The 144179-nt window shown below is 42.2% G+C and overlaps 3 protein-coding genes across 7 annotated transcripts in view; 1 reads left to right on the forward strand and 2 right to left on the reverse strand.

Moving 5' to 3' along the window:
• Positions 1-2751, forward strand: part of LOC306939591 (G-protein coupled receptor 182-like) — a 5319-nt gene extending 2568 nt beyond the window's left edge. For all 5 annotated transcript variants that reach the window (XM_079524201.1, XM_079524202.1, XM_079524200.1 and 2 more), the window contains exon 3: positions 42-2751. In XM_079524201.1, coding sequence (XP_079380327.1) covers positions 45-1157 — 1113 coding nt within the window. In that variant the 5' untranslated portion in view covers positions 42-44 and the 3' untranslated portion in view covers positions 1158-2751. The remainder of the gene's footprint in view (positions 1-41) is intronic.
• Positions 2752-6085: 3334 nt separating this feature from the next.
• Positions 6086-21639, reverse strand: rad23b (RAD23 homolog B, nucleotide excision repair protein). Its single transcript, XM_079523585.1, has 10 exons — positions 21420-21639; positions 17673-17754; positions 16978-17057; positions 13954-14120; positions 13171-13226; positions 12013-12140; positions 10179-10323; positions 9822-9949; positions 7980-8156; positions 6086-7357 (listed from the first exon to the last, which is right to left on the reverse strand). Exons 1-10 carry the CDS (start codon positions 21483-21485, stop codon positions 7244-7246), a joined length of 1143 nt encoding a protein of 380 aa, XP_079379711.1. The 5' UTR covers positions 21486-21639; the 3' UTR covers positions 6086-7243.
• Positions 21640-27496: 5857 nt separating this feature from the next.
• Positions 27497-105296, reverse strand: znf462 (zinc finger protein 462). The gene is made up of 13 exons (XM_079523596.1): positions 104079-105296; positions 67396-67673; positions 59780-65052; positions 58527-58667; positions 56463-56842; positions 53674-53792; positions 50662-50868; positions 44148-44430; positions 43474-43613; positions 43070-43296; positions 35811-36162; positions 32587-32716; positions 27497-31219 (listed from the first exon to the last, which is right to left on the reverse strand). Exons 2-13 carry the CDS (start codon positions 67628-67630, stop codon positions 31045-31047), a joined length of 7662 nt encoding a protein of 2553 aa, XP_079379722.1. The 5' UTR covers positions 67631-67673; positions 104079-105296; the 3' UTR covers positions 27497-31044.
• Positions 105297-144179: the final 38883 nt, after the last annotated feature.

A 144179-nucleotide genomic window follows, 5' to 3' on the forward strand; every position in this document is an offset into this window, starting at 1 on the left:
TGAGCCAGAATCTGAAATGTCCTCTCTGCTTTTAACCCCAGACCATGTCGCTTGAAGACAACAACAGCAACCACTCCTTCCACAACGACTCATCGTGGTGGTTCCACGAGTGCACCCTCGACCTTGACACGGACGGCCGGCGCATTGCACTCTTCATCCTCTACCTGTTCTTCTTCACCGTGGGCCTGTTGGAGAACGTTGTGGTCGTCTGGGTCAACTGGCGCCGGCGCCACTCGGCCAACGGGGTCCTTTTCTGCATTATCAACATGAGCCTGTCGGACCTCATGGTGATCATGATCTTGCCCTTCTCCATGATGGAGGTGACCATGGACCGTGTGTGGCTGTGGGGCCGCTTCCTCTGCAAGGCCACCAACCTCATCTACGGGGTCAACTTCTACAGCAGCACCTTCTTCCTGGCCTTCATGACCTTGGAGCGTTACTTATCCCTGACCAGGCCTTCATCTGCCACCTGCTTCCCTGTGGTGGGCCGGCGCCGCTGGTTGCTCTGCGGAGGCCTGTGGCTGCTATCCTTAGTCCTGGCATTGTTGTACAACGTTCATGTGGACCTCGTGGAATGGGATGAACCGGGCTGCTACGTGGTGCCTGAGCACAGTTTTGTGGTGTGGTACATCGTGAATGATTTAATAGCTGTGGTATTCCAGTTCCTGGGCCCTGCGGCCATCATCATCACCTTCAACATCCTCATAGCTCGCGCGGTTCGCACGGCTCCGGATGTGCAGGGCCGGCGAGATGTGTGGCTGGTGCACGTTTACTCACTGGTGTTCATGGTGTGCTGGTTGCCATATCACCTGGTGAAGACACTAATACTCATAGACTTCGCACATCCCGACTCATTCGAAGACCCCTGGGTTGTGTTTAGCTGTAATACGTTTGAGGTGATCTACTTCTCATACACCGTGTTGCATTGCCTGACGCTCTTCCACTGCATCGCCAACCCCATTCTCTACAACTTCCTCAGCAAGAGCTTCCGCAACAACCTGATCAATACCGTGGTGAACTACCTACCCAGAGAGGCGGCAGAGGTTCAGATGGGACCAGGGTCCCAGCCTAACACGGCTGACACAGGGGTAAAAGATGCTGGGAAGCAGCAGAGGATAAGCGACATGAGTACCAGTCACTCGGATGTTCAGTCATAAGAAAGCTGGTGATTTATTGGTAGAATGGACTTTGTTATTTATGCAAAAATACTCTTCCAAGACTTTCTGTAAATGATACAAACCAGTGGAAATGAATGATAATGTCACACTGTCTTTGATGTGTTGGAAATGCACTTTGCAGAGGCACAGATTGTGCTGTCATTGGTATTAACATCTTTCTTTCTTTTACCTCACCGGCTCACTGTGCTCACTCCTTTTTTTATTGTTAGAATGATGAGCTCATCAACACCTTTCATGATTTGTTTTAATTTAAACACAGAAGAGGAAAGAATGTTTTCACTCCCACACAAACTCATAGCAACATCCAGGATCTTACAGTATAGTGTAAATGAATTGTAATAACAAAGAATTTATGTAAACAGATCTGTTGTTGGGCCAGTACAAGATAAGACTACTATTCATTTTACTATAAAGCCACTTGAAAACATTGGAATGTAATGACATTTTTCTTTTTTACTATAATCACGAAGCAGATAAAACGTACCTTACATTTTCTGGTTCTGAATGCTGCTGTAAACACAAAATAATAAGATAACCCCAATGTTATCCATTTTAACTAGGAAATGCAAGTGACATATAGACTACTGTAATTTGCTGTAGTTGCAGTACAGTACACTATCTCGCTTTGTGAGGAAGTCCAAGCTGATCCTGTGACTTCCATTTCAGCCTGCCAGGGTGAGTTTCTTTCCACCTCTAACAATGTGGACTTGGTGATAAGAAGAGGGGGGAAGAGGAGTACAGGGTTTCTGTCTATAGTACCTGGGTTTAGAGGGGCCAAAGGTCACAAACCTGGAATTCAAACCTCCCGTGGATTTCCCTGATGTGGACACGGCGCGCCTCCGTCAGGACATCAGTGATAATGACAATGCTACAATCGCTGATAATGACATACTGAACAGTGAGGATGCCAGTATGGACATTTTGGCCCCATTCAAACGGGCTGATAACAGATGATTTCGCCGATTATATGGGGTGATACCAGTCGAATGGGGTGGGATTTGTACCTGATGTGGGTTTAACCTGTGGACCACTGTCTTTACTGTATGTGGCTTTATTTACCTTTCCTTGTTGCATGAAGACTCATGTCCCTATGAATATTACAACCCCTATAATCACACAGGAAAGTGGTGAAGTATGCATTTATACAAAATAATAATACAAAACAGCTTAAATACTAAAATATACATGCATGTATTATTGATCAACAATAAATTATTATTATATAGGCCAAGCAGAGATGGACATGAAAACATGTAGTCCTACATAAAAGCCTAGTTATACCGAAAATATGCATATCATGGGTGTATGTATGATTGCATATTTCTGTATTCTTGGTTTGTCTCATGCTAAAATCTGCTGATGTATTGATTTTATTTTTGTCGAATTAAGCTCTATGTGGTATTGTTTTGTAACTAAGAAAGTTACTCTTCAATTTCGTATAGGCTACACTGCTACAGCCTAGGCAAAATAAAGGCCTATACCTTTTCGGTGTTGTTGCCTCTGTATGTTTAAAGCACTTACTGTAAATAAGCACAATTAAAAGTGATGCAAAGTGTCATGAATCTCATGATCATTCCTTTCACTACAATTAGTGGGGTTCCGTCTCCATGTTAAATTTAGCTTTAATTTAAAACTCATGTAAAAGTTTCACTTTCACTACTAATTTGAAGGTGAGGGTCTATAGAACCATTTTGGTTCGAGTGGCAAGCACCCAGATAAAAAAAAATCACACCCGTGTGAAGGGAGGGGCGCTAATATATTAAAGTCTAACTCATGTTGATTAGGTGATGTAATGGTGATATAAAACAAATGGTGCAAACACAAACATTAAACGCCATTAACAATAAAGAGACAATATGACGTAAATGGCACATTATGACATACATTTTCCCTTCATTGTCAATGGCGTTTACAAAACAAACATTAAACCTGTGTATAGGAGGGGCAAATATTGGCCTCTAGGGGGCATAGGCAGTTGCCAAATGCCAACCCCATGGTAACCATGGTGACCACCTGCTGTTATTTGACCAATTCAGGTTCTAGATCACCTATAGGATCTTGATTCTGGTAACTTATCCTACATTGTCAAGGATGAGGAATACAGTGGTACTATTCAGATTTGTCCTGTGAACATGGTAGACATTTTTCATAATGGCCGCCACCTGCTGTTATTTTACCAATAACTCATAGACCACATATGGATCTTGATTCTGGTAACTAATCCTACATTTTCAAGGATGAGCTCTCAAGGATGAGGTGGGGTGAGGGTCTATTTCAGGTGCAGGTTGAGTTGCTATACTGACAAGGACATTACAGGAGGTGGGCTTTTGACTCGTCCCTTTCAGGCAGTGTTTTTGGTGGAGACCTGCCTCTCATGATATCGTTGCTGCGGCAGTGGCACACTCTGGGTCTTTGGGGCATTGCATCTTGGCGGCCTCCTCCCAGTGTTACTCCACACTTCTCATGAGCCCTGTGTTCTGGGACTCTGTTATAGAGCGTCGCAGTGCCGCCCCCTTTCATGAAGACGCCAGGACCAGGAAATAATTCCCAATGCATTTTTCCCATAGACATTTCAAAAAGTATTTATTTAAAGACCTTTTAAGCGTCGTGCAAAGCCAACTCGAGTTGTGACAAATCATGACAATAAACACAATATTTTGGACCAAACAAATAATTACAAAGAAGAAAAACAAGAAAAAAAGTGTTGTAACCTGCCGTTTTCTTCTTCTTTCTAATTATTTGTTCGGCCCGAAAAATTGTGTTTGTTGTCATGATTTCTCACAACTCGAGTTGGCTTTGTACGAGGCTTAAAAGGTCTTTAAATAAATACTTTTTTAAATGTCTATGAGGAAAATGAACGGGGAATCATTTCCAGGGCCATGGTAGGGGGCTATTGTCAACATACATTGTCTTGGCTGGAGTTTGCCAGGGCTCTGGCTGGGCCCTGCAGGGTCCAAACCAGTCTTGTGCAGATTGCTGCTGGCCTACCTGGAGGCCCCAACTTCACTTGCTCGGTTGCTTCCGGGTGCTTCAAGTGTTGAACGGTGAGAGGCCGTTTGTCTGTGGGATGCATGCCTTTCAACCGCAGTGTGACTACCTGGTGAGTGGCGTCTCCCATACGGTGTTGGCAGATTTTGCGAAAGAAACGGAAAATAAGACCAAAAGAAGTGAGCTTCTTTAAGCCCAAAAGAACACACGCACAACGCACACACATGTTTATTTTTATAATTATGTTTTGTTTTTATCATGATAGATGTACAGTAGGTTGATAGAGAGGGGTGGGGAAGACATGCAGCAAAGGTTGTCGGGATCGGGACTCGAAACCGACCAGCCTAGGTGCCCGAACCGCTAGGCCGCGAACCCTCTTATTGGCTAGCTATGCTGCTGCTGTCAGAAGTAGTAGTATTAGACCGAATACGGCCACACGCTAATCAACACAAACACTGTATTTATTAGAACAGGGGTTCTCAACCCGTGGGTCGCGACCCCTCGGGGGGTCGCCAAATTATTTTAGGGGGTCCCCAAATTATTTAAAAAAATATATATATATATATATATATATATTTTTTTTTTTTAAATTTCACGGTTTTTCAAAAATAGCAGACCTACAAGCTCATAGCGCGCCACTCGGTGGCGCGCTATGAGCTTGTAGATCTGCTATTTTTCAATAGCTAAATTATAACAATGCTTAAAACACCAAAAGGGGTTCCCGCCCAAAATGGTTTAAGGTTATTGTAGCAGTCAATTTATATTGGGGGTCGGGAGGGGGCGGGGCGGGGGTCCCGAGACATTGCCAAAGCATTTCCGGGGGTCCCCGGCCAAAAACGTTGAGAACCCCTGGTCTAGTCTATACCACCAAGATGGCCACCAGGGGAAAGCGGGTGGCCTTTCTGATAGTAATTTCTCCCCATTATGTTCCATTGTGTTTCAAGATGTTATTAAACATTTTAAATTCAAAAGTTAATATATCCTGCATTTTTTTGGTGAGCGGGGAAAATAGAACCTTTTTTTTTTTTAGGTAAACAGGGAACAGAACCATTTTTAGTTGAGTGGGAACATAGAACCCTGGGAACATAGAACCCAAACCTTTTTTGGGTACGCGGGGAACATGGGTACCACCCATTTAAGGTCTGTAACAAAAAACAAAATCGACTGCAATAGCATATATTCAGTCATTTTGATTTAGCTGTTAATCTTATCTACAGTGTGAATAAATTAAAAAAGCATCTAAGGCCTCATTCATTATAACCTCACCACTTTGTGCCAGTTAGTTACTCATTTGATTTGTCATCTATGCTGCCCTCTTGTGGTCTACAATGTATACAGCACATAAGGTTCTGCTCCCCATCTTGATACACATCATTCTAGGAACACAATTATTACTTAGAGCACGAAAGTACTGCGATCGGCCGGGTATGTATGCCGGTGTCCTTCAACAGCCAATAAGGGACCACCATTCTTGGTGACGTTACTAAGGTACGTTTCAAGGATGACCAATATCAGAGCAGCAGTCGTACCAGCAGTGGTGAGCACACCTCATGGGGAGCTCTGCTTGGCCTACTTGTGTGCAAGGCACAAGTTGGCTTTTCTAGTTGCATTCTGGTACGAGTATGAATTCACATTATCATGAGTCTCCTCCCCAGGGACGGATTAACCCCCGCCTGGGCCCCTGGGCCGATCATCTTTTGTTTTGGCTTGTACGATTTCCCCATTTTTTATTCTAATTCAGTTGATGTAACTTAAGTTTGATATTGGTAATAAAGTGTACACTTTGTGATACTTTAGATGTTAGTTTGTTACTCCTTTCTAGTGTCTTTAGACTACATCATGACAATGTTTTAAATGAATGCAAGTTAACTCAATTCTCATGACATACTTCAAACTCCTTCAAATAAGAGTCAAGAAAGTCATGGCATAGATTAGAACTTTATGTACAGCATATCGCATAGAAGCAAACAAGTTTTTGTATATTTTAATTCTGTAAAAATGACAGGAGGGATGGTATGTCACAGGGCCTACATGTATATAGATGTTTCAGGATTATAGACTTTATTACATAAGCCACAATGATGCCCGTCTTCTTACAAAGCTGTTGTCCACAAGACACACTTTGATTATTTGCATGCAGTCAGATATTGTAATTTTACTAGAAAATATATAAAACAAAACATTTACCATAACATGTTCATCATCATTTAGAAATCTTTAGTAATCAAAAACTGCTGCTATAACATCTAGGAATCGCAGTAACTGCAAAGTGAAAATAGAAAATAAACGAGAACATAACAGGTGTAGGAAAATGTCACCTTCCTACAATAATGGTCCAAGTCATTTTTTCCCCCCCAAGTTTTTCAGAATACACGGCTGTCTGTTAACTACACGTAACATAAGAGAATTAAAAGGTTTAAGCCAATTTGCATTGCATTTGTGACTTTGGCCTGACTACGGCCACATTTTAAAGATTAAGCGATTTCTTGTTCCACCTTGAAAAGATGTAAAGGTCACATTGCCTTGTGTGACTTAACAAAATAGGTCACTCTTGGCATAGGCCATTATACTACTGGGGTTCAGCATGATCCTTTCAATAAGGATATATAGTCAATTTTATTAGAGGTGGCCAGCATCATGAAGAGATGATTTAGGCATGAGAAATATATAAATTTCATTTAAAAAAAAGAAAAAGACTGAGGCCATTGATTTAGGAAGGTGACGAAAACCTCCCTAATCCTGGAGTCAACTACCTTTCATCATCCTATTTGGTAGATGCTGTTTTGTTTATCTTTTCCTAGGATCATTTTGGTTTCATAGTAGCCATCAATACAGATACATTGTGAGATTTACTTAAATGTTTTCAATTTTTAACTGATCAGAACCAACAGTTCCTGTACTGTACATGTACATTTTAACCACTGTAACCATAAAACATGGTTAAGTTCTTGTAAATATGTCTCTACATAAAAGAAATTAACAAAAATGTAGAAGGCCTGTAATTGTTTGTGCATCCAATGTGATCAATCCAAAAGCAGAGGTTGGAAATAAAAACAGTCTAAATAACTACGGCTGTATTAATCATCGTCAAAGTTCTGTTGTAAGAGGAAGTTTGCTGCCAAGTTCTCGTTCTTCTCACAGGCAAAGTAGGCTTGTATAACAAGTCCCTCTGGAAATCCTAGAGCTTTTAGCTGGAATGACAAAGACAGAGGTTAGAAGTAAGATAGTAACCAAGAAGAAGCAGATTGACTGTACATTTGGGCCTTCTCTTAATCAACTGACAGTAGAGCACACTCAGTCATTTTATTGGGTGAACTACTTATTTAAATATATCATGTCTGTGTATTTAGTCATATCTGCCCCATGGAATGTTTGATCACAAAGCCTAAAAGGCAAAAAGAAATGTAATTTTGATATACATAGTTTATTAAATGTTTAAAAACAATTAAATTGCTAATCGCAATTATTTGTATGATAATTCATCCTAAATGTATACTGTACCAAAATACAGAAATCACTGTAATTACACTAAAACAGTGTGGTACATTTTAAGTGTTCTAGCAAGCGCATTCTTTTCTGTGTGTGTACCGTCTTGTGTATTACTAAATAAATGTTTAAGTACAATGTTAACTTTGTGTTTAGCTCCCACTCTGCGCTGTCGTGCGCGGAATCTACAAACCGATCTACAAACTCACAATGTATCGCATCAGGTCGCATTGTGAGCTTGTATATCGGGCCATTTCCGGTGTGCAAGAAACATTGTGCGACGGAGTAGAACTAAAACAATGTCAAAGCAGGTGGTATGGTCCTCACCCTTTCAATGGCCTCTTTCTCCTGGGGAGTTACTTGGATGTAGTTCATAGGGTTTCCACTGGCGGCATCACCTGTTCCACCTGCACCAACCCTGCTGCTGCTGCTGCTGTCCTGTACCCCCTCTGGGTTGGGCTCATTCAGCATCTGGATGAATTGTTCCTGATGGTTGCTGATCTCCTACAGGAGGAGACGTCACCAGTGTTGCCATTTTGCCTATTACAAGCGACTTTCGGCATGTTTTTCTGTAAAGCTGCTCCTAATGTTGTTTAAACCAGTTTGTTTTCTCAAACATTTTCATGTCAAGGACATGGAATCCCAAATTAATATACATTTGTTGACAGCTGGTGGTTGAAATGTAAATTTCACTTTGTAGATTTAGTCAAATAAAATATCCCTTTGAAGAGCTGTAAGTGGAAGAGGTATCCACATCTGGCACCAAGCCAACCAAGTCAATTCAAAATGAGCTCTTGCCTCAACCAATTCAAAGTAATCTTCCTCTGTGTACAACACATCATCGTTTTGTTTTTTGAGATTGTTTTCCCACAGAAAACAGAATGTTCTACGTAAAAAACGTAAGATACTACGGAACCCATAAAAATGTACTAAGCACATAGTTTGGCATCTCAGCAGACAGCAAAGCCCAAGTAATGATCACAAACTGCTGCTGCAGAAAGAGAGATGGCACTGCAAGACCTTGCTTTTCGTGATCAGCTAAAAGGTTAACAAACGTTAGCGTTCAAGAACCTATATGCACTGAGCCATAGGAAAGAAACATCGTGTGCTGCTAAATGTCATCTACATTCCTGCTGCAGTAACACAATTTGTAATTTAAGACAGACAGACTTGTCATGATGCTTTCGCCGGGTTGACATTACCGGTAACTCCCACTACTTCATTGTGACTGTGTGAGACGAATGCTACTCTAAAACAGGGGTTCTCAACGTTTTTGGCCGGGGACCCCCGGAAATGCTTTGGCAATGTCTCGGGACCCCCGCCCCGCCCCCTCCCGACCCCCAATATCAATTGACTGCTACAATAACCTTAAACCATTTTGGGCGGGAACCCCTTTTGGTGTTTTAAGTTATAATTTAGCTATTTAAAAATAGCAGATCTACAAGCTCATAGCGCGCCACCGAGTGGCGCGCTACGAGCTTGTAGGTCTGCTATTTTTGAAAAATCGTGAAAAAAATAAAAAAACAAATCTTTTTTTTTTTGAAAATAATTTGGGGACCCCCTAAAATAATTTGGCGACCCCCCGAGGGGTCGCGACCCACGGGTTGAGAACCCCTGCTCTAAAATAATCCACTGTAACATCTAAAAGCGTATTATGATAAGATTACAAGTGTAGTTTACTTAAGAATGTTTCCACAAACAGTCGCATTCATCTTTTATTTTCTCATCAGAAGGTATTCTTTAGTATGACGTGCCGTGGTCATCCTCATCTACACAGGCAAGGAGTGAGCTTTCTGACGGCGATAACACGTGGAAAACTGTCCTGATGTGGAGTGTCGGTCATTGCGATGCGACATAGCCTGAACCAATCAAATAACCAATAAATAGTAGTAGTAATAGTAATCACTTGTGACGCAATGACATGCACCGAGTGTGCGCCGATGTGCAACGGGACATATCAGACCGCTGCTAGTTTTATCTAAAATGATAACCGTAAATAGCCCATCTACAAGCTACCCAACACGTTGCGCTGCGACGTGTTGTGAGCTTGTAGATAGGCTGTTTTCGGTGGGCAACATGCTTTATAGAAGACATGCATGGGCTTCCATGGAATGCGAATGACTGAAATCAGCCGTGGCGACTGAGAACTTGAATCCATGGTGTTGGTACCTGCAAGAGCTCTGGGTTCTCTCGGCCTATCTCCTGCAGCAGGGCTGGAAGCAGGCTGGCGTTCTGTTGGATGAGCTGCCTCATGGTGTGGAACTGGGGCTGGCTGGCCAGGTAGCTCAGGGGGTTGCCTGGAGAACAGCAGGGTCATCATCAATCAATGAGCCTGTACATTATATTTATATATATATATGCATCGATTAACCACTTATGCCCCATTTTATACTTCATAACACGTCGTGTTAAGTGTAACATTGCATGAATTGAGAGTATCAGAGTTCTCAAATTCTGCACAAACCCAGGCCAAACCTGGAAACTACATTTCTATTAAATTGATTATTTTTAATGTGTTGCAATCACCTCCACTGTCACCCTGTGAGGAGCCGGTTGTGGAGGGAAGACTCAGACCAGCTGTGGAAATGGCTGCCGTTCCTCCTACTGGAGGAGGGGCCACTGTGTCGGCCCCTCCCCCTCCTGTGCTGCGTTCCTCCCTGGCTGGGATGCCCTGGACAACAATTAACAGGTTGAATGCCTGCAGTGTACGGTGGTCTAATAGCCTAGACTGCTAAAGGGGCATTCCACTCATTTTCAACATTTTACTATGTCATTAATATACCTTAGAGCCGTTGTGTGGAAATAATAAAAAGGTACCCCCATTCTGTGTTTCCTAGAACTAGAGGTCTGAAAAAAATCATTAACATGGTGAAACGCATCTTGATGATGTCATCAAGATGTGTTTCACCATGTTAATGATTTTTTTCATAATTACAGTTCTAGGAAACACAGAATGGGGGGACTTTTTATTATTTCCACACAACAGCTCTAAGGTATATTAATGACATAGTAAAATGTTGAAAATGGGTGGTTTTCCCCTTTAAGCATAACTTTACCTTTGAACAGCCAGACTGTTGAGTTGCTCGTCATGAAAATCCACGTTAAAACGGTGTAATCGCTTGTTGTAGTGTTGGAAAATATTCCAAGGTGCCGATCACAACAACAGCCCGGACGGGCACTGCTATGCAACTTTCCCCATTGTAAACAGGGACTCAATTTCCCCATGACCGTTGGCCGGCGCGACCAACCTTTTTGCGATGACGTTATCAAAACATGTCTCATATCCCTTTCTGTCCGGTGGTATGACTTAGCACCGATTAAAAACGTGGATTAAACAATGAAAACATAACCCGGGCAACTCTCGAATCGCAGCGAAGTGTTCTACAATGAATTCACTCGGGCAAATCGTGAATAGTACGGTAGTCAAAAATATATTGTTCGTAATAGATTTATAAGGCCAATAACCCACTTTCTCAGGTAGGTTTTTTTCTTTCATATATTGACAAACCAATAAGATTTCCCCCCCCCTTTGACTAAATTGATTAGTCTCATTAACCACTTAACCCCGTGTTATCTTTCATTGTACAATGGTGGAGTACAACAAAAGTGAAAATAGCCAATCTGAATCAGCAAGCTCACGTGTCGCAGATAGGTAGTGATTGGTATAAATAATCATTGGGACAGTCATTCATCGTCTCACAGAGGGTTAAAGCACCACCTTTGCCACTTGAACACAACACACATTGAGGTGTAGAGCAGTATGTGTCGCACATGGGCTTTATTTCACGCACGTTTGCGTGCGACTGTTCTCGGCAGACCAGGCCACACAGCCGGACATCTGGTCATCCTATATATATATATATATATACACAAATACACATGCATGCACTTCAATGCGCTTATGCTTGTGTGTTTGTTACACATTAGCTGTAGTGTAAGTAGCCTTGCCGAGCCATGAGGCCCATAGGGCAGGAGCCTATCTCCTGTTTCTGTAGTGTGAGGCAGCTTGATGTACAAGTACACCCCCTGGACATGACGCTAGTATGTCGCAGGGACTTACCCCCAATCCAACCCTTGATGCTGAGTGTCAAGCAGGGAGGCACTGGGTCCCATTTTTAGAGTCTTTGGTATGACCCGGCCAGGGATTGAACCCCGACCTTCCAGTCTCAGGGCGGACACTCTAACCACAAGGCCACTGAGCTGGTGCAGCTGTAGTGTAGCATGGGTATACAGGTGTAGTGCAGTATGACGACGAGTTCACGTCAGATGGAGTGCAGTACGAGTACACAGCAGCCACTTGATGTAGTGTAGTGCAGCATGTCGAGTACACGTCTCTATACGTTGGTGTGGTCGTTCTTACCGAGAGCAGATACTCCACAGCTCTGTCTGGGTTGTTGTAGCTGGCTCTGAGAGCCGCCACCACCTGCTCCCTCTCGTAACCCATCAGCATCATCTCCACCACCATGGATTCATATGACTGGCCCGTCACTGAGAAGTGAACACACACACGTTTGTATTAAAGGGGAAAACCACCCATTTTAAACATTTTACTATGTCATTAATGTACCTTAGAGCTGTTGTGTGGAAATAATAAAAAAGTCCCCCCATTTTGTGTTTCCTAGAAATGTAATTATGAAAAAAATCATTAACATGGTGAAACACATCTTGATGACATCATCAAGATGTGTTTCACCATGTTAATGATTCTTTTCAGACCTCTAGTTCTAGGAAACACAGAATGGGGGAACTTTTTTATTATTTCCACACAACAGCTCTAAGGTACATTAATGACATAGTAAAATGTTGAAAAAGAGTGGAATGCCCCTTTAATATAATTAGGCTTGTGAGGACATAAATATTTTGGCATGACTGTCGGTTTTATGAATGCTTTCCTTTTCATTCTTGTGCCCTCTTTAAGCCTAACCATAAAGCCGAAAATGGCCATTCTACAAGCTCACAACAGCACAACTAATTATAAATCAGGTATATTACTCATTTCTGTGCAAAGCATATGGTTGATTTAATGTTTTACCTGCAATGTTTTATATTGTAAACTGTTCTTGGACTGCAGAGAAAACAAAGTGTCGGTAAAGTAAGTTTCCCCACATTTGACCATAGAGGGGCCTCGAACACCGTTAAAAGTGTCGCTGACAGCAACTTGATTTATCTTTTTGTTCCCCCCCGTTTTGTTTTGCTGCTGCAAACAACACCAGTGCCCTTGGAGAACAATAAAGTTTGTATTCATTACGGTCACACAAACAATGTCAAATGCTCAAATTTCACAGGCAGACAAGAGGAGGAGATGGTGGCCGCACTGGCCGGCGGGTAGAGAAGAATGACGTGACATGACTACTACTCAATTTCAGCCTCATTAAAACCCTCTGTTCGATATAAACAATACAGACACAGTTCAAACAAGAAAGCTTTGCACTCGGTAGAGTGCGTGTCTCTGCCAACAATGTAACCGAATTATAATCTATATGACATTTTCTTGTTGGGACAGTTAGTAAGGTCTTACCAAGAGCTGAAAGTGCTTCATCGATTAAATCAGGATTAGTCCCCTCTTCAGTGGTGCTGCAGGAGAGCAATGAACATGTAATAATGAATACAAATAATGATTTGCATGTACAAATGATATAACCGAGACAACGGATTTAACCACGTTATGTTTTCAATTCATTTTATCCGGCTATAGCGTTAGTACACAACATTAAGCATCATAATATAGTGGGTGTCCTGACAGACCTGATCTTAGAATGAAAGTGCCAGGATGACAGAAGGAGAATGAAAATAGTGCTTAACCCATTTTGGGCGGGAACCCCTTTTGGTGTTTTAAACATTATGTTATAATTTAGCTATTGAAAAATAGCAGATCTACAAGCTCATAGCGCGCCACCGAGTGGCGCGCTATGAACTTGTAGGTCTGCTATTTTTGAAAAATCGTTAAAATGTGCCTTTTTCTTTCCGAAAATTGTCATGATTTAGAAAACTTTTTTTTTTTAATTTCGACGTCAGGCCTGAATGGGTTAAACAATTGAAGTGATAATGGTTTCATTTAGTGTTTGTGATAACGCGTCGTGTGTTATACCTTCCACGCCCATATATAGACAAGTTACCAAACCTCTTGTATATTTCATTAACTCAACAGGGCGTCTTTGTTTTGTGAACGTCATCGTTAGAACATTTTCAAAACCTTTCACATTTTAAAAAAAATCCAAAGACTTGAAAATGCTCAAAAGATATTTTCGCTCTTTGTTATATGACCAAGTGTCTAGGGCCTAAGTAGCCAAGAGAGATATACCCTGTAGCTGTACACGGTGCAGCAGTTGTGGGAGGACTGTCCTCCGTCTTGTCGTCTTTAGGTGCATCTTCTGGTGGGGTGTCATTGCCCGACGCCGACACACCTGGAGCTGCTGGGGATGATGTAGTGACAGAGCCTGAGTGTGCAGCTGATGGGGCTGGTTTAGGCTGCAAAGAAGAAAAAGAGTGCCTTTAGGACTGTGCGAAAAAAATACTAACTCAAATGTCATTACATTGCATAGTGATACCATCATTGTTTTAGCATCATGTTAACACGTTCCCTCCCATTACCCTAGGCGGGATCATGAGGCGCGAAAAAACAAAAAAAAGAGGAGCCCCCTGGCCAACCAGGAATCGCCCAGAGGGGATTATTTTTTTATCAGTGCAAGCTTGGATTAATGTTTTAAACACCCAAACATTGTACTATTTTGAAAAAAAAAAAAATTGTACAGAAAGTGTTAAAATTATGTTTTTATGTGGCCACCCCAACCAGTTCATTAAGTATACCTGGTTTACACCTTAGCACCAAAGGCTTTCAGCCTTCAGGAAGAAACCAAAAATACACAGGAATACATATTTGAATAATTCTAATCTATAGTCTATTAGAGTAATGTTAACTCCATAGACACATACAAAACAGAAAGAGTACAAAAAGCACGGCACTCCATCTTTAAAAAAAGAATGTATGCATTAATCATTAAACAATGAATGTAATCCACATTATACTGAACAGAGGCGGATCATTACCTGTCCTGGTTGTAATCTAGATGAGTTTAAGTGCAAACACTTGACCCTGGGGTTAAAGTCCCACGTGTTGGCAGAGTATAAAATGATCTTACACAATACCACACTCCTGATGAATTCAGTAAAAAGCATAAAATTACACCCTGACCTGGAGTTCATGCCTTCATAAGTTTTCCATTACGTTACTTCTATTAAGTCTTTAACCCATTAAGACCTGAGGCCGAACAGTTTTCAGAAAAATGACAAACCTTTTCAAGTCAAGGACCCCCAAAAACTATATGCATTTGGCCACGGACCCTCATCTTAAAATGTTTGTTTCAGGGACCCCCAGAAGCAAATATTTGAGTTAAAAAAATAAAAATAAATTGCTTTAAAAAAATACATAGATTCAAAAGATCTGCATACATTTTCATGATTTTTCTATTTCATATTGTGGCATTTAGTGATGCGCTATGAGCTTGTATATCCGTTATTGAATAGCCAATATAAAATAATGGTTAAAGTGGTTAAAATCTAAAGTGACAAAGATACTTTCCCGGTCTTAATGGGTTAAATGGCTTTAAGGTCAAAGCGGTCAGCTTTTTGAGGCAGTCACAGACTTGTCTTTCCACAGACACAATTACATTTGTCCTTTATTGTAAAATGACATGATATTGTCCTGGTGTTCATCCTCTTTTTTTTCTCTCCCCATCACTAGTGCCAACCCCTTATTTCTGGTGTGGTGGGGGTGTAGACAACCACGTTTCTCCTCCTATAGTGTACAAATCGACGTCATGGCGCCCGGGCCAAACCAAAGGCACCGTGGAGGAATAAAACCCCATTGTCCATGGTTGTGGGCAGTAACCAATATTTAAAGTTCCATTTCATTTTAGAACAACCCAATGTGCTACACAGCTACAGCAATCAAGAAAACCTTTTCACAATGTATGCTGACTGCCCACCCAGGCTAAACAACTATTTCCCTACTGGCATTTGGCACAGCAAGAGAGACTAATAATTGTGTTTAAATATCTCAATATCTGGCTAAATAACTTTACCCAAAAACATAATTCCGCACCCTTCACATACAGTATCACTCAAATGTGTCACAAACTGTGACCCATCCTGCATACAGGCTAGAGGCTAGGGGGTGCATACTTAGTTTAGACTAGTCATTGGTTAGACATGGGTTAAGGTTAGGTTTAGGTCAGAGTAGTATAAAAGAGAGTAATGACACTCCCGTTGACTCTCATTGTAACAATGGAATGCGGAAGTGCTCCTTCTATCTCAATGGAATAGTTCCAGCCATAGGAGCAATGTTTGGAACTATCGCCCATAGGCACCCGCTTTGCGGCGAGATCAAAGCGTGTCACCACTCTCTTACTACATTACTCTGGTTTAGGTGTGCTGCCCCGTGGGAGGTTAGGTTTAGGGTGAGGGTTTGAGATAGGTTACATGAAAATATGCACAAAACTATTCTTCTGCTTGTCAGAGTTATGACCACGGTCATAGCTGTGACATGTACAGGAGGAGCACAAACAGCTAAGACATTTAAGTGAGAGGCAGGGAGGTTTCTAAAGCGAAATTACATTTGCCATATTTATTTTCAAACGCTGCAATAGACTCACAAAAGCCAAATAGACAACCTGTATTCTCCGTCTCTCTCCGTTATACACACGACGCACCTTCCTCCAATGACATGGAAAGTTAATTAACCATCTGCCATCGTCGGCGGTGGTCACAGTTTGAGCTGAACAAGGCCTCTTAAAATCAGACACACATGCATGGTTGAACATACAAGGCCATGGTTTAAATGTCGCTTCATGGCCAATCGTGGCGTTTTTACCGTCCGCTTCCACCGAGGGCCTTCCAGGACAAATGATCTAGGCGAGGTTTTATAAACCAGTGGTTCTCGACCTTTTCTGGATCAGGGCCTACTCGAAAATCTCAAACTCGTTGAGTGTTTAATAAGTGAACATCGGATCACTTTAAAGTCACTTAATCAGATGGTTATTGGGCAGCGTGCATTTCCACAACGTTTATATTAATGATCAATCAATCGTGTTTTGGCTTGAATCAGTGGAACTATGATTAACTGTATACTACTGTATAATAAAAAGGTTTTAAAGAAAACAAAAAATACAGAAGATGTTTGTTTTTAAGGTTATATTATCATCATAATCTTAACTGTTTTGCCAATTATTTGGGACTTGCTATATCCTCACAGCCCGGAGAAAGAGGCTATCTAATGTTCAGAAGAAGAGAGAATGAATATAAATTGATTTCTCAGACACACTCCTACCTTTGCAACCATGACAACCACAAAGTTCTTCTCATCTATTTTGTACTCTTTGAGCGCCGTGTCATCACTCAGAATTTTACCTAGGAGGAGAAAACATGAATGAGTGTTCATTAACAACCATGGACATGTTTTTACCATTTTGGACATTCAAGGTTTCTTACTGACAACAATGATACTCACAATTCTGTCATCATGTGACAGCACAATACTGGTGTCCTTAAACAAGGGCCCCCTATGCGAGTGAGTGGGAGACTCTGGCATGACCCTGTATACATTCGTTTTTTAGCATTGCTGTCGGGAGGAAACCTCAAAAACTCAATTTCTTTCTCTCCCATAAATCAATGCTATTGAACACTCTTTATGAAAAGCATTAAAAAGTGCTTCGGACAAAACCAGTCCATTGGACCCTCAAACTCTCTGCTACAGCAGCCAACTCCACCACCTACCCCCCTCTCAAGTAATTGACAATGTATAAAGTCACAATACCAACTTCGATGAGGCAGTATTTCATCGTTTTAAAAATATAAGGTTTTCTTGATTTCCTGAGAAATATATATTTTTCATTTCCTGAAAAATTAACATTTTGGAGTTGAAGGTAATGAAGGTATGTTCAAAATAAAATGGAGTGTTCAGCTGATATGTGACTAAAGCAAGTACTGCACTGATATGAGCAGGAATTCATCGTTATAACATACCTGCATATATCAATTTCTGTCCATCGACTGGAAAACCGTCCTTCCCCTTCTCATGTTCAATCCTTTCTTTCAATGTCTTGACCTGTGGAAACATATAAATACATGTTAAGTACCCTAAATGTTACCGTACAGAAAGTGCAGATCCCAATATCATTGGACAGAACATCTGGAGAGAGAACTACACAGAGACCATTATCATTATCACGGTTCATCGTGGTTCTCAAACATTTTCATGTCAAGGACCCTCAATATTTTAAAGCAACTATACAGAGAAAAACAAGCCCAAAGTAGAGTATAATGAGCAGACTTGGCCCAATGGACCCTACGCCAGTGGATGAAACAACCGCTTCCAAAGCTTGGGCAGATCTACAAGCTCACAATAATAAGGAATTTAAAAAGTAAAATCTGACTTGCCTAAACCAGTTTCATTCAGAATCGAGTTTTTTCTTTTGGTTGTCGGCCAAAATGTCCCATCAGTACATTCCTAAAAAAAAATCTATCACTACCAATTTCACCGAGATGAGCTCGTTCATTTATCACTTCATGTATCTGGGGTGAACAGGCTGGTTTGAATTGACTACAAAATGGGGGTGAGATTCTGTAGTTACTGGCAGTGTGTTTCCAGATTTTGAGAGAGAAATAAGCCACCATGATATCAGGTCTATGAAAACAAGTCTATAGGGCAAATGATCATTGGCTATTTACAGTTGTACAGTTACAGTTGTATATCACTCACCATATGCATCAACCATTTAAAAATTGGCGATCTACAAGCTTGCTATTTTCAAAGAAATCTTGATGTACAAATTGTGGAATGTATTTTGTAACATGTATTTGAATGGGGGTCCCTCCCTGGTACTCCTTGGCATGAAAATGTTTGAGCATCACGACCAAATAAACTACTACACTTTGGAAACAAGCCCAAAAAACATCAACCGGCAACTACCAATATTTACAAGCGACTTCACTTTACAGTCGATTATAATAAGCAGACATGGCTGGCTTCCTGAGACCCGAGGAAGAGTAGCTGCTGTCATGTACAGCAAGCTAATGGGGATCTAATAAATAAATCAAATCAAACCACTGGTCATTGGTGACCCCAAGTCTTCACAATCTGGCTTCCTAACGTCATCCTCAAAGATGACAATGCTGGCCCCTGCAGAGCCAGCATTGTCAAGATTACCTGAAGGATGTAGAGTAGAAAGGATGGAATGAACTGCCAACAGCCCAGACCGGTCCAATTCAACACTTTTGGAATCAGCTCAAGACACGCTGCACTGTACCACCTGGAGTTAAGTAACAAACTGTTGGCTGACCTGCGATGAATCCTGCTCAACCAATATATCTGCCCTGATCCGACTTCCTTTATTATTGACAAGATCAGTATCTGCAAACATGTAGCCGATGTGTCATTTTCCAAAATGTTCTTACGTTTTCAAAACCAGACGATCTACAAGCTCACAACACGTAGCAGATATGACAAATACCTTATGCACAGAGATGCAATAAATAAGACAACTACAAGACAAAATGTATGTTCAGTAAAATAAAATAAGCAGATCTACAAATTCCCATTGCAATTATCTAAAATTCCTTCAGATGAGGCGATTATGTAAGAATTGAGACATGCCTCCTGCTGTTTTGTTCAAAGAACACAGCATAAAAATGGCCAATTATTTCCTGTCTGAGTTGGCTGTTCTGTTGTGCACAGATAACGGCAATGTGGGCGCAGTTCACTGGAGACCCACCCACATAATCAGCATGTGTTGCTCATCCCACAAATGCATGAACAGTACATTACAAAGGGCACATCAATTTAAAAGGGGAATTCAATGGACAGAAAATACATTACAATGCTATAAGTAGTAAGTACAGTGAATAACAGAGCAAGGTTAGCCCCGTTTGGAACCTCACAATCCGCTGTACCTAGGAGAAAAGGTTCTGTGGCAAGGTATCCCTGCATAGGGTGAAACGGGTCGAGACCTCCAAAAACAGTGGTGAAAACCCTTTTTGCAGTATCGTATCCAAAATCACACCCGTGTGAAGTGAGGGGCTATCTTATCATTATACAGCATCATACATCATCTCATGAACAACTGAATTTATGTGATTGGTTTAAATTTACATCATATTTGGCAGACATTTGACCTAATTTCTCCTTTCATTTGTCAATGGCAAATATGAGACGTGTGCGGACAAGATTGATGTCATATTTGGCAGACATTTGACCTTATTTCTCCTTTCATTTGTCAATGGCAAATATTGAGACGTGTGAGGACAAAAGCTGTATATAGGAGGGGCTAGTGCCCCTAAAAAAGTAAAGGTATTTCTGCAGAGCTACGGATGATAAACTTAGTTGTGGATAGTAAAACTTTTAGAGCGGGGTGAAACCAGGCGCGTAGCGTGGATCAAATGATTGACTGGGCAAATTAGCACCGCGGGGATAGGTGTGAACGGTTACGCCAGTGGATGAAACAACCGCTTCCAAAGCTTATGAAGTCAGCCAGTGCCATGTTTTCCCAATGCAATCTTACGGAAGCAGTACGGTTGTGGATGGGGTTGACTGGCCACAGGCTGACTAAATAAAGCAATTTAAGCCTGGTTTAAGGTTCCAAACAGGACTAGAGCAAGGTCATGATCAAACACATATTTCCACAAACTTTCTGAGGGGTTTGCATGCAACCAGAAAGACTTACCAGTACACATTCACTGCCATTGACGGATAATTCTGTCAATTCGAATCTAAATCTAAAACCTAACCCTTTTGTTAGATTTTTTTTTTTTAGATATGTCCAGTCAAGTTCATTCTCTATAAAGTACATCTGCATATTACAGGAAGAGTGGACACCAAGAATGAGTGGGCAGGCAGTGGGCACCAAAGATGAGTGGGCAGGCAGTGGGCACCAAGGATGAGTGGGCAGGCAGTGGGCACCTAGGATGAGTGGGCAGGCAGTGGGCACCAAGGATGAGTGGGCAGGCAGTGGGCACCAAGGAAGAGAGGGCACCTCGATTTTAAATTGGCTATTTCTTTTTATAATTCTTTCCCAGAATGTTAAAAAATAAACTATTTTGGAATATACAATATTCAGAAAATGGTCTCAAATAATGAAAAGTATAAATGATAATTATGATAAATAGAACATAGCTACAAAACCTGTATAATATCCAGCCATTTTGGGCATAAAACTTGAAGGGTACATAAATTAAAGTCGTGCATGTTCAAATCTGTATACTAATAGTTTACATTACATACCAAATATCTTATTTTTGTAACTATTTTGAGAAAGAAATGTCAATGTGCATGTTCAAATCTGTAGTTTACAATTATTACCATTTTCCAAATATCTTATTTTTGTTACTATTGAGACTGTAACACCGAGCGAGGTGCCCACTCTTCCTTGGTGCCCACTTTTCCTGGCTGTTACCATTTTCAACTTGGTTTCCATCTTCTATGGGATACGTCTATGTGCTGGACCCGACTAATTAATTTACCTGAGTAGTCAACACAAGCGATTAATTAATCCGTCTCTAAATGACCCACCTGGCAACGTCACGTAACACTTTCGCCACGCAGGAAAGACTAGACGGAAAACTCGACTTAAATAAATAAATATCACGTCACAGTCTATTAACAAACTAGACTTGCCTTGGGAACTTGCAATAAGTTAATATTCCGTTCCAGGACATAGTCGACTCCCTGTGTCCAACCCCCAACGGTACATGACAAGCATTAATTCAAACACTCACCGTCTCCTCTCCGTCTATGTCTATTTTGAACGTCTGCTGCTGCAGTGTTTTCAGCGTGATCTGCATCTTGTTCGACGTTTAGTTGGACTTTCTCGGCCTCCCTGGTCCCTTTGAAACACAACTTGAAGTCTTGTTGTCTTCTCACTGCTTCATCATGAGCTGCTGACAACCGCCATTGCGCTTGTTTTGATTTCTTCTTCTCTTCTCTTCTCTCTCTCTCTCTCTCTCGCTCGCATTTTCTATCTACACAGACGGGAAAGGTTGGGCAGCAATAGCGCCCTCTACTGGTTGTTGTCAACACTCGAGAATCAAGAAGGTTACAATAATCTAACATGATAATATTGAAGCAAAAAATAAATACTACTTACTACTACTAATAATAATAATAATAATAAGAAGAAGAAGAAGAAGAAGAAGAAGACGACGAAAAGTGTAGGCTACAATGTTAATGTTATTGAAAAGATGATAGGTTTTAATTTAGGTTTTAATATGAATTGAAACAGCTGGTACAAGAAAGGATACATCTTTAGTAATGTCATTGATTTTGATCAACCCTTTTAACCAAAACAAGGATCAAGGTTTGTTTTTATATCACATCATTCACATGCATTTACAATTCCAGCTGTGGCAGCATTGCAGGAAGTGATATTGTTCTTTGAGCCTCTTCAAACAGTGTGACAACACAATAAAAACACAATAAGCATATCAAAACATCATGATAAAAATCAGACCCGTCTTAACTGAGTGGTGCTGTTGGGGTGTCAAAATATTGGTTGTCGAACTATTGGAGTAGTGGGACTGTTGGTTGTCGGACTATTGGAGTAGTGGGACTGTTGGTTGTCTGACTTTTGGAGTAGTGGGACTGTTGGTTGTCAGACTATTGGCTGTCGGACTATTGGTTGTCGGACTATTGGCTGTCAGAATGTAGTCTGTACTGTACTGTACTGTACTGTACTGTACTACTGTACTGTACTGTACTGTACTGTACTGTACTGTACTGTACTGTACTGTACTGTACTGTACTGTACTGTACTGTACTGTACTGTACTGGTTTATTGGTTGACATTTAGGCTACACTTCACACAGATGAAGATAATTGTATTATGGTTCCAAATTAATAATTCTGAAGAAAATATGGAAGTGCCACCAAAACATGGTAAATGGTGCATTTATATAGTGCTTTTATCCAAAGCGCTTTACATAGATTCATAGATTAATTTACCCATTCACACACCGATGGCGGAGGAAACCATGCAAGGTACCAATGAACTTGCACATCAGGAGCAATTGGGGTTTCAGAGTCTTGCTCAAAGACACTTCGACACCAACTCTGGGGGAGCACAGGATCGCACTAGGAACCTCATCTGGTCATTCTACCGGCCACACTATTCCTGACCCACTGCCGCTTCTACGATTTTACAAAACTAATGTTTGATGTTCTCATTATTGAGACCTCTTTTTACAACTGCAGTATTTATTTCTGAAGAAAGAACTGCAGCAGTATTGCTGCAGTAGAAGGCATGACTAAACACCTGTACTGCAAATCATCATAATATCACATTAAGTGAGTCAGTGCAGTGAGAAAAATGCTGCTATTTGTCCCAAAGTGACTGCAAAAGATGTTTCAAAAAGCTTGTATAACACCACAATGTGCCATAGCTCTGTTTACACACTGCTGTACCCCCTCCAACAGTATATACTTGTAATGTAATCAGATTTTTTTTCTCATGCCAATAAAGCTCCTTTGAATTGAATTGAGTCAAGAAGAAATGCCAACGAAAACAAACCAAAACAAAGGCTCAATCATGTTCTCATATAGAAACTGCTCTAATCAAACTAAGCTAACCTTTTAAACCAGGGGTGCCCACACTTTTTTGACTCGAGAACCACTTTCAAAATTACCAGTTCAATAATATCTACCCACCCAAAAAACGATGATCCCATTGCTGAAATGTGTTTAAAAATGTACCCGAGGGGGCTTTGGAATAGTGGTGCTAGCATTACATTTATAGTAATCAAACACACCTGGAATGGGAAATGGAGGGAAAATGGAATTGGTTTTAATATAATAAGTTGCTACTGATGTTTGTGCACAATAATCTTGAAAACAAAGTATTTCATTATGGGTGAGTTGACAGGCCCTTCTAGATGTCAATCAATCAAGACACCTTAATTCAAGTTGCTGATGCGAAAAATGATTTTTTTATATATTTAAATTATTTCAGGACCATGTCATCATGTGGTCTACCTGAACAGCCTTTGTGATCTACTGGTAGATCACCATCTACCTTTTGGGCACCCCTGTTTTAAACCATTGGTTCTCAACCTTTTCCGGATCAGAGGCCCACTTGAAAATCTCTAAAGCTTTCGCGGCCCACCCATCTGACCACCTACATGTATCAGCTGCCATGTTAAGTAAGTGGTCAGATGTATGCTGGGCCACGTGCATTTTCAGAACATGTTTATTTCAATGATCAATCTGTAGGCCTACGTTCCAGTTTGGATCATGGGAACACTATTAAGTTCCTTTTAGCGATATCTAGGCCTGTATCTTTTAGCTCACTTTTCCAAGGTTTTAAAGAAAAAAGTACACAGCTGTGGTTTGTTTTTTACATAATGTATTTTTTTGAATGTTATGTTATCATTAACATCTAGTGTTTTGGCAATTATTTGGGGTCCCACTTGTAAATATCCTCACGGCACACCACTGTGCCCCCGGCCGGCCCACGGGTTTAGAACTACTGTGATTTATATTGGGTTGGTCTGTCCTGCAGCCTGGCTCCCTCCTGCGTTTCAGTGTGACTCACGTCATCTATAGCCGTGTATTCAGAGCCTTCAGTGATTTGTGTCTGACAGGCTGACGGACCCAGCAGCTCTGACTCTGTCAAGTGTAAGAGATAATGCGCTTGGAGCTCAATAAGGTGACACTTCGTCCTTACTTGCTGTCTCTGTGGTTGTCTTCTATCTCTCTCTTGCTCTCTTTCTCTCTCTCTCTCTCTCTCTCTCTCTCTACACAAACTACACTTTCTCTCTTCCTCTACCACCCCTTCTTTCATATCTCTTCAGCATCCATCCCCCTCTCTCTTGCTGGGTCATTAAAGAGGGGGCAGCAGTGTCTTCACTTGCCTTGGCTTGCACGCTCACTCATCAGGCATTCAGCATGTTTCTCCTCCACTCATGTGTCCTCCTATCCCCTCTTCCCACTGTGGCTACTCCTCCTCCTGTGTCTGTCTCCAGGGGTCGGCGGGCTGCCGTCTGCCCTTCTGAAGTGTTGAGCCATGGAGATTATACCGGCTGATCCCGGGAGACATGGAGATATTTTTAAAAGATGATGTTAGACCTGTGAAATAAGTAGTTGTGCCCTCAGTCCCCCATATAGGCAGCAAAGGAAATAGTATGTAAAAAAAAAAGAAAAGAAAAGAGAGAGAGCGAGATAGATAGAAAGAGAGACTTTGAATATGAAGTGTTCATATTGATAAAAGACAGAAGTGTGGGCCCCACAGTCTCTAATGTTTGTCCTGTTATCTGAATCTGTTTCCTCTGTTCTTTTTCTTTTCTATTTTCTATTCTTATAATTATATTTGATTTGGCGATGCAAAACATTGGGATCTTGTACTAAACAATTTCACCCTGATACCCTAGCCCGTCCCGAAATCTGATAAACTTGAAGTTGGAGCAGCAGCATATGAACACAATTTGTACAAATATTGTTTGGGGTGTCAAATTTGCATGTGCACATGCCGCACACACGCACGCACGCATGCACACACGCACGCATGCACGGCACGCAACCATCCCCCCCCCCCCACGCACACACACACACACAATGTTATCATTTAATGTTTTATGATCATACATTTGGATAGCTAGGTTGTAATGAAGCGGTTATGATCGTACTACCGACATATTTATTTTCTCTGGGTTATAAGATTTTAAATACAGGCTACCACATGGAAGTTTTCTATGACACTCAGTATCACCACAAAATAATATACTACAGCTGTGTTAAGAAAGAAAAAAGAAAAGAAAAAGTTCTACAGTACAGTAAATACCTCACATCACATGGCCAGATTTCTTAAGATATGTGTTAGTTAGATGATATATATATTTCTCCTATAACACAGTGAGAAAAATAAGTGAATTGAAATTGAACATGCTTTGAACTGGTTCCAAGGGTGAATGTCAAACCTTTGATTGTCTCCTAACCTGGTCATCTCCAAGGCCTGTGGATAGAATGGACGTCTCTGATGCAAACATCGCAGAGCTTTGTCACTGTTCCTTTTGAAGTGACTGCTTGTCACATCTTTTTATCCGTGCCCAAGGTGAAGTGACTACTCAATGGCCTCTAATGTCACACCTCTTTTGTCCCAGTCCGCCCGGAGGGTCGCTTTGGCACAATGGAAGCTATGTGTATATGAAGACATCTGATTAAATTCCAGATACTGTATGCCGGAAGTCACTTGGAGGAAGGTCATGTTGAACTACTTTCAACCTTGAGCATGTATTATGCATAATAGGTAAAAAATTTCCTCAAATTTCCCCTTGAAAACAGAAAAATTGTTAACACTGCTAGGTTATCACTGTTTGTCTGTTTCCCTTCAACATACTGTAATTATACCACTCTGTCAAGTTAAGTTATACTGTATTGATCCGCATGGGTAGGCAACATTTGTCATCTGCAATGACCCCACAGTGTTGGAAAGTAACTAAGTACATTTACTCAAGTACTGTACTCACGTACAATTTCGAGGTATTATTTTTTATATTATTTTATATTTGATATGGTATTGTATTGTTTGTATTTTATATTGTATTGTTTTTATTATTTGAAAACTTTAGTTACTAATTACTTTGTAGATTTAGATTCAGCCTGTACATTTCGGCCATTTGAAAATAGCCCATCTACAAGCTCACAATGCATTGCATAGATCACGATTATGAAATTATGACTGATATCCGATTTCTGATTATTTGCAGGGTCATATCTGCCGATACCGATTCTGACCGATTCCGATATTATTCAGAGGACCACAATGGAAACAAGCCTAGGCCCTATAGGGGCTTGGCCAATTATACGATTGTACTTTTACTCAAGTACATTTTTAATTCCGGACATTTACTGGTAACAAAGTATTTCTATATTGCAGTATTGATACTTTTACTTAAGTAAAACAATACTTTGTCCACAATGATAAGGAGCAGTGCAGAACCAGAGGCCAGCTCCAACTGAAGACCACTGCCTTGCTCAAAGGCACTGGCAGGAGGATGTCGCAAACATGTATGTGTTCTGGTACGACAGGAAACCGGAGCACCTAGCCACGTTTAGGTCAAAACAATGTATAAATAAATTCACTGTGGCTTTTCTCATGTAGCTGTTATTCTTTATCCTGACAACTGTTTTTCAGACGTGCGTGCGTTCCTACGGAGAATGCAAACTCCACACAGAAATAAAAGGCTCCAGACTGGTTTGAAGCTGGAGATCCACCCGAAATACTAGCCTCTCAAAATGACACTTACTTTACCATTGATCTCGCTTGAGTTATGAGTTGACACATGGCTGTCTTGATATGCATCCAATGTCATTTGTTCAAGAAATGAAAGAGTATAAGTGATGTATTTAGCATACTGTAGGCATAGTGTGCTCTTTGAGTTGAGTGGTGCATTATTCCTTCATGTGATTGTGTATGCTTTTTTGTGTGATACTTTTAATATTTGTAACATTCTATGAGCAATATGTTATTACAAAGAGTAACTAACAAAAAAATCTCTTCTTTGCAATGTGGGGTAACTGAAAAGGTAAATAAATATAATTGATTTTGAAACAGTCCCAATGTTATTTATTTTGCCATATAGGTACATATTTTGAGTATTTTAAGCAATGGGATAATTATTTTTTGGTTGGTAGATCACCTTGAGCTGGCAATTTTAAAAGTAGACCTCAAGTCAAAAAAGTGTGGGCACCCCTGCTGTAGGGTGTAGGCTACCATGTGATACTGTATGGGAAACGTCAGCTTGAATCCCTCATACAACTGCATTATATCAAAGTGTACACTGTCATGAACAGAGGAAGCCCACAGTTGAACTGTTATCTGATAACTTTATTATCAAGTTAAAAAAGACAATGAATTACAATATTTACATAATATCCAGAGATAAATGGAATAAAATTGTAAACAATCATTCTAGGCAACATCACAACCCATCATCAGGTAATCTGATTTATATTGGAAGAAAGGCAAGATGGAGAAAATCTAGGACTCAAACTATGGAGAGAACAGTCTGAAAAAACAAACAAACTAAACATATATACAAGTATCCAGTGTGTTGTCAGCAGGGGCTAAATTGGGGGAAAATTGCATTTCAAGAATAATCTAGTTTATCTCCCGTATGGAAATATGAGACTGTACACAGTGAGTTGTTTAGAGTGATCTTCTGTTAACCAGCTTTACTACCGGCAATGTCCCAATTTATCCCCTGGTTTTGAGTGGGCTTGCGAGCCTAGTCTGAACAAGCTCCCACTGCAAAGCTTATTTCCATAACATTTTTTTAGAACGGTTATAACTTTCAAAAAGCTACATGGTAGACATGTAAATAGAGAGAAAAAAACAAAATAAAAAAGGGTTTTGAGTTTCAGCACAAACTCAGCCTGTGTTTCTGAGGTACTAAGGCTGAGGAGGGACGTTGTTGGGAGAGGGCAGCTACATTCCCACCTGTTAGTGTCTCATCTATGACACACAGGGATCAATGTGAGGCTTAACACCCCGGGGCAACTTTAGCTTGTTAGCCGGGTTGACCACAGATGAATGGACTGCTTTCTTCTCTGTTACCCGGGGTGCAGGGGACCTTATGGGTATTAGATACTGGAGTTTCTGGCTTTTGGATTGACCTGGCCTCTCCTTAACTGTGAGTTTGTTGGTTTACTGGTAAACCAGATAGCGAGTAACCAAACAGGTAAAAACTCAGACGCTCCTGAAGGCGCAAGTTTTCAAAGTGGGCTGAAAGGGGAGGGTGAATTGAAAGGAAGACGGAAATGGAAAATAAATAAAATAAGAAATAAAATAAAAGCATACATAAATATTGTGCCAGTCATTTTGCAAAGTGGGGGCCACAGTTAGGCTATTTGGGGGTCCTTGACATGGGAGAACCGCTGCCCAAGGGAACCGGACGTTTTCACTTTCTTTCTTGCTGTTTTTCCCTGCCCACAATAAAATCCCCATGTCATTGATCAGTAACTATGTGTTAATATAGAGAACAACCTGCCCAGTCCCAATACAGTACAACAAAGAGGAGATAGGAGATAATTTCATTGCAACCAGACATTGTACAACAGCATAATAACATTGGATGGGGGGCTAAAAAGCCCCCAAGGGTTATCTATTATCTTTTGATTTATTTACTTTTTTGTTTATCATGAGAACAACACCTAAAGGAAAAAGGGTTAAAGTATTCTTTCTGAAACACCACAGTTCAAACACTTGACAAGTAGTTTTGTTTTCTATACATGGCTGCAAACATGCAGATGATCCGAGTTCGTACCCACATAATTAAAAAACCTGCTTCTAAAATTCCATGGTTCCCATTTCCATCAATGGTTCATTGCTCAGGAAAGACAATCACAGCAAACATCGCCAGCTTGCTAGACATTTTGGTAACAAGAACACAACTCCATTCCCATGTGTTCTCTGCCTACACACCTCACTCCCAGGTCATAACAAACATAACAAGTTGGGAAAAGATTGACCATCGGGTCAGAAGACGTGTCGGGGGCTCCCCTGTCACGTCGCTTTTCGACGTTCAGGGTAGTCCCGTGTCACGTGACTGTGGACGTGTGCAGTAAAAAACATTTAAAACAAGACGGCAGAAGCAGAATTGAGCCCCGCGACGCACGCACAAGCGAGGCGACAGCCGAGTGGTGTGATGGCTGCTTCTGCCGACATCGTGCCGTTCGAGTTGCATACCGATTGGCTTTGAATCGAAATTTATGCCTGACACCTGGTCAGGAGGTGTTGTCCAACGTGTCACCGTTGTACGACCCGGCTGTGAGGATGTGTCGTCTCTGCAACTTTGACTGCTCAAAGGAGTTACAAGTAACCATTAATTATTTCAGACTGTTAAAATGTTGCTTACTGATCTCATCAGAATTTGAAATTAAAAGCTGAATTAATTGCTATTCATTTCTAATAAGGCTTTGGGGTATTAAAGCAGCAACTTCCAACAAAATACAATCTCTGCCTTATTCGTCAATAACATTAAAAAAAAACAACAACACAGCTTTGTTTAAAAAGAAGAAGCACACAAATGCAGGCTCTGACGGTTGTCTCAACACAGAGCAATATAATATTATAGCCTCGCATTTGAGGTCCGGGGAACAACAATGTATACAGCTTAAAATAATTATTCAATCTTCACATTACGGCCCTCCACTAAACACACTCCCATTAGCATACATCAGCATACATGTATGTGCAAACAAATGCTGTTCCGAAATGTCTTTTAGCCACTTTCCCCCTGGTGACCCTGTGTGGGGAATTTTCCAAAATGTCCCTAACAATTCCAAAACATTTCAAAAATAGATATAGTTGTTATATCTGTTATTTTTGTGTTTTGAATAGGGCTTAAGTAGTTAATGAGGAAAGAAAAGACATACCACAAGTATATTACTACTAGACGAGTTGTGTTCCAGGGTATGACTCAGTTCAACGTTATACTTATGACACGTTAGCATACTTGCTGAGCTGGTATCCTGGAATACAATCACAATATACAGATTTATAGGGCAGAGAATTCAACGCAACATAGTCCCTTCATTATGTTATTATCAAAGAAATTATTAGCCAACAACAACTAACAAACAAACAAACAAACAAATAAACAAACAAACAAATACATGTTGGAGTGGAAATACTAGGGGGAGACAAAGGCTGAAGACTTTTGTGAAGTACATCAAGGGAATTATGATGTAGCATGATGCAAAGGAGGGGGTAGGGGGTGTCCTACAAATCAATGAAAAAATTATAATATGTATAACTAGGATAAATAAGGTGCAACTATTCCTCAAGGAATACCTCTACTCAATTACTGTAATACTAGGCTAAGATGCAAAAAACAAAAACAAGAAAGAAATCAACTTTGATTTTAAATAAACAACAAACGGTAGCACAGCGGGGATGCTTATATTTTTAATACCAAATTAGTTCCTTTTAGGTAAAAGGTGAAAGGTAAAAGGTGCTTAAAACAGTGAATTCTTAAAATTTGGATTCGGAAACATGTTTTTACTAAACATATCAGTAGATTTATATAGGAGGGAGGACTCCCTGTAGTTTATGACCAAAATGTCAGCACTAAGAGATCTGTCTACTATTGGTTACCAATATATTAAGATCTGTTCTAGGGGACTGCCCGTTTTAAAATGAGTACTGTAGGATGCAGTACAACTTAATACTTCTAATGTGTAACTCGAGTAATCTAATAATATGTACACACAAGAGAATTCACTTCAGTTTTCCTTTTGTTTTTTTGCATCATCATTTCCTTTAGCATCCTACTTTGATACCCAACTCAGCATTGTTCCTATCAAATATTTAGGATTTTCTAGCTCAATATCATGTTAGGCAACGATTCTTCTTCAACCAAACTGTTGATTGTTTTTGGTCTCAAGCAATTCTTTGTCTTCCACAAACAGATTTTGACTTCCCTCGGTAGGACTGTCGGTAGGACTGGTGCTGGATAGATCCATGACAGCCGGTCCTCCTAGGGGTGTCTCTGGGGTCTCTGGGGTCTCTGGGGTGTCCATAATGGTCCTACGAGAGGAAACAGTTCAAAAAGTAAACGTCTACTCTACATCGTGGGTCGCGACCCCTCGGGGGGTCGCCAAATTATTTTAGGGGGTCCCCAAATTATTTTATTATTTTTCCCACGATTTTTCAAAAATAGCAGACCTACAAGCTCGTAGCGCGCCACTCGGTGGCGCGCTATGAGCTTGTAGATCTGCTATTTTTAAATAGCTAAATTATAACAATGCTTAAAACACCAAAAGGGGTTCCCGCCCAAAATGGTTTAAGGTTATTGTAGCAGTCAATTTATATTGGGGGTCGGGAGGGGGCGGGGCGGGGGTCCCGAGACATTGCCAAAGCATTTCCGGGGGTCCCCGGCCAAAAACGTTGAGAACCCCTGGTCTACTCTACATCCCGGTAACAACAAGAAATGGACACAAAAAAGATTGTGGTTGTGTGTAGATAGTCAAAGGGTAGGGCATTGATGCCTAGTGCTTACATACAGTAATTAGACCATTTAGCATCCTTAAATTACATTTGTCATATTACAGTGCCATGCAAAAGTAGTGAACATCATTAAACTCAACATATTTTTGAGCTTGTAAATTAATCAATAAATAAAAACAATCTCTGCCTATTATGATATACCCCAAATCAGGAAACCATGTTGAAAGTGGTTAAGTCAGTCTGGTTCTTAGATTTTAACCATAGGAAGGAAAAGGAAAAAGGAACAAGACCATGTACCATTGGAACACATGATCACAGGAACACAGTTTTTCTTTCTACCCAAGATCAACAATACACTATAAAACCCTTGACATAAAACACAAATTAATCAACATTTGAGTGTGAATGACAGAACCCTCATTGAGATACATGTTGTAATCTTTCCCCAGACACATGGAATGGCGTCAGATGGGTAGTGATTGGTATAATCATTGGGATAGTCATTCATCTACTCACAAAGAAAGAGAAAATGTTTCTGCCCCACAGTTACCACTAGGTCAGGGGTTCTCAACGTTTTTGGCCGGAAATGCTTTGGCAATGTCTCGGGACCCCCGCCCCGCCCCCTCCCGACCCCCAATATAAATTGACTGCTACAATAACCTTAAACCATTTTGGGCGGGAACCCCTTATGGTGTTTTAAGCATTGTTATAATTTAGCTATTTAAAAATAGCAGATCTACAAGCTCATAGCGCGCCACCGAGTGGCGCGCTACGAGCTTGTAGGTCTGCTATTTTTGAAAAATCGTGATTTAAAAAAAAATAATAATAATCTTTTTTCTTTTTTTTTAAATAATTTGGGGACCCCCTAAAATAATTTGGCGACCCCCCGAGGGGTCGCGACCCACGGGTTGAGAACCCCTGCACTAGGTAATGAAAGCAATACTTACATGCCATGTCGCAGGACATGTCGCTCCCACTCGGTGCTGTTGGTGAAGCAGCGACCACAGAACTCACAGGGTAGCTTCTCCACGCCGCTCAGCCCATTGGGAGTGCTACTGGTAGGAGCTGCAAAGGCTTCTGGGAAAGAAATGTAAAAGTCGATATGAGGATTACAATCGAACTATAAATGCACCAAGTCTCTGTGTGTGTATGTCTGTAATGCACGTAACTCGAGAACCGTTTGCCCCACCGACTTAAAATTCGACACACGCGTACCACCCACCCACCCACCGGGAGTGCAGTGCCCGTTTTCGAGTCGGTCAGACCCACAGTTGTCTCTGGACCTGATCTCCATATGGAGCTGTCCTGTTCTGACATCATTCTGACATCTGCATAGACTCCATATTTGGGCATGCCTGACAAAGAACTCCATATATGGGCATAAAAGGGGCACAGACATAATAACTGGGTGGGGCATGTATTTCCAACTTGCATCGTTCCAAGTAGGTCAGATCCCAATGGGCACCACTCTAGAGGCTCTGGACAGGGCCCCTGCCCAGGCTCTGGACAGGGCCCAAATTAGTCAATTGACCACACCTGATCACTTCTAGATCTCCATGTGGAGCTGGCCTGTTCTGACATCTGCATAGACTCCATATTTGGACATGCCTGATAAAGAACTCCATATCTGGGCATAAAAGGGACACCGACATAACTGTGGTGTGGCATGCGTTTCCAAGTAGGCCAGTGCACAACTTGCACCGCTCTAGTAATATTAATAATAATAATAATAATAATGATAATAATGATGACCGATTATCTGTCTAATTTTTTTCCTCTCACCAGATTCTGTGAGAAGCATGACCAGTAAATTGTGCCAATTGGGATAGGGGGGTGATTAAATAGACAAACGTGCAATTGTATCTTGAATCAATATATTTCTAAATCAGTAGCCTGAGCTAACGCTAGACCTTTCTGGCCTAAATGGGATTTGCGCACACCCTGATTGGTTCACCGATCTGTCCGTCAGCCCCGGTCTCTCCTCCCCCCCAGTGCAGCACTGTTATTGTGTCGACCAGAAGCAGAAACCACTGGTTGCTGGAGTATACCATTCTAACGGACTGCCCATGCGTAAATCCAGGCTTTCATTTTTCGCGCAGACCATCTTAAGGAGTAACTATCAATTCGGAGCACTTCGAATTAATTCATCGAGTCACTTACTTTATATGACAAATAATATAGGGCTTAACTGCTTAATCAGACTAACTGCATTAGTCGCTTATGAAATGGAGCTGGTTTCTGCTCGACAGCAAAGATGTATAAAAATCGAACACATTATATAAAAAGTGTGCTTATTCAATTCATCGGAAAAGGAATCGATAGAATAATCGCTAAGAAGATCACGGATAGCTGCAGCCCTATAGTATTCAACAAGAGGAAACGGTGGATCATAGACCTCATGCAGATCGTGTCCATTTTGCCATTAAGTTAATGGCAGATTATTGGCAATGGAAACATTTTCTAAGGTGGCTTTTAGACGAGGATGGTGTTCATAAGAAACGGCAAAATAAAGTATCGTTTGCTGGGGTCCTTTTAGACGAGAAGGGTGTTCTCAGGAGGTGAAAACGCATCAAAGTGAAACCACCTCCCAGAGTGGAAATCTTTGAGAACGCCGTTTTATCCCTTCTCCATGTAAACAGGCAAAACGGTGAATCCGCAAAACTTATGACATCATGGCTCACGTTGGCTCGCAGCGCATATATTATTACATTGATGCATAATTATGATATAATGGAGTTCCTGAACAAGCCTCCCTCCTCGCCTACAAAGCGCTGCTCATCAGCATGGTGAATGTAAAACCATGATGTAAATAAAATGCCTTAATTGTGATAGGTGGCAGCCGCGGCAGCAGCGTTTATGCAGCCTAATGTATTATAAAATATATAACCATCCCGTGGCGCGCTCTGCCTGCATGCTCTGGGCTGTCTGTCACCACCATCACCCTCCCTGTGAATGAAAATAAAAATCCAGTCCCCTCCCCAGGTGATTAAACAAAAAGGAATCACCCGCCCCTATTAACCTATAATTAACATTTACCTCAGTATTATTTATTCCTAACTTTAATCTGGTAGCGTTTTTAATATGTGAGAAAATAAAGTGACCGAAAAAAATCGCGAAAAATATTCCGCTGTGAGGCTTGAACTCACGGCCAATGCAGACAATGGTCTCGTAGTCTAACACCTAACACAGCAAGCTATGTAAGTCATTGAAAAGTGGGGGTTGAAGTGTGTACTTGTAGTGTGTGTTGTAGTGTGATTGACACGGGGAACTGAAACTGTTCTTCTTGTACATAACGTGGGTGACTGGTCTATTTGGCAACCCGTTACCGCCACCTAGCGATATTATAGCGTTTTCATAAAGTGTGCGTTCTCGTGTAAAGGGTCAATAAAAACTGAGAACGCAACGGGACTTTGCCGTTTTATCTGGAGATGGTCGCCGTCTAAAAGAGGCCTAAGTGTCAGAGTTTGGAAGCGCTCACTTTCAGCAAAGCAACGTCCTGCTGCCTCCTGCAGTGGCGTGCACAGATAGACACTAGGGGGTGCTAGAGCACCCCCTGCCCTTTTGGCAATGTGCCCTTTTGAAAAAAAAATAAAAAATAACTTTTTTTTTTCTTCTTTTTTTTTGATTTTTCAAAAATAGCAGACCTACAAGTTCATAGCGCGCCACTCGGTGGCGCGCTATGAGCTTGTAGATCTGCTATTTTTCAATAGCTAAAGCATAACATAATGCTAACACCAAAAGGGGTTCCCGCCCAAAATGGATTAAGGCAACCGGCCGGTTCCACGCGCTGCACAAGGTGCCCTTTTTTAACTTGAGCACCTGCCCCTCTAAATGTCTGTGCACGCCACTGGCCTCCTGCATTATGTGCAAATTCAAAACAGGTGTTACACACGGGCCGTTGACTGATATCCAACGAGTACTTTCAAACTCCCAACACTTAGAAAAATAATCACCTGCAAAGAAGTTCTTGACAGAAAGTAGCTCATAACATGTCTACGGTGGATTGTTATGAAACAAATACTTGCTGCAATGTTGGTGAGTTTGACGTTGTTTAATACAATCACATACTGTAGGACTTGTCAATGGCAAATTGCGGCTAGTTGCCACCCTGCCATTAACTCAATGGCAAGATGGTCGTGGTCTGCATAAGGTCTACGGGTGATCATGTTACCTTGTGGGGCCGGTGTCTCTGCCTCCATCTCCTCCGCTCGGTCCTCCTCCTCCAGCTCTTCCTCCTCCTGCTCCTCCTCCTCCTCCTCTTTAATGGCTCCCTCCGGGACACGGAGGTCCACGTCTCTCCGTTCCTCCACCTCACTGTCCATCGTGTCCATCCCATCGTCGTCCTCCTCCTCTGCAGCTGCTGCTCCAGCATCTATCCTTAACTCTGCCTTGTCCTCATCTTCCTCCTCCTCCTCCTGCTCCACCTCCTGCTCCTCCTCCTCCTCCTCACTGCTCCCTCGTCCCTTCATCATCTCCAGCTGGTCCAGGTGGACGCGGCCCATCAGCTCAAAGTTTCGGATAACCTTGAGAAATTACAGCAAGTAGATTGATCAATCGATTGATCGATCAATCAATCAATAAGCCTATCTCACAGAATTTCCCCGCCCCCTTAATAATTCGGGGTTAGTGGTGATAGCGTGACGTCACTCCATAGACGCTACATGTTAACAGAGGTAATTTAAGAAGTCTACAACTTTTGTTTTCTCAAGGTAAGGTTTGTTCTATCTGTTCGAGCTGATTTACCATCTTGTTTGCTTCATAATAATATTGGTCTGTCACATTTTTACATTAGAAAATGTACTTAGATTCTCCAGAGAAAAAAACGTGTAAATGCTAATGTTAAATGACACCACTATTTACCGGAAGTGGGCGTGGAAAGCGGGCTGTGAGATAGGCCTATTGTGGGATATCTGTTTTAGAAACTAAGCGGGGGCTCGCAACGTCGATCCAACATGCGATAGATGCCACCAGGCTCCAGCTAATCTTCTTCATACGTTTTGGACTTGTCCTGCCGGCTGCCGTACAGCCTTATTGGTCAGTTATATTTGATACTATTTCAGATGTGTTACAGTTGCCCATAGATCCATCCCCTATTATTTCCCTATTTGGTGTCCTTCCTGAAACCATCCCCCTGCCTAAATATCAATCTGACCTTGTCGCTTTTGTGACTCTTCTGGCAAGACGTCTTATTTTCATCCACTGAAAAAAAACATACCCTCCCTCACATTCCCGTTGGATATCTTATACTATACTTTTTAAAATTGGAAAAAATGAAATATACATTGCGTGGCTCAATCTCCAAATTCGGTTTTACTGGGTTAACAGTTAAAATAAGGACAATATAGAAATGTCTATTTCTCTGAAACAGCAAACAAGAGGTTTATCAGTAAAGGAGTTTAAATGGCATGAATGGCAAACTAACAATCATTCTTTTTAACAGAGGTGTATTTCCACAAAATATGACGGAAGCAAAGAAGAATATGGCGACAGAACTTCTGAGCGATAGCCTGACACACAGTCTGAATTTTCATTTCGTTTCACTTTTTTTTTAAATGGTAGTGATTCAGGGCTGGAGCCAGGCTATCAGAGCGATGGAACCAGCAGCACTTTCAAAGAGCACAAACACTTCTCACTTCTTCAGAGCTTCTGCTTCTTTCCTCATACATGGTCGAGTTAGAGCTCCATGTCTGCAATCTTCTTGTACTTTATCCACTCCTCTTCCTACAATCAATGGACCCTGTCCATCAACTCATCTTCTGTTGTTTGATGAGCACCAGTTACTCGCTCTCATTAAAACAGCAGCTCTTGCGAAACCCATATGAACTGGCAAGAACATTTGTGCTGCTACTGAAGCATATTTCAATAGCGACGTAAAAGTAAGCTAATGACTTGAAAATTATGTCATGACAAAACGCGGAATTGTACCGACTGGGGGAAAAAAACACACACAATACTGTGTGTGTGTGTGTGTGTGTGTGTATGTGTGTGTGCGCGCGCACACACACATTTTTCATGAATTGGTTGTTCCTTTGCAAAAAAAATGTAAATGTATACTATTCAAGCAAAAGATATTCACTTATCACCATTTCTGTCCCTCTCCTCCACAACGATAGTTTTGCAACAAGGTATAACTAACACCACAGTAAGTGGTTAAAACACTAAGAGATCACAAACACAATTTGCGGTAGTCAGATAAAGATCCAACATCGTCATCAATCCTCTCATTGGTACCAGAGAGAGCTTCTCCATATATGCTGCGTTCACATGGGCAGACGCCATTGCCGTTCAAAGTTAAAATATTTGATCTATTTTTACCGTGATACCGGATGGAATCTAACTGGATGTTACGTAGCTCCATATCGCATTCGCAGGACAAATCTCAGCATATTTTTGTATTTGTTTTACCGTGCCGTGCTGTCCAGCAGTTGCTGCCGTGAGTGCAGCATTATTTCTTGAGGTCAGCAGTGGTTTTCAAACGTTTTCATGTCAAGGACACAGACATTGATATGAATTTGGCCGTGAATCCGCAATCTTAAAAGAGTTTGTGCCAGGGACGGGGACCCCATAACATGTGTTCTTTAAAATATTTGATTTTTGGATAGCCAATATATAAATAGGGTTATATATTGTTACCCTTTAGCTTATAAAAATGGCATATCCCAACTACAATTTCCAATTTTGGCATTTTAGCAGACGCTTACAATAAGCAAAGTAAACAGTAAACACATCAAATGCAGAGAGACAGTGTAGTGCCCCAATAAACTAGGATCACAGGTAAACCAAGAACCTAGTATCAGTCTAAACTAAATACAGTAATATCAAAAGCCTTATCTGTACAATGAAACGATAGGAGGATATTAGGTAAACAATGAACCTAGCATCTGTCTAAACAACTTACAACTTATCCAAATTACATTTGAACCTTTGAATATAATTCTGCATGGTCGTCAAGACTAGTACTGTAGGACAAGTGTTACGGGTAAGGTGGAGTCTGAAGAGACTTCATTCAATTAGTTTATTTTTCCAGAGATGTCGAGTCCCTCTTCCACACTATTTCCAGACATTCCAGGTCCCGCCCCTGAACTATATCCAAACGAGTCCGTTAACGCAACATTTCCAGACATTTGACCCCTCCCCCCATGACTTACAGAAGGACCAGTTTCCACGTTCCTCCATCCCAGATCTGCAGTTTGTCAGCTCTCTCTAGCTAACTTCACTAAATAACCAGGACTCTCATTACCTTCCCGGTATGATGATTCTATAATTGCCAGATTCACTGTATTAGTCCCACCCTAAGTCAGCCAGTAGACCCACCCTACTGGGAAAAACTGAATCCATTCTCTTTGGCTCTAATAGTAATCTCAGCAAGGCAAATGGCTTCTTGGTTAGAGTGGGTGACAATGTTATCACACGTAAAGATGAAATTACCTACCTAGGTTCCATCCTGGAGGCTAATCTTTCCGGTGATAAAATGGCCACCAACGTAATCAAAAAGGTCAACCATAGAACAAGATTCCTTTACAGGATCTCCTCACTGGTCAACAAAAACACCTTGAAGACCTTAACAGGAGCCCTTGTACAGGGTTTCTTTGACTATGCATGCACCTCCTGGTACCACAGCACCTCAAAGGCCCTTAAAACCAGGCTCCAGACTTCCCAAAACAAACTGGTCAGGCTCCTACTTGACCTAGCCCCCCGAACCCACCTCACCCCTGCCCACTTCGACAGGCTGGAATGGCTTAGGGTCGACGACAGAGTACAGCATCTTGCAATGGGTCTGGTCCACAAGATTCGATACACCACCAAGATACCCATGTACCTGTCTAGATACTTCCTTAATGTTAACGAAGTCCACACCCACAACACCAGAGGGAGTGCAACGAACCATGTACAACCCAGATTCGGCACAAAGGGACTAAATTATTTTCGCTCCTATGCCACCAAAATGTGAAACGCCCTACCAACTGTCATTAAGACATGCGAATCCCTTGACTCCTTCAAAACCGCTCTCAAAGGGCACCTACGGACGGCTGCAATTCGAAACTGGCCCCTGTAAAATCGGAATCCCTCAAACACGAACGCAAGGATAACACAAGAGACGGTCGCGGCCACACAGCCAACTCAAGGTATGGCCACTGAGCCGACTTGGGGACCCAACGCAAGGACAACACAAGAGACGGTCACGGCCACACAGCCAACTCAAGGTACGGCCACGGAGCCGACTTGGGGACCCAACGCAGCTCCTCCAAGGAAAACAAACAAATGAACGGAGCTGAACGTGAATCCCCCCCACCGCCCACCCCTTTTTTCCCTCACTGTATATGTTTCTTTTCCCTTTTTCCCTCCTTTATGATGAATTCCTGTTCTGTCTATAGAAGTGTCTATTTGTACGTCTCTAAATGTTTTGATGATTTGAACATGGTGGACCCTATTGGAAACAAGTGTAATGCTTAATTGGGTCGTCCACTCACAGTTAACAGCCTTTGTATTGAGTTTGTGCTTGAAATGTACTGTAATTCTGCAAACTGTTAATACATTCTTCAATCAATCAATCAATCAATATTCAGAAAGGTCTCACTGGGTATCTGACCCAAATCCATTTAATTGGCCAACCATAACTGATTTCACTGTATCTTTTGGTGCTTTTCCAACACATAGTCCTGTCACGGCTCTACCCTTCTAGTTTTTCAAGGTAGTAACGCGTACGTATTTCTTTTTTGCATCCATCGTGTCCAACTATCTACAAACATCCGTACGTACGACGTACGTACACCTTTTCCAATACGTATGATGAAATGCTTTCTATAGTGTGACCCATAGTCGAATATGCATAATAACAACTGCACTCTGTAAAAGTGGTTATGCCAATTATTTCTCTGTTTTTACTGACTATATTGCCGTCCTTCTGTTGAGCTTCAAATGTGCATCTGTGCGTCTCTCCATAAAAAAAATTCTGTCTGAAAGATGTAGGAATCTGTTGTCACACGAGTCACATGAGCAGGGACGCATGGAATTACATAAGATAAGAACTGTAAGTAGTTGTTTATTGCCTTGTCATTCTCTAAAGCCTCATCTATATCACCCAGCTAAAGCACTTATTTAACCACTCAAGTCGCTCTGGACTCTATACTAGTAGCCTGGAATGGCCTAGAAACCCACCACATCTGCATACTGGGCCCTGTTTTTTTTTCTCGCACTGGCTGATTCGTCTGGTTTCCAGTCTACTATACTAGTATATTACTATTTTTGCCCTACATTTGCTGAAAACAGCCGATCTACGACCTTACAACGCGCAACGGATCGGCTATTTTCTGCAAACGTTTTCCCCCCAAAATAGGCATGCTGTTCAAGCGGTTAATGAGATACATACTGTACATATAGTTGATTTCAAAATATAATGTCTTTATGCCACTTATTATACACAACACAAATTATTATTTGTATGCAACGTATGAATTTCAAACCAAACCCCTCAGGACAAGCATGACAATGACAAACTCACAATTTCACCGGTAATTCTCTGCATAAAATAAAGTATACAGACAGAAAACTGTAGCTTTTCCCCCCCATTTCATTAAAAACAGCAGGCGCAACCGTTTTAAGTATAATGTATACTTCAACCTTCCGAAAATGTCGGATGCCCTCTCCTGGCGTCTCCTGCATTATCTCCATTAAGGGATTGTGGGAGATGAAACGCATTCTCTTTCTGGCTGCGTTCGGAATTGATGAGCTTTAAGCAGTGTGATCTGTATGCACCCGGTGTACCGCCCGCTGCACTCTTTTTCCTTTTCTTTTCATCATCATCATGGCGCTACAAGAAGTATGATTTGGGTTTATAATAACTCTAACGGCATGTTATCTTGTCATTCGGAGCCAAATCTGTGACGTGAAATGCAACTGATTGTTTCTTTTTTCTTTTTACACATTTTCGGGTTCTACTCCCCAACGGTTAGGCCTAAGTGAACGTCTCTAGAATGCATTTACTAAAAGGAGAAATCCATGCCAAAACACATGAATACCCTGAATCAGTTTATAATCCAGTCCCAACATACATGTTGGCCTTGAATTGTTTTATAGATGCCCTCTGTCCATTTTCCCCACCCATCCCACAGTAAAATGCAGTTCCAATGGAGCTAGTTGTTTTCATGCTAATGTGGGTATTTTAGTAGCTCCAAACATTTTTCTTTCTTTCTTTTTTTTAAAATCACGATTCGTCTATTAAAACACTTAGGCCGCTATCATTTATTGAAAAATTAGGATCTAATTCACGCCAGCATTTTTTTAATTTTAGCTCTTATTTTGAAAAGCCGCCATTTCCGGTCCATGAGCCAGGGCCGGTCCTGAGCAATCTGGCGCCCCAAGCAGGATTTTTTGCGGCGCCCCCCTCTGTCCCAAAAATTGAGGAGACACTGTGGAGGCACTGGGGGGACAGTGGGGACACTGTGGAGGCACTGGGGGTCCATTGGGGAGGCACTGTGGGGACACTGGGGAGGCTCTGTGGAGGCACTGGCGGGACACTGGCACTGGGGAGACACTGGGGAGGTACTGGGGAGGCACTGGGGAGGCACTGGGGGGGCACTGGGGGGACACTGGGCAGACAGAGTTGGGACAGAGTAAAAAAATAATAATAATAAAAAAATTGGCGCCCCTCCCCCATGGCGCTCGAAGCCGCTGCTTCGTCGGCCTGTAGGAAGAACCGGGCCTGCCATGAGCAGTATGTCTTAACCTAGGAAACTACATGGAGCGGACAGGCCTTGTTTACCATCTGAAGGCAGACCGGAGCTCTGCAGAGCTCCAGATCATCATATCTGTGCCGTCAAAGAAACGCTGTTTTGACCAAAATGCCATCTGGGACAAGGAATAGGAGATACAGGCGATTGAAAGAAATGGATAGAATGGATTATTATGACGACGACGATTTAAGATGGGCGATCCAGTGCTGTGCTAACAACACAGCTAGCTAACCGGCTAACGTGAGTAGCATTATGGCTCGAGCAATCGAACGCGCCATAAAAGCGCAATTGCCGTAGGCCGTCGCCAATGGCGTTAAGCGTCAGTATCAAAATTAGGCTTCAATTGACTTTAATCGTCGGCAATGGCGCGGAAACGGTTAATAGAGTCACTGTTTGTCACACCCAGCAGTAGAGTTTTAACTAAGACAACACGCTCCATTCTAACTTCATTTTGGGAGGGAGGGGTGGGGAAAATGGAGAACAGGGGCATCTATGAAACAATTCAAGGTCAACGTGTATGTTGGGACAGGATTATAGGCGGATTCAGGGAGTACATGTGTTTTGATCTGGATTTCTCCATAAAAAAAAAAAAACATTTACTAGAGTTTGTGACAAAATAATAACTACATTGTATCCACCAGTGAAAAAGCAACGCTTTAGGACATGGTCGCCGTCGAGGGCCAGTGAGCGCACTGACCTTGTGCTCCAGGCGGAGGTGCTCCTCCAGCTGTGCGTTGTGGCTGCTGTCGTAGTAGCACAGCTGGCACTGGTAGGGCCTGAGCTGGGCGTGCTTGTTCTGGACGTGCTGCTGCAGCGCCTGGTCGCTGGAGCACGTGAACGTGCACGTGTGACAGCGGAACACCAGGCCCTGGAGGTGGCGCGACAGCTTGGAGCGGCAAACCTCCAGCGGCGCGACTCGCTCCTCTGAGGGGAAGAGAGGGGGGGGGGGGGGGGGGGTATGAGACACAGACCGAGTAGGAAAAAAAATTAACATTAGGGAGGACCAATTATATGAAGGTAGGTTGCAAAGTGGTCCTAACGTGATCATGCTACATAACATTTGCGGCGGTCAGGTAAAGATCTGAAGATGTGCGGTGTTACCTCTGTGCAGGACGATGTGGTCGATCATGTTGCTCTTGTGCTGGGTGTGGTAGAGGCAGAGGGGACAGCGCAGGTCTTTAGGACCCTCCTCTGGGGCGATGACGTTGTGACCCGCCTCCACGTGCATGCTGAACGTATTCCTGACGCACGCACAGTCACACAAACACACACGTCATTTCCTTCACTACGTGTGGTCAATCACTTCATTGAGCACGTGCATATACTCTTTTGATAATGTCCAGTACATTTCTTGATGCAAATTTAATGAAAGATTATATCAAAAAAAACTTTTATTTAGTTGAAAAAGTTACACCGTGACCCCTTGATATTATAATGGAAACCAATGGCCCAATATGGAGTCATATGTCATAGACATGAAGTTCAAAATCCACATGGGAGCCGAACATTGAACATCCATTCTTACTTAGCAGGTGAAGAAGGGGCAGTCTTTACACTTGAACATTCATTCTTACTTGTAGCAGGTGAAGAAGGAGCAGTCTTTACACTTGAACATTCATTCTTACTTGTAGCAGGTGAAGAAGGGGCAGTCTTTACACTTAAACATTCATTCTTACTTGTAGCAGGTGAAGAGGCAGTCTTTACACTTAAACATTCATTCTTACTTGTAGCAGGTGAAGAAGGAGCAGTCTTTACACTTGAACATTCATTCTTACTTGTAGCAGGTGAAGAAGGAGCAATCTTTACACTTGAACAGCTTCTTGCCACCGTGGCGGTCGCGGTAGTGCCGCCGGAGGCTCTGCATGTAACCGGAGCTGAACTCGCAGAACTCGCAGGTCAGGATGCCGTCCGGACGTCCGTCCGCGCCTGTCGAACCGCCGCCGCTTGGTGGCATCGGACCAGCGTTACCGCGGGAGGAGTTCATGTGACTGCTGCGGGAGGCCAGCTGGTAGTGGTTGAGCTGCTGGCGAACGTCGGCCGGCTCCAGGTATGATGGGTCTGTGATGACACAAAATGTTGATCAGACCAGTGGTGGAAAAAGTACTACATTTTTTTACTTAAAGGGGAAAACCACCCATTTTCAACATTTTACTATGTCATTAATGTACCTTAGAGCTGTTGTGTGCAAATAATAAAAAAGTTCCCCCATTCTGTGTTTCCTAGAACTGTAATTATGAAAAAAATCATTAACATGGTGAAACACATCTTGATGACATCATCAAGATGTGTTTCACCATGTTAATGATTTTTTTCAGACCTAGTTCTAGGAAACACAGAATGGGGGAACTTTTTTATTATTTCCACACAACAGCTCTAAGGTACATTAATGACATAGTAAAATGTTGAAAACGAGTGGAATGCCCCTTTAAGTGAAAGTACCAATACTGCAATATAGAAGTACTCCGTTACAAGTAAAAGTCCGGAATTCAAAAATAAATGATCAAAAGTATTGACATCAAAATGTACTTAAAGTACGAAAACACACAACGTTTGAAAAAAAGTTCCTCAACACCTTAGTGCATTGCGAGTAAATAAATGGGGGTCCGTACACTTTTCCGACCAGTCATTGGTCTGACATGCAGAAAACGACCGGATTAAGGTTGGCGACCGGATTAAGGTTGGCGAACATGCATTAAGGTTGAAGACCGGATTAAGGTTGGCGAACATGCATTAAGGTTGGCGACCGGATTAAGGTTGGCGAACATGCATTAAGGTTGAAGACCGGATTAAGGTTGGCGAACATGCATTAAGGTTGAAGACCGGATTAAGGTTGGCGAACATGCATTAAGGTTGAAGACCGGATTAAGGTTGGCGAACATGCATTAAGGTTGGCGACCGGATTAAGGTTGGCGAACATGCATTAAGGTTGAAGACCGGATTAAGGTTGGCGAACATGCATTAAGGTTGGCGAACATGCGCTGCTCCGTGCTTGCAGTTATGTTAGGGTTTGAGGTAGGTTGTATTTGTCGGACCAATGACTGGTTACTGCACCCAATAAATGTGTGTTTGGTGGTTTTGTCGCAGGATTTTGTAAAATACATTAAAATCAACAGGAGCTGCTCAAACAGGAATGTCCTGTTTTTTTTATTGATTGAAGAGTTTATTACTAGACAGAATGTAAAAACAGTACAGTCAAACACAGAGTCCAAAAGGGATAACACCAAAAAAGGTCCTTGCAGTCTTGTTTCCATTTAGGCCCTATGCAATCAATTCATAGATACTGTATGACAAGAATAATAACAAAATTCAATATCATCACAGGGAAAATAACACACTCTATGTACAGGGAGGTGAAAAAGGAAGGGGGTGGTCATTTCCTCGCCCTTGGGCCGGCTGAAAGGTGGATTTTCAGGCCTGTTTTAAAATATTTTTTAACTTTTTTTATAGTACAGTGGTCCGGCTGATGACAATTAATAAGATAGAGATGTCTCCTATTCTTACACACAATATGTCATGTCATGTTCACAAAAACATGAACGTCACCAACAAAGGTAATCTGTTTTAATTGATCCATTTGTAACTACAAATTATAACGTACACACAGAGGGATTAAGTATAATAGAGTACCAGACACAAGGATATTTACTAGGTGGACATGCAGAAGGGGGTTTCAAATTTGGGGTTCTGGGGACGCCTGGGGACACCCAGGGGTCCTTGAGGGGCTTCCGGGGGTTCCCAGCTAAATTAGTTTAACCATTTTAACCCCATATACATCTGCGATTTGAAAACATGTGATCTACAAGATCACAGAGTGTCACATCTTGAAATAAAATTGAAACATTTTGAATATTTCTTGATTGGGTGTCCTTGACATGAAAACGACTACACTACAGAACTCTTGCTTGACGCTATGTCACTGGATTATTGGGAGCTCTGTCTGCCCCTCGCCCCCCCCCCCCCCCCCCCACCCCTCAGTCTATAATATCAGTGAACAAGCTCCTCTTCTTGTCCCAGTTTGAGCCTCCACCACATCAATAAATAAAGCCCGGTGATGCTAATAGAAAGTTTATCCATGTGAAAAAATGCCTCATTCAGCACCGGGAGAGAGCGTGAGGTGGCCAAGAGAGAGAAAATCCCCACACTTTCTCTTTTGACTCTTATTTTAAATGCTTGTGATCCAGTTTTCTCAATATTTTTTGCATAAGGGGCAGATTTCACATGAATCAAACAATGCCACAGTTGATTCATGCTGGCAATAAATTCTCCATTTTCCAAGGGGTTTTGTGGTGATAAGTCTTCCTGGAGCGACTGAGGCCGGTCGATGCTGTCGAGAGATATAATATTAACATCAGTGTGCAAAAACGAATAGAGGAAACCTCTGTTAGAAAGTGGACGAGACGGGGCACGATGGCACAGTCAGTAGTGCTGTCGCCTCACAGCTAGAAGGTCCTGGGTTTGATTCCCGCTGGGGACGCTGTGTGACGGCGTGTTCCCTCCTCCGCGTCATACGTGCCCATACCCTAGGTGGGGTTGGCAAAAGGGCCGTGGAGTTTGCATGTTCTCCCCGTGTCCGCTAGGGTAGGCTCACAAAAAAACATGCAGTAATCCTGGTCTCTAAACTACCTCCCCCTGGCCAGCCGGAGCGCCTGATGGAGGGGAAAGGAACTGGTCGGAATAATGTGTTCCTTCCACGCGCGACGTCCAGCTGGGGAAACTCTCCCCTGTCAGGTGAAAAGAAGCAGCTTGGACTACTGCGTAGAAGGAAGCATGAGGTCAGTCCGCTGCACCCCCAGGTTGGCAGAGGAAGTGTAGCGCCCAGGATTACATTAGATAATTGACACTGGGTGAAAAAAATGGGTTGCAAAAAAGAAAGAAAGTGGACGAGACAAAAGGACAAAAGCTAAAAGTCTTAAAGGACCACTTCACCACTTTTCAACATCTCTTCATATAATTGGTCCTCACTAATGTTCATGATAAAACACCACCATTTTTTTCCTACTCAGTCTGTGTCTCATAGGAGGGCTTTGGGAAGTTCGGACACCCGTCCACCAGTGACATCATCATTAGGCAGATTTTTTTTTAAACAAGATTTGTTTTAAAATATATTTAGATTTGTATTATCGTGAGAACGATGGCTTCAACTTTTGCATTGCAACTTTTCAGGAAAAGAAAGCCTGCCGTTTCTATTAGCTTGGATTCACCATCGATGATGTCACTGGTGGACGGGTTTCTGAACTGCCCAAAGCCTTCCTATGAGACACAGACTGAGTAGGAAAAAATGGTGGTATTTTATCATGAACATTAGTTAGGACCAATTATAGGAAGAGAAGTTGAAAAGTGGTGAAGTGGTCCTTTAAAGCTGCAGTCCAAATAGGATGCCCCAAGTCCTTTCCGGGATTCGAGCGCAGGTCTCCCGAGCAGGTCAAAGAATTTCTAACACTTGTGCTAAGATAGACAGAACTGTCTTAGCACAAAACATCATCATTGATGTTCATTGTTTAGTCTTACAATGCCATTGGTCATGATATTTGCATATAAATACCTCCCCACAGAGGCAGAAATTCACACAACTTCGAAATCTCTGGAATTTTTAATTTATTATTATTATAAATGTGCATACTAATAATATATATTTCTTAACATACCGTAATTTCCTCTGCAAAGTCCTAGTAGTACAACGTAGTAGTAAGGTTGCAATCTCTTTTTTTTTAAAGTAGAAATATATTCAGGTCTTATTGTGATTTATTATGATTCTTGAGGACTATGTATTTTATTACTGCCTAAATTGTAAATTGTATTGAGACACTCTCGTAGAGTACAGATAAGTTCAAATTGAATTCATTAAAATAAGTCCTGGATTGCAGATTCAATAATTAGTAAGTAATTTCCCTAAGCACTCGATTATCAGCAAAGGGTTGTTTGAAAAAGTCAAGGTTGTCAGGCAAACATTATCATATTTTAATGAATAAAGATAATTCTGAAGAAGGCCAGCAAGCCAAGGTCAATAAAAAATAAAACTTCACATGCAGCCAGAGCATGCCTCACCCTTTTCCTCAATTTAATGAATGAAGATAAACACAGTAAAATAAATCAAATCAAGTGATCCTTCATAGTGCAATTTCTAGAAATCCATTGGTATACCTAACTTAAACTTAGTCTGAATAGAATACTTGCAACCCTGCAGCTTCTGTGACACCAAACTATAATGCTTTAAAGTTGCCATAGCTAACTTTGCAAAAATAGATATTTGATATTCTCTGGCCTATCTCAATGCTTCGTTTGTCTCCGTAGGACCTGACCGACATCGGTTGTTTGGTGCACCGAGGAATGCTGCTCTGTGTGCTTCTCCTCCTCCTGGGAAGATTCCACAGCTCCAGCAGAGCTAGGTCAGGGGTTCTCAACCCGTGGGTCGCGACCCCTCGGGGCGTCGCCAAATTATTTTAGGGGGTCCCCAAATTATTTAAAAAAAAAAAAAAAAAAGATAAAAAAAAAAAAAAAAAAAGAAGGTTTTTCAAAAATAGCAGACCTACAAGCTCGTAGCATGCCACTCGGTGGCGCGCTATGAGCTTGTAGATCTGCTATTTTTAAATAGCTAAATTATAACAATGCTTAAAACACCAAAAGGGGTTCCCGCCCAAAATGGTTTAAGGTTATTGTAGCAGTCAATTTATATTGGGGGTCGGGAGGGGGCGGGGCGGGGGTCCCGAGACATTGCCAAAGCATTGATCTACAACAGCAGCTTAGCTGCTGTAGCACCAAAGAACCAGTGGGGTAGAGTAACTAAGTATATCAAGTACTTAAGTAACACTTTGAGGAATTTACTGTGTTTCCAATTTTCTCTTCAGAAGCAAATATTGTACTTTTAGTCCATTGCAATTTAGTTACAAGACTTACCCGTTATGACAGCAAAGACTGTTATAATCTGTTTGTCCACAATTACCAAAAACTATGACTTCATGAAAATGTAAATTTGTGTCACTATGCTGTACTCTTGAGACTGTGGCTCAAGAGGTAGAGCAGGTCGTCCAATGATCCATGGGTCGGCGGTTCGAATCCCGGCTCCTCCTGTCTACATGTCGAAGTGTCCTTGGGCAAGACACTGAACCCCAGATTGCTCCTGATGTGCTGGTTGGTATCATATCGGTGTATGAATGTGTGTGTGAATGGGTGAATGTAATGCACAATCTATGTAAAGCACCTTGGATAAAGGCGCTATATAAATGCACCATTTAGGCGTGAAACCTATTATAAACAGGATAACTGGGAGCGCTCGCAGAAGTGTGAAATTAACAGATACTAATACTTGAGGTTACACTGTCTGTCGTGTTATGCATGCATGCATGTTTCATCCATAATTGAAACAGAATTGGCTTCTGTTATATACCTACCTTGAATATTCTAAATGGTAAATGGTGCATTTATATAGCGCCTTTATCCAAGGCGCTTTACATAGATTGTGCATTACATTCACCCATTCACACACACATTCATACACCGATTGCGGCGGAAGCCATGCAAGGTACCAACCAGCACATCGGGAGCAATTTGGGGTTCAGTGTCTTGCCCAAGGACACTTCGACATGTAGACAGGAGGAGCCGGGAATCGAACCGCCGACCCATGGATCATTGGACGACCTGCTCTACCTCCTGAGCCACAGCCGCCCATATTCTAGTCAAATACACCGATAAGTATACATGAGCACTATATAGTTCCAGAAAGAAAATAGGCTAATCAGAATAAACACAAAATTGCTACTTAAAGGGATAGTTCAGATGTTTTTAACTTAAGCTGTATGAAATACTTGCCATTAATATAGTGGTTGCAACTGTATTAATTGATTGCCCGAGTCCCGTGGTGGGAGTTCTGCTCTGGTTTTGGTGAATATTAAGTAGTTCGGGTAATCTTTTGGGGGGCACTGGGGCCACGCAGTAAAAGTAAATTAATTCGTATTTTGTAGTGATATGGACACAAAAAGCATAGTTCCGTGTGATAGAGGGGTAAAAAATGAACGCAAGTTGGCCTGAGCCGTGGCTCAGCGGTCCAGGCACCTTGGCCGGTAGCCCGAGTCTGGCAGTGTGCCGCGTGTTCGACTCCCGATCCCGACGGCCTTTACTGCATGTCACTCCCCCATTTCCTGTCAGCCTACTGTCTGGTAGGTTGAGAACCACTGCAGTGTACTGTACATAACATCATACTGTTGTACGTCCCCTGGGATGTGCAGTGAGACAGCACTGCTTTAGAGATGTGTCGTTACAGAGTGACATCATTATAGGGTATATCTATCTTACCATCTGGGGCCAAGGCGGGAGCCTGCTCTGTGTCACTGGCGGGTCTGGAGGGCCGGAGGAGGCTGCCGTGTGCCGCCGCAGACTGACTGGCAGCCCTCAGCTTGGGGAGGGTCAGGGTCTCGCCGTGGTCCCTGAGGGAGTGCTCCTTCAGCTGGCTGATGGTCATGGACGAGAACGGACAGGACAGGCACTTGTACGTGTGCTCTCCTGAAAGGAAGAAGAAGAATATAGAATTAGAAAAGAATACTTACTATTTTTTACTTTAATTTTTATCCCATGATTTAGCAACCCAGTTTTTTCATCCAGTGCCAATTATCTAATGTAATCCTGGGCGCTTCACTTCCTCTGCCAACCTGGGGGGGCAGCGGACTGACCTCATGCCTCCTTCTATGCATGAGGAGTCCAAGCTGCTTCTTTTCACCTGACAGGGGGGAATTTCCCTGGCCGGACGTAGCTCGTGGAAGGAAGACGTTATTCCGACCAGTTCCTTTACCCTCCATCAGGCGCCTCGGCTGGCCAGGGGAGGTAGTTTTAGAGACCAGGATTACTGCATGTTTTTGTGAGTGTACCTACCCTAGACTCTAGGGTAGGTACACTCACAAAAACACTCACAAAGGCCCTTTCGCCAACCCTGCCTCGGGTATGGGGACTGACGACGCGGAGGAGGGAACACGCCCCCAGCGGGAATCAAACCCAGGGCCTTCTAGCTGTGAGGCGACAGCACTACCGACTGTGCCACCGTGCCCCTCTTTATTGGCAGTTTAACCCATTCATTAAGACCTGAGACTAGATCCTGCAAATGTCTTTGTAAATCCTGACGGTTTTCTGAAATGTTTCCATATCGGCGGTGCTCAAACTCTTTCATGTGAAAGACCCCCGCCGGCCGACCCCCACCTGAAAATGTTTTGTACCAGGGACCCCCAGAAGTAAAGATTTGAGATTTGAAAAACATTTGTTGTGAAAGAATATATATTCAAAATTTCAAATATTTGCGCCACATTTTCACGATTTAAAAACAATAGCAGATCTACAGGCTCGTAGCGCGGCTATGAGCCTGTAGATCTGCAATTGTTCAACAGTTAAAGTTGGTTAAAGTGGTTAAAAGCTAAGGCGACACAGATGTATTCCAGTCTTCCAGGTCTTAAAAAAAATCACAACAGTGTCAACGTTTAGCCCAGGCGGTGGCGTAACCGTCTGGGCACCCGACTGGTAATCCAGTCGCAGTGTGCCGCGGGTTCGACTCCCGAGCCCGACACGGCCTTTACTGCATGTCTTCCCCATCTCTCTCCCGTTTCCTGTCAGCCTACTGTCTGTCCCTTCAAAAGACCAATAAAAGGCGTAAGCCGCAAAAAAATATCTTAAAAAAAAACAAAAAAAAAACAGTGTTAACGTTTAGAAAATGGATTATAGACAAAACAAAGTCGAAGCTTGTGGTTCACTTTTAGACATGGAACACACGACAAACTGCAAAAACAAGAAGCTAGCACACCAAATGAGTTTAGAAGAAACCTATAAATGATGCTAACAAAATGGTGCATTGTGTTTTAGGTAGGGTTGCATCAATTATCTTCTTAGAGATAGAGATGATAACTATTTTTGATTAAACAAATAATCGAGAAGCAGCTTTTTTATTTTATTTTTAACTTTTTAAATAGTCTTCAATGAAAAGATTTTGAAAATCAATTACTTTTTTAATAATCAATTAAATAATTTAGTTCGAATAACTGTTGCCCCTAGTTCAAAACATTTTGTTATTCATAAGTAAAAGTAAGACAACTGATCATAACTCCAACGATGCTTGCTGAATTAGGCTGCGCCTCGTTCCGAATCCTGACCACATCACTGTCGTCCTGTAATAATTGCTTATAACTTTCCAATCAATCAATCAATCAATCAACCAATTAATGCCATTGTTGTCAATAAGATATTGTCCTTGATGCTGTTGTACCAGTTCAACTTGGACTGATGTTCCACTGAACACAAGAACAAGTCCAGGCAAGAACCAGAACCACGGGCTACAACAAATTAAAAATCTGCCTCATTCTCCAATTTTCTATTTCGGCAGCACAAATATATGCGAGTAGGGCAACCAAATCGTCAGCGACGTCCCAGTTATTCCCACAGCATACAAAACAGTTACCGGCGTAACACAAAGGCAGAGATTCATGGAGTGTGGTGTTTTCAACAGACAAACAATCAAATTGAATACTAAGAAAGACACCGGCCTCCACTTTCCAAACATAATCACTATTCTAAATAGATTTTTTGGTTTGTGTCCATTATTCACAGCATCCGTCAAATTTGACTGGTATTTCTTGTATGCTCCTCTTGGCACAAAGATGAGAACATTCTTTACATTTTGAAAGAAGGTCCTCCTCTATTGTTATTTTTAATGAGAGGCTATTGTGCTACTCTGGTGTTGCAGCATCTGTCAGCCTTCAGAATAGATTTCTGCTGCCTGGCCTCTTCAAAACAAACATGACAGCGCTACAGGTATATGTTCCACTTTGTGCCAGGATGGACGTTTTCTTAAGCAACAAACCTGGGGTACTGTCCCTATTTTGTCATTCGGTCATAATTACAGGCCAAATTGTTCAAAAACGTACACCACATTGTGAGCTTGTAAATCTAAAGCTCGGAAATAAAGCATGGGTACGGTTATGCAGTGGTGTAAAGTAAGTAAGTAGTAGTTACTTTGTAGATGTTGGTTATTATTACAAAACATACATTAACCACTTCAGCCCTACATACATTTCGGCCATTTGAAAATAGCAGATCTTCAAGCTTGCGATGCGACGCATTGGGAGCTTGTAGACCTGCTAATTTCAAAAGAGTTTTTATACATTTGAAAACTTGAAATGGGACATTCTGCATCATGAGTACTTGGTACTTTAAGTACATTACAGCCTTTTATTTGTAACAAGAGTATTTCTACATTGCACTATTGATACTTTTACTTCAGTAAAACATGCAAGTACTTTTCCCACCATTGGGTGCATTTGTTTTATTTACCTGCGTGTGCCTTGTGCAGGTGGCTCTTCAGGCGGCTCAGGTAGGACGACTTAAAGGGACACAGCTTACATTTGAACGGCTTGTGGTGCCCGTGATGAGACTGAACGTGTCTGTCCAGGCTGGAAACAACACAAAACACACAAGGTGTGCATTGGGTATAAAAATAGACAGATAAGAGGCGATAGGGGGATAAAAGAAAAACAGAACAAAGACAGGACAAAGAGGTTCAGATAAGGTAAAGAGAATACGGAACAAGTGAGATGGGATGGAAACAGAAGAGATGCTCAGACGAAGCAGAGAGACAGACAAACAGAGACAGGGAGTAGAGCTAGATCGTGATATATCAGTTTAGCAGATATATCGGCCATTATTTGACTTCTTTGACGACATTGGTATGGGCAATTTTGCACCACTTTAAACATCCCTATTTCGGCCCAGGCGGTGGCGTAACCGTCTGGGCACCCGACTGGTAATCCAGTCGCAGTGTGCCGCGGGTTCGACTCCCGAGCCCGACACGGCCTTTACTGCATGTCTTCCCCCATCTCTCTCCCGTTTCCTGTCAGCCTACTGTCTGTCCCTTCAAAAACCAATAAAAAGGCGTAAGCCGCAAAAAAATATCTTAAAAAAAAAAAAAAAAAAACATCCCTATTTCAGATATTTCATGATATTATAGGTGAAACAATCTTCCAAAGATGTTAGAAAATAGCAGAGCTAACAGTAGCAAAGAAAAAAAAGAAAAGACTCTGGTAACCTGGAATGTACAATCATATCAAGATGGTGGTGTACTTGTTTGTCTTTCTTTTTTTTCTTTTTTTTTTTCCTGTTTTTCCGTTTCCGTTTGTTTAACCCATTTTGGACTGAGGTCGATTAAAAAAAAGTCTTCTAAATCCTAACATTTTTGAGAAAAACCCATGTTTATGTCAGTTGTGCTCAACCTTTTTCATGTCAAGGACCCCCAGAATTATCTCTATAGAGGGTATGCATGTGACATCATCATCATACCCGGAAGTTATGTGGGAACGCCTACTGAGTGGCAAAAAACGACTTTCTGACCTTGACAGCCCATACATCCAAAAAGAAAAGTCCTATTTGATTGCTTTAAATGACTTTAACAACATTAAATTCACTTTGTTGCTCACTTTACCACTCGAATTGCCACTCAATCTGCCATTCACTTCATGCATGCGCATGCCCTCTATTGGGCCACGGACCCCCATCTCAAAATATGTTGTTCCAGGGGCCCCCCCAGAAGCAAATATTTTAGTTAAAAATGTTCTCTCTGAAATATATATTCAAAGATTTGCGCCACATTTTCACGACTTTTCAAAAATAGCATACCTACAAGCTTGTAGCGCGCCACTCGGTGGCGCGCTACGAGCTTGTAGATCTGCTAGCTAAAGTATAACATAATGCTTTAAAACACCAAAAGGGGTTCCCGCCCAAAATGGGTTAATGTAATGTCTGTTTGTATTGTGATACTTGTTGTTTATCTATGTTGTGCTAAAAGAAAATGGGTGGTTCTATAATATGCATTGTATATTACAACTGAACAAATGTGAAATTTCAGAGCCTCAATTAAAAAACATTGGAAAAAAAGAAGACAAGCTACAAGAGATCTGAGCTGTCAGATCGGTCAAAAAGAATCGGTAATCAGTGAATCTAGGATAGTGGCTTTCAAGGTGGGGTCCAGGGACCCTCTGGATTCCTTCGGTCTGCATGTAACTCTGAAAAAATGATGTGGGTCATTGGAAATTTGAGAACCACTGGTCTAGGACTTTCCGAATTCTGGATAAGCGTTGGGACTCGAACCTTGGGTCAGGCTCTAACAGAGAGATTCACTAATGTCCCACAGCATCAGCTTTGATGGTCTCTCCAGCAGGACATCTAGCACCATCTGAGCACTTGATTCTGTTTATCTCTCAACAAGCAGCAGCAGCAGCAACACATTTCCAATGACTACAAAACAGGGAACCCGCGGGGTGGTGAACTCATCTACCCACAATCCCCCCCGGGAAGAATGAATGTGTGTGAGTGCCTGCAGGGATTGCGGTGTTTTTTTTTAATGCCAACCTCATAGGTGGGCATGAGAATAACGGCTTCTTTCTAGGTCAGGGCACATACAGAACAGAGGGATTACACCAGGGAGCTGAGAGAAGATGAGGGCTGTCTCTGTCTCTCTCTCTCTCTCTGATGAATAAAACAAATTATACCATCAGATATCTGTCTCACTAGAATGTTTGTTCCTACGTCTGCCTGTCTCATAGGACTGCTTCTCAAACATTTCTATGTCAAGGTTTTCCGACTTTATATCAGCATTTTTCAAGATTTTAAAAAAGTGCAAGCGGAGTGCATCCAAGGATGACATTTTACACTACAGTGTAAACGTTACACCGAGTTCTACCAAGGCCACATGTTGCACTTAACGTCTTGTCTGGTCTTTAAAGCTGCGATCCATACAATACATGTCCTGCCCAGGATTCAAACCCACGTCGTCCATACGAGGGCCGCAATGTCTACTGCCGAACCAAGAGGGAACGTCCACTCGGACAGGGGAGATATTGCTTCTTCTGCAGTCCAAAATAGGGATGTGAAATTGAAAGTGGTATAAAATAATAATCAGCTGTATAATTGCCAATAGCGATGACGCCAAATAGCCTAAGTAAAATAAGGACCGACATAATGGCAAGACCAATATTTCAGTCCAGCTCTAAAGATGCATGGTCATCATTTTGACCATGCATGCATACCAACTGTAAATAAAAACAACCGTTACACTCATCTCAACGTACTTGTGTCGGAACGGGGAGATGAACTGGCAGTACTGGCAGCTGTACTTGTCCTCCTTGCTGAACAGGGCCATGGCCGAGTGGCTCCTCTCGTGGGATCGGAGGCCCTGCATGGACATGAACACCCGGTCACACTGGCCACACGGGTGGCCCCCGGACGTCAGGCGCTGCTTCAGCTGGCCCCCCGCCGCCGAGACGGCTGCTCTCGCCGCGGCCACCAGAGCCGCCGCTCTGCTACTGCCAGCCGTTCGGGGGGCTCCCATTGAGCCCTCAGGTGGGTCTGTTGTGGTGGAGGTGGTCTCTAAGCATTCGGGTACTTCTGCTTCTCCGTTAGTCATGCTGTCCTCTGCTGGGAGGGACAGGGCCAGCTCACTGGACTCCTGCTGCAACGGGAAGGAGAAGAGACAGGGCTGTCACCATTACACATTTAAGTAGACGATACATTGTCACACAAATAATTGCGATTAACGATTTCATTGTTTTTTTGCATTGGACATTGGAACTTTACAATTTGTAGCCGTTTAGGCTTCGTAATCACAAATTGCACAGGACAGATATGACGAATAACATACAAAGAAATCACTGACACATAATGTTTTCTTTCCAAAAAATGTGCAAAGTAGCGGAAATAGTTGATCTACAATAGTTTATCTGTAAGCTTGTTGTAAGATCGGTTTGCTAGATTAATCCCGGACTGACAGACAGACCCACAGACAGACCCATTTCTAGACGGTTCTTAATAATTCCCTGCAATAATAACTGGCTGCCTCTAATGAAATTAAATTATACAATGGAGGTTTTAAAATAATATATGTAAGTAAAGATTGAATTAAACATAAACTTTCCTACTCTATTTAAATGAGTCCCTGGTTAAATGTAGATAGCTATTATCCTTGATTAAACTCCTGTCTTCCCTACTACCCTAAACATTGGCAGACTTGCAGATGACAAAGCAGTGCTTTCGTCATCTGTAATAGTGCAGGCTAGTTCTTGTAGCCATCACAAACAAACAGTCTTTTTTTATGTCCTCCAGGAAGCCTATTTTTTTATGTGGCTGGACCTGACCCTGCACTTCTTACAGACATAAATAAGATATAGCGTCTATGAGGCCAGCCCTCCCATTCTGGCAATGTTCCTAAAATCCAACATCAGCGTGTGACTTCCTTCTCACTTTCAGTATTATGACATTTTTTGGACTTTTTTTCAACTCAAAGCACCACTTGAGAATACAGGTGAACAACACAGGTGGTTATCAACACATTGTCTGCTATTGACGTATAAGTGTTTTAATAGCCATCTGCTGTCTGCAATTGATGTATGCGGTTAATATTGCTTTATATGGATCTGAAACGGCACCGCTAAAAAACGACTTTTTGCCCTGAGCCGGTTACTAGGCAACGCCTTGTTGTCCCCTGTACGCACGGAGCGTGCACTGCTCACACATGCGTAGACTACTGTTATAAATAGGAACAAATCAAATATTTATTTATTTATTTATTTTTAAATTTCAAACTTAGTTCATGTTCACTGAGCTTAGTTAGAAATGTGTCTACTAGCGAGGCTCAACATTCTTCAGCATTTGTGGAAAGCAAAGCAACACTTCCGCCACTTCCGCTGATAGTCTTTTCAGCGTAGGTCTTGCCCAGGGTGACTATGTTGAGGTATTTTATTCTACTTGTAATGTTGTATTTCTACATTGCAGTATTGATACTTTTTTAACGGGTCCACTTGGGTGGGGGTGCATACTTAGTTTAGACTAGTCATTGGTTAGACATGGGTTAAGGTTAGGTTTAGGTGTGCTGCACCGTGGGAGGTTAGGTTTAGGGTGAGGGTTTGAGATGGGTTGTAGTTGTAGGACTAATGACTGGTCTAACCAATGACTAGTCTAAACCAAAAACTGTCTAAACTAAGTACTGCACCCGTCTAAACTAAGTACTGCACCCCGTCCACTTGCGTCAATTTATACATTATTAAATGAACACAGAGGATTTTACAGTATAGATTGAGGTACAAGAGATAAAAAGGAAATAATATTAGTATAAAGGCTCTATCAAACTTGTGTTTCACCTTGACGTGTCCCTGTTTGACCTCTCCGTACTGGACATGCTTCCTCAGGTGGTTGCAGATGGCTCTGAGGGTCTGGTGAACCTCCACGCAGAAGTTACAGCGGAAACCTACGGGCGTTCTGTTTGTAGTAGTTTCACTCTCCTGTTAACAGAAAGGCGAAGGAGACAAACACATGGTTATATATGCAACACTTAAAGGGGAAAACCACCCATTTTCAACATTTTACTATGTCATTAATATACCTTAGAGCTGTTGTGTGGAAATAATAAAAAAGTCCCCCCCATTCTGTGTTTCCTAGAACTGTAAGTATGAAAAACATTAACATGGTGAAACACATCTTGATGACATCATCAAGATGTGTTTCACCATGTTAATGATTTTTTTCAGACCTCTAGTTCTAGTAAACACAGAATGGGGGGGACTTTTTTATTATTTCCACACAACAGCTCTAAGGTATATTAATGACATAGTAAAATGTTGAAAATGAGTGGAATGCCCCTTTAAGCACACTTTAAAGATGAAGTGATGAGACACCCCCCCCCCCCCCAAAAAAAATGAACATCAGGTACTATGAATAAACTAGGAGGACGTTTCTTTTTTTGGGGGGGGGGGGGGTCAAAAAAGGTGGCCACACGCACCAGATATACCTGGTTTTCACCTTAGCACCACCCACCTTGAGCTTAAGCCGCGCCCACTGTGTGTTGTATGATAATTGGGTAGGGGTTATGATGTCACAAAAATGGTGTAGTTCTTCTCATATACACAACATTTCTGATCATGGAATATGAACCAGTCGTGGAAAGAAACTAAGTACATTTACTTAAGTACTGTTTTGAGGTACCTTACTTGAGTAATTCCAATTTCCAATACTTTTACTTTTACTCCACTACATCTCATAGACAAGTATTGTGCTCTTACTCCACTACATTTATTTGAAAACTTTATTTACTAGTTGAATATAGATGGATTGAATATTTTTACAAAACATACATTAAACACTTCAGCCCCATATACATTTCAGCCCTTTGAAAATAGCCAATCTACAAGCTTGTATATCTGCTATTTTCATAAGATTTTAATACATTTGAATGGGACATTTTGCATAATGAGTACTTTTACTTTTGGTACTTTAAGTACATTTTGAATTCTGGACTTTTACCAGTATCTCTATATTGTAGTATTGATATTTTTACTTAAGTAAAGAATTTGAGTACTTTTCCCAACACTTGTATGAACTTCTGCATCTAACTAACCTTGTCGGACTTGGCGTCGGGCGGCAGGTCTGTGGTCTTCTGCTTCCTCCTCCGCTCTTGCCGCGTGGCCCTCTTCTCGAAGTCCTCTATGTGGTTCATCAGATGGATGGCGAGCACCGGCAGGTCCAGGAACGTCAGCTCACAGTGAGAACACTGGTACGACTCCGAAGAGCACAGGTCCTCCTCCTCCTCCCCGGGGGGCCCGACCGACACCGCAAAGTCTCTCTTCAGGTCTTTGCCGTGCTGGTCGTTGTAGTGCATGGAGAGCAGCTCGGCCGTGCTGAAGGACAGCCGGTAGCATTTCAGACACTTGAACGGCAACCACTCGCCGTCGCCGCCATCTTCCTTGGACCGAATTTGGGCCTTCACGTCGTCCTTGTCATCCTCCTCCTCCTCCGGTTCTTTAGCGTAGATCACGGTGAAGTAGCGGCCCAGCTTGCTAGCATGCTGCTTCTTGGGGAAGACGCCCGGGTGGCGTTTGATGTAGTGCGAGACGATGCTCTTGCGGCTGAAGGCCTGGAAACTGCAAAGGGAACACTTTTTCCTCTCCACGGCCAGACGCAGCTCTTCGCTCATCTCGGAGCCGTCCCCTTCCGTCGACGAGGGCACCGTCACTTTGACGATGGGCGTGTCCGTCATCGTCTTGGAGGCGGCCAAACAGTGGGTGTAGTAGGCGTCGATGTCATGCCGCTTCTGGTAGTGTGCCGCCAGGCCTTTGCGTATGGGGTTTGTGTATGGACACAGGGCACACTTGAAGACGTTGTTTTTGCCTTCGGGCTGAGCGCGCACATTGTTGTGCTTGATGCGGTAGTGGCGCGCGATGCCTTTCCTAGTGGAGCAGAAGTATTTGCACAGCTGACAGTTGAAAATAGTGTGTTTCTCTGTCTTGTTGACGGGGAACTGGGAGAGGGCGTGTTCAAAGTCTGATAGGACCTGGGGTGCCGCCGACGACACACTCGTTGAACTGCATTCCCCTACTGCATCTGAGTCTTTACTGAAGGAGAAATGTGCGTGACTGAAGATATCGGTGGCTGGTTGATTGTGATATTTTTCGTAGTGGATTTTGAGTTTCTCCATTGTCCCATGTGTGTAGGGACAAATTTTGCATCTGTACGCTCCGTAGCCCTGCCGTTGCGTTTTGCACTTGTCGTCTCCTTCGTTTAGATCTGGGATCTGCTCTATGTCATCTGCAAAGTCCTCTGCAGTGACTTTCACCAACGGGTGTCGTTTCTGATAGTGAGTAAGGACCCCGTGGATCCGAGAATTCACATATGGACAGTGACGGCACTTATAAACGGAACTGGGGTTGATGTCGGCCTCCTGTGCGAAATCTGCAGCTTTTACCTTCATGCCGGGATGCTTCTTCCCATAGTGTGTAAGGAGGCCATGAAGGCTGTTGTATTCAGACAAACAAACAGTACACTGATATGCGTTGTTGGAAATGGACAGACGTGAATGCGAGTGGTGGGAGACACTTTCTTGGGGTGGGGTAGCGATGACCAGCGCTCCATCGTCTTCAACAAACTGGAAATTGAACGTCGAATGCTCTTTGGCCATTGGCTGCGTCAGCTTTTCAGGTGGCCTATTGCCTTTGATAATATCCAAAAGTATAGATTCATCCCCTTTGATGACCCACGGGTGAACTGCTTGGTAGTGACTAGTGATATCCCATATGGTACAGGCCTCAAAAGCACAGTCTCTGCAGCGGTAGTGTTTAGTGTCTAAGCTGCCCTCTTGCTGGGTCGTTTCGGGTCCAGCCCATAGCTTACTGGCCATGTATGTGTAGTCTACGTTGTGCTCAGGATGGCGTCTTTGGTAATGCAGCAGCAGACCCTGGGGTTCCGCGTGGTTATAGATGCACCACTCACAATGATAACCAGCCTCTAGGATGCCATCCTGGAAGGCCCAATGTAAAATAGTCATTGCCGTGGCCTTCACAGTGGGATGATCCTTCTTCAGATGTTTCTTCAGGGCATAGACATAGGGGGAGGCGTAGGAACAGTGTCTGCACTTTAACGAGCGGAGACTCGCAGAGTTCTCAGGGTCTGGGGGCGCTGCCGGTGTCACGACTCCGACAGACGACACATTTGCCGATTGTCCCATCTGAGCACGCTCACGCTGACTCCGAACAACCGCCGTGTGGCGCCGTACGAGATCTGCGTTAGCTTTGGTGTCCTTATGTTTCTTCTGGTAGTGAATGAGTACTCCTTTTACGGTACGGTTGCCATAGTCACAGTGCTGGCAAAAGAACAGCATCTCAGCCTCTCCCTTGTCTCCACTTCCAGTTTTGGGACTTGAGCTACTAGATGCATCATGTCCATTATTGTGGAATTGCTTCAGGAACTGTTTGGGAGTTGCGATCTGCAGTTCGTCCATTAGTTTCATCAGCCCAGGAGTGGGAGCGCCGTGTTTGATGTATTTTGCCGTCACCTTTACTTCTGGGTGTCTCTTCTGATAATGGACCAGCACGCCCACCACAGACCTGTTACTGTACACGCAGTGTTTACAGTAGAAGATGTCCTCGTCAGATCCATACAACGAGGAGGTGGCGGAGGGCTTCGGTGGCGTGGCAACGCTGAGGTTGAAAGCAGAGTTGGCGGCAGGTTGTGAGCTATCTACCGAGATGACCTTCATGGTTTTTTGTATGCGGAAATAAGACGCCTTTTGCTCTGGATGTTTCTTCTGGTAGTGGACCAAAACGGAGTGCATGTTTGGGCTGGAGAAGGAACACACGTCGCAGTCGTAGATCACAACGTTTCCAGCCACCGCCTCTTTCAGAGCTTCTGTCTCAGCAACGGTGGCTTCGGGGGTTTTGGAGGTGCTTTTCGGTGCCGGACTAGAAGAGGACCTTGGGGTGGAGGTGGTGGAATTGAAATTCTTGGGACCAGAGTTCAATATTTCCCTCAGTGTTTGAGATTCTCCGCCCTTCTGAGTTTGCTCCACCACATAACTGGAGAAGATCATGGCATTGTTAATTTTTACAGTGGGATGCATTCTTTGGTAATGAGGCATTAGGCTCCTGACATTGGGGCTTGTGTATGAGCAGAAGCGACACATGTACACCAGGTTTGGCTGATTAAAGTTGAGGACATTGCTGGCTTCGGGGTGGTGTTCCATATAGTGTTCGTGTAAATCATTATAATTTGAGTACTCAATGTAGCACTCGAGGCAGCGGAAGACGGCGCTCTGATCCTCAGGATCTAGAATGTATTTAAAGCTGAATTTGATGTACGGGTGCATTCTCTGGTAATGGGTGCTGACACTGCGGGCTGACTTGTTGTGGTAATCACAGTGTTTACAGTAGAAGCGTGCTATTCCAGGTTGATCTGTGTAGTCTGCGTTCTCCTGGAAGGTGTCCCTGCTGTCTTGGTTATTCTGGTCGTGGAGGTCATTAGGGTCAGCGGACACGTTTTCACTGTCATCTGAGAGTGTCAGAGTGATGGGAATGTTTCTAGATTTAGACTTGGGGTTGCTTTTCCTTTTGCCTATTCTGCCACTCTCGTGAGAGTTGACGGCTCCTCTTACTTTAAGTTGCTGTGCGTTGTAACGGCTTTTACTGCTATGGCTGCTCGCGTCGTCATCGAGACCGGTGTGATTCTCTGCCCCATCTTCCTCATCCATGTCATCTAGGTTTATTATCATATCCTGTTGGCTTTGGCTGATCTTGCTCTGAAGGTTGCTTGCAATCTCATCAATTCTAGTTCGTTTCTTAACTGAAGACAAATCCAAAGGCAAGTCATTGATGGACTTCCTTGCTCTTTTCCCTGCCACAAGGGGCTTTTTGGTGGCAAGACCAAGAATGGAGGTTTGGGTTTTTTGTAGAAAGATTGGGGAACTGTCCTCTTCGGTGTCTGGCTGGTCAGTCCCTTGGCCTTCAAAGACTGTGGTCTGGAGGTCATCACAGTACGAGTGCTTATGCTGCTGGTGAACCCTCAGGCCCTTTAGCGAGGTGGTGGAGAAGCTGCACAGCGTGCAGCGGTGAGGATTCTGATTTAAATCATTAAATGCGGTGCACGCTCTTTTCCCATTGACTCTGGCGCCTACACTCCTTCCGTTTACCGGGTCTGCTGCTGCAGCGTCGTCCTGTGGCTCTGGGCTATCACTTGTCAGGTCCATAGTGTCCACGTCCGAGGAGTTGTGGCTCTGCTTGTGTGTACCTAGTTTGAGTGGGCTGGTACATATGAACGGGCACTGATCGCATTTATACACCGTGGTTTTGCCAGACAGGTGGATGTTCTCGATATGCCGGGAGATGCTCCGTCGGTGCATGGTAACGAAGGAACAGAAGGGGCACTGGAAGCGATTCATGTACTTTCTGAACGGTATCCCTTTGGTCTCCAGTAATTTGTTACTCTCGTCGTCAGTCAAAAGCTCCTTGACGTCGGCCGACAGCGTTCCAGTATAGCTGGGGTCATCTATGTCACCTAGATCCTCGTCATTCTCTTCCAAGCTGCTCTGCGAGTCCTCGTCGTTGAGCATGCTGGCGTCCACCTCGCTGGCAGCATCGGAGACATTTGACACGGCGGAAAACCTCTTGGACAAAATGGAGGAGCCAGTGCGGTTTGGTGTTGGTGTTGCAGCAGAGATGTGTGCGTGCAACAAGGTCGGGATGTCGGCAGGTGGCTTCCCCGAGTCGTGTTCTGGCGTCTGTACTGTGGATCCCTCATTTGCGCTCACATCATTAGGTGTCATGTTTGACCTCGACGGGCTTCTGGAAGAGGAGGGCGAATTTGGTTTGGAGGAGCTTGTGCTCGCCTCGCCGTCCAACTCTTCGCTACAGGAAACTATCTTCACTTTGTCTCCATGCTCCTTCACCACATGATCAGTCCAGCTATCCCTCCGATTAGTCTGATAGTCACACCATTCACAGGCAAATGTTCCCTTGAGGAATTCACTGGATGCCTCCATTCCCTCTTCTGCCTCAGCCTGTGCTGAAGCATCCTCCGTACCTTCAGAGGTCATTTTGTAATGATATAGTTGGTGTTTCATGATTCTTGATTTGCGTGGGGACTTATATGTGCAAAACTGACAGCAGTACACTTTAGAACCGTCATTGTGCATTACGATAGTGTAACTGGGGTTCTTAGATGCCTGGGGGACGGAGCAGTTGCTGATATCCGAATCTTCCTGTATATTATGCACCTTTTTGTTGTGATTCCTCAAGATGGATTTTGATCTGAAGTAACGGACACAGAACTTACACTGGTAAAACCGGAGGGATTCAGCCGTTTGTTTTTGTAATGTCTGACTGGAACTTTCATGGGAGTTGGGACCTGAAAGAAAGGGAAAAAAAAGAAAAGCAGAAAAAAAGTGTGTGTTAGTGTTGTTGATAACAAGAAGTATTACAAAAGCAAAACAAAAAACAATTGTACGGCAGTGTACTATTTGGCCTGTAGAGTACACCTTCCCTCTGTCACTGATCGAGACGTCCAATTCTAGGCTAAATAGAAGGAGACTTTTTTATTTAAGAAGAAGTAGTGAAAATAGCCGATCTACAAGCTCACAACGCGGCGGCACGTTGTGAGCACGTCGTATCGACGTGCTCTTTGCTTTGAGCTTGTAGATCGGCTATTTTTGGTGAAATTTCCCCCCAGAATAGGCATAGGCATGCCATTCATGCGTTCACTAACAAGCCTATGATGCTCACCAACACGGCATATGCGTGCTATGATGAGTGTCCGTATGGGATTGTGAATATAATTGTTAATTATAATGAGAAGTCTGATGGTTTACAAATATACTACAAATACTACAAAAACATAATTTTGTTGCTCATACTGTAGTAGGAGGTATGTCACTATTGACTTAAATACAAAGAACATAAATCTCAGTGTAAGTAGCTCTGTCTGGATAAGAACATCTGCTAAATGTCTAAATTGTCATTATAATTGACAATTCAAGTACTGTATCAAGCCACAACAGCATGATAACTTCCCACGTGTCTCCACACACAAGTACATTTTAATCGTACCAAAGAACAAACTCAGATGGGAGGGGGAAAAAAAGGCAAATGGAAGTGATCATATACAGTATATACAGTACGCACAGTTGGTGAATGAGTTTTATGTACGTCCATTGTTGCCCCAATTATTAAATGAATTGCTCCACTTCTTCTGTAGTGACTTTGGCTTTTTGTTCTCACATGTAGTGCATCATTGCTGTAACCCAGGGGTTCTCAACGTTTTTGGCCGGGGACCCCCGGAAATGCTTTGGCAATGTCTCGGGACCCCCGCCCCGCCCCCTCCCGACCCCCAATATAAATTGACTGCTACAATAACCTTAAACCATTTTGGGCGGGAACCCCTTTTGGTGTTTTAAGCATTGTTATAATTTAGCTATTGAAAAATAGCAGATCTACAAGCTCATAGCGCGCCACCGAGTGGCGCGCTACGAGCTTGTAGATCTGCTATTTTTGAAAAATCGTGAAAATAAAATTTAAAAAAAAATCTTTTTTTTTTCTTTTTTTTTAAAATAATTTGGGGACCCCCTAAAATAATTTGGCGAACCCCTGCTGTAACCAACTTTGAAACTCAGGTGACAGTTTGGTCAAAATTAAATTGAAAGCACTGTAGGCACTTGGGAACAACAGTAAGCGTCCTCAGGTGGGAAAAAGTCAGATGAACCAGTATTCTAGAGTCTGTACCGATATTGAGTACTGACCCAATTCGTCTGTAACAACTTTGTTGTGGCCTTTCATCCGAACATGAAGCACAATCAAGTGATCATGAAACTTCCCTTTCCCGTTCATGAATAGTCACATTTCGGAACATAGCCTAATTGAAAGTAACGTTTGAACACCCACGCCTCCCAGTGTGCTACGGCAGGCCGTGTCCAATATTATAAATCAGACAAAAGACCAAGACAATAAATGACTTTGGTTTGTCTTGCAGTTGACTGTGAAAATACCCTACAAGGTCTCCAATTGTCCCTTTGTTTCTTGATTCCATGATTCGTTCTGCCTTTAGGTCATTGCACACAGCCGGAGGTTAACCAATGCCTTTTTTGTATGAATGATCAATCATGGCTACTGACTTTTCTTTTATGTTTGTTTGTTTCTCTCTTTATCTTCCTTTTTTCTTTACTATTATTAGTATTATAACCTATGTCTGAAGTTAGCTGAATAAACATACGTTTTACTCTTACAGTATCTACTAGTAAGTAGATACTGTAAGAGTTTACAGCTCTTTTTTTCTTTCATCTTAAGATGAAACAAAAGAACCTTAAACTTTTACTAGTTGAATGATGATATATAAAAAAAAAACACAGAGAATGGGCCGAGTATAATAATATCCGATGTCCAAAAAGTCACGCATCTGCGTCGCGTCGTGAGCTTATAGGCCATTATATAGATATGTTCTAGTTATAGTTTATATGTATAGTGTAATTATATAGATATGTTCTAGTCACGTTCTTAGCTTACGCATGTTTCGCGATAAATGTATTTTACATATGTAATGTATTCCCATGCTTTTTGTTCTTGCTTAATGTAAATCGCTCTGGATTAAGAGCGTCTGCTAAATGCCTAAATTGTAATTGTAAATTGTAGGCCGGCTGTTCTCGCCACGAAGACACCGTCGCGCAACTAAGCATGAATATTGGGCTTAAACAACACTTACTGGGTCCCGCGTTAGGAGGTGGCGAACAATCCATGTCCTCTTTGTTGTCAGAATCCTCTTGGTCTTCTTCCTCCTCCTCCTCTTGGTCCTCCTCCTCCTCATCATCCCTCACGGACTCGGACTCGTCTGCGTCGGCCGGCTGCAGGAAGGCAGTGTGCACCTCCTGGATGTGGCTCTTCAGGTCGTCATAGGACTCGGCACGGAAGTCACAGCCGTCACACTGCAACACCTCCATCCTGGAGGAGTGGAACCACCACGCCCTGGAAGATCAGGGACACCTGGGAAAGGACAAAGAGGACAATATGAGTTCAAGTTGACGTTTGTTGGCCCAGGCGGTGGCGTAACCGTCTGGGCACCCGACTGGTAATCCAGTCGCAGTGTGCCGCGGGTTCGACTCCCGAGCCCGACACGGCCTTTACTGCATGTCTTCCCCCATCTCTCTCCCGTTTCCTGTCAGCCTGTCCCTTCAAAAAACCAATAAAAAGGCGTAAGCCGCAAAAAAAATATCTTAAAAAAAAAAAAAAAGTTGACGTTTGTTGTTTGCAACTTGCTGGGGGTGAGGGTTTCAGAAAGGAGAGAGATACACGGTGACTAGCATAATCAGAATGTCCCATTTCAAGTTTTCAAATGTATAAAAAAAATCTTTTGAAAATAGCAGATCTACAAGTTCACATGAGTCACAATTGTGAGCTTGTAGATCTGCTATTTTCAAATGGCCAAAATGAAGTGGTTAATGTATGTTTTGAAATAATAATCAAAATCTACAAAGTAACTAAACTAAAGTTTTCAAATGATTGTAGAAGTACAAGCATCGGACAGTCCCATGTGGAAGTCACTCACACTTACATTTTTATCCATCTTTAAAAAATCAGGTGACTAATACCATTCACATTTACATTCTCGCTGATGTGCTCAAGGTAAATGAAACCACGCCAAATGGTCTGAAACAATCTAACACTACTTGAGACCATATTTCATCATAATAATGAAAAAATGTATACACTCGTAGCTGCCAATGCCAAACATTATATTGTGGACACAGAGATGAGACCAACGTTTCGGACAGACAAAACTTCTTCAGGGTGCAAGAACAATGGTATGGGTGACATTAAACACCCGGAGTGACACTCAATCAGCCCTTTGCTGATGGAAAACTACTGGGTTGAGATGGAGCAGTGGTGAACACTCAGAACATGCAAAAATAATCATAATGTCACCGGCCAATATGTGACCAGGTCTAGCAAAATGGTCCTCATCTCGCCTATAATGAAAAGACAGAAAATCTAAAATAAACTAGATTTTTTTTGATTTTCGTTTTTTTTTTCATATTAACACAGCTTGAATGTTGAAGGAGGTTTTCATTCCAACAGATTATTGATTTGGGCAAATTAAATGTATACATTTATAAGTCAAAGTAGGCTAGCCAGCTCTAGGTGTTGAAATGTTGTGAACATTCAAAGGGGATTTTCTCAGCTTTGGGTAAAACGGCACAATCGTTTTAAAATGGTCATATCTCCTTCAAATATTTTCCAATTTCATTGAATGATACATCATATAAAAGCTTACATTCTGTACTTTAATAATCTGTAAAAAACTGAAAAATTACTCTGGTCGAGATGAGGGCCTATTTGCCAGACCCGGTCACATATTATAATGTATGAAAAAGAACAGAACCACAAAAGAAAAAAACTCACACCAATAGGTCACATGTAATAATAAGTCCTTCATCTAGCCGTTACAGCCTCTACCTTAGTTCATGTTAAATGTCATTTAAAGTCAGCTGTCTAAAAAGTTCAAATTTGTTTCCCAGACTTGGTGCGTAGACAAGCATTTTCCAACCCTGTATGCTCTTTCTGGGGCAAATACAACCCTGGTTGTTTCTTTTGTCTGTCAGCTGTTATAGCCTCGCTTACCAGCCTTTAACAGTTTCAGCTGAAGAAAGGATGAGCGCAGTTGTTATTACAAATCAAACATTAATGTGCATACACGGTTTCCAAGCTTAGTTTATGCTTGGAGATATATAGATAGGCCTACAGTATACAGTATAATATATTTGAGATTATGCAAAAGTTAATGAGGAACATTGTTTGTATATCAAGTTCTTGCAATGTATCAAGCTTTATTAGCTGGTGAGAGTGATTTTTTGTTTTTTTCATGTAATTCTCTAGTGTGAAAAAAAAATCACACCCGTGTGAACTGAGTGGTGTAAGGCCTGTCTGACGTAATGAAATCATGTCTGACGTAATGAAATCACACCCGGGTGAACAGGGTGAACATAGCAACCATGCTCATTTTTTCTGCACTAACAAAGCCAGGTGTAGGAAATCATACCCGGGTGAACAGGGTGAACATAGCAACCATGCTCATTTTTTCTGCACTAACAAAGCCAGTTGTAGGAGTGGTTTACACCACTCAAAAACAGCTGAAAGATGTAACTATGGTAACACTTGTACACAAGACAAGGTAGGCCTAGCTGTACTGTGAAAAGAAATTATCATCAAATGCTTAATCTTTAGTCTCTCTAAGATGACAGCCTGACAGGTTAGAAGTTCATTTTAATTCATTGGGTGACCATATTTTCAAAAGCCCAGACCAGTACCCTTAATCAAAATTCAAAAATAGCTCAAATATAGACCATTTATTTGACTATTATTTTAGCACTTAGCACACCTAGTAGTCACTGCACCTTCCAACAGAACAGAACATTAAACGTCTACTACTGCATGTAAGCACTCAAAACCACAGTCAAAAGACTGTGGTGAAAACCGGGACAATTAGCGCTGGAATCCAGGACATTTGAGAGTTTAGGCCATATTTGCCGGGACTCTGGACACCCAGCTTGAAACCGTGACAATCCTGGCCAAACCCTCGGTATCTGTTCACTATAGTTTAACATCAGGTCTTTCATCCGCCGGGTCCTCACAGGGACACGCAGCTTGTTGTTGGTGGACCTCAAGGATTCGGTTCTCATGGTGGGGCGCAGTGGCGTGCACAGACATTTAGAGGGGCAGGTGCTCAAGTTAAAAAGGGCACCTTGTGCAGCGCGTGGAACCGGCCGGTTGCCTTAACCCATTTTGGGCGGGAACCCCTTTTGGTGTTAGCATTATGTTATGCTTTAGCTATTGAAAAATAGCAGATCTACAAGCTCATAGCGCGCCACCGAGTGGCGCGCTACGAGCTTGTAGGTCTGCTATTTAAAAAAAAAAAAAAAGTTTTTTTGTTTTTTTTTCAAAAGGGCACATTGCCAAAAGGGCAGGGGGTGCTCTAGCACCCCCTAGTGTCTATCTGTGCACGCCACTGGTGGGGCGGCAGAAGGTTTTGTCACCAGCATCATCCAGGGACAGAAACAAAGGGAGCTTGAGCCACACCGACTCGTTACCTTGACAACAAAAGGTAAGAGTCTTTGAAGTCGGGCTGTGGGGAAGCAGCGATAGCCGAGAGGTCTTCCACAGACGTCCGTAGTGTGATGATGAATAAGCGACACTGGAATTATTCCGCTCTGGAGCTGAGGAGGCCTAGAAAAAGATCTGCTGCTTATAGGCAACAAAAGAGTTCCTTCTCCGATTGTACAATAATCTTGGGCTTATGTGACAGGCAGGCCAGCAGACACTGAACGTAGTTGAAGAAGGAGCCATGTTTAGCCATAAAACTAGCTGAAAATGGCCAGTGAGAGCTTAGATATGTGATAATAATAGTAATAGTAAGTAATAATGTAAGTAATAATGGAACAGTCAATTCAGGAAGAGTAGACAGTGTCCTTGGGGAGTGGCCACACTTTTTCGGATGTTTGAAAACATCCCACCAAAAGTCAAAGGATTGTCCTAGTTTTAAGAGGTCCAATCTTGGTTTGTACTGTGTCTAGGACCTAAAGGTACTCTAGCTAGTCTCCCCATCAAACAGATCACAAAGTGTAATCTTTTCTATTAAAAGTATTATCTCAGGAGAAATTAACTTCCTAAAGAAAACGTTCCTGTGTGGTCTGGCAGAGAGTCCATTTAGTTCGATACTTGGTGCTGGATGTTCATTCCAAAGGTTTGTAAGAGAGGAAGAGACAGGAAGAGGCAAACAGGGTTTTAGGAGTGGAGAGAGGTGCTGTGTTGTGGCGTGGTGTCACTTGGCTTCCTCTCCATCCTGTTTTCCACAAAGTTCTCCTCTGAAGTATATCCTGTCAATTACGTAAAACTTGTTTTCGATGAAGCACTGTTGAAAAGCCCTTCATCCTCGTCAGTAGAACAGACATGATGAAACTGTGTGTTTCATGTCTGAAATGTGAATGAAACACTTCTGTTTCATTTCAGACATGTGTGATCTGGTTGAATATGAAACCGTTTGTTCTCCTCAGTCACCTCAGACGGAGGCATGGTGGCAATACTTCAGGGAAATACCAGTGGTGTGTTCTATATTTGGATGAGTTGCACTTCTAGTTACCAGGCCAACCATGGGAGTAAACCCTGAAGAACTTAGTTTAGATGTTGACAAGAGTGGAAGCCAAGAGAAGCAAATCTGCTTTGCTTGCTGAGGGAGATTTGGCACTCGGTAATCTAACGTGATTTCATGCAGCTGAAGCTAAAGTTAAGGATTGTGTTGAGCAGAGGTTCCCAAACGGCAGGGGGCAAGAAGGCACACTGGTGTGCCGTGTGATTCATGAAAGCCACACATTATTATTGCAATATGATGTAATGCAACTAAAATAAATAGCAAGAATAGCAGATCTACAAGCTTGTATAATGCATTGCAATGCAGTGCTTTGTGAGCTTACAGATCGGCTATCTTTTGCTACGAATACAGGACAGGTGTATCTTGAGATTTTGATTCATTAGTGTGCCGCGAGCACATGCATTTATATTCTGTAGAGAATCACTGACTGACTTCAACGCGCAATGAAATATCAAATATCAAATCTTTGTATTTTGCTAGCCCTGTGGGATATAACATATTACCTGTTATAATGTAACAATAAAGGACTGTGGATCAGGAAGGTGAATTAACCATTAGCCTATTTGGTGCGTGGGATTATAAGCAGAGAAAAATCTAAAACTTTTTACACATTTCTACAAATTTCTAGAAGTTCTAAACTAGAAAAAAAACAGCAGAAAGTGCATAGGGCTTAAGTGGTGGGATAAAATACCGAAGCAGTGTTTTCTAATCTTTCTATTTTGCTAGTCCTGTAGGACAGATAACCTGTTGAGAAAATATGTAAAATAGCAATGGACTGTGTGTGGATCATGAAGATTATTCAAAAGGACTTAATTCCATATTTCTTTTAGCCACAAAGTCCTGATTTTATCATAATATGATAAAAAAACATATTATGGTTCACTGGAAAAATTGAGGATGGGATAAATACAAAATCCTCATTACAAATACTGTCACGTTCTGTGAGGAAATACAAAGGGAATAAATGGACTGGGTGTGTGATCTGGTTGGAATAAATAAGCTACATAGATTTGGAAGATACTTTACAGTAATCACGGATCATAAGCTCTTGATCTCAACGTAATGCCATAAAAAGCCACTGACACATCCGTCTCGACACTAAACACCTGTACGACCAGGGGGGTGTGTGTGGTTGTTCTGGTGTACACAGGCTGACCTAAAGTCTACAAGCAGCAGCAGCTAGCATAGTCTTCCTTTAGCCAGCTAGCTCAGTCCTTAATGCACCCAACTAGAAATGCTGTCCCAATAGTGGCAGTGGCACTAGAGGAAAGGTCATGTATGTCACCCTCAGCAGGGGCCTGTCGTCTGGGGCAGCATGAGGAAGGTGCACGGCGAATTCCTTGACAATCCAGATAGGTTTGGATAGGCTTGGTAGGGCTGTCAGGATTGTTTGTCACACAAATAATTGTGTTTTTGGCATTGGATATGACAAATAACTGAAATATACCAAGAAATTACTGCCATTCTTATACATTTTAAGAGGTGGACGGACGGACGGACGGACGGACGGACGGACGGACGGACGGACGGACGGACGGACGGACGGACGGACGGACGGACGGACGGACGGACGGACGGACGGACGGACGGACGGACGGACGGACGGACAGACAGACAGACAGACAGACAGACAGACAGACAGACAGACAGACAGACAGACAGACAGACAGACAGACAGACAGACAGACAGACAGACAGACAGACAGACAGACAGACAGACATTGCCATTCTTCCCTACTGCCAAGTAACGGCACTGTAAGATTACGGTACTGGATGGCCCGGGCGGCTAGTGTAGCCGTCTGGGCACCTAGGCTGCTAAACCAGCCTGATCAGGCGTGTCAACCCCCGCCCATCTCTCTCCCCATTTTCTGTCACCATACTGTACGCTATCCAATAAAAGGCAGAAAAAGCACCAAAAATATCTTTTAAAAAAAGAAGGAAAAAAAGGATTACGATACTGTTCACCACCGCCGGTCGGCCTTAGATTACAATACTTGTTCTAATGCAGTCCTAGGTAGCTTCCCTTGAGGATGTATTGATGCTGCTGCAGTGAGACAGCTCGATCAAGTGCTGATGCTGATTTTAATGATACAAGCTGTGTCCTCTACATAAAGAAGAGCCTCAGTTATAGTGCATTCCATGAATACCTCAGGTAACCTCACCAAACGTTTAATAATAGTCCACAAAGGGGGTTCAGCCATACCAAGGCTACTGTACAGTACACTGTACAAGGATGTAGACGCAAAAGACAATTGATCGGACGCCTGGCCGCACAGGAAGTCCATCCATACACAGAATCTGTGCATATGAAGTCCTCTAGATATTAAATATCTCGAGGACTTCATATGGATAAGGTCCATTCATTCTCAGGAAATATATTTCTCTCATACTAGCTGATTTACATTCCAAACAGATACAGAATGAATCTGTCTACTGAAACACTTGAGCCCTATATACGTTTCATACGATCAAAGGCGAAAATAGCCAATTTACAAGCTCACAACCATTTACAAGCTAGTGAAAATTTAAACTGTTTGCGGATTACCACAGATGGGTGAGTGATAACGTAATGCCGTGTTAACTACCCATGCTGGCTTTGTTGTTTGCTAGACCTTTGAGTAAAAATATTAATCAAATATGACATAAACATCTTTGCACCATTCATCAAATGCACAGGCTGAAGAAACACGTGCAATGTTTAAGGTAGAAACACGTGCAATGTTTAAGCTATAATGATGCATGGGAGAAAGGTTCCTAAATAAATTATTAACATGACACTGCACCAACAGAGACTTGTATATAGCACAAAAAAAAACTTCCAATCTTGAGGTGGTATTTGTCAGATCTTAATGTTAATAATAATATAATACAAAAATAGAAAGGAAATAACATACATGAAAAATGATTCATGACACAAAGTGCAAGGCTGAAGGTTTTGCACCTGCAGACAGTAGAGGAAAGTAACCACGTACATTTACTCAAGTATTGTCCTTGAGGTATTATTATTTATTATTATTATTAAAAAGAGTATTTCCATTTTCCTATACATTATGCTCCACTACATCTCAGAGGCAAATATTGTATATTTTACTCCACTACAATTAACTTGAAAATGTATACTTTGCAGACGTATTATTATTACAAAATATATAAGCAATTACTAATTAAGCCCCATTTGATACTTCAGGCTATTCGGCAATTAATAGCAAGCTCTACAACTCAAAACAAGTCATAGTGCAACATGTTGAGAGCTTGTAGAGCTTGCTAATTAAGTGTGAAATGGGACATTCTGCATAATTATCTGCAGGGGCGTCATTTGGGTGTTATAATTTAGGTAAGCATTTTATTGTATGCAACCATTCATTTATTAACCACTTTCACCGTGGCAACCCTATTTTGGGAATGTCATTCTAGGCGAACATTTTCAAACATTTGCTGCTTTTGCATCTCTAGAAAATAGTGATCTAGTAGTTGATCTATAAGCTCGACACGTTGAGAGCTTGTAGATCCACTATTTTTGCCATCTTAGAAATGGGGCTATGGTAACTTTTTTTTTGCCACCCCCTATGTCTTTCTGAAATTACACCTCCATTTTTAATATAGGACCTTTACAATTCTACATTGTGTGGTAAAGCCAGTCTTACTTTAGGGTACTTCTTCTACCACTGTTATGAAAAACAGTTTCGCACTCTCAAACAGCACTGGAAAGGCCGAAGAGACCAACGGTAGTAGAACATGTTGTGGAGTCTAGCCCTATATCTTGCACTTGGGGGCAAGGGGTGGCGCAAGATAGGGCCCTAAGTGAACTCCACAACACACCTGATTATACCTGAGAACAGTCATGAAGTAACTCACTTGCACCAGAGGATGGAGCTATTTCTACAACTCCATCAAGCACAATGCTGTGTGTGTGTGTGTGTGTGTGTGTGTGTGTGTGTGTGTGTGTGTGTGTGTGTGTGTGTGTGTGTGTGTGTGTGTGCGTGTGTGCGTGCGCATGTGCGTGTGCGCGTATGTGTGTGTTCAAAGCTTAGAAATATTCCTGCCTTGTGCTAGTATGTCCTCGAGTTGAGATTGTTAGTTACTTGTTTGGACATCATGGAAAACGTACAGTAGCTTTACTCTAAAACATTTAGAGTCTCACCTCTGAACTTGACATAAGAGGAAAATGGCCACCATGGTTCATGCAGGGACCGAAGGGGATGATTATATTATTATTAATTTGTCCCATTTCATTACTTTGGGATAAGCAACAGATGGAGACAGAGGGTAGTAGGCCAGCAGACTACCAGACTATCAACAGTCTCAAATAAGACACAGGGATTAAGGATTTGTGTCTTTGAACTGTTGCTTGACCTCAACCACTGTAAAATAAATAAATAAAAAATACAATGTTACAAATGTGTGGGTCTTGTGTGGGCTAGTTCTGAACTCCTAGTTAAAGCTAATACTTAAAAAAAACAAAATAATATTAGGTCGATTTTGTTCTGCAGATGGTACTCATATTGTCAATATAACGCACTAGTGAGAGAGAAACAGTGAACGGTATCTCACTCTCATGAGAGCAGGTGTGCCAAGGGATTTTGTGACAACCACCACATTTTATAAATTATTACAATATACGTAAACCAAAAAATAAATAAAATGTTATATTATAATTGTTGATGTTGTAATTTATTGTATTATTTAGTACTATTTTTGCACAGATACAGATAGTGTCCCTTGAGATTTTGACTTGTCCTTTGGTGTGTCTATTGGGCACCAAATGTTATGAAATCCACTTTCTACTGTAAACCTGAGAGACAGGTGTTGTAACGCAAGAGAAAGAAACTATCAGAGCCTGCGTGGCAGGCAGCATGGCAGCCTTTTCCTCCAATAGGTTTTTCCTCGTGTCCACACAGTTGCTTTGTTTGCTGACCCAGCAGGGCACTTTTCATTTAAATATAACTCATTAGCATTCAAAATGGTCATGGCTTGATGTGCTCCTGCCAGTGCGAGCCAAACTAAATCACCATTTGATGAATTCTTTGGTCATCTGCTCATACTTTCAGGCAAACACTGTAATATTTCACATCTTATTGTTCACACATACCATATGTGGTGTTCCATTTATGATAGCTAACCAGAATATTATCAAATATAATCGTGTTGTTGCAATCAATGGTGCTTTCACTTTACTATACTGGATTGCACTATATTACAGTAGGCCTATATGGTATTTGTTTTACATACTATAGACATAATATATAACAAAAACTACAGAACCCCCCCCCCCCCCCCCCCCCCCCCACCCCTTAAAGGTTATCCCTTTGACTGGATTACAGATTATATTTGCATATTCTTTCCAGACAGTATTTTAATTTCAGAACATTATGCAGTAACAGTAATTTGTCAAAGCCAAAATTATTCATCAACATAACTTTTAAATAAAAAACTGAAAAGATTATGCTTGCAGAAGTATTCAACCCCTATGCATTGTTCTTGGTAATAACAGCTTGAAATTTGCAATCCATGACTTCAAACAATGTCCTACCCAGGATTCAAATCCAGGCCACTCTCCAGCATCAGAGACCACCTACTGCTAAGGCCAAGATGTAGTCTCTGCTTGGCCAGGTTGAATTATTTTTTGCAAGCTGCCGAGAAATGTTCAGTATTCCCCCCGCAGAACTTTCCACCCACCGACATTAATAGGAGGAGGACCGCATTCCACCAACTTGTACCCCTCTGGACCTGTGGTGGTACAATGGCATCTTGGAACACAACAACCTTCAGCACGAAACCAACCTATAGTACAACCACAACCCATATGCAGCAGCACTGTGCAAGCATTTCTCCCTCTTGTATGGAAAAACAACCTGCGACAGGAGAGAAACTTCATAGTGGTGCATCACAAACCCAGTGCTAGCCTAGGATAGAACCAATCCAATGACTTAGCGTCGCTGTTCTTGGGGCGAGCATTTGACGTAAATATCCAATCTACAAGCTCAAGTTTGCCTATTTTCGGCGAAGATATATTGTAGAGCAAAAACAGGAGGGGGCCTTAGTAGTTGAGTTCCTTGGGACTCCGCTGAACATAGCATAGGGTTTTAAGATGATAATTACCATTATCAGTTTCACCATGGAAATCATTCAAAACATCAATGCTATATTCAGTTTGTGTTGCCATCTTCATCACATATAAAAGCCAGGCCTTCACCCAACTAGCCAGACAGTTGAGTATTCCATGTGAGCAGGCCAAGCTGCCAGTGAGTCCCAGCAGGACCAGAGGGGCTCCATTGTTGCTCAGGGTCGGGTTACAGCCCCGCGAGGGGCCCCACCCTACTCTCTTGGCAGTTCATTGCTGGTGTGAACAAAGTTGCCTTCTAATGCCAGGTTCCTTGACATGGATATCAAGAGAATCCTCCAGGAGAAGGAGGGGAGAGGAATGTGCGAGGAATAGGGCAAAAAACGAAACCGCCTAGATGTAGCTCCATCTGCCTTTAGTGTCGGCTGTGTGTCTCTCCTCAGCCTGGCAGTCCTATATGCCACACCAAGTTAATGGGTGAGCTTGTGTAAATGCTTTCATGTGCTCAGCTGGGGCTCTCACAGGCAGCCTCTGAGCTGCTCAGATCCTCCTGCGAGCTGTGCTTCAAGGGCAGCCATTTTAGAAGCTGACTATGTACGCTTAGGTGTTCAGCCAGCACACAACATGGACTCACTAGATCTGATCCTCTTCCTCGCAAAGCAGGCAGGCAGCCGTGTCATTGGAGAGCTGCTGACAGAAATCTATCTGCCAGATGTAGCGTACTGTACCCACACAGCTCAGCAGAAAACACCTTGCACTCTTGCCAGGATTGACTTTGCCTATAGTCCTTTCATTTCTGGAGGACATTATCTCTCACTCACATCAAAAAAATTCCCAAAGCAATGCTGGTGCCCCGTTCCAAAAAAAGACAGGAGGGAGAGCAGATCAGAGCAAACACGTTGACCATACCAAAAGATATAAATACGTTTTATTTATTTATTTGCCAACTTAGCTCCAGAATAGGGTCTAATTTTATTTTATTTTTATGTAACAGCGCAGAAAACATCTGCAACCTTGAGCTCAGGAGCAGAGAAGGAGGGGGGGCGAGGGGGGACGAGGACACAGACGTAGAGGACAAGTCGAAGAGGACAGACGTAAGAGGAGCTGAAGAGACATAAAGGGAGCGAGAGAGGGAGAGAGGGGTGGGTGGATGAGAGCATGACAGCATGACCAAGCCACCTGGATGAAGTTCGCTGGTGAACAACACAACACAACACAACACAACACAACACAGGACAAAGCCATCAGACTGGGCTCCCCAGATTCCAAAGTCTAGTTGACATTTATTAATCACCAACCGGTCTCCCTGCATCGCCGAGCCCGTGCCAGGAGTCACACCCTCTACTCAAACTGGCCGACGGCAGCTGCTCGGCTCTGAAAGAGGGCCTTGAATAAGCCAGCATTTAAGCTGATTAGAAGCACAGAGGTTCTGTCCTTAACCGTTGGTTAGGGCCACCGTCTCAGGCCGTCGAGGAGAGTTAAGGCCGTTTGGATACCGTTACAATATATGGCCGGGATCATAGGTGCAGATAATTCATCTGGCAAACAAGACAGAACATGCATCTTGTCGACTCAATAATTAATGACCCACCAACTGAAAATGACAGCCAGCATTATGAAGGGAAAATACCATGATGGCGGTGATAGCAGAGAGCCCAGACCGACGGGCCGTGGACATTGATTTTTGTTTTGCAGAGATGAGATGACAACATCAGAGGAAAATCTATATTTGATTTCTCAGTTTTTAGCAAAGTTTTGGGGGAAAAAAGAAGGTTGAAAAAAAAAGAACGGCTAAGGAATTGCTTCAAAATTCAGAGCTCTTCAACCAAATGAGACTTCCAGATTAGAGCCCGAACGATGCCAGAATACTGGGTCTGATGTTGATCCCAATTTTGGAGAGTCCTAAATCCATTGCCGATGTTTTTAGATCAATATTTTGTCAAAAAGTGCAAAATCAATTCTAAATATCATCAAACGTGTTAATGACGAAGACATTTTGACGATGTCGTCAAAAGAGTCACACAATGGCTGATATATCTGCCAAACCGATATATCAGTCTGGCTCTATTCCAGATGTAGTGAACTTCTGGCAAGACCTAGCCTGGCTCCAGCCCTGAATCGCTAGCCACGCCCATTAACCCATTCAGGCCTGACGTCAAAAAAAAAGAAAACGTTGGCTCTGAAAGAATATATATTCAAAGATTTGTGCCGCATTTTTACGATTTTTCAAAAATAGCAGACCTACAAGTTCATAGCGCGCCACTCGGTGGCGCGCTATGAGCTTGTAGATCTGCTATTTTTCAATAGCTAAAGTATAACATAATGCTTAGTTAAAACACCAAAAGGGGTTCCCGCCCAAAATGGGTTTAAAGCTATAATATGACACACATGCGTCCTCAGGTCTAAATGGGTTAAGAAAATATGTTCTGGCGATTCAGGTCTGGAGTCTCTCCCGACGACGGTGTCAGCTACGTAAGGAAATCCGAACGTAGCCAAGTAGTAAGCTGATTGGCCATCAGCTCCGTCACTCAACAGCGTCAGACAACAAACATGGCTGCCCCCACTGCGGTAACTCACGACCGTATGATTAGTTTCTTTACAGACACGAGAGGTTTTATAAACATCATCATCCGACATATTTTACCGCTTTTGTTTACATACTAGTAGCGCTCGTTGGCTGTGTTTGTTTGGTTAGCAAACGGGTTAGCCATAGCCACATGATTGACAACAACGTCATCTGCTTTCCTACTATTCTGATTGGTTGGTATGAAGCTAATATACCAATCACCGAAGACTGCCGCTTTGACGACACCCATCCCATAAACTGCTGCCGTGGGGAGGGCTTTCAGTCTGAATAATGAAGTGAAACGAAATGAAAATTCAGACTGAGTGTCAGGCTAGGCAAGACCCCTAAGAATAAAGCCTCATTTATGCTCTTTCACGCCAAAAATAGCAGACCTACAAGATCACACACACGACACTGTTGTGCGACGAAGTGTAATGAATCTGGCTTAAGTTAAGATAGCAGGTTGCATCACAGCACTAGTGAGAACATTGGCCTCTTGCACAAGCAGAATACAACATGCTTTCTTCTGTCAGCAATAATGGAGACCTTGAAGTACTTGGTTTCAAAATGTAATATTTCCAAATAACCAAAATGGTAAATCTATTGTGGCATGGATGAGCAGAAACCTAGCTAGACCGTGTACCAAATGTACCAGCTGTACCAGCTGTAGAGCACCCCCCCCCCCTTCCCCCTCTTCAAAATAATAGATAGGTATGTTTCTCCCATCATTTTTTAATGAAAGTATAATCCTTGCCATGTATTCCAACGAGCTACAAATCCTTACAACTAAACGGTCGACTTACATGAAAAGTAATCAAAACGTATCAATTGTATGTATTTCTCGTACAGCCAAATAGTGGATTATATAGTAACTATTAACTAACACATTATTTTTAATGTTTTACAACTGTAATTAAAATACTATAGCACTGATCGTCCCGATCTGAGCATGCTCTACCGACAGTAGTTTAAGCAGGCACGTGCACAGACATCAAAGCCCCTGCCTTTTACCCGTCTGTAAAAGACTGACCTCTCCAGACCATGATTTTACTATGGTGAAAGAAATGCAAATGTCCCCCCATTCCTTTCCATACCATACCCGAAGGCAGCATTCAGGAGAATTGCCTTTTTCCGAACTCTCCTGAACTTGAACGCAGCATTTTACGCTGAAAGAATTTGTCCTCTGTGCAGAAATCCATGTTCTACGTAACGCCACATCTTCAGTAGCTAAAGAGTTCGAGTCGCACCCGAAAATAGCTCTCAACACTCTACAACGTGACGTGTGAGCTTTTAGATCAGCTATTTTTGCCATTTTGGGCCAAAAGTGCCCTTTTAGGGCATTTCAGCCCCTGCCTCTCCAACATTCTCTGCACGTCCTCGAGTTTAAGGAATCAAGGCCAGTTACAGACTCACAGCATGCAAACAGTCTTAAGACTCAGTCTGCAAGGCGCCCGCTGGCCTAGTGGTCCATGCGCATGCCACATATAGGCTTTGGCCTGACAGTGCCCCGTTCATGACGACCTTTGCTGCATGTCTCTCCCCTTCTCTCTTAGCCTGGCACACTTCTCTCTCTCCCTCTTTGCTGTCCATCTTCACTTGAAAGACGGAGAAATACCAAAGCAAGCCCAAAACTAACTTCAGATGAAACCAGGAAACAGTCTGTGAAGTAGTCAGAGGCTACAACCACCACCGCCATGCTATGTAGGCTGGCCTGAGCTGCAGATACCAACACCACCAACACATGCGGTGTGAGTGTCTGGAGGGTCAGCAGCACAACTAACTGACTCACTACTTTCCATGTCTGTGGGGAATCTTAACAAACCCTTTGGAATCCAGCTCAACCCACGAACCCACTTAGACCAGAGGTTTAACAAGTCACTGTGCCATATCAACATTAAGTTTAATTATGACACCACATCGAAATATTATATTTCCAGCTTATTTTGGTGGCCATAGGCTATACAAAAACAATGTTTATTTTGTAATATTTCCAGGATGTAATGTAATCATCACTCAATAGCAATAACCCACCAATCTCCCAGAGTCCCTGCACAGTCAGAGCTACAGTTTGAATTAATGGAGAATTATGTACAGGATGTAATTTGTATGTGAGTGGACTTAATTTGACTAAACTTACAGAACAAAAAAATCACCCTCCCGTGCCACTTTTGGCACCCAAACGTAAGGTTGCCTACCCCTGGCTTAGACAATTACATTGTTTGTCAACCTTTTTAATTTCATGGACACCACCCCCCCCCCCCCCCCCCCCCCCAGTTTGATGTACATTAGGCCACTGACCCCCCTTTGTTTAATCTCTGGGACCCCACTCTACATTGTAGAATTCTCAGTGTTCATTTGGAATACAGGTCCATTTGGTCCATCTGTACACTCTCGGAACTACAGACATGTAAGGTTCCATTTGGAGTGGACCCCCGGTGGTCCCCGGGCCCCATGTTGAGAACCAGTGGACTAGTACCTACAGTTAAGACAAGACAAAATGCTACTCTCTAAATACAATGTAAAACAAAGTGCAGAACCGTTGCTATGTTGCTAATATTTAATATAGATTCATATTTCAAATATTATATTTGTAGTTTTGAAGTTTCCCCGAGGTGACATGCAGACTAAATGACATCTCAGTTAAAGTCATACGTTAACCACTTACTGTATATGATATTTCATATTTCGTTGTACAACAGTCGTGAATGGAATTGTGAAAATAGCTGATCTAATGCTACACCCGCTTCAAATGTTATCAACCTGTAATCACCAGTAGGTTACTTATCTCTTGAACGCCAATCGAGTCAGCAGGCTCGCCTGGAGCCTACTGGCTGCGATTAGGAAACGCGGAAGTGAAATTACTGCCTCCGAAGCGATAACATTGTGAAAACTAGAAAAAGTGCCCTTCTGGGCACACGTCTCCACCAGGAGGATAGGACTGTGTGAGATGTTTGGCAAAATGTTTAGGAGTAATATAAACATGTTTGCCTTTGATGGCAATTGGATGATTTGAGGCATTTTGTTCCAAAAATGTGTTTTGCAAAAATCAACCTGTTGGTGGCGCTATAACAGGCCAATGTGAAAAGGGTGGGATATATTCCTCAGCCTAGTAAGAAAATGTGTGAAAGATTTCACGTAAATTGCATGCTGTGTTCATGATTTGAGGCTTTTGTTCAAAACGGGGCAATCTTGCAAACTGTGAAAGCCAATTATAGCCAATTAGGATGGAATATGAAATATCGGACAGATCCGACTTGAGCACATGACCATAGAGATACTGTGTAACGATTTGTGAGATTTTTGGACAGAATCTGGAGGAGTAATATCAAAAAATGTGTTTTACAAAAGTCGGCCTCCTGGTGGCGCTATAACAGGCCGTTCTGGAAAATGCGGGGCAGAGGTTCATCGTTGGCATCCAGGGAGTGTGTGTGCAAAGTTTGGCATCGACCAGGTTAACGGTGCCGGAGATTAGCTGGTAACGGACGGACGGAAGGACACACACACGGACGGACACACACACGGACGGACGGAGTGCAAAACATACTCTCTCCCCATGCCTTCGGCCTGGTGGAGACAATGACTTACGTAGCCGGTTAAGACTGATATGAGGTTAGGGGACTTACGTGGCCGGTTAAGAATGAGGCTTGGGTCTGAGGGTTAAAGTGGGACGTCTCCGTGTTTCCTAATCACAGCCAGTAGGTTCAGGAGAGCCTGCTGGAGTGATAAGTATTAAGTAACCTACTAGTGATTATCGGTTGATTTTCATTTGAATCCGCTAGATCTACAGGCTCACGTGTCACATCGCGACATTGCTACATTGTGTGCTTGTAGATAAGCTTTTTTTTATGTTGACATTTTTTAAAGCTTCCCTCCTATAAGGACATGCCCAAAATAGGGATTGATTATTAATTGATTATTTCCTTATTTTTCATAATCCATTAAATCGATTAGTTGGATCAAATGTTGCACCCCTACTCTGGTTGCAAGCCCTGTTTTCCATACAGGGTGATATAATTAGAAAGACATTCTGGCCATATTATTGATGGTGAACAGAGTCAACAGACTGACCTCAAGCTAGTCAGAGTAGTTTTATTTCTATTTATCGTTTTAACCCATTAAGACCGGGAAGGTATCTGTGTCACTTTGTGCAAATCTTTGAATAAACAGTATTCTTTTAAAGCGAACATTTTTAACTCAAATCTTTGCATCTGGAGGGGTCCCCGTGAACAAATATATTTTGAGATGGGGGTCCTTGACAGAATACATGTAAGGGGTCCTCGACGTGAACACGTTAACTGACTGACATAGAAACATAAGTTTTTCTGATAACTGTCAGGCTTCAGAAGACTTCTTTACTTCAGTCTACACAAAATCTCCCAAACATAGCCGATCTACAAGCTGATAGCTCACAGTGAACTTGTAGATCGGCTATTTTTGGCTAATGTTCCCTCGAGAATGTGGATGCTGGGATTCAAGTTCAAGTTTGTTTGCTAAAGCAGTACCTAAATGCAGCTTGGGGAAATCTACCTATGTACATGCACACAATAAGAGGCACGCACGCGCACACGCATGTATGCACACACACGCACACACACACAGCCACCGCAGTCTCTACTGAATAGAGAATTGTACTGTCACCATGTCATGGATTTGTAATAGCTTAAGCTTTACCTGGAGACTTCAACGTCTGAATATGTCACAAGACATAACTGCAGCCCACGGATCACGCACACATTTTCTGAAGCATGCTGTGGGGGAGTTATTTTAGGTTCACATTGAGAACGGCGGCGGCATGCAAAGTTATGCACACACCAACCGAAATACCTGTCTCTGGTTGGAATAGAATGCTTACAAGTCTCAATATACCATTATATCTGTAGTGGATAACAACACGTGTGATCTCCCTGCACAAAAAGCACACTTTTTTTTCAATTTGGACCTAAAAAGATGGGGGGTTGCAAGGCTCAGCAAAGCTCATGAATGTATAATTTAAAATATCAAAAGAATGATACCAGCACAATGTAGCACAAATCCAGCACTAAAGAATGACAACAATTCAATTGTATTCATGTTTTCATCATATGGGGTGCTAACTTAACTGAGGTCTCTAACGTTCATATATCCGACATGACTCCGATGGTAACACTAGGCCTGTCACAATTATTCCGTAATCGTTTAATCTCAATTATTTGAAATAATCTCAATTATTTTTACATAATCGTCAATCGTTTCCATGTGGAAAAATGTCCATACATTTTTAAACATTTTTTCAAAAATTCTACAAGCTTAAAATATTAAAAGAATATATAAAATGTGTCAGTGATTTCTTTAAAGTTATTTATCATATCTGCCCTGAGCAATTTGTGATTACGAAGCCTAAAATGCAAACAGAAATACAAATAACAAGTAACGTTCCAATATTTAATGCAAAAACATAATTAAGTCAATTAATCGTGTAGCCTAGGGCCTAGGCAACACTGCCAACACTGTCTGTCCCTGCCTCATCCCTTTTCCCAGGGGAAATACCATACAACAGGGGTCTCCGAGGACCATAAGGCACAGACCCCCCCCATTTGATATTTTTTATTTTATTTTAATCTCTGGGGAGGGACCCAATCTACAGTGTAGTAGTGGAACCAAATGGACTCGTAACTGTCAATTTAGTTAAATTATTTTGTACAGTCTCAAGACTTTACAGACATTCAAGTGTCTTATGCCACGTGTTTATGCCACTAGTATAAGTGGTTCTGAAAGGACTCCAGGGGGTCTCCAACAAAATGATTGATAGTTAGGAGGAACCAAGTGGACCCTTACAGATGTGTAACTCAAAGTGTACAATTAGAACTAATTTGGTTCCAATTGTAATAATGCTAATACAAATAATAATGGATTGCATTTTTACAGCGCTCATTTTTACAGCACTCAAATCGCTTTACAATGGTCCATTCATTCATACATTGGGAGGTGAAGCGGCGAACAGTCAACGTCAGCATCCTCACTTCCCACATTCACACACGCAACCACTGGGAGCAATTCAGGGTTCAGAGTCTTGCTCAAGGACACTTCGACACAAACTCTCGGGGAGCCCGGGATCGAACTGGGAACATTGCGGTTGCCATCAGGCTGTTCTACTGGCCACTCTACCCCTGCCACTGCCGCCCTCAATTGTACACTCTCAAGAGTTAAATTAACACTGTGATTTAACAGTATAGATTCCGTCCAAGAGATAAAAACTCCTATCAAAATGGGAGTCTAATGCATATCGAACTGGGGGTCCTTAAAATGAAAAAGACTCTGAATCATTGCTGTACTGCAGCTCATCCCTTCACCGAGACACACCGTATTGACGGATCAAACCAACACACTGCTGAGTCACTTGTTATGCTAACAAGCATGAATCTGTAGACTGTGTATTCTGTAAATATACAATGTGATAATAATATAAGATGGCACGGCCATCCATACAATAAACTACACTGACTCCCAGTCCCAGGTGCTGGACAGAAGAACAGGTGAAAACTGAGAAAAATCACCAGACTTTCCACACCGGAGGAAAGCATGGTCTGTGTTACTAAATCGCCTGTGTGATCCGGTCTAGGCGTGGTTTAGACCGGATGATTAAAAACTAAAAGAAATTACAAACCTCGGCATTGCTTTGTTTTGGTCATCCCACCCAACCACCAATAGAGTTATGGTCCCACCTGTTTGTTTTTAGTTTTGCCAGTCGCTACGAGTTGGAATAAAAGATGGATAATACCAAACAAACTATTCCAAGAAGTACTTGAAGAAACTTGTCTGATCCATACGCCACATCAAGGCTTCTATTGGGTAGGCCCTAAAAATATGATGCAGGGAAATATTTTTAGTAAATCTGATTCCGGTTTGGGGGGTTCCGGCCTGATGACCACAAACCAGACTGCAATAGAACGTAAATTATCATCTGCTTCCGACCGGATCATAAACCCGAAATGGTATGCCTCACAGGCTACAAAAAATAGAGTCCACACACACTGGTCTAGGAAGGAGCTGGAGACACTCAAATGTAAACATATATAATAATAACAACAACCTATATAATAATAGAATAAATATAATCCACAGGAACATGATCCAGTGTGCACAGGCAGACTCTATTTGACTATTGGTGAATATTCCATGCATTCAAACACCAGTGAATTAGTACGGCAAACATTTCGACCTCATTGGGTAAATACATTCTAATACAATGTTAATAATGTGCTGGAGCTCAGTGTAAATGTTGACACCTTTTTTTTTTGTATTCAAAGTTTTACACAAATCTTAAATCATCACGAATACCTATCGTAGTACAAAGGTATTCAAACGACTGAATATATTTTCAGACATTCTTCACGGCTAAGCTCCAGCTTCTATAAAAAGGTAATATAAAAGAATGTATCAAATGGTGGTGATGCATATCAAACTGGGAGTGCTTGAAATTAAAAAGGTTGAGAATGACTGCTATTAACAGACACGAGGGAGACAGACAATGACCTCATCTGTTACCTCTGTCCTCACACCTCCCTGTCGGTCAGTGGTGGAAAGTAACTAAGTACATGTACTCAAGTAGACAAGTACTGTACTTTGAGGTTTACAATTTTCCTATTTGTGACATCACTGGAGTATTTCCAACTTTCAACACTTTTACTCCACTACAATTATTTGAGAACTTCAGCTCTATATACATTTCGGCCATTTGAAAATAGCCGATCTACAAGCTCACAATGCGTGGCGATTGTGAGCTTCTAGATCTTCTATTTTCAAAAGATTTTTGTATAAATTGTATACATTTGAAAACTTGCGAAATGTGACATTCTGCATAATGAGTACTTCCTACTTTCGGTACTTTACTGTACGTACATTTTGATACCAACACTTTTGTACTTTTACTCAAGTAAATTTTGAATTCTGGACGTTTACTTTTTTACCAATACCTTGCAGTATTGATACTTTCAAAAAAAATTCTTTCCCCCACCACCTCCCTGTGGTCACATCAGAGAGCTTCCTTCACATGATGGCGACATTCGTTTGGAGAAGGTCTGAATGCGCCCAGAGATGAGACATCGATCCTCGCCTGGCTAATCAATGGACCTGGCCTATTCAGAGAGGACGTGACGAATCAATAGTGTTTCAGTAGGAGCTCCTTGTCATAACAGCCATCACACACGTCTACTGGACTGGAATGAAAACTAGACTTGAACAGCACAGACTGGTTGGAATGCGACGGAATGGAACAAAAACCAAGAATAGATCAACAAAAAGGGCTGAACAAACTGCAACAGAGCAGGATGGTAGCCGGTACACAAGAAAGACAGTGGTTCCCAACCGTTTCTTTTTTTTTTTTTTTTCGAGCCCCACCTTCTAACATCTGACAAAAGCTGAGCCCCCCCCCCACTTCACACATGCGCGCATTAAAGGTATATTCAGTGATTTAACTTAATTAAAAAAACAATATTTTTTTCTTATTTTTTGGATAATCCTCCCTACTATAAAGTGTGCTGACCATATAAGGAGTTCCTCCCTGTCCCCAGTGAGCCCCTGGGGTCAAAAAACCCTAGTTTCGGTTTGGACTTTGGGTGGCAAAGCCTTCATCCAATCAGGATGAGAGGGGCCTTCCTCCAATCATGATCGAGTGGGGCGGGCATTGGTGCACGTGCTGTTGGTCTGTTGTACTTCCCCCCACTGTAGAGCGTGTGCATGTGCACATCTTGTTACCGGGTGGACCGTTTTTTTTCTCCAAATCACCCAAATCACTGAATGCTCCTTTAATGCATGAACACACGTACCGACCCACTATATACTTTTTGTACAACGAAACAAGCAAAAAAAATACCAGCTCTACAAGCTCTGGCAGGCTCTGTGTGCAGCTTCCTCTTACTGTGTTGAGCTGGTATTTTGGCCTTATTTTTGATTATTTCTAACCATATAAATAATGGCATGGCCAAAATAGGGATGCCAGGTTCAAAGTGGATGAAAACAAGTTATTATTTTTGTGCAGCACGTTTAACATTTTGGACTCACTCCAAACAGACACTGGTGCACGGACTCTACACAATAAAAGCACGGATATGTTGAAGCCAGTGGTGGAAAGTAACTAAGTACATTTACTCAAGTGCTGTACTTAAGCAGCTGTACTTAAAGGGGCATTCCACTAATTTTCAACATTTTACTATGTCATTAATGTACCTTAGAGCTGTTGTGTGGAAATAATAAAAAAGTTCCCCCATTCTGTGTTTCCTAGAACTGGAGGTCTGAAATAAATCCTTAACATGGTGAAACACATCTTGATGATGTCATCAAGATGTGTTTCACCATGTTAATGATTTTTTACATAATTACACTACATATAATTGAAAACTTTATCTACTTTGTAGATTTTGATTATTATTACAAAACATACAGTAACCACTTCTGCCCTATATACAATTCGGCCATTTGAAAATAGCCTATCTACAAGCTCACAATGTGCCGCGATGTGACACCTTGTGAGCTTGTAGATATACTACTAGTATTTCTACATTGCAGTATTGATACTTTTACTTAAGTACAAAATGTGAGTACTTTTTCCACCACTGGAAACAACACTGATTTGCATGACTAGGGCCTCACTCAGACCTTTGCCGCATTGCTGCATGCTTGTTGTATGAATGCTGTGAGTGTCATGGCCGCCCCAATGCATTTCCAATGGAACATTTTGGACTACAAGCTGTTGTATGGCTTTCGGCTGTGTTTCGACTGCGCCCCTCCCCCTCATACAACACAAATGTTGTGTCAAACCATGTGACTCCCATTGGAAATGCATTGGGGCAAGCTGTGTCACACCCTTTGTATACAACAAGCATACAGCAATCTGTTGCGACCGTGTGAGTGAGGCCTAGCAATGATGATTGACACAGGTGTCGCAGCAGTTCGGGCATGTCATGTGTCCTGAATTTTGCCACTGAATGCCCGCGGATTGAACCGGACGACGCTGTGGGAAAAACAGAATAGAAAATGGACAATAATAATGTCCTCAAAGAGAGAAATGCCAAATGTGGCAGATATGTAGGCCAACCTTCCAAGTTCCAAGCATATTGGCATTGTATTAAACCTGGCCCAGACCCTATATGCCCATATTGCTTGTGAGACCATGAGATCAACCTACAGTAAGCATAAAGCAGCCAACATTTATAAAATATCTCTGGAAAAACAATCTTTTGAAAGTGACAACCTTTTAAGGGGTGAAGATTTGCAATCTAAAATGAATTTACACTGGATGCAGCAGTTCTTTCACCGCGTATAAATGTAAATTCATAACAAGTGCTACAATTACCCAGACTCCACCAGTGTCAGTCTGACACTGGCGGAAAAACGCTTGATTGGATCTAAAAAAAAAAGAAGAAAGAAATTCATTTAAAAGATAGAATACGGACGATCCACCGGTAAATCTAGCCTTAAACATCACGTACAGTAAACAACTGCGGCCACACTTTGGTGTGACATGCCGTAAAGGAGAAGTACAGTAGCAGCATACTGGGTCACGGCCACGGGACAAGGAGAGCCGTAACTCTACTCAGCGTAGCATGTGAGAGGTGCCTGCAGTCGTCAGGTCAGCTGTGTGGACTGTGGAGGTATTTTAAGCTTATTATGGCGGAAAAAGCTAAACAGCCAAATGCAATGCATGCAGTGTTAAACTGTTAATTAAGTTAATTCTGAACTGGGTAAGACTGCCTTTCATCATTATGCCCCTCACACGTGGAACTGTCTACAATCAGTTTTAAAACTGAAGAACTTGATTTCACTTGATCGATTTAAAAGTCTTGTAAGGAATACATATTGCTGTACTGAATGGGCCTTTCTGTGTGGAGTTTGCATGTTCTCCCCGTGTCCCCTAGGGTAGGTACCCTCACAATAAACTGCAGAAATCCTGGACTCTAAACTGCCTCCCCTGGCCAGCCGGGGCTGATGGATGGGGAAAGGAACTGGTTGGAATAATGTGTTCCTTCCACGTTCTACGTCCAACCAGGGAAACGCCCCTCTGTCAGATGAAAAGAAGCGGCTTGGACTCCTCAAGCATTTTCATGAGATCAGTCCGTTGCTCTCCCCAGGTTGGCAGAGGGAGTGTAGAGCACAGGATTACATTAGATAATTGACACTGTGTAAAAACATGGGTTACAAAATCATGGGATAAAAAATTAAAAGAAAGAATGGCCAGTTTAAAGATTTCAAATGTATAATAATCTTCTGAAAATAGCAGATCTACAAGCTTGTAGATCTGCCATTTTCAAATGGTCTAAATGTATAGGGCTGAAGTGGGTAATGTAGGCCTATGTTTTGTAATATTAATAAAAAGTAACTAATAACAAAAGTTTTCAAATAGTTGTAGTGGTAGTAAATAGTACAATATTTACTTCTGAGATGTAGTGGAGTAGAAGTAAAAGTATTGAAAATTGGAAATAGTCCAGTAAAGAGATATATTGTGTATATCACGGATTTTTCTATTGGCATTAAAATGATGAATTAAAAAATATGAATAGTGCAGGTAGAAGGCACAATCCACTGTAAATTAGGGTGGCCATAAGGGGGTTAAGTACAGTACTTGAGATAATGTACTTAGTTCTGGACTTAGTTCTGGAAAAGACATACAGCTCGCAAGATGTTTAAGTGAAACAGAGAATTGAATTATTGCTGTTGGCAGATAATCATACATGTATCGGAACTGCAAATTGGTACAGAGCCATCCCTAAAAAGCCTTCATAAAATTTGGGATATATTTGGCACTCACTGCATGTTAAATGATGCAGTGAGTTGGGAATTGCCATTGCACCCATTAGTTAAGCATTTAACAAATGTCTTAGACAAGTAGAATTACGATGGGCTTTGCCTTGTAGATTATTTAGGCACTCCATTCATGTGTGTGTACTGTAGGTAAGACAGTGGTTCTCAAAAGTGGGGTTTGGGGACCCCCATGGGTCCTTGAGGGCGTTTCGGGGAGTCCCCAGCTAAATTAGTTAAGCATCAAAATCAGCTAAACCAGTATAAACCGTATTTTAAACTTTTACACAACTAATCGAAAATGGCCGATCTAAAAACTCATCATAACCCGTGTGACGTGTTGTGAGCTTGTAGATTGCTAAAATATATATTTTTAAATTTATATCTCTACACGTGTCTACTTTGGATGTGTACTCAACAACGTCACTGTCCGCCCCTCTTCCATTGTGATTGGACGGCTGGATAAAAGTTGACAGGGATGAGTGTAGATCAGCATACCATATTACCATATATAGAGGCCTCAGGAGGAGAAAGAAAAAACACTATGTGGCCTCAAGGTAGAGCTAACAAGGTGAATGAATGACATCACCACCCACACATACAGCACCAAAACAGTTCCGTATGCAACAGCGATGGATCCTTGAAGGACAGGTGGGCGGAGGTAAAGGTAAGCAGCCTTGGGAATCAACGGTTCCTGAGCCATGTGGCCCTTGGGTCAGGAGGAGCCTACGCACAGAAATATGAAATCAAATATTTTCTGTGCACAGATTTGAAGAAATCTATATCTTCCTTCTTGGCCCACTGGCAGCATACACGCAGTTTGGTGCCGATTGGTCCAACGCTTTGCAAGATTAGCACGCACGCATGCGCACCAAGTAAGGGGTTTCCATATATTTACAAGCTTGTTTCACAAACAGCACAACCGTAGGGTCTCTCTTATCATATTTACCAAGGGGTCTCTGTACCACAAGACAAATTAAACATAGTACCTGAGATTATATATATATATATATATGGTGCAGGACGTTAATCAAGGCGCAACATTGTTCAACATATATGTATAATACCTCAGTGATAAAGAGCAACGTGTAGGTAGGGCCTCAAGAGAGGGGGAGAATCCTGATCTTTGGACCTCAAGCTATACTGCTGACTGAGGCCTTCAATTCAATCAAGTCCTCACTTCAAATGACACACACACACACACACACACACACACACACACACACACACACACACACACACACACACACACACACACACACACACACACACACACACACACACACACACACACACACACACACACACACACACACACACACACACACACAAATGATATACCCTTAGCGCAATTCCTGTAGCTGCTTCTATACTATGCTAATCCTGAGGGAGAGATGATAATTTGCTATTTGACGTCTGGGTCGTCCATACTGCAAGGTCAGACGGAGCCTGTGTGTGTCAGCCTCTCTCTCTCTCTCTCTCTCTCTCTCTCTCTCTCTCTCTCTCTCTCTCTCTCTCTCTCTCTCTCTCTCTCCCCCACCCTGACTCTGACAGATGGTTGCCTGACATCACCCACCAGTTCAGTCAGCCTTTATTACTTTACATCTCTGACACTGTTCTCCTCTTCATAGGGGCTTTCTTTACCAAGATATTTCCTTTCTCCATTCAAGGGTTTTTTATCTTGCTGACTTCACATATCATTCTACGACTGAACCGCAAATGAACGAACCCGCGAACATCACAATGCTACGAGTAACCTTGCTCTGAGGAGGGAGGCTGCCTTTTGTTTCTAGCAGGAAGCTCCGATCGTTCCATCTTGGAAACGGATGACTGCAACGCAGAGCACATCATCACGAGACTCCCTCTCTGGCGCAAATGGCCATCTTTGATCTGACTACTGCCTTCCGGTTGTCATGGTGAAAAACCTATAAAAGAAAAGGCTGCTAAAAAGAGACTGTTCACAAAATGTTACTGTAACTCAAGAACAGCCTTTCAAAGCGTTCACGGCCGTTCATCCATCCTGCATTTAAATCACAAGCTTCAGTAGAATAAAAGGTCTGGCGATGTGTTTTTATCCAAGTGACCTTCAAACATAGCATTGCAAACAGAACACAACGAGGCTGGTAGGATAAATCCCTGAGCTAAAGCACGCAGGTTTTGAAGGTCAGCTGAGGTATATACCCAACCACAGGCTCTCCTCATTCCAATGACTATCCAAAAATGACTCCGTTCTAACATTCCTCTGGTTTTGCACGAACCAACCACCATTTTATCTTGGATGATTTTCTTTTTGCTGGTCTAGGATTGTTGCAGACAGACAGACGTCACATTATCTGTTTGAGTGTCGATGTAAAATGTAATGCAGATCAAACTGCAAAATCTAACAGAAGTCAAGAAGAAGGTTGTCCTGGGAGGGAGCTCAAGCTTTCTGGGTGGATAAGGGGTGGAAACAGACAGACATGCATGGTTAGGATTCACTGTCAGGCTATTGCTCAACCTGTTTTAGTATAGTCACCTCACTTGGCTGCTCTCTCTTCTCTCTCCCTCTCTCTCTCTCTCTCTCTCTCTCTCAGGGCTGACAGAATTATCTTCTGCATCAGAGCAGAGGCTGGGCCAAACGTTACACACACAGACAGACAGAGGAATCCATTTTCACACAGCAGCGGGACCTACTGTGGCTAAGGAGACACAACCAGTCACACAAGAGTATCAGTGGCATGTATGACCATCCACCATTTTGTGCTCCTCAAGGTCTCAGCAAGCTGGCCAACCTGTTCCCCTCCCTGTCCCGTTTCAGCCAAGAGGAGTTGCCTCTGCTCGCTGCTGCTATCTTGTTACACAGATGGAAATGTTTAGCTTTAAGAACACAGAGACCTGGGCAAGCAACCTCCCTCTCATTGGTTCCTCTACTAGGTTTGGCTTGTCGTGGCAACCAGCAAAAGCAGAACTGTGAACTGCGTTCGGTACAAAGACAGCGACCAATACTGTGTGTGTGTGTGTGTGTGTGTGGGGGGCCTTCTCTTTTCATCGCTAGCTGCAGACGATCTTCTCAAGAGATCTCAGCATGACTCCAAATATGGCGCTATGGATCAATCCCCCCTTTGGGTTACTGTGGTTTAAAGCAGAGCTTCAAGGAGATATCTGCACAAAGGTTCTACAGACGATAACGCTGAAGCAAAAAGACTCAGCCCTGTATGACGCAATGTTTCTGTGTACACATTTTTAAACAGGTTCTTCATACATTCTAATAGCCTCAGAGGTGGAGGAAAAAATGTTCATACGTTAAAAGAAAACACAAATAAACAAAGCTCAAAATGACCCCCAGCAACGTAGTTAAGTAAATATTCCATCCCACAGAAAATGGCTAACTAATTGCAAGCCTCTGGCAACATACATTTATTATATTTTGTTTGTCCAAATCTGTATGGGAATAGGTATTTTGGTTGTCTCAATAGGTTTTCTTTCCTTAAGTTTAAAGAGAGAAATAAAAAAGGTACCTAGTTCAGCATGCAAAAATAAAACTGTTGCTATTGTATTGTACGTTTTTCCACAGCATAATTCTGTTTGTATATTCCTCGTAGTCCGAACACAAAACACAGGACCATGGACTAAACCAAGTGGGATTGAAAAGAGACACAGCTGAAGGATGTCCAAGGACAGGTCTGGAGAGAAACCAGGAAGTGTTTTTCCACAAGGACAATTGCTCCAGGAAACCAGCAGACATTCCATGCAGCCATGAAGCCCATCTCTCACAGAGCACCGTTTCCTGGAGGCAAAGCTGCTGTTGTCTCCTATGAACAGGCAACCAGGTCTATGAAAACAAGCCCAAAGGGAGCGAGTACTCACTAGGCCACATGAGCACTTAAATCTATAAGCTCACAACGTGTAGCATCGCGGCATGTTGTGAGCTTGTAGATCGGCTATTTTCAAAAGGAATCTTGAAGAACGTGTAAAAATATGAGGAATATGTGGAACACAAATGTTGGGAGTCCGTGGCACAATGGTCGGTGGACAAATACATATTCATTGATGAGGGGTCCTTAGCATGAAAATGTTTGAGAAGAACAAGCCCAAAGTCACTTATAATAAGCGGACATGGCAACACTGCCCATGAATTCTACCGTAGCCTATGTCAACCTGATGGTATACAAAATTGCTGTTGGTAGGTTTAGAGTTAGTAGGATCCTAAACTAGATTCCTTTTTTGTACAAATTTATATTATCTCCACGTGAACGTTACTGGTCTTTTGGTTAAACGAGGCCACAATAAACGAGACCACATCCAAGCAATGACGTTAATGATATTATAAGGTTGAGTTTCTCTTTACAAAATGTAACGAATGTATAATTGGTATAATATCCATTTAATGAAGTTGTGGCTACTTTTCCTGCCAGAGAAACATATTAGCGTTAATTTGTTGTCCCTCTCTCCTGTCACACAAACTCACAAAGGCTAAGAGGTATGTTTCTGTTCAGCCTCTCCCCTTCAATAAAGTAGGCCTATATCCTCGCGTGCGTGTATATAAAATATATATAAAATGGAGCTTGCCCAAAGACGAATATTTTAGATGCTCTGAATGTGTATGTTGTAACTTGTTAGCCTGGCATGGCCAGACTAATATCACTGTGTAGATATTAGTCTGGAACTTTGGAGTACAGACCAATCTCCCCAGGGATTTTTGTTCTTCCTGTGGCAGATTTGTCTGCCACAGGCTAGTAACTTGTATACTGTACAGAAGATGGTGCATTGACATGAAGATGGTGCATTGGTGACTTCCCTGCAACCCTGACATGCCAGTGAGTTCCTTCAGTTACAGACAGTGGGTGAGGTTACAAACTGGTCAGGATGATGGAGCGCCTCAAACTGACCAAGAAGTTCTTCCTTCACAGGTGTTAGCGCCGATACTAATGAAGGCTCTGTTCCATTCTGGTCAAACAGAGTCTGGGTGCTGCAATTGATGATATTCAGACCGTGGCCATCTTGCCAGCAAGGTGCTAACTAGGTGCAACTTCCCATTGACAGCCCATTCATCCAAACAGAAAAGTCCTATCTGATTGTATTAAACAATGTCAAACTCACCAACATTGCAGCTGTGCAAAAAGCTTGAACTATCCTCTTTTTATCTGCAAAGTGTTTGTTTCATAAAAATCCACTGTAGACTTGTTATGAGCTACTTCTTGTCAAGAAATTCCTTGCAGGTGATTTTTTTCCTATGTATTGGAGTTTGGAAGCACTCGTTTTTAGTAAAGCAACCTCCTGCTGCCTCCTGCATTATGTGCAAATTCAAAACAGGTGGTATGCAGGGCTGTTGAGTGATATCCAACGAGCACTCCCAAACTCTGACAATAATAACCTGCACAGAATTTCTTGACAGGAAGTAACTCATAACATGTCTACGGTGGATGTTTCTGAAACAAAACCTTTACAGATTGAAAGAGGATAATTCAAGCTTTCCGTACAGCTGTAATGTTAGTGAGTTTGACGTTGCTTAATACAATTAGATAGGACTTTTCTGTTTGGATGAATGGGCTGTCAATGAGAAGTTGCACCTAGTTAGCACCTTGCTGTCAAGATGGCCGCGGTCTGAATATCGTCAATTGTGCGTGTTGGCTCATTGGAAACACCAGTGGGTATCAAAATGTGTCCTTGAGTGGGTTCCAAATGGCCCCATGCGGGTGTGTAACTCTTGTACCTTGAAATTAAAACGTTTGAGAACCACTGCACACTAAATAGAACAGATCCTTAATTAGTATCATCGGTAACACCTGTGAAGGAAGTAGGGAAGCGGCCTGGAAGTAGGAAGTGTTATTCTGTGTGCATATAGTCCATATAGACTGTGATACACACAAGACATTTGAACAAGACTGGGATTAGTTTCCTTGATTTGTTTTGTTTTTTCCTAACACAATTTGCCATGTTGGCGGGTAGGAAGCGTGTTCTGTCACTGCACCATAGCGCCTCCTACAGACAAGTCGGGGTACCAGTTCAACTGGGAACAGAACTGGGAGGGGTGGCATGTTTTCCTCTGCACGCGCTACGACTCTTAGTGAAACTCCTCTCTGCGAGGTGTAAAGAAGCATTTGGTGAGTGGTGACTTTGTGTATTAGAGGGGGACGCGTGGTTGTAATGTCTACACTCTCCCAAGACCAGCATTAGGGGTTGGCACATGGCAGTGACAGAGGGGGACAATATAAAAACAGGATTAAACTAAAATTGACTGGGAACAAAAAAACTGATAAAAGAGTTGATCAAGTTCTACCTTTGCAGTAATGCTGTTAAAGGCATAGTATGTCACTTTGCCCTGTGTTTACATAACAAAACGATAAAAGCATGTTACCCAACCATCATTTCCCTCTAGTCTATACCGGCAGTTATTAGCCAGTAGAGTACTGTGGTGGTATTTACCTGCAGAGACACACTGCCCTAGGACTAGGTTATCAGTTATCACTGTATTTTGGTTTGTTTTCGTAGACGCCAGGGACATTTTTGGTGAAACCAAAACAAACCATGAAAACACCTACAGCAAACTTGTTTCTGCATGTAAACACCAACACACTGCTCCACTGGCTGATAACTGCTGGTACAGAGGGAAATGTTAAAAAGGTGTTTTGTCATGTAAACACAGGGGAAAGGTTACATATTATGAATTTAAAGACTGATCTGGCAGTGATCTTTTGAAACGAGTGCTTAGCCTGGAAGAGAAGAAAAGCGAGGTTCCTTCCTCTCTAGGTGCACCGAGCCAACCTCTCGAGGTAAGTCGACAAGAGTTTGAGAAGGAAAGATGAGAGACCCATCAATATTAACTCACCACGAGACCTCCTTTCCAAGCCCTTAAATATTTAATCGTCCTCGGACAGCTCTGTTGCTTCGTATAGGCCCGAGTCAGTGGATCCCTCCCGTCTACAAGACCACTCCTGTTCCTGCTCAATGAAGGCCTTGTCCAGTGCCACCACCACGCTGCCCAAGGAACGGCCAGGCTCTAAAGAATTCAGGATTTTTCCACCCCAGGCAGTGTGTGTGTGAGGCTGACAGAGGTGCTTTACTGTATCTTGTAAGGAGCAGGGGAAGGAGCCTTAAAGGTATATTCAGTGATTTGACTTAATTCAAATATCACTTATTTTTTCTTTTTTTCTGGATAATCCTCCCTACTATAGAGTGTGCTGACCATATAAGGAAATCCTCCCTGTCCCCAGTGAGCCCCTGGGTCAAAAAACCCTAGTTTCAGTTTTGGTGGCGGGTGGCAAAACCTTCATCCAATCAGGATGAGAGGGGCCTTCCTCCAATCATGATCGAGTGGGGGTGGGCCTTGGTGCACATGCTGTTGGCCTGTTGCACTTCCCCCCACTGTAGAGCGTGCATGTGCACATTTTGTTACCGGGGCGGACTGGGTGGTTTTCCAAATCACCCAAATCACTGAATGCTCCTTTAACTTAACCTGTGGAACGGGTTTTTTCGATTACTTGATTTGTCCTATGAAGACCTGGACGGCCTGGACGGCTGTCCATGCTGAGTTTTTCAATATAGGCTAAATAACGTACCATTCTTTCTGATGGAGTATATTGAAGTCATATGAAATATGTTACTTTCAATATTGACAGCGAGATATAACTTTTTGTACTGGCAATTTAAGAGTAGATGTTGCAACAGTCAACAATACAACCCGAGACTGGAAGACAAGACACCTTGAGAGCCAATGCCTTGTTCTATTGAAACAAACTCCTAATAACAATGGCATACTGTCAGTGCCAACCTACTAGTGCTATTACTTAGTTACTACTACTTAGTTATGGAGAAATACCAAGATTCAAAGTGATACTACAATGTTTGCATAGCTTCATATAACACTTATTTTAACAATAAAAGCAAAAAGCAACAGCAATGGCACAAGGGAGGTCACTGAAAATCACAGCGGTAGATAGAAGTGGTTATATTATGGTGACGAGAGACTTTCTGAAATGGGGCCAGCATGTTTCTATACATGCACAAACTGCATCTGATGAGCCATGCATCATGGCAAGAATGCACTCGCTGGAGCATTTCAATTGGCTTTTGTGTGTCTCTCCAGCCTCCTCCACTGCCCCAGGTAGAGAGCAGAGTAATGCCGGATGTATACACGGTTGTATGGCGGTGTTGCGCGCCGGAAATAGCAGATCTACAAGCTCACAACGCGTTGCAAAAGCGACACGTTGTGAGCTTGTAGATCTGCTTGTCCGCATGCAACGAAGGATGAATCAGGCTTGGTGCATCACCAGTGAGCAGCACGCAAGTGTGAGTGTGTGTGTGTGTGTGTGTGTGTGTGTGTGTGTGTGTGTGTGTGTGTGTGTGCACGCACGCATGTGTATGTGTGTGATACATAGAGAGAGACACACACAAGGAGACCAGAGTGTCAGAGTGAGTAATGAGCTATACAACCACTTCCTTCCACCCAGCATTCAAACCAAAGTTTTGTCTTTTTTAATCCCCCTCTTTCAAAATGGTTACTTTTTAGGGTAATCCTTAGATACCAAACAACAAATAGCTCTTTGATCTTTGTTTTTGTTCTAAAGTATCTTGTCTAGCATAGCACGGGCCACGGCACCATCTCCTTCAAAATGAATACAGCAACACCTAGTATCAACTAATATTCTGGGCTATAAGTCAAGTCACCTACAGTATGACTTGGTTTAAAGTTGGCTAGACTATAGATTAGTCCAATATTTGGCCTAAAGGTTTGTCCTAATCCTGCACAATTGGTTACTGACACATCCAGTCTTAAACGGTAGGCTATGTTTACTTACTGTAAATATGTTTTCAATGTAATGGGTCCCGGGACCCAGGGGTGGTCTTCTAGATGGGTCCCAGGGATATTTTATGAGTCCTACTTCAACAACGTTAGAGTACAGTACTGAGTACAGTATTGCAACCCAGGTCCCCCGGAGGGTGACATGATTGGGTCCTTTCTCAATTTAGTGAGTCTAAGGATGCAGGATGCAAGCTATTTGCATCACTGGTACAGACAACAATATAGTCAAATAATTACACTACTTTACGCAGCCCAATTATACAAACCTGATAAGAGCATGTTGTTCACTTGACTGACTGACTCCTTCAGAATGCTATTGTAAATGTAATCAAAACTTGAATACCCAAAGATGTACAGTAGGGGTTAAAAAAAACCCTACATACTTTAACTGCTAACCTGAGCTGAAAAACGAAACTGGTCTGTGTCACTTCAGAAGTTGACATTCACTGGAGAACATGTGAGAGCTATGAAAGCAAACTGCATAAGTGAGAAAACAGCACGTCTACTAATATTTTTTATAATCCAAGATTTACCGGTTCCTTCAACAACAACAAAAAAAACATCAGACAAAAGTCCAACATTTAAAACATTCAGCCCATCTGCTGAGCATACTTCACTGGAGGAAACCAACGTGTCTAGCCTGAAACCAATCTGTCAGCCATAGCAGAATCATACCCAGTCTCCCCTATCAGCTTCTCCTTGAGAACCTGTTTGCCCTGTGACTGCCACACCACCAGGGAGAAGGGAGAGCGCCACCATTTTGATTGCTCTTCTCAGCCCCGTTGTCGCAGCACCGTGTGTCAAGCTCACTCTCCTTGTCAGCAAGATTTCACAGTGGCCAGGGGAACTGCAGAGCATAGCACAGCCATGCACACAGCAACTCTCTCTCTCTCTCACACACACACACACACACACACACACACACACACACACACACACACACACACATGCACATGCATGCACACAAGAGCACACAACACATGCACAGATGAAAACACACCTCCTTCACTCCAGACAAATGGGTCTGGTCTACAGAGAGAGAGAGAGAGCTCTCTGGAATATAATTCCTACAGAAGTCACTGATGGTTGTACCACTGTCTGGCATACATCATTAACTAAAGTGCATTACAACTTGTGTCCTGCTGAGAGATAAACCCACTAAAATCCTGTAATAAATGTCTAAATACAACATTACAGCATTGCAACAAGCAATATCCTTGTATTGTAATAACAGGTGTGTAGCCAGCCCAATATAAATGCATGATAATAAAAGTTGAGTTTAAAACACAAAACACACACACACACACACACTTTATGCCATAAAAACGAAAATATATATAAAATAGTTCCATTTGGACTTTAAATCCCTCCATCAATGTTCCTACAGTGTTTGATTTCTCATCTGACCAGAACTGATCCTGCAACAAGCTGGAGAGAATATTCTTGAGAATCTTCTTGAGAACTTCCACACCTAAAGTATCTACCAGTGCAATCACTCTCTCTACCAGAATGTGTGTGTGTGTGTGTGTGTGTGTGTGTGTGTGTGTGTGTGTGTGTGTGTGTGTGTGTGTGTGTGTGTGTGTATCACTTTGTAGAACATTAACTACCTGCAGGCTAAAACACTGCATTATTCAGCATTAAAATTCCCATCTCACTCATGTGTCCCTCTGCAACCACCACAGTCGCAAGGAACGTCAAATAGTATTAAGGAAGCCATGAAATAATCCACAATATTACATGACATACTGTAGGTAAGTGGGTATGTGTTAGGGCACAAATGACTGAAATACGTTTTTGGACAAAAAACTACTTTAACCTTGACTTTTATTCCACAATTCCATCATTTAAGAATCTAACGCCACTTTTCAGAGTTCTTCTGCATCCATGAGCAGTCAAACTTTCAAACTAAAAGCAAAAACAAAAAAATCTAACGATTGTGGCTATTTTCAGGACCAAGAGAGTCAACCTTTGTTCTGGCGTGAGGGATCATTCCTGCCTGTCTGACTCCAGGGCTCTCCTTGGAGACTCATCTGCCTTCCACCATTTTATGGTGAAGCCCTACTATGACACTGCCTAGTGCCTACCTGACTTCAGTTCAGACCACTGACAGACAGTGTAATAATACGCATCCAAAACACTCGACACGAGCATGCTAAAATAACCCACCAAAAAGTCACCCTGGGCTAAAAAAGAAATAGAAATCTGCCCGTCGCTATTAAGGCAGCCCTTATCTAAGATAGTTCCAAATGTGGTGGAGATCGCCGTCTCAAATTGGGGGTGGGGGGGTGGGGGGGTGTTAATTGAAGGAAAGCCGTCCGGTGGAGAGAGCAGCACACACGCACACAGTCTCCAATGGACAAGGCTCTTTCATGGTGTGCGTGTGCTCTACTAGTCTGGACGTGGACCAGCGGCTATGCCAGCCAGACTGGGTCGCTAATGGAGGCTCGGCTCCTACAGCAGGAGAGGCTGGTTGGGAGAGGATAGCAGAGCAGAGTCGGTGCAATGGCTTCTCCTCTCCATGAAGCTAAAGCAAGCACACACACAACAACACGGCGCACACACACCGCCAGTGTGGGACAACAACGGACTCTAATTCCTCCCCAGAGCAGACATCTAGTCAGAATAAAGAGGAAAAACAAAACACTGAAACCAACGCGCTATCTATGGCAACAACGTCCGTTTCGCGGTGTCCATTTCCTCATGTCACTGACAACACGCCGAGAGAAGGCGACATTGTAGCGAAGCTATAGGTTGAATATGTATTGAGAAGCTATGAAGAACCCACTTGACTTTGCCTACCATGGGTGCCAGCCAGGGCTGAGCGCTCACCCCGTGTTTGTATTGTCGCCCCGGCTGCTTCTTTCTCTCCGAAGTCGGGCTGGTCCTGAAACTAAACCGAAAAGAGGGGGGATAAGCTCTTCTTTCCAGGTCATTCACGAGGCGCTCTCCAAATTATATCCCATGATCTACCATAACGACGTTCTCGCACAGACCGCGATCAAGCCCCCATCCAAAGCCTGAAATCTCGTGGCCGAAACTGGGAAATATGGTGTTAAAAAACTCACTGGTGCGACGTTCTCCCGAAGCGATCTTCCCAAAAGTTGTCCCCGTGTGTCCTGTCCTCGTATTTCATGCGTGTGTGCCCGGTCCGGTCTAATGGATGATCGCCATCTTTCCTCCTCCTGCTTCTCCTTTGCTGCAGCTGCAGATGACCTGAGATCTGCCGTCTGTCTCTGAATAATGAGCAACCACACAGACAAGGAAGACAATCTGCAACGCAGGCTACACACAAAGAAGTTTGGGAGACTACCAAGCACCAGAGGGTGCACAAGAGTTTACGACGAGACGAGGAGGGAGCATGATCGGCGGGGTGGACATCATCAACGACTCTGTCTGAGGAGGACAAGCTCATCATCATCCTTCTCATCAACACACACCGAAGTCAAATTGATAAAGCAGACCTTTTTTTTTTTTTTTTGATCAGCGGCTTCATCAATCCACCAGCGGACACATATGGAATGAAAATGTTATATCTATATAGGTTTCCATATGTCTGCTGCTGCCTGCTACGTCATGGGGTTATCCACAGTTCACAGTTCACATACTGATGATGATGATGCTGCTATACACAGATCATAATAAATGGAGATAGATAGATAGATAGATAGATAGATAGATAGATAGATAGATAGATAGATAGATAGATAGATAGATAGATAGATAGATATTCACACAACAAATTATTATAAAATAGTTATTACACATTTGCAACTACACATTAATCTAGACAGCCAGGTCTATGTAACTGCATTAAATACTGTATAGTCTAGATATTGTGCTACATATCAAGATGTGAAAATAAAATTATTATACAATTATAAAATATTTTTTTGTATTACTTGCTTATTAAGGGTTAGTAAATAATGTCTGAGAAAAGTTTATGTGTGCACATTTCTGATTATATGATGAATTTATAATTGTGTTTCTGTAAAAGTTTCATATTAAAAACCGTGTGATGCTGAGGCAGTGGCTAAAATATAAGAGACTGAATCATGTGAATATAATTTTATATACGGTATATTTATTATCTATTTCTCTCATATACTATAATACTACTAGTAATCAGTGGTCATCAACATGTCTGTGTTTTTCTATCCTAAGCTACTGAATGTCAAGTCTCCGGATTTTCTTCAGAATATGCATGACACTGATTTACTACGACACTATGGCCTATGGGAGTCCAACTATAGTACTAGTGGTTTGTAAATGATTTATTTGCAAAGACCCCCTTAACTCTGCAAATGTACAAATTTAACCAAATGTATTATTAATTATTATTATTATTATATTGTTGTGTTAGCGAAGTCTCTGTGGAACATATCCCAGCAACATTCCACTGATTGCACCTGTATTGTATATGAGTAAGTGATAAAGTAACTCAATCCCAGTACTTATATCATATCAAATCAAAGTATACAGAATTTTCCTGGTCTTGATTCTTTCTTCTTGAGTATCTTGATGTAAACTTCAATGCAGTATTGTGTGGTGCAGTGGTTGAAAAAGTATACTCAAATTTGTTAGGTCTACTTAAAGTATCAATACTGCAATGTAGGCTATTCTGTTAAGTAAAAGTCCGATATTCAAAATTTACTTGAGTAAAATTACAAAAGTATTGGTATAAAAATGTACAAGTATATGAAAGTATAAGTACTCATTATGCAAATGTATAAAAACTAGAAGCTCGACGGCATTTAGCAGACGCTCTTAATCCAGAGCGATTTACAGTAAGCAAGGTCTACAAGGTCACACACATTGTGAGCTTGTAGATTGGCTATTTTCAAATGGCCAAAATGTAAGGACTGAAGACAGTGGTTACTGTATGTTTTGAAATAATATTCAAAATCTACAAAATAACTAACTAATACATAATAATAATAATAATAATAATAATAATAATAATAATAAGGGCAATAAATAATAATAATAGTCATAATATCCACAGTAAGACGCCCTGAGGGCGAGAAGCGACCTCGCCCGACAATGCCGCGTGCATGCATGCGCCTGGGTGACGGCAGACTGATGGGCGAGCGCTGGCGCTTTGGCCTGTGGGGTCAGATCATATGGAAGGAATTCTGTACTGGCCATATATGGAGCGTGTCTTGAGTGTGCAGGGTTTGATGAGGTCAGATCAACATATGGAATGTCAGAACAGGAAGGACGGGTGTGGTAGGATCAACATATATGGAGATCTAATGGTTTGAGGTCAGATGTAGAGTTGCTGGCCAGTTCCATATAGGTGATGATCCAGTCTTGTCCATGTATGGTTATCCAGGATTAGATGAGGTCAGTGTCGTGATCTTCAAATATGGAGATGGCCATATATGGTAGCGTGACGTGTCACGAGGCGTGATGTCACGAGGTGTGACCATAATGGAGGCGTGATGTCACGAGACGTGACCATATATGGAGGTGTGATGTCATGAGGCATGACCATATATGGAGGTGTGATGTCTCAAGGCGTGACCATGGATGCGTGATGTGACACACGGAAATGCAGGTTTTCATAGTAAATGCGACAATGATGGTGATAATAGCCATACTGTAACTAGAGATTATTGTAACTTAAATGTATTTTATTGTGACTTTTAGGCATGCAATGATTCACTCAACTCATGATAGTGTTTGAAACACATAAGGTTCACGATACAAAATGTCATTATTTTTTTAAACACAAATTCTTTTTCCAGACAAATGACAGAAAAAATATATTTTATTATTATTTCTCATACCCAAATCCAGTATTTTCTTCTCTTTTAATTTTCTTCTCTTATATCTTCTTTTCAATACAATATAGCAAATGACTGTAAACTAATTTTCTATCAATTGTCTTACAAAGATCCTCTTTTTTTTTACACATCTGAAATTTAAATTGTCACCATGCAGTTCCAATCGATTTGAATCGATTTACGATGCTTTTCAAGAAACCCAAGGACACTTTACACTGTGTAAAGTTGACTGCAAAACAACGTTGAGCGTGAGATGGCAGATGGAAACAGGAATAAAGCTGTGTTTATGGAAGTTCTTCTGTTGTTCTGACGTATGTAGCCACATGCATTTCCATTACTTTGGCCAATGCACACTTGGCTCAAAAGCATGTTGTCATGAGCACTGCTAAGGATGCCTGGATGTTAGAGAACTCAGTCCAGGACCAGAACCGGGTGTCCCTGTTTTGGGCATAAAGGCAAAAACGAATTCAAAATAATTTCACAATATTCAATATATGAAAAATAATATAGACTACTAATAAGAAAGAAAGACAGAAAGAAAAGAGCAGATCTATACAAGCTTACAAAGTGTTGAGATGCTAGGCAATTCTTCTCTCTATTTGTCATATGGCGAAGTAGGGGATTAAGTGGTTCATTTTAATGTGCCTATGCTCAGAAAACATCATACTGTACAACACAGGTTTATTTTATGGTGATAACATTTTTGAGGTCTCGGAAGATCACTGAAGGAACGTTTCTGGTTGAACCATGTGTGAAATACACACACACACACACACACACACACACACACACACACACACACACACACACACACACACACACACACACACACACACACACACACACACACACACACACACACACACACACACACACAGTGTTGACAGTGAGTCCTGTGGGCGCTGGGGAGCGGCCAGGGTTTATCATGCTGCTCGGACATATGGCTGCTGCGGCAAATCTGATGAATATGGGATGGCCTGGAGGTGGGCCGACTGCACTGGGACAACCCAAGCGCTCGGCCTCCCCCGTGCCATGCACCGAGCCAGGCCTCCGTCCAAGGCGGCTAAAAACAGACCAGACGTCAGGGATTCAGATGGTCCAAGCGGTGGGAGAGGAGGAGGAGGGAGCACGGGAACATGGGTATACAGATTTAGAAAGTGTCCGGTGGCTTTTTGGACAAATTATAGACGTGCCCGCTGCAAGACTGAATTGTTATCATTATGATGTTGCATTATTAAGGATGGCATGATGCATGGTATTCAAGGGCTAAAATGTATAAGCCTTGATTAGATTTGCATTACCGCCCATTAGTCAGTGAAAACTAAATTAGTCAATCAGTGAATATTATATATGCATGAATATATCTGTCACCTATACAGTATAAATGGATAATATATGTACAGACAATCAACAGTGAATATAATATTAGTGGTGTGCAGGGGGTCGGTGTCTGTGGCTGAATGTGCTCCTCATCCAGAATGAGGAGCACATCAGGCTCAGAATAGCAACCAGCCTCCTCATCCATGATGACAAACAATGGTGGGGGAAACCATGCAAGGCAACCAACCAACCTGCACATCAGGAGCAGGTGTTCGGTGTCTTACTCGAGGACACTAACCCAGCCAGGGATCGAACCGGGAACCTTCCAATTCCCACGCTCTACGGCCTGAGCCACTACGACTATCTGCTATCTGCTGTTGCACACATTGAATGACCTGAGCCTCATCAAGAAGAAGTGCTTCTTGTAGACGTCCTCAGAGTTGTATATCCAGTCCAGTTTATTGTTCATGCACCGCCAGGAACCTGTAGGTGTCCAACGCATCCACCTGTTCCCCTCGGACGGTGCTGGGCTTTGGGCTTTTCAGGAAGAAACCAAAAATACACAGGGAAGACATTTGAATTTTGAATATTATATATCATACCATATATCATATTATAACCCATACATACATCCAAACAGAAAAGTCTGATTAGATTAAATGACACTAAACAACGTTAAACTCACTTTTCCACTCACTTTGCCACTCGATTTGCCATTGACTTTATGCATGCGCATACCCTCTATATTGGACTTGTTTTGGCTTGTTTTTCGAGGGGAGATTTGGCTTTATTTCTCTAGCAAGACTTGGCTTGTTTTTGGCTTGATTTTAGAGGTGGGTTGGCTTATTTCTCTCACGAGAGTTGGCAACACTTCTGGGGGGGCGGCCTATTAGACTATAGTGGTAACTTCATAGACACAAACCAGAAAAAGTACAAAAATCTGCTGCTGGCAGCTGCCTCCTAGGGGGCTGGGTCCGGCATAGGATAGGTGAGGATAAAGGGGCACAGGTCCTTGGGGGTGGTGGGCCAGGGGGTGTGTTGTTTGTGAATGGGGCCACTGGAGCGAGATAGTGGGGACCCATCAGGCTGCCCTGATGAGCTGGTTGTGGGCAAACCTGTTGAAAAACAGGTCCAGCTCATTTGCATGTTCCAGTATCCCCTCAACAGCAGCGTGTAAAGTTTTGTAGCCAATATTTCTACTAACTCACACACACACACACACACACACACACACACACACACACACACACACACACACACACACACACACACACACACACACACACACACACACACACACACACACACACACACACACACACACACACAACCCTCTGGAGCTATTGGCCCGTAGCCTACTGTCCAGTCAGTTAAACGCCAGCACCATAGCCCCAAAGCCCCATTTTAGTTTGTAAGTAATTTACACGGTGGCTGTGGTGTTTAAAAGCTAAAAGTGCCCCATTAAAGTGTTTCCATGGGTATTGGGCACTATGGACCCCTGAGTGGGATACTGCATACTGGGATAGTAGTACACATTTTATGAGAAGTCGGAAGAGGAAAAGGATGGGCTATGTGGATAGGAGAGGCACTGAGCTGGACCAAAAAGAAGGGCCGGGCAAGAAGCTCAGTGCCTTATTTTAAAGTGATGTATGGTGATTTGTTGTTTAATTCTGCGCATCTGAATATAGATTGGACAGAAATGTCAAGTAAATGCATTTATGGCAAAATATGTGATGACCTGTACGGTGGCATTTTCCCCTACAGGAACCTTGATGATAACCAAAAGCGGGTATGTTTAAAAAATTTGAGTAGTAGAAACATCTCTGAAAAAAAGAGGGATGTGATGTGGCTGGTCTCTGTGAGGAGACTAGCAGTAAGGGCGGTGGTAAGATGGAGCTGTTTTGTTAAAACTATTAAATGCTAGAAAGAAAAAAAAGAAAAAAAAGAAAAAAAAAGAAAAGGATGAGAGGAGAACACATTTTAGATGTGAACCATTGTCCTGCTAGTGTGCCCACTGCCTATTCATGGGCAAACCATATCCACGTCTACTGTACAAGTTGAATTATGCAATATGTTTTCTTTTGCTCCCTGATGTACCTGTCTCGAGTGGAATGTATACTCCATCTGTCTCTCTCTGTTTCTCTGTCACAGCCAGCCACATGGACACATCACTCACACGCATGCAGAACTTCATCAGAAGACACTTTAATAACAAAGTGAGAACAGGATTTGGAATACCATGAAACGGTGCGAATGGTTAAAGAGCTATTTGAAAGTGATTTGGTGGTTTTAAGATATCTCCAACTATAAGGGGCACATATCTCTCGCATACAGTTTACAGTATCATGCACCACCACGCATCTCATGTAGGACACTGGAGTGGAAGTCATTGGTTGCCTGAGGAAGCTGCAGCTTTTTGTTATTGTAATAAATAGGACTGTCCTGCAGATCTTCGAAGCCAAATACAGGCAGTTTGACACTGATTGCCATGACTCTCAAGTCACCTGTAAAAACCAGTCATCTGTGAAGTTACATAAGTGCCAGTGGTCTATGACGTATCTATGACATATGACTCCAAATTTGGCCAAGGTCACAGTGTGTCCAAAGCTCCATTGACCTCCAATATAAATATTACAGTGAAAAAAGAAGACGAGGTATAATAATGGCGTGTGTCCCATGTGGATCTCGGACTTCATTTGGACAGCTTGTAACATCAGTCTTCTAGGATGTATCTATGACGTACTGCATGACTCAAAATGAAAGATTCAGTTGTAGCTCGCTCTGAATTGAGCCCAATTGACTTGCATTATTATAATAAATTAAAATATAAATGAGAATATAAACTAGAAAACAATCGATAGCGATAAGGCAGGACCAAGCAGGAAGGCAATAAGCAATAAGAATAATATGCACAATAAGCCATATAAACATGGAAGAGTGAACTTATGAAAAAAAAGACCATGACATTGTGACAGGGTCAGTTTTAATTGTGTGTGTGTGTGTGTGTGTGTGTGTGTGTGTGTGTGTGTGTGTGTGTGTGTGTGTGTGTGTGTGTGTGTGTGTGTGTGTGGGATGGGGGGGGGGTGGCAGCATTCTTGAAAACTCATACGCTGAGCTGTCTGTAATCAGATTAGAACCCATGACCTTGTGTCCCAAAGGCAAGAGCCCTACCTACTGAGCTAGAGCTATCCGGACACAATCGATTGTTGTATTGTTAACAGCAAAATCATTCAAGAAGGCAATAAGCAAATATACTTTGAGTACCAACGCCTAAGCATATGTGTATCGAAGTTGCACGAAAACCGACTGCACGGTTCAGCCAGAACTGCTATTTTTGGAGGAAGGAGAAGAAAAAAAGAGACAATAACAATAAAGGACCAAGTCCTTTCAGGACGGCTTGGTCCTTTAAATATATCACAAATACACACACAACACAAAGACCTTCTTCTAGATGGCTCTCCCCCACTAGGAGTCATGCAATCCGCAGGTGTGCATATCTCCGCCAGGCCAGATGGTACATGTGTAAATCCCAAACAGCACCAATGCAACTAGTCACAACTCCTTGCAACAAAACAGTTTTAAGGTCAACCACACCAAGTAGCACCAGTAGTTGCAAGTCAGTTTTTGTGGTTTAGGTTAAATGTTTTTCAAAGAGCAGGGAAGAGCGACAGTACCGGATTGTGGAAAGCAGCTGAGGGAACTAGATAGTTCTATCCTCAGATGAGGCTCCATGTGTACGATTATAATACACGTATGTTTGCGCGGTGGAGAGTGATTTTGCTTGTAGTGCAATATTGTGTGTTGTGCTCTAAGGGGAGGTCATTCTGAATCTGGAGTGTGTTGCAGTGCAGTGTTAGATTGCAGTGCCTAGGGGGTTGTAATCTCTGTGTGGGGTATTCCAGATTGGCAGGTGCCCATACACCTGTTTCCGGCCCATGCGTGGCTCGGTGGCTGGCATTGAAGGGGAGTATAGAACTCAGACTGTGTCCGACAGTCTACCTGTATACACGGCTGTCTCCAGTACGAATTTATTGGGGGGAAAGATGATTTACTGTTACTCTGTTACTGTTTCCTCCTCCTGTTATTGTTTTTTTTTTTTTTTGAGGGACAGACAGTAGGGACAGACAGTAGGCTGACAGGAAATGGGGAGGGAGATGGGGGGAAGACATGCAGTAAAGGCCGTCGGGATCGGGAGTCGAACCCGCGGCACACTGCCAGACTGGATTACCAGCCAAGGTGCCTGGACCGCTGAGCCACGGCCCAGGCCATTATTATTTACTTTAATAGAAACATTCTGTGTGTGGTCTCTCTCATATCTGAGACAAGTTATACTGGTAATCTGTAATTTTTTAAACCACTCGGGGTCTGTCTGAGCTTTGGCGCTGGTCCAGCTTCAGTCAGAGATTGCTGTGGGTGTGAACACACCACTCCAGCACAGTGAGGCATCTCGCCACACGGGTGGCAGGAGAGCTCCTCTCAACAGGCTGGGAGAGCTCATAAAAGGCACTCCCATGTTTCCCCGCTATCACTAATTCTATCACTAATTCAGCCATATCTCAGACAGGCTGCAAATGTTTATCAACACTCGCCTCAGGAGAATCCTACACATCTGGTGGAGAGACAAAGTAATCAATGTGGACCTGTGCAAAAGAGGAAAAGGAAGAAACCTCTGCACACTTGTTTACACTTGTGGAAAAGAACAAGCCAGGATCCCATTGACTTACAAATGCAAGAGTGTCTGGCTGCAGAACTGATCACGTGACCAGCTGGCAGCTGCAAGCTTCTCTACAAATCCGAAAGACAAAGTAGAGTTGGATTGGCCACACCCTCAGAAAACCTGCTACAAACATCACCCGACAAGCCCTGGCTAAAATGGAACCCTGAAGGAAAAAGGAAACATGGTCGCCCCAGGAACAGGCTAGGAGACAAAGTGTCGAGGCAGAAATGTCAGAGAGTGGGCTCAACTGGAGGGATCTCGAAAGAACCGCTAAAAGCCGAGTAATATATGGAGGACATTTGTCAACGGCCTATGCACCATGAGGAGCAAAGGGCTTAAGTCAAGTCAAGCATGTACCTGTCAAACTACTTCAATAACGTGAGAGACACACGTGCAGGCAACACCAGACGCAGTCAGAGGGAGCTCCACTGATATCATTCACTGATATCGTTCAACCCAGATTCGGCACACTCACGGGGTTAAAGTTGTTCTATGTTAGCTACCAAAATGAGGAATGCATCAAAAAGTGTGACTTCTTACCCTCCGCCATCAAAGAGCACCTGTCTGCAATTTGCAACTGGTCCTAGACAAGTCTTCTAGAAATGACCCCCCCCCCCAGTACATACCTTTATTGTCGATGATTTCTTGTTTGTTATTGTCTCCACCAGGCCGAAGGCATGGGGAGAGAGTATGTTTTGCACTCCGTCCGTCCGTCCGTGTGTGTGTGTGTGTGTGTGTGTGTGTCCGTCCGTCCGTCCGTCCGTCCGTCCGTCCGTCCTTCCGTCTGTGAACAGCTAATCTCCGGCACCGTTAACCCGGTCGATGCCAAATGTTGCACTCACACTCCCTGGATGCCAACGATGAACCTATACCCCATAATTTCCAGAACGGCCTGTTATAGCGCCACCAGGAGGCCGCTTTGTGCAAAACAAGTTTTTGGACAGTACACCTACAGATTTTGTCCAAACATCACGCAAATTGGTACACAGTCTCTCTAGAGCCATTCAACGAAACTGGTCTTTCAGATTTCTCAGACTCCATCCTGATTGGCTAAGATTGGCTTCCAAAGTTCGCAGGAGTGCTCAGTTTCAAAAAAATGCTGCAAATCATGAACACATCGCCACAACTACTCAACGCAGCGTCCGATTGTGGTGAAACTGTGCATGCATATTCCCACTAGGCTTTGGAAGAAATGCCACTTGACAGTTTTCAAATCAGCCTCATGGTGGCGCTACAATAGGCCAAGCCGCGTCACACACACACACACACACACACACACACACACACACACACACACACACACACACACACACACACACACACACACACACACACACACGTTTATATTGCTCCTAAACATTTTTAGGAGCACATCTAAGGGCACTTTTTCTAGTTTTATCTCTTTAAATGTCTTGATGAATTGAATACATAAGACCACAATGGAAAGCAAACTGTTAATAAAGTATTCAATCAATGAATTAATACGACCCAATTGCTGCAAAAACCTTTTTTTAATGTCACAATCCCTTTAAGTAGGTTACATTTTGATGCCAATACTTTTGTACTTTTTACTCAAGTACATTTTGAATTCCAGGCTTTTACTTGAGTATTTCTACATTGCAGTATGTAAAAAATTTTACTTTTTCCACCACTGCCTGCAACTGAGTCCACATGGTGCAAAGCTCTGCAACTCAAGTTCAGTAAAGTTCACAACTGTGAGCTTGCAGACTGGCATTTTCTTTGCTGGACGACACATTATGCAGAGATCAGGTTCATGTGGTTGATCTCAAATTGAATGTACAATATTCTGATTGTTGTTTTATTTAAGGATTCACATAATTCTATCAATTCTATCAACTGACCACATGATCATATGCAGTAGAATATTGTTTTGCATGTATGTTTGTAGATGATCTTTTCCTTTTACTTCCCAGTTTTCTCCAGTTTCCCATTGCTTATTGCATCATCAAACGGAAAATCAAAAATAGTCAAAGATATTTCTGAATAACTGAATCAGATGATGCATTAAAGCTGCTATAAGCAATAATATGTCAAAATTGTAATGACCTTTTTATTTTTTATTTTTTTGGTATTCAGACAGCCAGCAATGGGTAGAACGCTCCCAAAAAAGATTTTGTCTCTGTGACATATCTAGGGGCCGCAATCTGCATTCAAAGATTTTCCTAGAAGCTTTGTCATTGGTCGATTTGCCTGTCTGCTTCCTGATTGGTTAGTCACTGCGACCGGATTTTTTTCGACCAATGACAAAGCTTCTAGGAACATCTTTGAATGCAGATTGCGGCCCCTAGATGTGTCACAGAGACTAAATTATTTTTTGGGAGCGTTCTACCCATTGCCGGCTGTCTGAAAAAAAAGAACGAAAAAAAAGTCATTAATATTTTGACATATTATTGCTTATAGCAGCTTTAACTGGCGCTCCTCTACTAAAGCGTTTTATTTTTATGCTGGTGAGGCAGTCTCAAATGCATGGATAGTAAATAACAGGTGCTCAAAGGCAGACAGTATGTTGTTTGAATCTAGTAATCATTTCACTATTATGCACCACAAACCTGGAATAATTGGAATAATATTCCAGGTTACATTAGGAAATCCCCAGCCATAGCTGATTTTAAGTCAAATTTAAAAATATATTTATTTAGGATTGCCTATCCTAATGATGTTTAATAACAGCTAGGACTTGCCTGGCCTTTTAATCAAAGGTGGGAGTATTTGTTCTAATTTATATGCTCCTTTATCTTACAATATTTAATTGTGTCTATTGTCTTTGTTCATTTTTGAAGTGCACTTTTGCACTGTGTATTTGTTTTTATTCTGTAAAGCACTTTGAATTTGTCAGGTGTGAGTCAGGTTTATTGTAGGACCCAAATGCAGGATGAGAGGCAGAGGCAGGGAAAGTCAGGTTCAGTGGTTTATTGCAAAAAAAAACAGGAGGAGCAGGCAAAATCAATATCCAGGTACAGGCAAGGTAGAGGCAGTAGAACACTAGGCACACAAGGAATACAGGGAAAACTAGAAAAAGTGCCCCTCGGGGCACAGGTCTCCACCAGGGCAGGTCAGGTTGTGGCCTCCTGGTGGCGCTATAATAGGCCAATGTGAAAAGGGTGCCATTTCTTCATACGCCTTTGATGGCAATTGGATGATTTGAGGCATTTTGTTCCAAAAATGTGTTTTGCAAAAATCAACCTGTTGGTGGCGCTATAACAGGCCAATGTGAAAAGGGTGGGATATATTCCTCAGCCTAGTAAGAAAATGTGTGAAAGATTTCACGTAAATTGCATGCTGCGTTCATGATTTGAGGCTTTTGTTCAAAACGGGGCAATCTTGCAAACTGTGAAAGCCAATTATAGCCAATTAGGATGGAATATGAAATATCGGACAGATCCGACTTGAGAACATGACCATAGAGATACTGTGTAACGGTTTGTGAGATTTTTGGACAGAATCTGGAGGAGTAATATCAAAAAATTTGTTTTACAAAAGTCGGCCTCCTGGTGGCGCTATAAAAGGTAGATGCGGAAAATGCAGGTCAAAGGTTTATCCTTGGCCTCTAGGGAGTGTGCATGGAACGTTTCACGCAGATCGGTGCAGTTTTAGGTAAAAAAATGTGAAAAGCTGCCTCATGGTTGCGCTATAACAGGCCGTTCTGGAAAATGTGGGGCAGAGGTTCATCGTTGGCATCCAGGGAGTGTGTGTGCAAAGTTTGGTATCGACCAGGTTAACGGTGCCGGAGATTAGCTGTTCACAGACAGACGGAAGGACGGACACACACACACACACACACACACACGGACGGAGTGCAAAACATACTCTCTCCCCATGCCTTCGGCCTGGTGGAGACAACTATACTGGGAAAACTAGGGGATTTAAACATACAAGGAAACTGGTTACAAATACTCACAGGCAACATATAAACAACGAACCAGCAAGGAACTGAAAAAACAGGGGAATATAAATAGACAAGGACTAACTGGACAAAGGTGAAATACAACTGACAAATCAACACAGGGATTGGCTGGGAGACTAACAAGACACAGATGGAGAAAACTAGACTAATCACAAAGTAGACAAGGCAGGTACAAAACTACAGGGGCAGACAGGAAGGCACAAAACAATACTACAAAATAAAAGGTACACAAGTGTAAAGTAAAACTCTTAACTAAAAACCCAGGAACATAAGAAAACACAGCAGAGTGACAGAACAGGTCAAGGATCGTGACAGAATTGCCTTGTGTATGAAAGGTGCTATATAAATAAAATTGCCTTGCCTTGCCTTGCCTGTTGTTACCAATGTCACCCTGCTTATGAGCAGATCACTGCCGAGGCAAATGGAAGAAATACGCAATTGATGTAATGTCTTCTCGAGTTCCTGAGCTTAAATAGTGCTGCTAAATTCTGGATAAGCTGGCTTAACCTCTCCTAGTGTATTTCATCTGAATAAAGAGATGACCTATTAATCAAGTCACAAATTAGAATATGAATTAAAAGTATTTTAAGTTAACCACTTAAGTCCTATTATATAATTCAGCTATTATGACAATAGCTTATCTACAAGCTTGAAACATTGTTTTATGTGGAAAACTTTGAGATTTATCTTCCTTTCTCCGCTATAATAATGACAGTCACATGCCTGAAATAGGGACACCAGGGTGATAATGTACTCTAAAATCAGGATCTTTTGGGGGGAGATTGACTCTCCAAGGTCACCCAATACAGTAGATCATCATTCAATCTAAGGTTTGAGTCAATATTCCTGATCAATAGCAGCCGATTGATTGACTACAGAGAGATGATGAATGCAATAATTTGATGCACGCGACATGTGCATGCTGCCTAAATGCGTTTTCTGAATGCGTTTTCTGAAGAATCCATTTTCTGAAGAACCGTAGGAACCTGTTTTCTGAAGAACCTGTAACTCTGAAGAACCTCCTGCCTCTCTATTCCTCCATCTCTCCCTCTATGTCTCTCCACCTCTGCTTCTCTCGCAATGTCCAAGGTGGCCAATCCTTATCCCTGTCCATGTAACAATAAATCCGCTCTGCCACAGGAACTAAAAAGTCCCCAGGTGAGAGGGCCGTCCTATCAGGGAACAGCCAAGCATACAGTGGACAGTGGCGTCGCTGGGATTAAAAAGTGCTGCATCCACTGTTCCCCTGGCCCATTGACGGATGGATAAAGCCTTGGACTTCACCTTATTGAAAGAGGGAGAGAGCGCCCGGGGAGCCATGAAATCCATAGACCCTGCTTTAAATGGGTTTGTAAGAGGCTTCCGCAGAGCAGACCACGGCTGAAAGAGCCCATTAAATAAAGCCCAGCTCCTCAGCCCAGGAGCTGGGGCAGATTCATCAGAGAGGGAGAAGGCAAAGATAATGATAGCTCATGGCCAGTTGTGAGACATTGGCTCCACCAGGCTGCCATGGGGGACCCTGTCAATAACAATAATATACAATCCCTTCTTTCTTTGATAGTAGCCTTTCTCTATGTTTGGAGTTCATGCAGACCCCCCCCCCCCCCCCCCCCACCCCCCCCCCCCCACACACACACACACACACACACACACACACACACACACACACACACACACACACACACACACACACACACACACACACACACACAAAGGCATGGATGCATACACAGACAGACAGAGGTTTGAGACAACGAGCTGGACTCAGCATTTCTGAAGCGGAAACATCATTTTAGCCTCATTCTGAGTCTTCTCTTCTTATTAGTTACACAAAGGCCTCGTAGACAATCAACCCACTGGGACAAATATACGAACGCTACTTTCACAAATATGGAGCACAGAGGTGATCTGCCATTTCATGTGACATATCAGACATATGTCACCTTCTATCTCTCTCTCTCTCTCTCTCTCTCTCTCTCTCTCGCTCTCTCTCTCTGGGTAGGGTTATTGTAGCGAGGCCTTTGTGGTGGGAGAGGGTGGAACACTGCCGGGGTACATTTGAATATCAATGTGGCCAGATAGGATGGAAAGGTGGTGGTGAGAGGGAGGAGGGCTGGAGGGCCTCTGGCAGGACACTGGGGGAGATGGAGAGAGAGAGAGAGAGAGAGAGCGAGAGAGAGAGAGAGGGAGAGAGAGAGAGAGAGAGAGAGAGAGATGGAGGGAGGGACGCAGGGAGAGATTTGTCATTTGCTCTCCGTTCCACCTGCTCCCCTGTCATGCATCCTGCCGGGGGGGGAAAATACACTGATGTCTGAGAGAGAGAGAGAGAGAGAGAGAGAGAGAGAGAGAGAGAGAGAGAGAGAGAGAGAGAGAGAGAGAGAGAGAGAGAGAGAGAGTGACATGAGGGAGCAAGGGAGCAGAAAAGGCATACAGGAGGAAGGAACAAATGGAAGAGGGAGAGAGATGGACAGGAGGTGGAGAGCCGGCAGACAAAGAAAGAGGAGATACAGAGGGAGTGCAGGGGATGAAAAATATCTGCATAGCATTGTGCATTCGAGATGCCAGGACCTGAGATGCAGTAGTAACTAACTGGAGGGGCAAACATGGAGGACGCACCAGTGTGGCCACCAGATTACCTTCCCTGCATTTACTATTCATATATTTGCAAGGTGACTCACTTCAGACAAAGCAGCTAGGTGATCAAGAGCACTCTCTCCCAGTCCCTCCCTCCCCCTCCTCCATTCTCCCTCCACGTCTGAGATGCAAGGAGGAGGAGAGCAAGGAAGGCATGATGGATCCACGGGCTCAGCAGAAGTCATAAGCCTTGCAAATGCCGCAGCCCACAATTGCATGCCCGCAGATTTGATATGTGTTCCGTCAGCAAACCCCATTTAATCCATTTTGCTGTCAGCCTCCCTTAAAAAGCACCTCAAGTAAGACAGGGAGTGTTTAGGGTGGAAGGAAAGAGACAAAAACAAGCCACAGACACGTGTAGCCAGCAATCACAACCTTCTCAGTCCCCCTTTCTTTCTTTCCCCAATCTTCAAAAATGTCTCTTGCCAGCTGCAGTACATCGTTAGAAGTGTTCTACTACACACAGGGCTGACATCTTAATTAGTGCTAAAGTACCACATTTCATCCCCTTGATTAACGTGACAACGTCAAAGTTTGAGGTGAAATGCTCCCACCATTAGATGGGAACATGTTTGAGAAAAGGCTGACCCAGTCCCACCACACAAACAACGAAAAAACATGTCTTGGGGATGAATTATTAGCACCCTAACCCACACGGTTAATCAACAATTTAAAACAGGACAAATCAGTTCTGCTCTGCATACAAATGTAAAAAATAACTAAATCTTATCCAAAGAAAGAGGGCCTGCCTTACATTTACAGTATTATAGGCCTATAGTGTATGTTTAGGATGACTAGCATACTGTCCCAGATACCAAACCTCTCCAGAAGCCTCTGAGGGCTTTGTCTTGGAAGATGAGACCTTTCCCAATGATTCTGTTTCATTACAGCCTTCTAAGCTCACAGTAAGTGCCAGGATAGGGACTGTGGGAATACCACTGAATGAATTTGTAACGTGCTGCCCTCGTACAGTAGAAGAGCCTAAAGAGGGTACTTTCTGGGGATATTTCTGATGCACCAACAACATTATTTCTCAAGATGCTGCAGTCTCTCCAAGGTCACTCTGCATTTCTCCACCAACACTATAATTTAACAGCCAACAAGTACCGTCATTGCAGTAATAATAATAAAAAAGCATGAAGCTTCACAAAGGGATATGTGTCACAACAGAACCTTGGCGGAGTCCCCTAAAACATCTTGGTATACAAGTGTCTTTGTTCATTTGAATGTTGTGCCAAATTAATTATTGACAAACTGCTACTTTCTCAAATGGGAAAACTATCTTAACAAACTGCTTAAACACAGAAAAGCCACATTTTCAATAGAATCACAATCTCTCTCTCTCTCTCTCTCTCTCTGGCAGCCAACCATTATCCCCAATGGCAGTTGCAAGGAGTTGCATTGGTGTGACATGTCCTTGTCTTGTCTTGTTTTAAAAAAAAAAAGAAAATCTTGATTCTGTAATTCATTGTTTTCAATGATGATGTCTGTATTATCAATAAATACATCTAAAAAAAAAAAAAAAAAACTGTTTAGTTGCAAGGAGTTGCATTGTGACATGTCCTTAAAACAGTTTTGTTGCAAGGAGTTGTATTGGTGTGACATGTCCTTAAAATTGTTTTGTTGCAAGGAGTTGCGACTAGTTGCATCGGTGTGGTTTGGGGCTAAGTTCCAGACCTGTAACTCATCAAGGATCCCTGAAGGTGGGTCACAGGTGGCCTAGTAGTTTAGGCTCTAATTCCTGTGTGTGTGTGTGTGTGTGTGTGTGTGCGTGCGTGCGTGTACATTCCGCTTCTTTTGTTGTCCTCCCAGGCTGTGGGTAAACGTCCTCCCAGTCTATGTGAAAGTTGAAAGTGTGAGTCTGGGGGGGAAAGTCTCCCCATTGGCTTAAGGATATAGCCAATGGTCAAAAAGTGTTGAGAAGTGTTGAAGTATGAGCTACATGATCACCTCTGCAAGCTGATAAAAACATCTCCTGCATGGATGTGACGCTCGTCTCCCCACAGTGCTTCATCAAGCGACGTCGCAGGGGCGGGTGCTGTACCTGGGGTCAGACTGATCAATAAAAAGATATTGGAGATATAAGCCGTTGTGAAATATTAGGGCTATACGGTGTAGCTCCAGGAAGCACAAGAAGAAGTTGTTGGCATTTAATTTCACTCCTTTGTTGAGATTTCTTCCTGAGACAGTCGGTGGTGTCAGCAGATTCTCGCCGCCGGCACAGGATTCACGGGACAAGTGTCCGTGTCAGCACTTTCTCTCCCTCTCAGCTGGCGTGTGTATAACCTATTTAGACCTGATATTGAAATTTTTAAATCCTAACATTTTTCTCAAAAAACAATGTTTCTATGTCAGTGGTGCTCAACCTTTTTCATGTCAAGGACCCCCAGAATTATCTCTATTGAGCCACGGACCCCCATCTCAAAATATGTGGTTCCAGGGACCTCCCCAGAAGCAACTATTTGAGTTTAAAACGCTCTGAAAGAAAATATATTCAAAGATTTGCACCACATGTTCACGATTTAAAAAAAATAGCAGACCTACAAGCTCGTAGCGCGCCACTCGGTGGCGCGCTATGAGCTTGTAGATCTGCTATTTTTCAATAGCTGAAGTTTAAAATTGTGCCGAAAGTGGTTAAAACGCTATAATGTAACACAGATGCGGCGTCAGGTCTAAATGGTATAAGAGGACATCACACTTGTCAGCCGCAGTAAGCCAAAATTATAAGGACAAATAAAACGGTGTGTCTGTGAGGAAGAGGCTCCTCAAAGAGCACATCCTTTTGCTTGGAAGGTAATGATAACTTATGGCGGGGTCTTCACATTGTTGAAATATAATGATAACGTATAATGTATGGAGTATCGACTGTGTGGAGAGAAACCAGGTGCTTGTGTGTGTGTGTGTGTGTGTGTGTGTGTGTGTGTGTGTGTGTGTGTGTGTGTGTGTGTGTGTGTGTGTGTGTGTGCGCCAGGGTGTGTGTATAAGAACAGTTGTACAGTATGTGATCCATGTCTGTCTGTGTGTTTTGTTATGTAGAGAGAGCATATGTTTGATAAGGGGTTTATCCTTCCAATAAAGGTGCTTAGATCAGGAGCCAAACTGATGAGTCATCAGTTTGGCTCCTGATCTAAGCTGATAGAGGTGGTGATCAGAAGGTCATCAGTGATGACCTTCTGATCACCACCTCTATCTGCCCATTCAGAACAACTTGAGTCAGGCTAGGAAATAGTGGCAAGGTACAGTAGGCTGCACACACACACACACACACACACACACACACACACACACACACACACACACACACACACACACACACACACACACAGAGAGAGAGAGAAAAACAAACAACTCAATCCATTCAAAAAGTTTACATTCATTAATTGTGCATGCTCAAATGGCAGCAGTCTCCCCTCCCTTCTCGCTTTTTATCCTAGACATAGAGAGTTGCTGATGTAACAGGGTGGAAACGACAGGGGAGTTGCAGCAGGTAGAGATCGGTTGACATTCTGCTCAGGAAGCTGTGTGGGAACGGCAACGATACTCTGTTGCACCGTTGCATGGCGGCTCTGCGCGGTCGAAAACAGCCGATCTCCACGCTCACAATGCGTCGCATCTGCGCCGCATTGTGAGTTTGTAGATCGGATATTTACAGGCATTAGCAGTTCACCTTATCTACGTTCAAGTTGCTGCCTTTAGTTTGCAGGTCAGGCTTTCAGAAGCATCATGATGACAGAGTTGAATAAGAGAGCTATGAAACTATACTGTAACCACCAAATCTATGGGAAAACCTCAAAGGGCATCATTATGAGGTTATTGATCTGATGACTGGCCAAGCTGAATATCATGCCAATGATATACACTTGTACAGTACACTATATCATTTTCTTGTCATTCAAAGGTAAGGCAATGCAATTTTATCTCAGGAGCACATTTCAACAACGGGGCGATTCACTGTGCAATATTTATCTTTGAAATGTAGTGGACTGAAAGTCAAGTAATCACAGATACTAAAAGCATTACAGTACTCAAGGATGGAGCTACTGTATGGAACAGCATACAGTAGCTAGCTGCAACGGTGTAGGTGAGCCTTTTCTGTTTGCTGAAGTTTCCTTTTTTAATCAATCAATCAATAATAGTTAAAATAGCAGATCTAGTAGTAGTCAACAGTATACTACATTTGTCTTTGAAATGTAGCGGAGTGAATGAAATGCTCAAGGAAAGCAGATATGTCAAAAATATACTAGTACATGAACTACTACAGTAAACTGCCTGTCCACCACTGAATTAGGGCCCTGCAAACCCCCCCCCCCCCCATGGAGGTCAGTGGCAACTACTGAGGCTACATTTACACACTGCTAATTTGCACCCGAAGGGGTGCTAAATGGCCCATTTGCAGGAACATTTGAACACCATTCTGCACCTATTCATTCACAAATGTGTGAGTCTATGCGTCTATGCTTGTCAAGGGTGCACAGGAATGCAGAAATGCAAGAATGCAAATGTGCCACACACACACACACACACACACACACACACACACACACACACACACACACACACACACACACACACACACACACACACACACACACACACACACACACACACACACACACACACACACACACACACACACACACACACACACACACAAAATAAACAAATGTAACCAAACTGACTTGTACATTGATACAACAGAACATCAAGCAAATAAGGAAACACAATTATAGGCTACACAATGACATTGATTGATTGAAAAATGTATTTGCAGAATTACAGTACATTTCAAGCACAAACTCAATACAAAGGCTGTTAACTGTGAGTGGACGACCCAATTAAGCATTACACTTGTTTCCAATAGGGTCCACCATGTTCAATTCATCAAAACATTTAGAGACGTACAAATAGACACTTCTATATAGACAAAGAACAGAACAGGAATTCATCATAATGGAGGTAAAAAGGGAAAAGAAACATATACAGTGAGGGGAAAAGGGGGGGGGGATTCAGATTTTACTGGGGCCAGTTTCGAATTGCAGCCATCTGTAGGTGCCCTTTGAGAGCGGTTTTGAAGGAGTCAAGGGATTCGCATGTCTTAATGACTGTTGGTAGGCCTTCCACATTTTGGTGGCATAGGAGCGAAAATAATTTAGTCCCTTGTTTGTGCCGAATCTGGGTTGTACATGGTTCGTTGCACTCCCTCTGGTGTTGTGGGTGTGGACTTCGTTAACATTAAGGAAGTATCTAGACAGGTACATGGGTATCTTGGTGGAGTATCGAATCTTGTGGACCAGACCCATTGCAAGATGCTGTACTCTGTCGTCGACCCTAAGCCATGCCAGTGTTCCCCAGGTTCTATGTTCCCCACTTACCTTAGGGTTAGGTTTCTGGTTTAAGGACTTCAGTGTTTTGTACTATACAATTATAAGTACAGAACTGTGTTAATTTTTAGTTGGCTAAGACTAGATAGTTTAAGTAGCCTAGGCAGGCCTAAAGTTCAATGGATTGTTCAAAGACCGAGCTTAAACCAGAATTTGCTACTAAAAGTAACACTAAGACTAAGTTGCTAAAATACTTAGTCTTATTAGAATTACTAAAATTACTAGGTTAGGTTTCTGGTTTAGGTTTATTCTAAGTGGGGAACAAAGAACCCTTTTTTGCATGGTGGGGAACATAGGTACACTGAAACCAAGGTAAAAATTAAACCAGGTAAAAATGAAACCAAGTGGACCACTGATGGTCCACTTGGTTTCATTTTTACCTTCTCAAGAGTTACATTATTGTTAATCATCTGCATTACTAAATGTAGAAGTCCATACAATTAGATAATGTAAAATAATTGTTATTTTGATTAACGTTTGCCTCCTAATGGTACCAACTCAAACTAGAAAAAGTGCCCTTCCGGGCACAGGTCTCCACCAGGAGGATAGGCGTGTGTGTGATGTTTGGCAAAATGTTTAGGAGATGTTTTTTTTTATTTGTTTTTGCAACAATTGTTCTCTCCCCATGCCTTCGGCCTGGTGGAGACAACAATACAGCATGGAATTGTGGACAAAATCGTCTTGAGTCTGAGAGGCTAAGGGTGCCACCCTTACCATAAACTTATATGCTTACTTATATTTACAATTTTGATAAAATATCTTAAAATAGTTCAACTATCATTGACACTTTGAGCTTGAAGATCAGCCATTTGAACTATTTTAGAAGGTTTTTCAATTATTTTTTTAATAAGGCATAAAGTTTAGGGATACGGGGTGGCGCATCGTGGTTCATGTCTCAAATGCTGAATAAATAAATAAAATAATAGACCTTTTGATATGAAAAAAGGTTGGAAAAAACACTGGGTTCAGAACTTCAGACAGACACCAACATGTTCACCCGCCTCCAAAAATGGACTCTTGGAGTGCATTTACACCTGTATGACCTGTATTTACACTTGTATGTCCACTTGTCGTTGTCACGTGCGTCAAGGGACCCACAGACAGCCAGGGTGCATTGAGATGTAAAGTGTGACCCAGGTTCTATGTCCGGGGAACATAGACGACTGTGGCTCAGGAGGTAGAGCAGGTCATCCAATGATCCATGGGTCGGCGGTTCGAATCCCGGCTCCTCCTGTCTACATGTCGAAGTGTCCTTGGGCAAGACACTGAACCCCAAATTGCTCCCGATGTGCTGGTTGGTACCTTGCATGGCTTCCGTCGCCATCGGTGTATGAATGTGTGTGTGAATGGGTGAATGTAATGCACAATCTATGTAAAGCGCCTTGGATAAAGGCGCTATATAAATGCACCATTTTATAGAACCTGGGGAACATAGGGAAGACCCTGCATTGATGTAGACTGTATATGATCATATATATAGGGCCGATGTTTGGACATAATAATATAAAGTGTTTGTTCAGTAACAAGGTCTCCCAGTCTGCAGCTCTTTAGTACGCTAAACAGAACATACACTTAAGTTATATACATTATGCTGTTATGCTTTAGCTATTGAAAAATAGCAGACCTACAAGCTCATGGCGCGCTACGAGCTTGTAGGTCTGCTATTTTTGAAAAATCGAAGAACTACTGACATAGAAACATAGCTTTTTCAGAAAACTGTCAGGATGTAGAAGACATTTTTAGAATCTGATCTCAGGTCAAAATGGGTTAATACATGATTTCATTCAAAGTGGACAACAGATATATTTTAAGATATATTTATCAGACTGTGCAGACGCTCATTCATTTCTTTTGACCCTTTAGTTTAGCCACTACTACGGGATACATGTGATGTATAGGTAAGCTGTTTGGTTGCCATTGCGGTTTTATGCCATGTTTTGAAATGCTATATGGTTTCAAAACATGGCATAAAAGTGCCACTAAAGTGGCCCTTTGAGGTTTGCGAAAATGTTAACGTTTGTTACTTTGAGTGTGTTCCATCAATTAAACATATTCTCATTCTTATTTGTCTTTTTATCACTTCAAGTTTCCAGTTTTCTCTGTCCTGATTTGACGACGGTGTCCTGAGCTGTAAATGCATTTTCTGTTTAGTGTTGGATTGATGTGGAGACCCCCTGTTGCTGAACACACACCCATAGCAATGATTACTAGTTGTTTATTAGTTGTTTTAACAAGAATAATATCACATACAGAATAACCTTTCACATTGAAGTTGAGTTTTGATATGTGATGATGATGATGGCCTACTCAAGAGACTCACAAAAGAACCATTAGAGACCTGTGTTGTTCACACATGCCATTAGTAGCCTCATTTACATGCCCATGGAGTGTCTAGAGGAGCCCATGGAGTGGCTAGAAGAGGACATCATTGACCATGGTGATGGTAATGAAGTTGTCAAGGGGGTGGGGTCAGACCCAGGTACAAGAGCACATATAAGGCCTTCCGTTCATTTAGTTGGGACTCAGAATCAGCTCCACTATGCTACGCCAACAGAGGAGACACCGCGTGCCAAGCCGCTTCAATGACTTCGCAATGGACCTTCCGCAGCCGATGAAGAGGACACGGACGGCCATGGACTTCTTCAAGTCGTCTGCCGGGCCTGACCGGTGTGGTGGTGTGGTGACCGTGGAGTCTCCTCTCTGCCCGCGTCTCCCCGTGGAACGTGTCTCCACAGAGCGGCCCGGTTCCATCCTGGACCGTGATAACAAACGGCACCGTGCCTCTCCAGAGAAACAGCTCTCCCCGCCGCCCGGCTCAGAGCGTGCCGTCCCGTATGTGTGTCCAAAGGAGCTGGCCTCGCTGTCCGGCCAGGAGCGGATCGATTACCTGCTGAAAAAAATGGACCAGATCAGGATACACTACGCTTCTGTCAGGAAGGTGGCGGCGTCCGTCGACCGCAAACGCAAGAAGATGAAGAAGAGACGGCGCAGAGAAGGTAAAAACCCTGTTTGTGGTGTTTAGAATAGATCAGTGGTTCCCAAACTTTTTCATGTCAAAGACTGACAAAATTGACACCAATTAGCCTGCAGACCCCCTTAACCCATTCAGGCCTGACGTCGAAATTTAAAAAAAAAGTTTTCTAAATCATGACAATTTTCGGAAAGATTTGAGGCACATTTTAACGATTTTTCAAAAATAGCAGACCTACAAGTTCATAGCGCGCCACTCGGTGGCGCGCTATGAGCTTGTAGATCTGCTATTTTTCAATAGCTAAATTATAACATAATGTTTAAAACGCTAACGCTAACGTGACATGGATGCGTTCCAGGTATCAATGGAATAAGAGAAGATGTTTACGGCTCTAGCAGTGATTTTCAAGCATCTTTAATTTTAAGGGCCCCCGGTTTGACTTGAATTAGGCTACAGTCCCCCATTTAATGGAATTTCTATCTCTGGGACTCCAATGTATATTGTAAAATACAATATACATTGTTACAGACACATAAGAGTCCATTTGGTTCCTAACTATCATTTAGCTGGGGACCTGGAACTCCCTCCTCGGAGTCGGACGCCACTTCAGAACCACTGGTTTTGATGTCCAGTAGAAAGGAAAAGTAATAAGAAATACAGTAAAAAGTGACGGTTTAAGTAATAATGAACGTTTCTTTTCCTCCTGTCCATGTTCCATAGGTTCTACCACTCTGGCCTCCACTTCTGTATCTCCAGGTTCTTCAGACTCCACTTCTGTATCTCCACGTTCTTCAGACTCCACTTCTGTATCTCCACGTTCTTCAGACTCCACTTCTGTATCTCCAGGATCGTCAGACATGTGTTCGTCTCCTTCTCAGAACTTTTTCACTTACTTACGCCTACGGCCTACATAGGCTGTCAACAAGCGATCTCCAGGCATCTCTGTCTTGAGCTGTTCTCTCCAGTTGGTTCCAGGTCGTCTTCATGGTCTTGATGTCTGCCTCCTGCCTTCTCAGAGCACAGACACTCAAATTCTTTGAATGTTTCCCATGTTTCTCTCTTTTTTTTTTTTTAAATACATGAAATATCTGAAATGATTTAGGCTATACGTGATGCATCTCGGTATATAATTAATGTAGATACAAACACAGAAGTTCCCTTTTTATATATATATTTTTTTATATAGGCCTATATATTTTTTTAAAGTACATATAGAAACAAGTTGTGTTGTAACCTTTTGCTTCAAATGTCTGACTAGCTCATGCCATTTACATTTTTACATTTTACATTTTTACATTTTTACATTTTACATTTTAAAGTACATATAGAAACAAGTTGTGTTGTAACCTTTTGCTTCAAATGTCTGACTAGCTCATGCCATTTACATTTTTACATTTTACTTTTTACATTTTTACATTTTAAAGTACATATAGAAACAAGTTGTGTTGTAACCTTTTGCTTCAAATGTCTGACTAGCTCATGCCATTTACATTTTTACATTTTTACATTTTACATTTTACATTTTTACATTTTTACATTTTACATTTTAAAGTACATATAGAAACAAGTTGTGTTGTAACCTTTTGCTTCAAATGTCTGACTAGCTTATGCCATTTACATTTTTACATTTTTACATTTTTACATTTTACATTTTTACATTTTTACATTTTTACATTTTTACATTTTTACATTTTACATTTTACATTTTAAAGTACATATAGAAACAAGTTGTGTTGTAACCTTTTGCTTCAAAGGTCTGACTAGCTCATGCCATTTACATTTTTGCAAAGATGAAATGTTACACAGGCTCTGTTTAGGCGTTCGGGCTGCATGGATTGTTACTTGTATTCAGGTTGTTTTGGCCATGACTAGGCCTACAATCTGGTCGCCAGAGGATGACATGTATTTCCTGTGCCAATAAAGTCCCTTTAAATTGAATTGATGTGATGATTTGATTTGTCACCTGGACATTCATTTGACACTATTGTAGCGAATATAGATGAGTGCATGCATATGTGTCTATTAAACTATCAATAAAATGACCTACATTTTAAATATATTTTGGACAGCATTTTCTACATGCCTATTCAGAATACATAAATATGGCATACCTAGGCTAGGTATGCCATAACCTAATCTAAAACGTTAATTCATAGCCTAGTAACTAGGCTATGAATTGAGTTAGTAGTTGGTTACAATATGGTAAATTTCACATCCCCTGGTTGATTGATGCTTCTACATATCTGCCACCCAAAACAATTTAAACTATACAGACAATCCAAAGTTCCACTTTATAAAAATAAGAATAGGCCTACATAATCAATTATTTGTCACAAGCAGTAAAATACAGATGAATGGCTTACATTTCCAAAAACGAGGTTGAACTAGAAAAAGTGCCCTTCTGGGCACAGGTCTCCACCAGGAGGATAGGATTGTTTGTGATGTTTGGCAAAATGTTTAGGAGTAATATAAACATGTTTGTGTGTGTGTGTGTGTGTGTGTGTGACGCGACTTGGCCTGTTGTAGCGCCACCATGAGGCTGATTTGAAAACTGTCAAGTGGCATTTCTTCCTCAGCCTAGTAGTGGGAATAGGCATGCACAGTTTCACCGCAATCGGACGCTGCGTTGCGGAGTTGTGGCAATTTGTACAAAACGGGTACAAAACGGGCTACTTTAGAAGCCAATCGTAGGCAATCAGGATGGATAATTATGAGAAATCAAACAAATCACATGATCACATGACTATGGAGAGCATGTGTACCGATTTGCGTGAAATTTGGATAAAATCTGAAGGAGTAATATTAGAAAATGTGTTTTACATATGTCGGCCTCCTGGTGGCGCTATAAAGAGCAGATGTGAAAAATTCCAGGCAAAGGTTTTTCCTTGGCCTCTAGGGAGTGTGCATACATGGTTTTACACAGATCGGTGCAGTTATAGGTAAAACACAAATCGGCCAGTTATAGCGCCACCATGAGGCTGAGTTGTAAATATTCAAGTGGCATTTCTTCCTCGACCTAGTGGGAATGTGCGTGCAAAATTTCACGGAAATCACACCATGTGTTCATGATTTGTAGCATTGTGTTTGAAACGGAGCACTCCTGCGAACTTTGGAAGCCAATCTTAGCCAATCAGGATGGAGTCTGAAAAATCTGAAAGACCCGTTTCGTTGAATGGCTCTAGAGAGACTGTGTACCAATGTGCGTAATGTTTGGACAAAATCTGTAGGTGTACTGTCAAAACATTTGTTTTGCACAAAGCGGCCTCCTGGTGGCGCTATAACAGGCCAATGTGAAAACTTTGGGGCAGAGGTTCAGCTCTGGCATTCAGGGAGTGTGTGTGCAGAGTATGGCTGCGATCAAGCCAACGGTGCCAGAGATTAGCTGTTCACAGACGGACGGACGGACACACGGACGGACGGACGGACGGACGGACGGACGGACGGACGGACGGACACACGGACGGAGTGCAAAACATACTCTCTCCCCATGCCTTCGGCCTGGTGGAGACAATTATAGTGAAAATAAATGCTGCAATTGTGACAATCTATTTGTTGTTCACTCATTGAGTCTGAGAGGCTAAGGGTGCCACCCTTACCATAAACTTATATGCTTACTTATATTTACAATTTTGATAAAATATCTTAAAATAGTTCAACTATCATTGACACTTTGAGCTTGAAGATCAGCCATTTGAACTATTTTAGAAGGTTTTTCAATTATTTTTTTAATAAGGCATAAAGTTTAGGGATACGGGGTGGCGCATCGTGGTTCATGTCTCAAATGCTGAATAAATAAATAAAATAATAGACCTTTTGATATGAAAAAAGGTTGGAAAAAACACTGGGTTCAGAACTTCAGACAGACACCAACATGTTCACCCGCCTCCAAAAATGGACTCTTGGAGTGCATTTACACCTGTATGACCTGTATTTACACTTGTATGTCCACTTGTCGTTGTCACGTGCGTCAAGGGACCCACAGACAGCCAGGGTGCATTGAGATGTAAAGTGTGACCCAGGTTCTATGTTCGGGGAACATAGAACCTGGGGAACATAGGGAAGACCCTGCATTGATGTAGACTGTATATGATCATATATATAGGGCCGATGTTTGGACATAATAATATAAAGTGTTTGTTCAGTAACAAGGTCTCCCAGTCTGCAGCTCTTTAGTACGCTAAACAGAACATACACTTAAGTTATATACATTATGCTGTTATGCTTTAGCTATTGAAAAATAGCAGACCTACAAGCTCATGGCGCGCTACGAGCTTGTAGGTCTGCTATTTTTGAAAAATCGAAGAACTACTGACATAGAAACATAGCTTTTTCAGAAAACTGTCAGGATGTAGAAGACATTTTTAGAATCTGATCTCAGGTCAAAATGGGTTAATACATGATTTCATTCAAAGTGGACAACAGATATATTTTAAGATATATTTATCAGACTGTGCAGACGCTCATTCATTTCTTTTGACCCTTTAGTTTAGCCACTACTACGGGATACATGTGATGTATAGGTAAGCTGTTTGGTTGCCATTGCGGTTTTATGCCATGTTTTGAAATGCTATATGGTTTCAAAACATGGCATAAAAGTGCCACTAAAGTGGCCCTTTGAGGTTTGCGAAAATGTTAACGTTTGTTACTTTGAGTGTGTTCCATCAATTAAACATATTCTCATTCTTATTTGTCTTTTTATCACTTCAAGTTTCCAGTTTTCTCTGTCCTGATTTGACGACGGTGTCCTGAGCTGTAAATGCATTTTCTGTTTAGTGTTGGATTGATGTGGAGACCCCCTGTTGCTGAACACACACCCATAGCAATGATTACTATCAACATATAGAGCTATTTGTTTTAACAAGAATAATATCACATACAGAATAACCTTTCACATTGAAGTTGAGTTTTGGAGGGGGGGCATCATGTGATATGTGATGATTGCCTCCTCAAGAGACTCACAAAAGAACCATTAGAGACCTGTGTTGTTCACACATGCCATTAGTAGCCTCATTTACATGCCCATGGAGTATGTCCGGCGACAGACTAAGAGGAGGACCTCATTGACCATGGTGATGGTAATGAAATTGTCAAGGGGGTGGGGTCAGACCCAGGTAACAGCACATATAAGGCCTTCCGTTCATTTAGTTGGGACTCAGAATCAGCTCCACTATGCTACGCCAACAGAGGAGACAACGCATGCCAAGCCGCTTCAATGACTTCGACGTGGACCTTCCGCCGCCGATGAAGAGGACACGGACGGCCATGGACTTCTTCAAGTCGTCTGCCGGGCCTGACCGGTGTGGTGGTGTGGTGACCGTGGAGTCTCCTCTCTGCCCGCGTCTCCCCGTGGAACGTGTCTCCACAGAGCGGCCCGGTTCCATCCTGGACCGTGATAACAAACGGCACCGTGCCTCTCCAGAGAAACAGCTCTCCCCGCCCGGCTCAGAGCGTGCCGTCCCGTATGTGTGTCCAAAGGAGCTGGCCTCGCTGTCCGGCCAGGAGCGGATCGATTACCTGCTGAAAAAAATGGACCAGATCAGGATACACTACGCTTCTGTCAGGAAGGTGGCGGCGTCAGTCGACCGCAAACGCAAGAAGATGAAGAAGAGACGGCGCAGAGAAGGTAAAAACCCTGTTTGTGGTGTTTGGATCAGTGGTTCCCAAACTTTTTCATGTCCAGTGGTGGAAAATAACTAAGTACTTTTACTTAAGTACTGTACTTAAGTACAATTTTGAGGTATTTGTACTTTACTTGAGTATTTCCAATTTCCAGTACTTCTAGTCCACTACATCTCAGAGCCAACATTTGTACTTTTACTCCACTACAATTATTTGAAAACTTTAGTTACTAGTTACTTTGGAGATTTAAATTTTGATTAGAAAACATACATTAACCACTTCAACCATATACATTTCGACCATTTGAAAATAGCAGATCTACAAGCTCACAATGCGTCGCGTTGCGACGCATTGTGAGCTTGTAGATCTGCTATTTTCAATAGATTTTGTACACATTTTGAACTTGTGAAATGGCACATTCTGCACAATAGGTACTTTTAATTGTAGTACTTTAAGTACATTTTGATGCTGATACTTTTGTACTTTTACTCACGTACATTTTCAATTCCGTACTTTTACTTGTAACGGAGTAAATTGCAGTATTGGTACTTTTACTTAAGTAAAATAATTGAGTACTTTTTCCACCACTGTTCATGTCAAAGACTGACAAAATTGACACCAATTAGCCTGCAGACCCCCATAAGAGAAGATGTTTACGGCTCTAGCAGTGATTTTCAAGCATCTTTAATTTCAAGGGCCCCCGGTTTGACTTGAATTAGGCTACAGTCCCCCATTTAATGGAATTTCTATCTCTGGGACTCCAATGTATATTGTAAAATACAATATACATTGTTACAGACACATAAGAGTCCATTTGGTTCCTAACTATCATTTAGCTGGGGACCTGGAACTCCCTCCTCGGAGTCGGACGCCACTTCAGAACCACTGGTTTTGATGTCCAGTAGAAAGGAAAAGTAATAAGAAATACAGTAAAAAGTGACGGTTTAAGTAATAATGAACGTTTCTTTTCCTCCTGTCCATGTTCCATAGGTTCTACCACTCTGGCCTCCACTTCTGTATCTCCAGGTTCTTCAGACTCCACTTCTGTATCTCCACGTTCTTCAGACTCCACTTCTGTATCTCCAGGATCGTCAGACATGTGTTCGTCTCCTTCTCAGAACTTTTTCACTTACTTACGCCTACGGCCTACATAGGCCGTCAACAAGCGATCTCCAGGCATCTCTGTCTTGAGCTGTTCTCTCCAGTTGGTTCCAGGTCGTCTTCATGGTCTTGATGTCTGCCTCCTGCCTTCTCAGAGCACAGACACTCAAATTCTTTGAATGTTTCCCATGTTTCTCATTATTTTTTTTTAAATACATGAAATATCTGAAATGATTTAGGCTATACGTGATGCATCTCGGTATATAATTAATGTAGATACAAACACAGAAGTTCCCTTTTTATATATATATATATATTTTTTTATATAGGCCTATATATTTTTTTAAAGTACATATAGAAACAAGTTGTGTTGTAACCTTTTGCTTCAAATGTCTGACTAGCTCATGCCATTTACATTTTTACATTTTTACATTTTACATTTTACATTTTACATTTTACATTTTACATTTTACATTTTACATTTTACATTTTTACATTTTTACATTTTACATTTTACATTTTAAAGTACATATAGAAACAAGTTGTGTTGTAACCTTTTGCTTCAAATGTCTGACTAGCTCATGCCATTTACATTTTTACATTTTTACATTTTACATTTTACATTTTACATTTTTACATTTTTACATTTTACATTTTAAAGTACATATAGAAACAAGTTGTGTTGTAACCTTTTGCTTCAAATGTCTGACTAGCTCATGCCATTTACATTTTTACATTTTTACATTTTACATTTTACATTTTACATTTTACATTTTACATTTTACATTTTTACATTTTTACATTTTACATTTTAAAGTACATATAGAAACATGTTGTGTTGTAACCTTTTGCTTCAAATGTCTGACTAGCTCATGCCATTTACATTTTTACATTTTACATTTTACATTTTTACATTTTTACATTTTTACATTTTTACATTTTACATTTTAAAGTACATATAGAAACAAGTTGTGTTGTAACCTTTTGCTTCAAAGGTCTGACTAGCTCATGCCATTTACATTTTTGCAAAGATGAAATGTTACACAGGCTCTGTTTAGGCGTTCTGGCTGCATGGATTGTTACTTGTATTCAGGTTGTTTTGGCCATGACTAGGCCTACAATCTGGTCGCCAGAGGATGACATGTATTTCCTGTGCCAATAAAGTCCCTTTAAATTGAATTGATGTGATGATTTGATTTGTCACCTGGACATTCATTTGACACTATTGTAGCGAATATAGATGAGTGCATGCATATGTGTCTATTAAACTATCAATAAAATGACCTACATTTTAAATATATTTTGGACAGCATTTTCTACATGCCTATTCAGAATACATAAATATGGCATACCTAGGCTAGGTATGCCATAACCTAATCTAAAACGTTAATTCATAGCCTAGTAACTAGGCTATGAATTGAGTTAGTAGTTGGTTACAATATGGTAAATTTCACATCCCCTGGTTGATTGATGCTTCTACATATCTGCCACCCAAAACAATTTAAACTATACAGACAATCCAAAGTTCCACTTTATAAAAATAAGAATAGGCCTACATAATCAACTAGAAAAAGTGCCCTTCTGGGCACAGGTCTCCACCAGGAGGATAGGAGTGTGTGTGTGATGTTTGGCAAAATGTTTAGGAGCAATATAAACGTGTGTGTGTGTGTGTGTGTGTGTGTGTGTGTGTGTGTGTGTGTGTGTGTGACGCGGCTTGGCCTGTTGTAGCGCCACCATGAGGCTGATTTGAAAACTGTCAAGTGGCATTTCTTCCAAAGCCTAGTGGGAATATGCATGCACAGTTTCACCACAATCGGACGCTGCGTTGAGTAGTTGTGGCGATTTGTACAAAACGGGTACAAAGCGGGCTACTCCTGAAAAGTTTAGAAGCCAATCGTAGCCAATGAGGGTGGATTATGAGAAATCAAAAAACCCGTCTTGGATCACATGGCTATGAAGAGCATTTGTACCGATTTGCGTGACATTTGGATAAAATCTGAAGGAGTAATATTAGAAAATGTGTTTTGCATATGTCGGCCTCCTGGTGGCGCTATAAAGAGCAGATGTGAAAAATTCCAGGCAAAGGTTTTTCCTTGGCCTCTAGGGAGTTGGCATACAAAGTTATCCACAGATCCGTGCAGTTAGAGGTAAAAAAACTTTTCGGTCAGTTATAGCGCCACCATGAGGCTGAGTTGAAAATGTTCATTTGGCATTTCTTCCTCTGCCTAGTGGGAATGTGCGTGCACAATTTCACGGAAATCACACGATGTGTTCATGATTTGCAGCATTTTGTTTGAAACTGAGCACTCCTGCGAACTTTGGAAGCCAATTTTAGCCAATCAGGATGGAGTCAGAGAAATCTGAAAGACCCGTTTCGTTGAATCGCTCTAGAGAGACTGTGTACCAATTTGCGTGATGTTTGGACAAAATCTGTAGGTGTACTGTCCAAAAACTTGTTTTGCACAAAGCGGCCTCCTGGTGGCGCTATAACAAAGTATGGCATCGACCGGGTTAACGGTGCCGGAGATTAGCTGCTCACAGACGGAAGGACGGACGGACGGACACACACACACACACACACACACACACGGACGGACGGACGGAGTGCAAAACATTTAGGGATACGGGGTGGCGCATCGTGGTTCATGTCTCAAATGCTGAATAAATAAATAAAATAATAGACCTTTTGATATGAAAAAAGGTTGGAAAAAACACTGGGTTCAGAACTTCAGACAGACACCAACATGTTCACCCGCCTCCAAAAATGCACTCTTGGAGTGCATTTACACCTGTATGACACACTGTATGACACACCTGTATTTACACTTGTATGTCCACTTGTCGTTGTCACGTGCGTCAAGGGACCCACAGACAGCCAGGGTGCATTGAGATGTAAAGTGTGAAACCTATAACGCTAACCCTAAACCCTAAGGTAAGTGGGGGACATAGAACCTGGGGAACATAGAACATGGGGAACATAGAACCATGGGGAACATAGAACCTGGGGAACATAGAACCTGGGGAACATAGAACCCATGGGGAACATAGAACCTGGGGAACATAGAACCTGGGGAACATAGGGAAGACCCTGCATTGATGTAGACTGTATATGATCATATATATAGGGCCGATGTTTGGACATAATAATATAAAGTGTTTGTTCAGTAACAAGGTCTCCCAGTCTGCAGCTCTTTAGTATGCTAAACAGAACATACACTTAAGTTATATACATTATGCTGTTATGCTTTAGCTATTGAAAAATAGCAGACCTACAAGCTCATGGCGCGCTACGAGCTTGTAGGTCTGCTATTTTTGAAAAATCGAAGAACTACTGACATAGAAACATAGCTTTTTCAGAAAACTGTCAGGATGTAGAAGACATTTTTAGAATCTGATCTCAGGTCAAAATGGGTTAATACATGATTTCATTCAAAGTGGGACAACAGATATATTTTAAGATATATTTATCAGACTGTGCAGACGCTCATTCATTTCTTTTGACCCTTTAGTTTAGCCACTACTACGGGATACATGTGATGTATAGGTAAGCTGTTTGGTTGCCATTGCGGTTTTATGCCATGTTTTGAAATGCTATATGGTTTCAAAACATGGCATAAAAGTGCCACTAAAGTGGCCCTTTGAGGTTTGCGAAAATGTTAACGTTTGTTACTTTGAGTGTGTTCCATCAATTAAACATATTCTCATTCTTATTTGTCTTTTTATCACTTCAAGTTTCCAGTTTTCTCTGTCCTGATTTGACGACGGTGTCCTGAGCTGTAAATGCATTTTCTGTTTAGTGTTGGATTGATGTGGAGACCCCCTGTTGCTGAACACACACCCATAGCAATGATTACTAGTTGTTTATTAGTTGTTTTAACAAGAATAATATCACATACAGAATAACCTTTCACATTGAAGTTGAGTTTTGATATGTGATGATGATGATGGCCTACTCAAGAGACTCACAAAAGAACCATTAGAGACCTGTGTTGTTCACACATGCCATTAGTAGCCTCATTTACATGCCCATGGAGTGTCTAGAGGAGCCCATGGAGTGGCTAGAAGAGGACATCATTGACCATGGTGATGGTAATGAAGTTGTCAAGGGGGTGGGGTCAGACCCAGGTAACAGCACATATAAGGCCTTCACTTCATTTAGTTGGGACTTAGAGTCAGCTCCACTATGCTACGCCAACAGAGGAGACACCGCGTGCCAAGCCGCTTCAATGACTTCGCAATGGACCTTCCGCAGCCGATGAAGAGGACACGGACGGCCATGGACTTCTTCAAGTCGTCTGCCGGGCCTGACCGGTGTGGTGGTGTGGTGACCGTGGAGTCTCCTCTCTGCCCGCGTCTCCCCGTGGAACGTGTCTCCACAGAGCGGCCCGGTTCCATCCTGGACCGTGATAACAAACTGCACTGTGCCTCTCCAGAGAAACAGCTCTCCCCGCCGCCCGGCTCAGAGCGTGCCGTCCCGTACGTGTGTCCAAAGGAGCTGGCCTCGCTGTCCGGCCAGGAGCGGATCGATTACCTGCTGAAAAAAATGGACCAGATCAGGATACACTACGCTTCTGTCAGGAAGGAGGCGGCGTCCGTCGACCGCAAACGCAAGAAGATGAAGAAGAGACGGCGCAGAGAAGGTAAAAACCCTGTTTGTGGTGTTTGGATCAGTGGTTCCCAAACTTTTTCATGTCAAAGACTGACAAAATTGACACCAATTAGCCTGCAGACCAGTGTTGTTTTTGGCAGCAAAATTTGATTTTAGTTTTAGTCATAGTCTTTTAAATAGTTTTCACTTAGTTTTAGTCACATTTTAGTCACCTGGAATGTGTTAGTGTTAGTTTAGTTTTAGTCGACTAAATGTCATGAGATTTTAGTCGACTAAATCTACAGTTGATTTAGTCGACTAAAATGTGTTTTGGCGGGCCTTGATGCCGTCATAATGGCTGATTTACATTTGCTGAAAATAGCCGATCTACAAGCTCACAACGCGTCGCAGCGCGACGCGTTGTGAGCTTGTAGATCGGCTATTTTCAGCATGCAACCAAGTGTAAAATGACTTATACTGGATCTCTTGTCCACTAGTCCCTTCCAAACATTTTAGTCTAGTTTTTATTTGTTGACTAAATTGTCAGTATATTTAGTCTTAGTTTTAGTCATCACACCTTAGTTTTCATTTAGTTTCCATTTAGTTTTTGTCAGTGGAAAAAGGTAGTCGACGAATAATTTTCGTCTTAGTTTTAGTCGACGAAAACAACACTGCTGCAGACCCCCATAAGAGAAGATGTTTACGGCTCTAGCAGTGATTTTCAAGCATCTTTAATTTCAAGGGCCCCCGGTTTGACTTGAATTAGGCTACAGTCCCCCATTTAATGGAATTTCTATCTCTGGGACTCCAATGTATATTGTAAAATACAATATACATTGTTACAGACACATAAGAGTCCATTTGGTTCCTAACTATCAATTAGCTGGGGACCTGGAACTCCCTCCTCGGAGTCGGACGCCACTTCAGAACCACTGGTTTTGATGTCCAGTAGAAAGGAAAAGTAATAAGAAATACAGTAAAAAGTGACGGTTTAAGTAATAATGAACGTTTCTTTTCCTCCTGTCCATGTTCCATAGGTTCTACCACTCTGGCCTCCACTTCTGTATCTCCAGGTTCTTCAGACTCCACTTCTGTATCTCCACGTTCTTCAGACTCCACTTCTGTATCTCCAGGATCGTCAGACATGTGTTCGTCTCCTTCTCAGAACTTTTTCACTTACTTACGCCTACGGCCTACATAGGCCGTCAACAAGCGATCTCCAGGCATCTCTGTCTTGAGCTGTTCTCTCCAGTTGGTTCCAGGTCGTCTTCATGGTCTTGATGTCTGCCTCCTGCCTTCTCAGAGCACAGACACTCAAATTCTTTGAATGTTTCCCATGTTTCTCATTATTTTTTTTTTAAATACATGAAATATCTGAAATGATTTAGGCTATACGTGATGCATCTCGGTATATAATTAATGTAGATACAAACACAGAAGTTCCCTTTTTATATATATATATATTTTTTTATATAGGCCTATATATTTTTTTAAAGTACATATAGAAACAAGTTGTGTTGTAACCTTTTGCTTCAAATGTCTGACTAGCTCATGCCATTTACATTTTTACATTTTTACATTTTACATTTTACATTTTACATTTTACATTTTTACATTTTTACATTTTTACATTTTACATTTTAAAGTACATATAGAAACAAGTTGTGTTGTAACCTTTTGCTTCAAATGTCTGACTAGCTCATGCCATTTACATTTTTACATTTTTACATTTTTACATTTTTAATTTTTACATTTTTAATTTTTACATTTTAAATTTTTACATTTTAAATTTTACATTTTAAAGTACATATAGAAACAAGTTGTGTTGTAACCTTTTGCTTCAAATGTCTGACTAGCTCATGCCATTTACATTTTTGCAAAGATGAAATGTTACACAGGTTCTGTTTAGGCGTTCGGGCTGCATGGATTGTTATTTGTATTCAGGTTGTTTTGGCCATGACTAGGCCTACAATCTGGTCGCCAGAGGATGACATGTATTTCCTGTGCCAATAAAGTCCCTTTAAATTGAATTGATGTGATGATTTGATTTGTCACCTGGACATTCATTTGACACTATTGTAGCGAATATAGATGAGTGCATGCATATGTGTCTATTAAACTATCAATAAAATGACCTACATTTTAAATATATTTTGGACAGCATTTTCTACATGCCTATTCAGAATACATAAATATGGCATACCTAGGCTAGGTATGCCATAACCTAATCTAAAACGTTAATTCATAGCCTAGTAACTAGGCTATGAATTGAGTTAGTAGTTGGTTACAATATGGTAAATTTCACATCCCCTGGTTGATTGATGCTTCTACATATCTGCCACCCAAAACAATTTAAACTATACAGACAATCCAAAGTTCCACTTTATAAAAATAAGAATAGGCCTACATAATCAATTATTTGTCACAAGCAGTAAAATACAGATGAATGGCTTACATTTCCAAAAAAGGAGGTTGAATTATAGTGAAAATAAATGCTGCAATTGTGACAATCTATTTGTTGTTCACTCATTATCAAGGTTATTATACCGGTCGTCTTTTGCATTTTTAGTTTTATTATTTAGTTTTGACTTTATATTTTCAATTCCAGTTTAGTTTTATTATTACCGAATGTGTTTCCAGTTTGCAACTCTGTCCCCAACCAGAATGTCTTTGAAGAAGCAGTAAATTATCAATATAGCCTAAATGTGACAAGCACAGTGAGATGGATGGTTTGTGTACTGCTAGACTATATGTTCGTGTTCCACTTGCTTACCTAGAAAAGATTATTCCTCTCGTATGTGTTCATGCACGTATCTCTAAGGCAGTAGAATCAAATTAATTTTGCCCAGATTGCCCAAAATATGGACGCCAGGTTGAATGTGGTGAATAATACATGCTGAGAGAAGCCCGAGTGGGCTCTAAAAACAAGAGAGATACAGAAAATGAAGACAATATCAGGGGAGATCATGGTGATGAATATTAATGATAAGGAAGATGTCAAAAATGTTGTGGCATGCCGCATGAAGCTAAGAGAAGTTAGACAAACCTGCCACTGATTCCATTATCACATAAAGTTCTGTTGCTGGCTGGCAGAAACCTCATGTCTACTCTCCATATTTTGAATGCCCTACTTCGTCACTCTACAATGTCACACAAAAGTGGCAAAAAACAGCAGATCTACAAGCTCAAACGAGTCGAGGCACGACACGTTTTGAGCTTGTAGGTCGGACATTTTTGCTATTTTTGGATGTATGAGGTCTCCACCCGACAGCAACGAGTCGACACACAAATTGGAAATCATAAAAGTCAGACAGGAATGACAGCGAGCGGGGCCTTAGCTCTGGAGAGGTGTTGCAAGCTCATCATTAACGCCAAACGTTCAATCCTTTTCCAGTGTGTCGTCATTAGGGATGTCACGTAAACACCTGTACGTCAGTCAGTGGTGGAAAACGTACTGACATTCTTTACTTCAGTATCAATACTGCAATGTGGAAATACTCTAGTATTTAGTCAAAGTAAAAGTCTGGAATGAATGTACTTGAGTAAAAGTGCAAAAGTATTGGAATAAAAATGAACTTTAAGTACCAAAAGTAGAAAGTACTCGATCTGCAGAATGTCGTTGTCAAATGTTTAATACTCTTTACGTGACGCATTGTGAGCTTGTAGATCTGCTATTTTTAAATGGCCAATAATAATAATAATCCAAATCTACAACGTATAACTAGAAACTAAAGTTTTCAAATAATCGTAGTGGAGTAAAAGTACACACACACACACACACACACACACACACACACACACACACACACACACACACACACACACACACACACACACACACACACACACACACACACACACACACACACACACACACACACACACACACACAGTACAGTACCACCATCACGCATATCAGAGACGACTTGTCAGTCATCTGATGTTTTCTAAAGGTTGCTGTCAGGTGGAAACCTCATATCTCCAAAACGGCTACACTTTGAAAAATAGCAAAAAGAATAGCAGATCTACATGTCCAAAACGCATTGCATTGTGCTGCGTTTTGAGCTTGTAGATCGGCTATTTTTGCTACTTTTGTGCATCACTGTAGAATGAACGCAGCAGGGAGTTAATTTACGCAAAAAAAGCACGCAAAGAAACATAAAATGTACGAGGTTTCTGGCCGACGGCAACGCAGTATGCAGGATAATATCAAGGCGGAGACAAACAGAAGAACCCAGCTGCATTTCAACAGTGTCTGTACAGAATTCAATCATCTCTCACCCCCTCTCTGTCAGATATAGCAATTCATATTCCACCTGTGTGTTTGTTGATCAACAGTACTGTAGTCCATGCATTTCTAACCACCTGCCCACTATACCAGGACATCAGAGACACATACTTCCCACAGATTACACACACACACACACACACACACACACACACACACACACACACACACACACACACACACACACACACACACACACACACACACACACACACACACACACAGCGTGAGTTTGAAACTATGACCCTGATGAAGGCTTAACCGCCGAAACGTTGGATTCATTTTTGTCTTACCTGCTGTCCTAATAAAATATTGGCACTCTGGCTATTGGCGTGTGCGGCCACCTTCTTGTTTTTTCAAGATTTCCTCTACAATGACAAAAACCTCCCATACCTATTGGGAGAAATACAACAATGTGCAAACACGGCAGCAAGATTTGTGAACTGTTGTGACAAAAGGATAGCCAATGGAATACAACCACCCTAAGGACTACTATCTGTACCAAGTAGACCGCTGGACCTTGCACATGTAAACAGATCTTAAATCTGAGTTTTTCCTGTATACTATTTAAATAGTCCTGAGAAAAAAATACTGCCATTTGTCCCAAAGTGACAGCAGTATACCCTATTATAACATGCATATAACGATGTAATGTGACATAGCTCTGTTTACAAAATGCTGTACCCCCTCCAACTGTATATACTTTCCCCATTTTCCATCAGGTCGCTGAGCAAGGCATGAGTCTTGCTCGGCGGCCTGATGACAGGCAATCAAGGTCAAGGTAAACTTTATTGTCCACAAGGGAAATTTGTCTTGGGCTTTCACCCCAGCTACAG

Source organism: Electrona antarctica, assembly GCF_951216825.1.
Source record: "Electrona antarctica genome assembly, chromosome: 16".
Classification (NCBI taxonomy): domain Eukaryota; kingdom Metazoa; phylum Chordata; class Actinopteri; order Myctophiformes; family Myctophidae; genus Electrona; species Electrona antarctica.

Bases quoted from the DNA above. Each gene is read 5' to 3' on its own strand.
- znf462 (XM_079523596.1), bottom strand. From the start codon at position 67,630: ATGGAGGTGTTGCAGTGTGACGGCTGTGACTTCCGTGCCGAGTCCTAT. The intron at 53,793-56,462 runs GTACGTTGAGAT...TGTTGTTTCCAG, and splicing joins ATCTCCCCGTTCCGACACAA to CCTGGACAGACACGTTCAGT. The intron at 43,297-43,473 runs GTAACACCGCAC...TCTTCCCCTCAG, and splicing joins CCACATCGTCCTGCACAGAG to AGGAGCGAGTCGCGCCGCTG.
- rad23b (XM_079523585.1), bottom strand. From the start codon at position 21,485: ATGCAGATCACGCTGAAAACACTGCAGCAGCAGACGTTCAAAATAGAC. The intron at 17,755-21,419 runs GTGAGTGTTTGA...ATGTTTCCACAG, and splicing joins ACATAGACGGAGAGGAGACG to GTCAAGACATTGAAAGAAAG. The intron at 14,121-16,977 runs GTAGGAGTGTGT...TCTTCTTTGCAG, and splicing joins TGGTTGTCATGGTTGCAAAG to CCTAAACCAGCCCCATCAGC.